A 144,179-nucleotide genomic window follows, 5' to 3' on the forward strand; every position below is an offset into this window, starting at 1 on the left:
CAAGCTGAGCTTGTGACGGCCGTGCAGATTTAGTGTAGCTAGCGAGCATTGGCTGCATGTGAGGGCGACAAACTTCACGATCGGTCACGCTCACACGCCCACCATTTTAGATGGAGCATAGTGAATACTAGTACACGCATCGACCAGTGGTAGATTACTAAAATTCCTCAACAGCGGCGCCGTCCAGACTCTCATGCAGGTTGCAAAGCTTTGAGGCCCCCATGCTGCTTTCTTGAGGTACTTCACAGCTGTGGGCACCGACCTTTTAATCTCACGCCACACACACACACACGCATACACAAGTGGTTGTTGGTTTTTTTGTTCTTATAGTCCTCTATCTTTGCAATTCCCTCTCCACCTCGTACTTTTACACTGTAGTTTGCATGGAACTTATCTCCTCCCTTCCTTTCCACATACTGTTGTCGCTATCCTCTGCATGATACCATACACAAGCTCACCTGTGTGAAGGGTAGCGATACTAGATAGTTCTTCTTTCTCTCACTCTCTCTCTCTTTCCCTCTCCTAGTGAGAGTACCTACTGAATCCACCCGTCTCTATCTCTCTCTTCTCTCTTTGATCAACTGGCAGCTGCCCACCACAGAACTCCCACTGCCCACCTCCACGAGAAGTCAACTCGGCACTACCCGCGAGTGCTTACAATCACCCAGCTCGTGGTGCATAGTAGTAGCATCGAAGAACCACCGTTGCTGAGTCCAGCAGCCCTTTTTCAGCCTGCACCAGGTGCAACCTCAAGTTTATGGGCGCATGCAAGATAGCGGCATTTTTTTTTCTCTCACTCAGTTTCTCGCAACTACCACGGGCCATCCGCTTACTAACCGGACATGCGCTTGTATTTTTCTCCACAAATTTTAGTTTTAATACTCGCCAGTAGGAATCTGTTTTAATGTTTCATAGTTAGATCAATAGGGGAAGATCCCCTCTGGCAAGCGAAGGGGTTTCCTAGATCGCTTGCAGGCAGGTGGTGACCCACAATGGGGGAAGCAAGGTGATGCAGCCGAGCTGGTGGAAGCACGCATTCATGGTGTTTCGTTCTTGGATCTGAAGACCTGCAACTTCAACAAGTTGTCGACATGTGCACAGGGTGCTGGTAGTAGAGCCGCCTTTGGTGGTCGGTGTAATCGTGCCACATAAGGTCGCAGGGCGAGAGTGAGAGGAAGGGTTGCGGGGATGGAGAAGCAGGCTTAATGATAGAGTACGCCTACCTACAACAACGAACATTGACGCAGCTCTGCACCGACCGCTGCAATACTTTGCTCAACACCACCCGCGGTGGAGCACCATCATGCATTCACGCAATGATGATGATGATTTTAGCATGCAAATTTTAGGCTTTTGCCTTAGTTTCACACTTCACTTCATTACTTCGTTAGCGTAGTGTCCAGTTTCCGCTCCTTGGCCCCTCAACAGCCCACGTGGCTCTGGCCCCTCAAAAGCTGAAAACATAAAGCTCGTTAGCATAGTCTCGCTGTAAATCTCTAAAATAAAAAACAGCACCGTCAAAAGCCCCGAAGCAGAATAAAAGTAAAAACAACGTAGTTCCATCGATCTTCTCCACAAGAAGTTTGACAGCAGGTTGACAGTTCGCAGTTCCATCGATCTTCTCCATAAGCAGTTTGACAGCAGGTTGACAGTTCGCAGGTTCAGGTTCTCTCTCTCTCTCTCTCTCTCTCTCTCTCTCTCTCTCTCTCTCTCTCTCTCTCTCTCTCTCTTATCCACAATTGCTCCACAGTTCGGGCCTGCAACTCGACAAAGAGCACTTATAAAAGTATTACACTTAAACTTTCTTCACTCGCTCTAAAGTCTTAGGTTTTTACTCAATGGGAACCCCTTATTTGGTGATACTGACCTCCATTAAGCACCCACCAACTGCAATTATTGAGACACTCATCAAGTACAAAAGCCCATCAAAGGCACAACACATATTGGCTTTAATAAAGCAAGGTATGAGTCTTTAGATAGTGGTTGTTCAAACCCAGAGTGTCTGGATACTCTTCTCTCAGATTCTTTTATTGGAATATGCAAAAGATGTATGCAAGGCATGATGATCTAAGCCAGCTTGGACTTAATTAGCCTCACCTTGTTTCTCTCTGTGGATGGTTGCACATCAAGAATACGTAGGAGGACCTCGAGGGCCATGGAGTACACAGATGGTGTTAGCAGATCAGGGCTAGTCACAGCGCACAACACTACTAGCAAATCCCTCTTTTCAACTCTAATTGTTTGCTTGGTGATTTACTCGTTTCGCAATGCTGCCATTTGTCTTGTAGACCTTCATTACTTGGTAGTGCAAAAGCCTGGCGGTTTTTGGCTAATCGCCATGTGGTTGCATTCAAGGCTTCCCAATCAATCGGTCACAAGGCTTTTCCAATCAAATCTTACGCAATTTGTTGTCCCACTTTGCACTATACATCTCTCTAAAATTCAGTGCTCGAGGGTTTGTGGCAATGATGGAGAGTGTGGTAGTAGCGTTGATGCAAGACAATATACTGCATGTTGTCGGTAGGAGTAGTTGGAGGACCTCGAGGGCCATGGAGTACACAGATGGTGTTAGCAGACCAGGGCTAGTCACAGCGCACAACACTACTAGCAAATCCCTCTTATCAACTCTAATTGTTTGCTTGGTGATTACTCGTTTCACAATGCTTCCAATTGTCCTGTAGATCTTCATTACTTGCTAGTGCATCTTGCATGGATAACTTATTTGATGTTTTGAGACCATGTCCACCTTGTGCAACGTCTAGGAGGGGAGAGTTATTATGCACGGGTAGGGGGTGTCCATGTTGAGGATAAAGGGGTCTCACTGGCAATTATAGCAGCTTTGTGTGTATGTCCACGTTCAACTATCTTACTCAACTCATTTCTGCAGGTGCAACTAATTATGGCCTAACTCTACCGTGTTTCACTGCAAACAGATCAAGAGAAACTTGGACAAATCTCCTCTTCATTTGCAACGACGACATATTCCAGCGTGCGGTGAGTAAAAAGTGCCACATTTTAATCTTGAACGTTGAGGACACAATAAAAAGGAACACACCGAAAATTGCATGCTGCCGTGGGAATAGCACGTTCCCTTGTATTATAAAAATTGGGGAGGACTATGCAAACTCCCCAGTGCAGGGACACCAGCACGTTTTTTTTTTTCTATAACATAAGAAGTAAAGAACACATACAAATAATTAGATTACTCTCAGAACCTTCAACATTGTGCTATTACTTTTCTAACGCTTCGTATTTATTCTTTGCAAGGGACATTCAGGAAATCAGTTATCGCTTGCCTCTTCCCAGGTCGAAATCCCACAACAGCACAATCCAGCACCAGGTACATGGTTGTTTCAAACACTTGAACTGTCCGTTGCTTAGACATGACTAGTAAGTAAACATCACAAGGTTGTCATCACATTGAATCATTAAGATTGAGTCCGACTTAAGCCTTCAATGGACCATCACCGAAAGCGTAGGATACACCTAAGCAGATTGAAAGCGAGACATCGCACTTCAATCAAGAAGAAGGCTAGATTTCTACCATGCTCACAATCATGGATTGATATCGTTAATTTAGTATACCGATGGAGTTCAGACGTTGCAGGGATATTCAGACCTTTAAGCATATGATTTGTTTGTGGTGTAGTTTTTATCCAAAGAAGTGCCTCTTTTGATTGTACTCGAGCTCCAGATGAGACATCGATTGCAATGTTTGCTAGCAGTCTATTGGTATCCAGCTTAGAGGCTACACACATAGGAACGCAATGGGTGCAGTGCTCCACTTGTGAGAACTCAAGTGCACGTCGCATATACTGTGTGCCCTTACTTCCAGACTACACAAGAAGAATATTGAACGGAAATCAGCTTCACATACAGCTACTGAGCGTCATTGACATATCTGTCAATGCCATCTCAACAGTGACAACAATTGCACGATGTACACTAGACAGACGTTCAATATTAGATAACCCTCTGCTATCATGGAGTAAAGAGCATAGAACAACCTTCACAGAGCAAGACCTAGCTACATCACAAGTGGCAGACATACTTGCATTCAATCTTGAGAACAACTTTGTACTACAGAAGTACATGTCGATGGTTGAACGACCGAATAAGAAGCTTGGCCTCTACATACTAAGTCAAGATAGTGTGAGCAAGATCATTCAACAACAACAAGACAACGCACCGTTTGCACTGATGGCGCAGCTTGACACAAGTTTGATGTTTAGTATCATCGAAAACATTGTTGAACCAGCCAGGAGAAGAGCATGCACCGCTAGCGATACTTACGAATTTGCTTCTCTGCAGCTCCGTGGCCGTCAATAATTGCTTGAGAGAACAGTTACTTTCAAGCCCAACGGCATGCCTGCGCATCAAGCTCTGTGAACGACATCACAATAGAGACGGCAGCGTTTCCATTCTTGTTCCCTTTTGGGAAAGGCCAGTATGATGGTAAAATCAACTTCAGTATATATGTAAAGGTACGTGCATCGACTTTGTTCTCCGTTTACACCCTGTACAAGCCATACCTGCTCATAATGTACCAACTAAAGCAGGCACTTATGTTGGCTAACAACACATACACGAGCTTCTTGCAAAAGGACATCGACAACTACAAGAGGGCCAATCGTACAGCAACTGGCGAAGATAGTGTGAGACATGTGCTTCGGTACAGCACCCCTTCCAGCATGCCAGGTTCCTGCTCGTGGCACTGCAAGAACCTAAAGGACTTGATAGCAATGGTGGACGAATGGGGAATGCCTGATTTCTTCTTGACTTTCACTATCGATGAGGTCACAGACACAAGATGGCCTGATATTGACACGATCGAGCTAATTGCACGTCAGTTGAACGCCTCCTTCACTTGGACAGACTGCCCAGTCGAATGCACCCTCACCTTCCACTCTAAGTTCCAAATGCTTCTGTCCAAATATATACTTGCAAAAGGTGTGTTGGGCCATGTGCAACACCACTTGGTTAGATATGAGGTCCAAAATAGAGGATCATTGCATGCTCATGTCATATTGTGGATGCATGAAGAAGACAAAGAGCAACTATCTTCTGAAATAGCTGCATATATGCCGACAGAAACTACCTCTGTGGTTTTGCCAGAAGTAAGCAGGCTCCAAGAACTCATACTTAGTAAACAACTTCACAAGTGCCGTACAAGTTAATGTTACCACGGTCAAAGAGATGGAGTATGTAAACACGAATTTCCATTTCATGCGTAGCCAAATCCAAACCCAGTCTTCAACAAACAAGATCACAGATGGCAATACTTTAGGCCCCGCCATGAAGACAGAAATGTCGTACCGTACCACCCTACACTGCTATTGCTATGGGGTGCACATATGAATATACAGCGGGTCACCAATTCATCGTTGTCCTACTACCTCTTGAAGTATGCACTCAAAATTGAACCGATGGGCCATCTCAACATCCGCTCAGAAGATGCAAAGTGCTTAGGCCTAGGTGGCCTTGACACTATAAAATTGAAGCTGATCTCAGCATCTTTACTGTCGAAACCTATCTCAGCAACATAAGTGGCATTAAATTGTTTGCAAATCCCAATCATTTCAAAGAGCGATAGCGTCCAATACATTGACTCATCACCCCCGACACTACGACAACGAATCATTTCTCACAACAATGATGTCGTGCTGCACCCTGTTGATCTGTATTGCTCACGACCACAAACTCTGGAGAAGCTTACATTCTACGACTTCCACAAGAATTACATAGTGACAAAGGGAAAACATAGTGACAAAGGGAAAACAAAGGAAAAAAGTATTTCAGATGAGAATACCTACGGCCAATCGCTGCAGTGGCAACACCGACTGGTCCGTTTCACAGACTTTCACCCAGGGCATCATCCAGAGGCTTTCTTTTACAACGTGCTGCTAAAGAGCATCACCTTCAGAAACGAATCCCAGCTGCTCTCACCAGAGAACACGTCCAGGTCATACTACCTTGAGTGCAAACTTAGAAATTTGATACTGACATATGAGGATCTTGAGATGTACATCATAGAGTACACACAACGAAATATGCTCACGACAGATCAAACACACCAATTTCACAACATGATACTACAGAAGACATCCTCAACAAAGGCTGCCTCATTTCAATCTCCAGATGTGCAAACAAACTACGAGCAACAGGACACATCATCTCGTATCTTTGCCCTTCTAAACGAGCTTCACAACGTCCAAAATGCGTCACTGACATCTGAACAAGCAGAGATCTACAAGAAGCTCACAGCAGCAAAGGGTGGACTGCATGTGATCATAGGCACTCCTGGGAGTGGCAAAAGCTTCCTCATAAGATATATCACAAGCCAACTCATAATGCAAGGGAAAACTATCACACTCGCTGCTTCGATTAGTGCAGCATCCACGAGGTTAAGCAGCATCGCAAAAAATGTCCATTAATTCAAGATACTAGTGCGCACACAACAGTATCCCCTGTCAATCTCCGAAATTGATGACATATACGTCAGTATTAAAGAAGCAAACACAATTATCATAGACGAGATTTCTATGTTGACAAAGCAAACTTTTGATCTCATAGTACGACAAATTGTGCATGTCACCAACGGCACACTGCTAGACCCATTCAAAGATAAAAAGGTCTTCTTGTTTGGTGATTTGGCACAGTTGCCACCAGTATGCAGGCATAAAAGTGATCAGTGCTACTCATGACACATCACAAGCTCCACTTATTGGTCCACTGCTACTACGTACATTATGTCATGCTCAGTGCGCCATGCAAAAGATATCTCTTTCATAGAGTTCCTCAATACAATAAGAGTCAGGCTCCCCACAAAGAAAGAGATCCACGATGCGCTCGGTGACCGCATCATAAAGCAGGATCAAATAGAGCAACACATGGATAGGAATATGACAATCATTTGCACACACAAGAGTGACGTTCGATATTATAATAACCTTCTCTTGGAACGCTTCCATCGGCATAGTCACATCATCTAAATCGGCCTCAAAACGAATGCACACAACGTCCCTGAGCTCCAAGCATGGCTTGAAGATCTCGACTTCCACACAATTGACAAAATAGCAGAAGGAGCAAAGGCGCTGATAACAGAGAACATAGACTTAACAATTGGAGCAGCCAATGGATCAATATGTCGCGTAGACGAAATCCTCCAAGATGAAGAAGGAGGCGTCAAAGCAATCAAAGTCACACTGGACACATCCAAACAGGAACTTACACTTCGACGGTCTAAGCATAGCAGGCGGACATTCAATGGACACTGGTACCATAAATCCACATTCCCAGTTGCTCTCACCTATGCTATGACTGGACACAAGTCCCAAGGCGCAACAATCAACACCAATGTTTTGCTCATTGTAAAAGAAGTTTTTGCCCCTGGCCTTCTATACGTGATGCTGTCACGGGTCACTGAGCGAACCCGGCTACATTTACTAGTGTCATAATAATCAATATCTAATTCTCCTAAATGATTTTCTCATATTAAACTGATCATTTAATGTGGGGAAGTGCCAAGGGAGAAAAAGCTAGAATATTGGTTAAGTTAGCAGACCGGCCACAGTAGGGATCCAAAGGAGGGAAAATAGGGATCCAAAGGGGGGGCCATCTGCAAAAGAGCCATGTGAAACAATGGGCCAAAAAGACCCTAAGGTTCAGCCCATTAAGACTTCCAAAATGCTAAGGTTCCAAAATTCAAAGGTTGTGTCCAAAAGTTAACCCTAGGGAAAATTGGATGCTTAGTGTGAGCTCAAAAAGTCTTTGCATATCCCTACATGGGAGGGGGCGAGCCCCAAAGCTAGGGGATGAGAGAGAAAGCCACACACACACACACACAGGCTCCCTTTACACAAAGGGAATGAGGGACACATGTCAGCTCCCTAGGCCAGATGCCCACAAGGTGTGCCCAATTCCTATTGGAAGACCCTTGAAGTGGACCAATGAGAATTAGGCTAGAGTAAATCTAGTTTAATTAATTTAAAAACATTTAATAAAAGAAACCAATAAGAATTAAGTGTCCTAGAAGACTATTGGGCAGTCTCCCAAGGGGTCCAATGAGCATTCAGGAGCCCCATGGCTTGCCTGATTCCTATTGGCCAGGAGGCAAAGGGGTCCAATGAGAGTTTAGTTTAATTATTTAATTATCTAAAGCTCTCACAAAAGGGGAAAGGGGGACACATGTCAGAAGGCTATCACTTATGCTGCTTAATCCCTATTGGCTTGACCTGGGGAGGTCCAATGAGGCAAAAGCCAGACTAACTTAGCAGCTAGGGCTCGCCCAAGAGAGAGGGGGGGCTGATTTTTGCTTGGCATTGACACACACACTCTCACACTTGACCATGTGTGAAGGGAAAATACTCTATCTCCTCCCAAGCTTTAATGGAGAGCTCATCACCTACTCCAAGCTTGTGAGATAGAAGCCTACATCAACACTCTCTTGGCATGTGGATGCAAATCCAACCAAGAGCCAAGCTTCAATGCATGCTCATCTTCTCTACCAAGCTAATTACTAAGCTAAGCTATGCTAATATGAGTGATTATGTGAGGAGATGTACTTCTTTCTCGTAAGATACTTCTTTTTCCTCTCAATCTACTCTCATACCCTGCTAGCTCTCACCATCTTCGAAGGTGTGTGAGGTCTTGGGTCTGAGAACGGGGATAATTCAAGTTGTGTTTGATTAAGTGTTTTGCTTGGTGTATGAAGCTTCCATCTTCATTGCACTAGCTAGTCTTGAAGGAACACAAAGAATTGTATTGTACAATGACTCTCTTGATGGGAGAAACCATAATACAAAGCCTTTTGGAGGGGGGACCGGCTCCATGCAAATCCGGTCCTCAACTGTTGTCAATAGCTTAATTGCTCTCTCTTTTGAAAGTATTGTCGATGCTATCTAACTAGGTGTTATGCTTTTTGTTGCTCTCTCTCCACCCAAGCACTCTTGTAATTCTCATTAGGAATCAACTCTAATGAAATGCCCACTATGTTCATGCTAAATTCCGCTACACAAAAGATTTTAGGCCATTAAATGTTACATACTAGAGCTCCCTATGACAGAGATGTTCACACCATCTAGATTTTTGACCATCTAAACGTGAAAGTTTCCTTCCCCCTCTTCAGTATCAATTCCTCTTTCTATTAAACGGTTGAATCGCCTTGTACCTGCCTTCTATTCAAAGCAGAAATTTTTGTTCAACTGCTCATCTTCTCTTCTGTTGACTTCTCATGTTCAATATGTTGCATTGCTGAGACATCTTCCCGATCACCCTTGCTCACTCTGATCCACCTTTTGTAAATTTACTTCTCTTCCTTTCCTCACTTCATTCATTTGTGTTTAAACGTTTTTCGAATCTTATGCTTCAAAAATATTGTAAGAGATCATCAACATAATTTTTTTAATGTGCAGGAAACTGAATCAAACAATGGATCACAACACGGTACATTTTGCACGCTTGTCTCATCTTGCATCTGCCTGTGTATACACATGCAAATTAATCACTCATCTTACTGTGCAGGTCTTCAAGCAATACACGAACAATGCAAAGGAAATGCAACCAATGACACAACCTAAGAGATTTTACCTCACGACTAAGAAGATGAGATTGGCTAACTCAGCAGGCGAGGAATCCCATGCGTATATTGAGGGGTTCCATACTTTTCAAGAGCGTTGCAACTTCATGAATAAGTGCGACGCAAGATATAAAGTTCTAGACCAAACGATGGCCACACCAAACACAGACATGATGACAACAGGTACTATTAGAAAAGAAAAATGTAATGCCCTCTGTCTGTTGTGCTAACCAGCTTGCTCCTACATCCTGCAGGTCTCATGAAGCAAATACTTGAAGAGCTTGATATCTAGTACGAGGATGATGAGAGTATGTTGCGTAATGTTGAAGCACAACAACTCCTCAACACAAAAATTGAAGGAATTACATTGTATGCGATGGAGCAGCTGCGGTTTGGTTACAACATTGATTTGGCTGAACTTTCAAAATCTACTCAAGAAAAATGTGCCACTATATTGACAAATTTCATGACTTCGGTAAACCACACGCACGACGCAACTAATCCACCTATCACAATCCAGAAGGTAGCATGGCACTACAGCAAACACAAGGTAGTAAATTACGGCCAACCAGCCTCCCCATACGAGCTAGTTGCAACAGACCAAGGCAAGTATGGATAACAAGTATCACTAGCTTCCATTCATTTCTCCGTAGCACCGTCATTTTTTTATTTACCTAACAAATCTGCATGGACTGCAGATTTAGACACTCATCAACAACCAGAGACAAGCATCGTCCTTCCACCCCAGAAAAAGCAACGTCGCGAGAAGAATACATAGTCTATAGTATACGATGCACGAAAAATGAGAGGAGATATATCGGAGTTACGAATAACATCCATAAACGCATTGGCCAGCACAAGCGCAATCCTTCGAAGAGAATGCGAGCGGACATGCAGACACATATTCCTTTTGAGGACAATTTTGAAATTACCACTTTAGCAACTAGTACCAATATACATAAAGCTAGAAACTTAGAACATTTCTATATTAAACAACACAAAACAACAACTGCATTAGGTTATAAAGTTTGTTTTGGACATCCATCAAGGTTGAGAATATATTATTTTTTGAAAAATCACAAGAAAATGTAGCTGCGAACTACTGTCGTCTTTATTTCATTGTTTTGCTCACTGTCTTTGTCACATAACTTTGATCATTGCCTACAACAATGTCTTTTTGTTTCCATCAAACTATGACAGACATGACAAGTTATCAACTGCTTTGATTTAAATGCTTTTTCTTTTCAGTTTAGAATGGGTAGGCCAATTCCAGCTGATCCGATTGAGCAGCAGCCAGAATTTGAGACTGCAATGTATAAGTTGCAATACTATCTTTACCCAAATTTGCAAGAGCGTGTGCTCAGACACTACATGCATAAATGGAGTGACTTCATAACATGACCAGTTCAACCATCTACCCCATGGCATCCACATTACATCACTTGGAATACACTCACTCGACAAATCACCATCGACATCGCCGTGCTGGCTAGTTGCTCCACAAAACACCATTGTATGTTGTTCGTGCAGATTGTGGACGTGCTCTGCCTACTCAAGACTATAGAATTAAATTACTCTAATGTGGTCCCCAACCACCTTCAGTCAGCTAAACAATTCGTTTCGTGCTACTTTTCTGTCAACCAGTTAGCCACACGTGCAACTTTGAAGAGCATCTTACCGATATAGTCCTCCTCCTCTTCTCCACAGAAGTTTTGTCCATTTCATTGTAAAGAAGTCATTGCATGCTACATTCAAAGTTCCATTCGTAATCCATCAACTTTTTGGCATACTAATTTCATCAAATCCTTTCAGTCACTTACACTCACTTGGCGTAAGAAGATTTGTGCAAAACAAATAATAAGCTCTCTCTCTCTCTCTCTCTCTCTCTCTCTCTCTCTCTCTCTCTCTCTCTCTCTCTCTCTCTCTCTCTCTCTCTCTCTCTCTCTCACCTTTCATATACTCTTGTTCAGTGCTTGCTCTCTGCAATTGCAATCACCTTGAAGGCTTGTACCGTTATACCAGTTTGTTATCCACTTCCGGTTATGCAGGCTAACGAAGCACTCTAATTTTATTTTTATACCCAGATATTGTAATTAGCTCTATCGAGATTGTATCATATGTAATTCTGGCCTTTAAAGGCGTTTAATGTAACATTTTATTTCATTTCATTTCTCGCTCTCCCCCTGGTCTATTGCATTTGACCCCCCCACATAGCGGCAAAAGTACACACTGACGAAGCTCTTTGATGACACGTGCAATACTTTCTCGGACAACATTTTTCTCTTAACAATCTTTCACTTTACATCATTTTATTTTTGTACATGGATATTAAATTGGATCCACAAGGATTCTAGCCGATTGGTCTCGTAAGAAATTTTGGCGTTTTGAAGACGATTACTATAACAATCCATTTCTCCCTCTCTCTTCACCCCCCCATTGCGTTTTGGTAATTGCAATCAATAGTGTTATGTTTTTTACAGTTATAAACTATATTAGTATCATAATAAAACAATTGAATTTATTATTACTACTATTATTTTAAATAATAAAAAAACCATTCAAATACAGTATATAGAGAAAGAGGATGATTGTGTACAGTTTTATATATTTGACGTTATTGGTTAGAATTTAAATCCGCTGTATTATATTTATATAGTTTATTAGTCATTATGTAGTTGTTTATCATATATCTAGTAAAATATGCTTATTAATCCCAATTGTGCTATTTTATGCAATCTGACAGTGCGGCCCATCTATCTTGATTGCATTTTTGGCACACTATCCATGGACATTACTTGTGACCACACAAACACACCTATTGTATGAGTGTCTCGTTAATGCACAAACTGGCATCCTACTTGTGCGATCCTTATTCTTCTATTCCAACTAACTACACATTTACTTCCCTTAATTTTGACTAACAAGGCTCTACCTCGTGTGGTTTGCATTATCTGATTTTCCAGGCATTATTTAGCCTAGTTTACGTAATTTGTACACGCTGCAGACTCTCGTACTACGTACCTAGTACACGTTTAAAAGAGAAGTTTAAGTTTTTGGTCTTGCCAGGCATTTTCTTGATGCATATTCTTTTACATACTTTGACGTCTAGCTGGAAATGTCTTATAGAGCAGCTAGGTCGACTTAATTTTGCGTTGTTTTCTTTATTTGTTGGACCAATCTACTATTTATAGTATGGCCTTTACATGATGTATGCTCGTGATATCATTATTAAACACTAGTCAATGCCCATTATCTGATTTTCCAGGCATTATTTAGCCTAGTTTACGTAATTTGTACACGCTGCAGACTCTCGTACTACGTACCTAGTACACGTTTAAAAGAGAAGTTTAAGTTTTTGGTCTTGCCAGGCATTTTCTTGATGCATATTCTTTTACATACTTTGACGTCTAGCTGGAAATGTCTTATAGAGCAGCTAGGTCGACTTAATTTTGCGTTGTTTTCTTTATTTGTTGGACCAATCTACTATTTATAGTATGGCCTTTACATGATGTATGCTCGTGATATCATGATTAAACACTAGTCAATGCCCTTTAAACAATTTTCAATAATAATTTTTACAATATTAAGCAATTTAGAGACAACAGTTTGCGATATCAAGGGGACTACTCCATTTATTCAAAGAGAAATGATCGACAATATATTACTTCCATCTCACTTTCTGATTCATCCAAGGCTCAGCATTCTAAATGACTTTTGCTAATTACAGTTATCTCCTACTTGTATCTCTCTCCCCACGCACCAACTGGTATATATTTCAGATGCAGTACATCATCCAGAGTCTAATGATTTACAGAGAGAAAACAGGTAATTTCTCTTCACATTTTTTCATTTTTGATTTTGGAAAATCTTCTTGAAAACACAAGTAATCATACACTGATAGCACTCTCTCAAATTTTTATATATGATACCCATATTCCTACACATATCTACTAATACCATTCCACATAGAACAACACGATTACATAGATTCGACACATCTGGCTTACTTATTAGCTTGATTACCGTCTATTTTTTTGAAAGACGGCATGGCTCTTTTACTTACATGCATTCTCTAACATGGTGCCAATACTTATAGTACATGAAATTGCTATTGCGATCATTTCACGTTGAGCTATGCAGCTACTCACATGAGCCAAGGTGCCTTCAGTTAATGAATAACAATTTGTCAGTACTTTGTTACTCAACCTTACTCCAGTGTGGTATGAGCCAGGTAGTACATTTTTTTATGTTTTTATGTCATGTCTAGTCCATTGGTCACATGCACATAGATTCGTCGATTTAGGCAATGTGTCAATGCTCATCCTAGTGCAGATTCGCCGATTTAGGCAGCACACCAACAAACCATAGATTCACAATTTTTTTCTACCAAATGCAGATTCACCGACTTAGGCAACATTAGTGCAGATTCGTCGATTTAGGGAGCACGTCTTATTGGTGTAGATTTGCCGATTTAGGCAACACTAATCACAAAATCATGCTGCATTGGCTGGCCACCACTGTAACTAGTATGATTTTGTTACCCGGCTATAGAAAATGAAAGATATTTTGGATTTGGATTTGGAAATGGGATTTGGAATTGGTATATGATGATTTTCTGTCGTGACAGTATTTGTGGAATTGGACTTGAGATTGATGAGATCAATGGATTTTTGAATGATGAGTGTGACCAACGATATCCTAATTCATCAGGGTATGACATATATTGCTTATTCTAGTGGTATGGGACACTAGAATAGGTAGTATGTGGATGACGACAGGCATATGCAATGTTGTTAAGTTTCACTATTTTTATTATATGCTAATTTTTTGACACAGATTTCTAATCACTATTTTTGACAAGTCTCGTTTGAAGATTTCTTATCTTTGCAACTGAGAAAAGTTGCTTTCCAACGGAGAGATATGTTATAGAATTGATATTTTATTATTTATTGCAGCTGACAGGTGGAAAAGACTGGACCGAGCTAGGCCTATGTGGATGGAAATATATATATATTGTACATTTTATTATTCAAGTGCTCTTTTATGAGCTTTGGCCATTTATGACCGGCCGGCCAGTTTGTAACCAATTTGACTACTCAAAAAATCTATACAACAAATACGTGCAAGAGGGAAATGGTCGCTCTTGCACGGGGGGAAATTGCACCCAGTGTTCGTGTCTTTCTTCTCCCTTCTCCTCTCCTCTCTCTCGTTGTGCCAGCGTAGCACTCCGCTCTAGGAGGTGCACTTGCACGTTCTCCCTCGCTCTGTCTTGCTCTCTATCTCTCTATGTTCGTGTTGAGATCATTCATGTGCGTGTGCGATGATTCAGGTATGTCGATTTATTGTTTTTATGGTATATATTGTGTTATTCCTAGTATTTTGCAGGGCAGCCACGCATCCATCTGTATCAAAGTGTCCCCCTTTCCCCTTTGAGAGAGAGGACTTGATAAATGCAAAGACAATTAATTAAATCTCCTAAATTATCATTCGACCCCTTGGGTGGCCAACCAATAGGCTTCAGGCACACCTTGAGGAGGAACTTGACAAGTGTCATGTAGGGCTCGCCCCCTCCTTGTAGGGATTGGATCTTTGACTTTTGACACCTCAAGTCCCTCAAACTTAGGCTCAGTTCTCACTACAATCTTGACCCTTAAGCACTTTAAGCTTGGGCTGGGTTCTCACCTCAAGTATAGCCCTAGCATGTCAAGCACCTCAAGCATCTCAATCATCAAGCACCTCAAGCATCTCAAGCACCTCAGTCATCAAGCACCTTAAGCTTGGGCTGGGTTCCCACCTCAAGCTTGGGCCGGTTCCCACCTCAAGCTCAGCCCTAGCTTACCTAAGGTCAAAGGACTTTTACACTAACTATTGGAGGTCTTCAATGAAGCTACCCTAAGTTCTTATGCTCCATTGGTTAGCCTTGCTCTTTGATAGACCATCTCTCATTTGGGCCCCTTTACCATTGACCCCGTGTTGAGATAGATCTTTAAGCAGATGTCTATATCTTAACCCTTGTTCTCGTTTATTCTCCCACATTAAATGATTAGTTTAATATGAAAAAATCATTTTGGTTGGTTAGATATTGGATTTTATGACATTACCCCTCTCTTGAAATCATAGTCGTCCTCGACTATGAGGTAGAAGAGATAAAGCCTTAGTCATTAGTCAATCTTACTTAGCGGGTAGAGGATCCCTTTTTACCCTATGACATCTTTCCAAGATGGATGACTAATCCATTTGGTGCTTGGAAGACATAGCATCCGCAAGCATGTCTGCTCTTTAGTCCATTTCATGCTCCCAAAGTAGAGTGACAAATTCTACTTGGTGTTTGAGAGACGTCGTCATCACAAACGTGATTTTAAGCATGCATACTATTAAATTTATGCACAATTAAAAAGAGAACTAATCTTATAAGACAAAAACATAGGTCATTTAAAAGAAATTTGTACATTTGCTTACTCTAATGTAGCATTGTAAGCATTGACAAGGTTCATACTATCCTTAAGTTGTATTCCTTGCATCCATCTAGCATCTTCAAAAGGATAATTTTTGAACTTAATAAGATACCGTCGGATAATCTTACCATGTCGTAGTACCTTGTCTTCATGCCGAAGGATAGCTTCAGGTTGTAGCACCTCTTCTTGGTCTTGAACTTCGGGAGGTCTTTAATAATTGGTTCACTTGGGGGCTCTCCTTTGTAGGACGTAAGTAGGCTCACATGAAAAGCATTGTGTATGAGCCAATGGTTGGGGAACCTGAGTTGGTAGGCCGTCTCATTAATAGGTTTCAAAATTTGGAAAGGACCATAGTATCTTTTTGCTAGCTTAGCATAATACTTTTGATGGCCCGTAGAATTTTTGCCCGTGGTTTGCCTCAATCGAGCTTTAGGAAACTTAAGTAAGATCCAATCATTTTCTTTGAGTGTTAAGGCCCTTCTGTGCTTGTCAGCAGCAGCTTTTTGCCTTTGTTGAGATATGGATATAGCCTCCTTAATCTTTTGAAAAGATTCTTGTAGGTCACGGCTATACTCATCGGCGGCGAAGATCTTCCCATGTACTTTGAGTAATAAGGGACTTTTAGGTCTTCCCTCAATGATCTCAAAAGGTGCTTTTCGCGTAGAAGTATGTACAGTATTATTATAGACATACTCTACAAGAAGTAAGTACTTTTTCCATTGTGAGAGTTGATCTACTTCGGTAACATAAGTCTTGAGTAGATCAAGTATCATAAGATTGGCTATCTCACTTTGGCCATCCGTTTGTGGGTGATAGTCTGAAGATAAATTCAATCTTGTTCCTAGATTTTCAAAGAGACCTTTCCAGAAGCTACTGGTCATTCTAGGATCTCTATCTGACACTATGGATGTTGGTAATCCATGGTGTTTAAAAATCTGTGATATGAAGAGAGTTGCCATTTGGTGTGCCTAAATACCCTTTTTGACAGGAATAAAGTGTGCTTGCTTGCTAAACCTGTCGCCTATTGTCCATATTCCCGTATTCCCATGGATAGACTTGATTAATCCAAAGATGAAATCCATGGATATACTCTCCCATGGTGAATTTGGGATAGGCAATGGTTGGAGTAATCCAGGTTGCTTCACTTTATCATATTTGGTCTTTTGGCATACTACACATTTTGAAACATACTCTTGTATGTCCACTTTCATGGTAGGCTAATAGAAATACATCTCTACTCCTCGAAGAGTAGGTTGAATTCCTCTATGCCCCGCATAGGGAGGAGCATGGGATTCATACATAACTTTCTCATGAAGGAAATGGGTAACACATAGCCTATTGCCGTGGAGAAGATAGCCATCCTGCAAGGTGAATGGTTCCTCTTTCTTCCCCAAAGCAAGGGCTGACATTATGTCTCTAAATTCACGGTTAGTAGCATACTCATTTATCATAGAAGATAGATCATTGTGAGTAGCTATAGACACCGCATTAACTTTTGGTCGTCGTGAAAGTGCATCGTCCACTTGATTGTGCTTACCAGCAATGTGAGCAATATGAAAATTAAATTGCAAAAGAAATTTTGCCCACCTCATTTGTTTGTTGGAAAGCTTGGTTTGTGTCATGAAATACTTGAGACTTTGGTGGTCGGTTCGTAGAATAAATGGAGTCCCCAATAGGTAGTGCTTCCATGTGTCTAGGGCTTGTAGAACAACTAAAAGCTCTTTCTCATAAATTCCCAAGACTCGTTCATCCGTATTGAACCTTCGGCTCTCATATGCTATGGCATGCCCTTCTTGAAACAAAACTGCTCCAAGGCAATCACCACAAGCATCACATTGGACCTCAAATGGCTTTGAGAGATCCGGAAGCATGAGGACTGGTTGAGAAGTAAGCTTCTCTTTGAGCTTATCAAAAGCATTTTGCTTTTTAGCAGTCCATACATACTTAACGTTCTTCTTAGTTAGTCGTGTAAGTGGTCCCGCTACTTGAGAGAATTTTGCTATGAAGCATCTATAGTATGCGCACATACCAATAAAGCTTCTTAGCTCATGTAGATTCCTTGGGTTAGGCCATGCTTTTATTACCTCTAACTTCGATGGATCCATACGGATACCATCTTGAGAGATAATATGACCTACGTATTGAATCTCTTGAAGGAAAAATTCGCTTTTCATTTGGTTGAGAAAAAGCTTATTCTCCCTCAATGCTTGAAAAATCACTTGGAGATGTTGCTTATGTTCCTCCAAAGACTTGGAGTAGATGATGATATCATCAAAGAAAACTCTAGTGAATTTGTGGTAAGGTCTAAAAATTTTCTCCATTAGACGATTGAATGTAATTGGTGCATTAGTCAAGCCAAAAGGCATGACTAGATATTCATAAAGACCAAACATTGTGCGAAACGTGATCTTTAGGATATCTTCATCCAGTATCCTTATATGATGATAGCCACTTTTAAGGTCAATCCTACTAAAGTAGGTAGAGTCTTGTAGCTTATCAAACATATCTTCTACTCGAGGCACGAGAAATATGTTTTTGATAAATGATATGGTTTAGTGCTTGATAGTCCACACACATACGGTATGTACCATCTTTCTTTTTCACTAAAAGGACTGGAGAACAAAAGGGAGAGTAATTAGGCCTCACCATCCCTTTGTCTACCAATTCATGTACTTGCCTCATGATCTCCTCTTGTTGAGTTTGAAAGACTCGATAAGGAGGCTTGTTAGGCGGTGAGCTTTCTCGAAGGAGCTCAATACGATGGTCATCATCCCCTCATTTTTGAGGTAAGTCCATAGAGATACCATCGATGAACACACCTTGGAATCCTTTTAGAAAATTAGACAAGTCTAACTCTTCTTGATTCCTACCATTTACATTTGATGAAACATTAGGATCTTTTAGAGACTCTTTGACAAAACTCATGTACGCAGAAACTGAGCTCTTCATTGACTTATCAAAAGCAGAAGGATTTACAAGTGGAATAGTGTGACCACGCTCACTAGCATCTATATCATGTTCTTTCCCATGTAGGTGAAGTAGATTCTCCTTTTAGGGAACTTCATATTGGCAGCCATGCGATCAAACCATGGCGCCCCTAGGATAGCATCCTCATGTTGGAGAGGAGAGATGAAAACGTCTTCTTTGTCGACATAACTTTGGACATAAAGCCTCAACTTCCCAATCAAGGGAGTAACAGAGGCTTGCTGTCCCTTGAAAGCTGTATCAGCCATTACCATAACTCCCATCTCAAAAGCTTAAATGCCCAGCTTGGTGGCCAACTTCGTTGATATGAAATTGTGAGTAGAGCCACGATCAAACAAGATGAAGGCATCATGCTCTCTTACAACATAGGAAAGTGATGATTCTTTGCAATGAAGATCCTCTTTTGGAGCTTGGATGGTGGAAGCCCTAGGAATCTCATTGCGAGCATTCTTTTTGGGGCAAGAACGATTGCCATGTCCTTGCTCCCCACACTTGAAGCAGTTATGGTCCTTGCGAAAAGCTTCAAGCTCTTCAAGACAATTTGTTTTTGCCTTTGTAAACTCCCTTCTCCTTGGACCAATTGTTGTTGTTGTTCTATTGGAAGTGCCTTGGGAAGAATTTTGAGCATTGGTTTTTCCCTTTGCATCATTTTTATCTTTGTTTTCCATGGGCTTGACATTCTGTCTAGCCCCTTGATGGAAATTGATGATGTTCATGATGTACTTGATGAGGAAAGGGCTGAACATGAGCAGGGTAGAGGTATGCCAAAATGGCTGGTGCATACATTGCGTGACAGTAAATTGGATGCACCTTTGTCTAGTCATATTCGTTCAAGCTCTCGCCATGCATCTTATGCATCAAATTGTTATGCTTTGGCTGTGTCTAGCTTACATGATGTTGAGGAACCTCTGTCTTTTGATGAAGCACAAAATTCAGAAAATTGGATGGCTGCCATGCAATCAGAATATGATGCACTTACAGAAAATGGCACATGGACTTTATGCGATTTGCCTCTTGGAAAAAAAGTCCATTGGTACAAAGTTGGTTTACAAGTTGAAACACAAGCCAAATAATAAGGTTGATCGCCATAAGGCTGGACTTGTTGCAAAAGGCTATGTGTAGCAAAAAGGCATAGATTATGAAGAAACTTTTGCTCCACTTGTCATATGACTACTGCTCGTTTTCTATGTGCATTGGCAGCTCATTTTGGTTGGGATGTTCATCAATCAGACAATGTTACTGCTTTCTTGAATGGTGACATATTTGAGGAAGTTTATGTAACGCAGCCTCGCGGTTTTGTCAAGAAAGGACAAGAGGACAAAGTATGCAGATGTAAGAAGACTTTGTATGGGTTGAAGCAATCTCCTCATGCTTGGTATGAGAAAGCTGACATTCATTTGGTCAAACAAGGCTTTTGTAACAATCCAACAGAAAGCACATTGTATGTAAAGCGTGAGGGTGATGTACTTCTCATTGTGGTTCTTTATGTAGATGATTTGTTGATCACTGGACCCAATGAGAGACATATTGCCAAATTTGAGGCTGATTTGAATGCTACTTTCAAGATGAAAGATTTGGGGTTGCTGCATCATTACTTGGGCATACATCTTCTCTTGGCACCTTCACTTTCTACAAAGAGGGTTCACTTAACACTAGATTGAGGCCGTCTTCTTACTGGATTGAAAGAGAGGCTTCATATGCCAACCATTGCTTTTTAACGGTCATGACACGGTACAGTGTCTGCAGTAAGTACATTCATTTTGGGGTGGATGTTTCCAACGGTATCTGCCAGTTCAGAAAGAAGTTAGTCTACAAGTTGGGATTCAGCTTCTCTGTAGAGATGTAAATGGAACCTTTTCAGAGGGTTGGAGAATGTAAATGGAACATGCAATATTTTTGCTTATTCTGAATAGGCAAGGACTTGGCGGAGCTGAGCACCGGGCGAAGGTGATGGCGGAGGTGATGGCCGACGGAGCACTGATCGAAGGAAAATCTCGCACACACCCATCAGCCAGCTCGTCAACAATGGCCTTCTCCTCACCATTGCCCAAACTAGCGCGCAGTCCCGTGTTAATGCGAGATGGAGGGTGACGAAGAAGAGAAGTACTCTCTCTCACATGGGGAAATTTCATTCTCTCGCTGGCGATCCAGCAGCACATCGCAGCCCCGTGTGAGACTCCAAGTCCGCCGTCTTCCTGTCTGCGGCCTCGCTAAACCCTGGCTCCTTCTACACATTGCTCAACCTCGATCCCGATGCCTACAATCCTTCAACCTCTATGGTCGAAGATGATGGTGGAGCCCTCGTCGAAAGAGACGGCTCACCAGCGTGTGAAGGTGATGGCCGACTGTGGCGTGCGAGAAGGGCTCACAAAGTACAAAAATAAAAAAAGGAGCGATAGCGATATCACTATTGCTTCCTTTATTTTGGTCTTTAAAAAAGCCAAAAAAAGGCAGCAATAGGATATCGCTATTGCTCCTTTTTTTTGTTGTTGCATGAAGCCCACGTTAAGCCAGGCACTCTATTCTATTATCAAATTCATCACTTGATTGTTACATTATCAAGTGTTTGTGAAGGTGTATAGTTTAGCAAATAAAAGAGGTGTTGATTCTTATGCAAAGGTTTTCAAAGCATTCTCAGGCTTGAGTTGCTTCCCCATTATTCTAATAAAGAACCCTACTTTTAATTCCATGCATGCACCATCCAAATTGACAATGGCCCACCAACGGCAACTCGCCCTCCCTGTGCTCTCCCCCGCCAAACTGGCTTGCGCATAGCAAAACTCTCCCCAGCAAAACTGGCATGCGTTGCACTTCGAAAACGAGAGAGAGAGAGAGAGAGAGAGAGAGAGAGAGAGAGAGAGAGAGAGAGAGAGAGAGAGAGGGAGCGAGCGCTAGTAGGTGAAGGTCCCAAGCCTAAAATTTCTTTATACGATGCAATAGTTTTGGATATTGGGAACACTCTTCTTCAACAATCCAAAAGAACGGCATATACAGAGGGTAAGTATATAGGAAGCGGACCAAGCATAAGCAAGATGAGAGACAAGGCAGCTTCACAACAATTTCACACACCTACTCCATCACCGACTAGCTGTGTTGTGAACGATGCAATTGGAGGCACTGGTCTTCCAAAGGTGCTTGAGTTTTTTGGAGAGAGGGTTACAATGACAAGGCGACGCAAGTAATCCGGCAATGTTATAGGCAAGGAGGCAAATAGTTCACACAGGCCAGAGTATGTCACTCAAAATGTTGCTCGACAAAGAAAGGCTCGAAAGTTGTCATTTGGAGATGCATCACAAGTAACCATGTGGGCAATCCGCAGGTGCAAACAGGGGTCTAAGTTCACTTGCCAAGGAAAAATCAAAGGAGAAAAGTGCAAGAAAAAGGTGAATTTATGTGCAGAGGGAACAGCGGCACCAAGTTTTTGGGGGAAACGCAACTGGGAGGGGCGTAACAATCAGACATGGGTATGGTTTTGTAGTGACGATGTCAAACATGTGTGGGATGTATGTCCATATATTGTGATGCGGCCTCCAAGACCTCCACTTGAGTGGCCAGTGGCAAAGGGCACGAACTTAACAGCACTAGAAGTAAAGTCTTTGCAGCTAGCGGGGTTTCATATCGCAACAGAAACTATGGAAGTGCAAGGGCAAAGACGTACGGGCAAGTATAGGACAGGTGTTTCTGAAGAGGCATCGAGAAGGATCGACAGTGCTCTAGGATTAGAAATGGTCATCGAACAAGTGGAAATGGTAAAGATCGGTGAGCATGAAGTCTTCATTGCAGAAACACCAAACTCAAAGTTACGTGATGAGAAATATTGAGTCACAATAGCTAGGAATCCTAGCTGTACTTGCAGAGACTTCCAAAGGAGGTTAGGGGAAGGAATGACATATGTGGCTTGCAAACACTTGTATTATATCTACTTGAGAGTGTTTGGAATGGACATAAACCACAACATGTTCATTCATCAGTCTAGTCTGGCTGATAACGAGCTCAAAACTTTACTGAGTGCAAAAAGACTATTGTAATAATCTAGCATTTGTTGGGCTATCACATTTACCTTGAGTTGTGCAAATGATGATATTGTTTTGAGTTTGCAACAAAGTGAATTCTATCATTGTTGTCTTTTGATATGGAATTAGGGAATGTGTGTGAGAGAGAGAGAGAGAGAGAGAGAGAGAGAGAGAGAGAGAGAGAGAGAGAGAGAGAGTTTGTGTGTGGGGGGAGGGGGTAGAGATAGACAAGTGAGAGAGAAAGACACAATCGGAAAAATAGAGAGAGAGAGAGAGAGAGAGTAGGATTTAATGGGACCCTTAATGGGGGAGAGGAAAAGAGATAGAAAAGGAGGAACTAAGCGAGAGAGGGAGGGAGGGAGACTGAGACAGTAGAGAGAGAGAGAGAGAGAGAGAGAGAGAGAGAGAGAGAGAGAGAGAGAGAGAGAGAGAGAGAGAGAGTGGGGGGGACGGGGGAGAGAGAGACAAGAGAGAGAGAGAGAGAGAGAGAGAGAGAGAGAGAGAGAGGTCCTTGAGTAGCCCACTGGAAGGAAGAGTGGGAGGAGAACTGGCGGCAATGGGCGGTGGTGGTAGGAGGAGGAGTGGCAGATGGTGGTAGTGAGCTAACACCACCAACCACCGGTGGTGGGCTAGGGTGTTGGTGGTCATGGGTGGTAAGGGGTGGCAATGGGAGGTAGAGGTGGTGGGAAAAAAAAAAGCCTCACTCTAAAGCTCGCTCCATAACCACCCCCTTTTATCCCAAGGGGGGATCATCGCCGCAAGACTTACATGCTTTTTTGGATTCAGATTGGGCTGGTTGTTTTGACACACGAGTGTCCACAAGTGGTTTTTGTTTCATGCTTGGCAATTCATGAATATCATGGTTGAGCAAGAAGCAACCTACTGTAGCCACTTCTAGTTGTGAGGTTGAGTACAGGGCAGTCTTCACAACTACGGTTGAGTGTCTATGGCTCAGACGCCTTATGGCTGATTTGGGTGTTGGACATGACACTGCCAACACTATCTACATTGACAGTCAGAGCGCATTGGCAGTTGTGAGGAACCTAGTTTTTCATGCTTGCACAAAGCACATTGAGGTGCATTACCACTATGTCAGGGAGAGGCTCTCAGTAGGAGAGATCATCTTGGCTTATGTGCCAACACAGGACAACCTTGCAGATCTTTTCACAAAGGTATTGTCTCGTGAGAAGCTCGAAGCTTTCCGCAAAGCTTTGGGCTTACTCTCCTTTGTGGATTGATATTGTCTTCAGGGCATGGCACTTCCATTTACTCATGTGCCAGCTCTCATTCACCGCATCACTCCATAGGGGATTTGTTACCATATAATGGTGGTAGTGATGTGTGTGAACACACTAGGACCGTCGAGGCATTTTGTCCCTCTTTAGGAGGTTTTTTCCCCCGTGCATTGTATATACGGCCATCACTCTAGGGCTATCCATCTTTCCATTGCACACTAAACAACATACTCTCAGTTGTGTGCCTTGAGCTTCCTTCATCTTCTCCAAGCTGCATGCGTTTCTCTGTAATCCTAATTCCAACAGTATTCAACCATCTCTTCAGGTAATCCCGCAGAGAATTGCTGCCTTTGCTCGGCAAAGTCTATCTTTTGAAAGACAGTAGCCTTGAGATGTAAATCCCAAAACTTGTCTACATACTTGTGGATAGACTCATGAGAGAGAAGCTTTAAGCTGCACCATTCACTAAGCACTTTGTCCTTTGCATTGCTTGCAAGGAATTGCTTCATGATGGAAACTCGTAGAATTTTCCATGTCTTTGGGGCTTCACTGTTGCCACGAAGGCTAGCCCACCAATGATGAGTTGATTTTTGGAAGCGCATAGCTACATGGTGTAGCTTGGAGGACTCTGTGAAGCCCTTGTCTCCAAAGGCCGCATCAAATTGCTGGATGAAGACCAACACTTTGTCGGTAGCACCAAAGGTGCCATCATAGATGAGAAAGAGATACTCTTTCCTCCCTCCTTGAACTTCTTTAGCTTTTGTGACCTTCGCCATGCAGGGTATGATTTGCGATGTCCTCCCCTCTTGTATTTTTTAGGAGAATAGCCATAGCTTTCTTCGGAAGAGGAGGAAGGTGAAGAAGAAGGAGAAGAGGGTGTAGCCCTTTTCTTCCTTTGTTTCCTCTCTTCCCTTTCGGAATGACGAGGAGAAGGATTGTGTGTTAATCTTTTCCTCTTGGGAGGAGTGGGCAATCGTCTAGACCGCCGTCTTCGTGGAGGTACATCTTCAGAGGAATTTAAAGTCTCATTTCTTTCTTGCTCTTTGGATTCCTCCTCTAGTATGGGAGAGAGTCTTCTTGTGGGGGTCTCTTCAAGAGGCCTCCTAAGCTCTCTCTCCTCTTGGAGAGGAAGGGAAATCCCATAAGCACGAAGTTGTTGAGTAACTTCGGCTTGCAAAGTAGGGTTGCCCATAGCTTGCTGCAACCTAGTAACGAGATAATTCACAAACATGGGGGCATCATCATTAGCACCTTCATGTGCAAAATTAAAGCTATCAATGTTCATTCTACTCTCTTGATTTTTGTCAGCCATGTTAGCAGAATTTATGTACTTAGTGTATGCTTTAGTAATTCAAAACCTTAGTTGCCACTCCTCTTAGCCTTTGAAAATTGTCTCTAAAAGTATCTACACCCACGACTCGATGTGGTTAATTATAGAGAGTAGTGGAGTAGGTCTAACATAGCACAGTTACCGAGGGCTAGGTCCTTTCGGACTTCTTACGGCTCAATAATGGTACAACCGTAGGCAAGTCTAAAAAGACTCCATTATTAAGTCCAAAGCTCCCGATAGCCCACATAGTGGGCTCAACAAAACCGATAATAGATCCCCCACTTACCCTAATATAATTAACAACATCAACCATTTATAGGCTACTTAAGGACCTCTCTTCTTAAGCAAGAAAAGAGAAACCAAATGCTCTGATACCAATGTAATGGAATTGGCCTATTAACTTGTCTTTGTAAGCATATCGGATGAACATAGTTGAAGATAACAACATAAACATATCAATTAATTAACTTGGCATAACAATACTTTTGCAAGAGAGAGAATTTAGAGAACATGACAACAGTTGAGGACCGGATTTATATGGAGCCGGTCCCCCCTCCAATAGGCATTTGTATTATGATTTCTCCCATTAAGAGAGACTTGTTACAATACAATTTTTTTGTTCCTTGTGACCTAGGTGATGCAATGAAGATGGAAAGCTTCGTGCATCACAAGCACAACATAAACTTTGAAGAAAGCTTTAACTATCCCAAGCCTCAGTCCCAAGACCTCAAACACCTTCGAAGGTGGAGAGAGCTAGCAGGGAATGAGGGTAGGGAAGAGGAAGAAGAAACATTTAATAGGAGAAAGAATTAGTTCCTCACTTATCATAACTCTTCTTGCTAGCATACATAATAGCATAGTAATGAAGATGGAGAAGATAGCAAGCTTAAGCATTGAAGCATGGCTCTTGGTTGGATTTGCACTCCATAGCCAAGAGTGTTGGTGTAGGCTCTCAACCTCTACTTGCTTGGAGAAGGAGAGGGAGCTCTTGCACTTTGCACAATGCTTTACGAGAGTGTGTGTAAGTGTGTGTGGGAGAGTATACCCCTCAAGCAACCCCCTGGCTTGCTTTGGTCGACCCCCGCTTGTAGCTCATGCTTGAAGCTCATTGGACCCCTCCAGGCCTAGCCAATCACAAGCAGGAGGCATTACAAGCAACAAGGGTAGCCTTGGGACAAGTGTCCCCCTTTCCCCTTTGAGAGAGAGGACTTGATAATGCAAAGATAATTAATTAAACCTCCTAAATTATCATTGGACCCCTTGGGTGGCCAACCAATAGGCTTCAGAAACACCATGAGGACGAACTTGACAAGTGTCCCTTATGCTTTCTTTGTACCAAGTATGCCTTGTGTGAGTGTGTGGGTGTTCTCTCTCATCCCCCTCATGTAGGGCTTGCCCCCTCCTTGTAGGGATTGGATCTTTGACTTTTGACACCTCAAGCCTCTCAAGCTTAGGCCCAGATCCCACTACAAGCTTGGCCCTTAAGCACTTTAAGCTTGGGCTGGGTTCTCACCTCAACTACATCCCTAGCATGTCAAGCACCTCAAGCATCTCAATCATCAAGCACCTCAAGCATCTCAAGCACCTCAGTTATCAAACACCTCAAGCACCTTAAGCTTGGGCCGGGTTCCCACCTCAAGTACCTCAAGCTTGGACCGGGCTCCCACCTCAGGCTCAACCCTAGCTTACCTAAGGTCAAAAGACTTTTACACTAACGATTGGAGGTCTTCAATGAAGCTAACCCTAAGGTCTTATGCTCCATTGGTTAGCCTTGCTCTTTGATAGACCATCTCTCATTTGGGCCCCTTTACCATTGGCCCCGTGTTGAGATAGATCTTTAAGCACATGTCTATATCTTAACCCTTGTTCCCGTTTATTTTCCCACATTGATGATCCGTTTAATATGAGAAAATCATTTGGGTTCATTAGATTTTAGATTTTATAACAAGAATGAAATTTGGACATATGGTTCTTTGATTTGCATCGGGTTGTAGATTTGACCTTAGACTTCTCTGACCTTGACTTGGAGAGGGATATCGGAGTATGCCTTGCACTTTGATCTAAGATTGACATTTGCATATGGTTCTTTGATGCATTGCAAGTCACTTCTTCTTTTTTCGGGGGGGGGGGGGTGCGAGTGTGGAGGTAGTGCTCTTTAAGAGCTCCTCATTAAGCATATCCTTGTTCAGATTTGCATAACTTGATTTTCATTGATCTTGTGTGTGTTTTAATTACTCTCTAACTTTTCACTCCACAAGATTTCTCACTTGGGATCAACTTCATTCAATTTGGACCACATTTACATCACAATTCTTCTTGATGGCTCAATCTTTTGGAGTGGATTTAGAACTAGCTATGCCAAGGTAAGGCATCTAGATAGGGGGATTCCCATGTTAGGGTGTGACACAAGAAGGGGCTATGTATCAAAAGGGTTTCCACACAATAGTCATTCCTCTTCACCTTCTCCTCTTCTTATCTATGCCAACGAGTCTTTTTATGAGTCACTCCGAATGTTGGAAAAATACCTTCTCTCTTTCGCTCACTCTCTCATTTGGTTTGCTTTTAGCCAACAATCCTGGTTTTAATGTGATGCGATCAATAATACACTTGAGCAAATGGCATGGTAGGGGTGATGTTTATGAGGTTACCTTCGCTCACACGACCCATCTTAGCATCGTCGGTGGATGAGCCTCCTCACGGCCAGTGCCGCCGATGACAGAGTGGCAGGGCAAGCAAGATATTGTGTTGCTAGCTCACCACTCGTTTTCTGTACGTGGCTTCCCCATTGCCACGTGGAAGCCGGCTTGGCATAGGGCATGACAAAACACATGTTTACAAACGGACAGAAAGGTGACCAAGTTAAGTGTACACTGCACAATTCGTAGGCTATATAGCAAGCATCTGTAGCCATTACAAATCGAAAGAGCTGCACTCGAATTCTCTACGTTTCGGACCATCGTCAGGTGAGGTCTTCATTGTCTTATACCTATGGCCGTGTTCTTCTTCTTCAGGTGATCTTTTACGGACTTCTTTTCAACAGTCGCTCTCATTTTATCAAAATCCCTTGCCGCTTATAAACTGGTGTTGAGAACTTGCCCTCTGTAGATTAGGGTTTTCTCCCAATCGCGTTTCTTTTCTGATTAAGGGTCAAGTTATGTTTCACATTTTTTTTTTCAACATTCACGCAGTATAACACAGACCTATTTTCTCTTATGTGCTTCTCTTTCTGTGAAGAGTAACTTTGCTGTTTTCTCTGTTTGAAGGGGAATTTGTTAGCTTATGCAATTCATACGTAGTGTTTAGGTGATGAAAAAATTAGAGTTTTGAAGCTACATTATCATTTCGGTTCATTCTAAACTTTGACAATTTTGTGAGCTGAATGTGCGATGGTAAAATGATTGTGATTTGGGAAAATTGATCTCTATTTATTGCACGGTGTCTTGTGCATGTGTAGATTTCATTGAAAAAATATGGCACACGGCAATGTTCATGTCATCAAAGCCCAGCATGAGTGGGATGCCAAGCTTGCGGAGGCACATGATGCAAAAAAAGTGGTATGTAGCTTCCTTTTTTTGTGATTTTGATCATGTTTTCTTCAAGCATGGCTTATTTATGTAATGGCAAGGTTGAAGAGGGAGCAGCCTTGTTCCGAGTTATCAACTATAGTCTGTTTAAAAGCAAGCAATCTTAACTTGCCCCTATAGAGAGGGGCTTTGCTCAAACCAGGGAATTATCCATAACTAGGATTATAGTATAGGTGATCTTTATCCATAACGCTTCAAACAGAAACAAGTTCAAATGGCAAAAGGCATACATTCCTTACAATGTGACATAGAATCTATTTTTTCCTCATATTCAAATCAGAGGCGAGTATGAAAGTATGATTTGAATATATATTCAAATCCTTGAAGCAAAGAGGAATCTCTGGACACACATTCAGATGATGAGGTTTGTTGGTTAATTGATTTTTGTGTGCACCCAAGTTTTAAATCAGGTTGAAACGTGCTTTTGAATGTGGAATTTATGAAAGGGGTTCAACATTTTTGTGAGTTTTTTGAATGAGTGTGAATGGTACTATGATGTCAATTTGACAAGTTTTGGGTGAAGGTGCCGCGGGAAGCGTGTGCGAGTGCAAGTGCAAGAGTAGAGAGAGAGAGAGACTTGCTTTGGGTGGAGCGCACAACAACGTTATCTTGTTGCAGCTCCTTATTCTATCGTATTAAAGAATAAGTATATATATGGTAAAGTTAGTAGATGGGTTAGTAGTAAGTCGGATGTCCGGCCAGTTGGTCTTAATCCCAACAAACTCCCACTTGAAGGCTAACGTAGCCCAAGTGACTTGGTATGTACAACCATGAAGTAATTTAGTGGCTTCAATCTATACCCATCATCTCACTGCAATGTGTAAACCACTCCAAAGCTAAGCCTTTCGTCAAAGCCTTTGTTGGGTTGTCGTCAGTGTGTACCTTGACCAAATCAATGAGCTTTTTGGCCAAGAAATCTCTCACGAGATGATACCTGACTTCAATGTGTTTCGGTTTGGAGTGAAACACGGGATTCCTTGCTAATACAAGAGCACTCTGACTATCATAATATATCACTGGAGTCTCATCAATGCCAAGATTTCTCGCCAAGCGAATTAACCATACAGCCTCTTTACTTGTATCCGACAATGCAACATACTCTGCTTCCGTAGTGGAAGACGACATACAATCTTGAAGATATGATCTCCAAGATATTGTTGCTCCAGCAAATATGAAGACATAGCCATACGTCGATCTCCTATTGTCGACACAACTCGCATAGTCTGCATCCGCATAACCACGATGGATGCATCTCTGTTCTCGAAGCGTAAACACCTGCCGACCGTACCTTTGAGGTACCTAAGAATGTGCTTCACTGCTTCCCAATGCTTATTGCCAGGATTTGCCATATATCGGCTCACCACTCTCACTGCAAAAGCAATGTCTGGTCTTGTGACCACCATAGCATACATGAGATTGTCCACTGCCGAAGAATATGGTACCTTAGCCATTTCAGCTCGCTCAGCATCAGATTTGGGTGCATCTTCCTTCTTGAGTTTCAAGAATGCCTGCATTGGGGTACTCAATGCTTTTCCTCCCTGCATATTGAAATGTTGCAAAACTTTCTCAATGTATGTTTTCTGAGATAACTCAAGAATACGCTGTTTGCAATCTCTTTTGATTCGCATGCCAAGAAAGTGTGTAGCATCTCCCAAAATCTTTCATTGCAAAATTACTGCTAAGTGTTTTCTTCAAGTTGGCAATTTCCGCAACGGATTTCCCAGCTATAAGCATGTCATCAACATACAAAACTAGAATGATCATCGAGCCATCATCTAGCTTTCTTGTGTACAAGCAATGATCCGCTTCGCTCCTTTTATATCCTTGAGATCTCATACATGCATCAAATTTATGATACCACTACCTTGAACCCTGCTTTAAGCCATAAAGTGCCTTTTTGAGCTTACATACTAGCTCCTCACGAGATGTGTTCTCTCGAACAAACCCTTCAGGGTGATGCATGTAAACATCCTCATCGAGATCCCCGTGAAGAAATATTGTCTTCACATCCATTTGGACAAGTTCCATGTCCTCAATCGCTACAAGACCGAGAAGCGTTGTCATCTTGACCACATGCGAGAAGAGTTCATCAAAATCGACTCCCTTTTGCTGTTTGAACCCTTTGGCTACAAGTCTAGCCTTGTACTTTGGATTTGGATCACCTGAGGTAAATTTTTTCTTGTAAACCCATTTGCAAGGTAAAGCTTTAGCATCATTTGGCAGTTCTACCAAGTCCCAAGTGTCATTAGCCAGAATCGAGTTATACTCAGATTGCATAGCCTGCTCCCAATTCACCACATCATCCATCATCATGGCTGCAGCTTGGCTCACCGCAAACGGTCAACATGATGTAATCAAGACCTCACAACCAAAAACACGTTGATGGTCATAGTGGGACTTATGGTTAGACCATAACTCTTCTGGAATCTCATAATTCAATGGCGTACTAGGCGAACGATTTATAATGTGCACTGCAGTCAAGACGGCTTATGTCCAAAAGCCTTGTGTAAGATTTGCCCAAAAGCCTTGTGTGAGATTTGCTCTAGAAAGCATGGCTGGGACTCTTTCTTGAATCGTACGATTCATGCGCTCAGCAACTCCATTTTGAGCTGGTGTGTATGGTGCAGTAAGCTGCCTTTTAATCCCCCTTTTAGCACATAAATTGTCAAACTCCTTGGAGACATACTCTCCACCGTTGTCAGTCTGTAACCTCTTGAGTTTCTTGCCAGACTGATTCTCAACGAGTGCTAAAAAATTTCTGGAACACAGGAAGAACTTGATCCTTATGTTTCAAAGGATATGCCCACACTTTTCGAGTAGAGTCATCTATGAATGTCACAAAATAGCTGGTCCCCCCCTAGAGATTTGGTTGACATAGGACCACAAACATCACTATGTACTAAATCTAGAGGTTCAGCTCGTTTTTGACCCAATGGTAAGTGCACGGACCTAGTCTGTTTGCCATAGATACAGTACTCACAAACAGGAAAGTCAACATAAGACAAGACAGGTAAGTAACCAAAACGAGTCAGAGTTCTCATTTCTTTTTGGCTAATATGACCTAGCCGGCAATGCCACAACTCAGTAGACGGCAGCTCGGCTATAGATATGTAAGCATGACCAACATCTGACACATGCATGGAATACAAGGTACCATGCTTCTGACCTCTGAGTACAACAAGATTACCTTTGCGTACTATCCACGAACCATTGCCAAATGTGGTGTTGTAGCCCAAATCATCAAGCTGACCAACAAAAATCAAGCTTTCAGTCAACGTGGGCACATGTCTGACTACATAAAGTAAAGTGCGTGCCATTCCTTAGATGCAATTTGACGTTTCCGACACCCTCAATGTCTAGTTCATAAGCATCACCAAGTCTCACTTTGCCACAAGAGGAGAATAAGTAGAGAATCACTCTCTATGTGGTGTCACATGGAAACTTGCACCAGAATCTACTATCCAATTCTGTGCATACTGCGCATCTTTTGTAACAAGAGCCTCGACAGGTAGATCTGCTGTGAAGACCAATACGTCAGAGGTAAGTGGCATAACAACCGCTGGAAGAGTCTCTACAATAGAAGCATTTGAAGACTCTAGCACATTGATCTCCTCTAACTTTGCTTTGTCCTTGTTTGAATCATCAGACTTAGAAGTTTCACCGGATTGTTTATCCTTCTTGCTTTGTTGCTATTTCCTGCAATCCTTCTTCACATGCCCTTTTTTATGGCAGTGATAGCACTCGACATTACGCATAGAATCCCGAGACTAACTGCGTGAGCCCCCACGTTCCTTGCTTTTGGCATGTCTTTGAGTGCGGCCCCTCTATCTATCACTAGCAACATACGCATCACCATCCTTCTTGCCTTCGAGAGATTTCTTGCGAATCTCCTCGGTAAACAGACTCCCAAGGACGTCATTGTACACTAGACCGGTACCAGGTCTTGAGTTGCTAATCGCAGCACAGAACGTATCCCAAGATGAGGGTAAACTGCATAGCAAGAAGATACATTTGATTTCCTCATCGAAGACCAAACCCTGAGTGGTCAACTAAGTGAAAATGATATTGAACTCATTAATGTGAGTAGAAATAGTGCCCCCTTCCTTCATACGAAGGTCAAACAACTTCTTCATCAAGAAAACCTTATTAGTGGCACTTTTGTTTTCATAACTGGAACACAACTTATCCCATACATCTCTAGCAGTCCTTTCTCCAACTATAGTAAAGTACACAGATTCAGCCAAATGTAAACGGAGGGTAGATTTGGCCTTAGCATCAAGTTTCTCCCACTCAACATATGTATACTCGCCCTCTGGGCGCTCCATGATAGGATCTAGTTGGCCTTTTTGTATAAGAACACCTTGAATCTGCTCTTTCCAGATAGCAAAATTCGTCCCATCAAATTTCCGGATATTGTAAATATCCTTTTCACCACTAAATGACATGGTTGCAGACTAAAGATAATATGGCGATAAACACTGGTAATTTCGGCATAGTTTCCTAGAAAAATTGATAGAATCTCAATCCAAAACTGTCACAAGAGATCAGTAACGCATCAAAAGTAATGCTCTCAAAGCATAAGACAGACGCATCAACCACTAACTGTGCATAAAAAGTCAAAAGCTGACCAAGATTGCCAACACGGCGTTAAATGCACCTAGTCCTCTCCATACATGTCCTATGGCGAGGCCACGAAAAAAGGGGTACTCCAACAACCTGTATCACCGAAAGGGACTCAACATTCGAGAATCCTCCAGCTCAAAAAAACCTCACGCTATCGACCCTCACAAAAGGTTATGTAGATAAGAAACGAGCCAATCTCAGAAAGGGCATCCGAATCGAGTCTCAGAAACGGTCTGGACTGCTAGAAAGAAGCAAAATCTGCTCCACAAAAGGTATATATGGCAGTTTCCGCAACTCAACGTACATCCATTGTCAACGATACTGCAAGGTGCAGTATACGCGCTCAAATAGGTGCCAGACAAAATGTGCAAGCTGTAAGCAAATCCCTGGGGGGAGTAAAACCGTTCTCAAAAGAGCTCAAGCACTATCAAAAGTGACAAAACAATGCATATCCGCATTAAATACTCCCACTGAAATGTGTGCTGATACTAATCACTGCAACCTGTAAGAAACCTGGATATCTTGTATGTATCAAGAACCTGGGAGAAGATGGATGCCTGAAAAACCCGAGACAATGTCGTTACCGAAAAGTGCTCCTAATCAGCCCATAAACACTGTCTCAATAGCACATAATAGCCATAAAATGCCTATAGCACTAGGTTGGTAACCTAACAGGACATAAAAGTGTCCTTTCAGGGTTTTGAAAAAAACCTCCAAAACCATAGTAGATCCACTCATTTTGTAAAATCCTTTCATGAGGTTATAGTTCAAGGCCTACTACACATGGAAAAAATAAGAAACTTGTAAAATTTCTCATGTTTTGGTCACACCAAGCCTCCAAAGTTGATGGACCAGTACGTTTTCATCAAAACAGTCATTTCTTACGTTTTGTTGCATAAAAATAAGATTAGGGATTTTTGTAGGACTTGAGCTAAATTCCCTAGTTAACTTCAATGGGTTGATGATCAGAACATATGATTGCTTCTCACTCACTATTTTTTGTTTTGCCAAAAGAAATAGGTACAAAAAAGTTGAATTTTTACCATTCGGCAAACCTATCATCAAAGTTTCTATAGCCACGCTCAATACAAATAATATATGCATGTTTTCTTAGTTCCCTATTGTCCTTTAGGTTCATAAGGAGCCATGGAGCATGTCAAAAGAATAATATATCTCTTACCAAGGGGAATCTTGGGGACAAAGATGAAGTGCTAAATACAGCAAACATGAGAAAACTGGGTTCAACATTATGAGTTGTAGAATTCCATAGAAACTATTCAATATCTAGCCAAATTTGATCCTTATGACTAGATATGGTTACTACCTACAAAATGCATGTAGTTGTCACAAGAAACTAACAATATTGAAAAAGCTATAATTGATATACTAGAATGTTTCGTTTTGTTCTGTAATTGAAAAAATAAACCATTGTTGTCTACTATGCAAAATAGGGTATTAAGTGCCCCAAAACTCAAGGAATATTAGATTTATGTTACAATATGCAACATAGAAAATCAAAACTGCATTTGGATATCATGAAAGCCACCAAAAAAATCATAGAAGAGCTAAAATTGGCTAAAAAACAGGATTTGACAATTTTTGTAATTTGGTCATAACTTACAACTTTAACATTTATTTCTCCTTAGAAGCATCAGGACATGTTGAGGACTACTAAAGATAGTTCTATAGCATTATAGACCTCACAAACATGAATTCTAGAGTGGTATAGTTGCAAAAAGTTGAAAAAAGCCAAAAACAAGACCCGTTTTTTCACACAGTTTAGGTTGTGAAATGTTGTGCAAGGACAAGGTTAAAGATGGAATTGATATGCCAAAAAAATGTCGAGTTTTTTTCAACTCATGAGACAACTTTCTAGACAGATAGCACCTCAAAATCCATTTTGAAACTCTTGACATAATTCAAGGAAAATGGTCACTTAACAGGACATAAAAGTGTCCTAAGACATAAAAGTGTCCCATTACCAACCTAGTGATATACCATCCCAAAATAGTCTCTGAACAACCTGCACCTGTGTCCTGTACCTGTACCTGTAGCTGTAGCAAAAGTGGAGTTGAAAAATATAACTCCTGAAGCGTAGCTCGGATGAAGCTTTCGGCTGCACGAACAGCTTCGAAAGAGGGGTAAAATCACAAGACACCTTAGGACGCCCGGTGGAAACGCTCTCGAAATGCTGAATTTGCCGATGCTGAAATCGGAAACCTGTTTGCACTTTTGAAAGTGCACGTGCGAAAACGGCAAGTACAAACCCTGCTCTGTTACCAGTTGAAGGTGCCGCGGGAAGCGTGTGTGAGTGCAAGTGCGAGAGCACAGAGAGAGAGAGAGACCTGCTTTGGGTGGAACACACAACAACGTTATCCTATTGCAGCTCCTTATTCTATTGTATTAAAGAATAAGTGTATATATGGTTAAGTTAGTAGATGGGTTAGTAGTAAGTGGGATGTCCGGCCAGTTGGCCTGAATCTCAATACTGGGGAAGGATTAATTATGTTCGGGGGGCTAGTTTTACGTCCTCTTTACCAAGACGGCATTTTAATTTTCTTTGAGAGAGGCTTAAAAGATCCGTCTATGACAATAAGAACCTTAATAATAATATTATAGAGCAAAAAATTTCTAGCTACTAAACAAGATATAAAATTTTCCATTTAAAGATTAATGAGTTCAAAAGATTCTTCTTAAGTTAATTCGCTTATTATTAAAATATTACAATGTCTTAAAAACTTGCCTCATGCAAACTTTACAAAGATTTTTGAGATAAATTGCTTCATATACGATTTTTATAAGGACTTTTAAGTAATTTGGATTTATATTTACGCATGGGTTCATTTACTTCTTTAAGAATTTCTTCCTATTGTAGTAAATAACTCTATAAGGTGGTTGATTTGAGGTGAGTTGCCTAGAATTAGATCGATACGATGATCTTTTGGTCTTTCAAGAGGTAATTCATCGGGGAGAGTGTCAGCAAAGAAATCCGGTAGTGGTTAAGAAAAATTGGCGATCTTTATCTAAATTCGACAGGACATTTTCATTCCTCATTTCTCCCTCTCTTTGACAAGAAGCAAGTAAGCAAAAAGACACTTCTTTATTTCTCTTTATGACCATGGGTATGGGCCAATCACTTCCACTAGCATCTACATCATTCTGGTGCTCTTTGAAATAGGAGGACAATTTCGTGCTTACGTAGGTTGGGATAGGATGAATTTTGTAATGTCAGGGCCTTCTCAAAATAATGTCACATTCTTGGATCAGAGCAATTAGGAAAGTATCTCGATCAAGAGTACTTGCCGATCTTCAAATTCAAATGACCTTGAACAGGAGGAGAGTTCGTGGTCAACCCCTCACGGGCTGAGCTTGAGTTGATTGGAGAATTTTTAACCTCTTTGGAATGAGACCAAGAGATTTTGATCAGTCCAGCAAAATAAAGGTGTCTGTCGAGCCTGGAGCAAGGAGCTTGGATCAAACAAAGCAGGACACTTTGCCCATTCAAGTTGCCCACTTCTTTAAGAGCTGTCATTTACCTTTCTGATTCTTGGTGCTAGCTTGTACGTCAGGGATTGAAGTTAAGGTAGGAGGAGTGTCTTTCTTGTAATTTGAGCAACCTTCTCTTAGCTCCCTCTAGCAGAGAGAGTCTTTTGCTTTGCATGAAAGATACTAAACTCTTGTTTGTGAGAAGTTCCTTTTGAATGCAAATTCCCAACAAGGAGGGTAGATTGCACCATAATCTAAAAGGTGTTTCGAGGGTATAGCTTCATGCTTTTCTGAAGTGTTTCAAACTTACACATCTTCTTTTCTTTGGAGACTTTCATAAGTGAAGGTACCTTGAGAAGTATCTTTCGGAACTCGTTAGAAATCGCTTCATGCTCTTTTTGTGCGAGCCAATTGCATTCTTTCTTTCCCGATTGATGAAATTCACTCGAGATAGCATGAGGCCATTGATTTTTCTCTAAGGATGGAAGGAAAGTTGAAAGGATAGACGAGTGCAGAAAAGCGGAAGCCTTATTCGCAGAAAGAGCTAGACAGAACTCTTGACCAGAAGATGAACCACATATTGGAAAGGATACTTATTGTGTAAGATTTTGGGATACTTTCCTTCCGGCCTCAGCCGATTGAGAGGTTTTGTTGTGGACTTCCCAAAAAAATTCGAGATTACTGTCTTAGAGATGAAGACAGTGTCCATTCAACAATTGATGGGACATGCTAAGCGGGGATTTGCTATGCAGTCGGGTAACTTCCCACTAGATGAACCTTTGACAAGTGAGAATAGAAACGATGACAGAAAGATACACGATCTCGATTGACAGAAGACAATACATGATCTCGATTGACAGAAGACTAGAAAGATGAATATTTCATAGCAGGAAAGTGTTTTGAATGTGGAGAACAAGAACATATCGCTACACGGTGCCCCAACAAGGCACAAGAATGAGGATGACTGATAGGATGGAAATACAGCGGGACGAGGAAATACTCGCTCGAGAACAGATTTTAGATTGGAACATTATGGATGATTTAGCATTATTTTGGTGTATGAATTTATGAAATAAGACTTTTTTGTAATAAGATTTTGAATTTTTGGATGAAACCAATATTGTATAGAAGATCTTATTATTTGTGAGCATATAACACGATTATGGAGATGATGATGATGGCTTTGGAGCGGTGATAGTTCCCGGATGAACCTAAATTGGAAAAGAGCGAGAAGATACTCGTTCAGGAATAGATACTGGCTTTCCAAGACGGGAAAGAGAAAGGTGAAGTGAACGATGGTTCTTAGTTAAAAACCATCTTGCATTAAATGCGAACTGGATGGAGGAGGACCTAGTAGATATAGTTCAGATTTGGAACTTTACCTCGACGCTTTTGGTCTAGCTGTGGCTATTCCAAGAGTTCCCACAGATTAGCGGGCGGGGCTCCTCAAGAGAGGAGTTACTCCGCTCCTTTGTCATGTATTACCTGAATGGAATAAAGTCACTAATTTCCTTTTGGACATTAGGGATATTGATGTGTTGATAGTATTCTGCTGGATGACTTTTGAGAGAAGTACTTCGAAATGGGAATCCTCCGAAATGGTTACTCGCACACGACAGTGCTCGTCGAAAATCTCTATAGACATGATCGCAATATGGGATTAGTTAATCCGACATCAATGAGGTCCGGGATGGATCTAGATGCGATTACTAAATACGTTGATAGCGGTCATGGTCTGAGATTTGGAATGATTTTTTATTTGATGTGATCTGACTGTCATGTCATGTGATGTGACTGTCGTCTTTGTACAAGTGTTGGATTCGTGTCATCTAGTGCGTCGGTACTTAGAGTCAATGTGTCACAAACTGTTGACGTGTCAAAGCCCCGAAGAAAGGAGCCAACTTACAGATACCGGCCAAGGGGCCTAAACCCTAAGAAGAATAAGTAACAGAAGAAGAAGTCTTACCAACTTATGGGGACCCCGTCCGATGGGGTCCCAAGTGACATAAAGGATTAAAATAAAGCAGGACCCACACACACAGAGAATTGCGTAGCAATTGATGACGTGGCAGCTGTATGGAAATTCCGGAAATTGCACTGACACGATGACGTGGTAGATTGTACGGATTTTTGTGTTTTGCGCAGACTGTTGTACGGAATTTCCTGATTTACGCTGGTAGCTTTTTGGTATTGCTTTTGGACTAGAAGCTTTTGAGTTTGAAGGCTTTTCATGTAAACTGCTTTTCATAGGCCAGGGGCCTTTAAATGTGTGCTAAGGGCTCATTCTCTGGCATGCTTCCCAGAGAAGATGCAGAGTCTCAAGTACCGGCTTGTACTGTGTTGATGCAATACCGAAAGGGGCGTCAAGGTTTGGGGCCAATACTCTCTGGGGTGGAATTTCGCCACTCTATGTCGCGTGTCGTCTTTGAAAGTACAGAACTTTGCCAAGCTTGGGGCAAAGTGAAAGATCAAGAAGCCGTGATTTTCTTCGATGGAGGAGCCAAGGCCAACTTCATTTCACCTGAATTGGCAGCGCGGTTCGAGATTACACTGGGTAGGATGGGACCACCACCAGAGGCAGTTCTAGCGGCACCCGTACGAGACATAGCCATTACACCTGTCACATTGGCAAACTTCGGTTGCATTGTCAGGGGTATTTGGGGCACAAGGACTTTTACATAAAGCCCTTGGAAGGTTGTGACGTCCTCTTAGGAGTCCCTTGGTACCATAAGAACAACGCCGTGGTCGATTATCGGGCAAAGAAAGCAACTTTGACGAACGAAAAGGGCCGAAAAATTGTACTTGATGTAAAACTGAAGGGCGAGTCTGTCCCTATTGTATCGGCTACGGCCATTTCCAAATTAATGAAATCCAGTCTCTTTGTTTACTCGATCTACTTGAAAGAGTTAAATGATGAAAACAAAACGAACATGCTTGAACTTGATAGAGAACGCCAAGATTTTCTCCACACTCATGCCGATTGTTTCTCTGAGGGCCTGCCAGGTGAGTTGCCTCTATCTCGACGTGAGGATCATACCATTGATTTGATACGTGGAAGCACACCACCGAACCGGCCACCTTACCGTGTTAGCCGAGCCCAGAATGAAGATTATGAACCAAGTGAAATTCCTCCTGGAAAAGGGTCTTATCCAGCCGAGTACTTAACCCTACTGCTCTTCGATGTTGTTGGTTTTAAAAGAAAGATGGATCTTGGAGAATGTGCATTGATTACAGAGCTCTCAATAAAATCATCATCAAGAACAGATTCTGATTCCAAGGATCGATGATATTCTTGACCGACTTCACGGATCCTCTTGTTTTAGCAGGATTGATTTGAAAAGCGTCGGGAGATGTCTACAAGACATCCTTTCGGACGAGCTTTGGTTTGTATGAATTTTTGGTGATGCCTTTTGGCCTTACCAATGCTCCAGCGACCTTCAACCGAATAATGGATAGAATTTTCAGACAGTATAGATCATTGTCGGCACTTTCTAGCTGACATGCGGATGTGGCAGTGTACGGATGCTTGTAATTTGTGTTGGTTGCTTTTGCCTGGCAGATTTCGAGCAAAGCTTTTGGGAATAGTTGCTTTTGAGTTTAAACATTTGGGGCTCTGCTTTAGGGGCAACCCTTGTAACAATAAATAAGTCTTTTGGGCCTCATTACTCAGAGCATTTGGACGTAGAGTTTGAGTGTGAATTCCCGTAGACTCCCTTGTACTTTGCACACAGATTAATATAAAAAAGAAATACTGAAAGGGGCGCCAGTCGTTGGGGCCAATACCTCTTGGCACGGCACTACACCAGGCTGTGTCGTCTTTTGTGAACTGTTTTAAAGTGAATCTTTGCTGTGCTGCAGTAGAATCTAGATTTGGGGTGTCCAAGTTTGTTACAGTGGTGTCCCAAAAAGAGTGAATTTTTCTTGTCGGAGATACACTTTTCGGGACACATAGTCTCAATAGCAGGAGTACAGATGGACCCGGCCAAGATTGAGACTAAACGTGATTGGCCCGATTTGAAGAATGTTCATGAAGTTAGAAGCTTCTTGGGCTTGTGTTCTTACTATCGGCGGTTCATTCGAAAGTTTGCAGAGGTAGCTTCCCCTTTGCACATTCTGACACAGAAAGGAGTCCCTTTCTTGTGGGGACCCAGAGAGGTGACTGCCTTTCAGACACTGAAAGAGAAATTGACTATTGGATCAGTATTGACTTTGCCGGATTTGCAAAAGTCATTTGAAGTATATTGTGATGCTTGTGGTCGTAGTGTGGGAGCGGTCTTAATGCAAGAAGAACATGTGATTGCCTATGAAAGCCGATTGTTTTCAAGGCCAGAATTGTCAGCACAGCTTTTGGCAGTGATCCATGCTATTGCTTTCAGAAAAGCAGATGCGGTGGGCTAACATCTTGTCACAGTTTCTATCACAAACGGGAGTGCATAGCAATATGAAATATACTCTGATAAATAGGATTTATCATTTATTATTGAAGTCAGAGGATATAGAGAGAAATATATATATATATATATATATATATATATATATATATATATATATATATATATATATATAGAGAGAGAGAGAGAGAGAGAGAGAGAGAGAGAGAGAGAGAGAGAGAGAGAGAGAGAGAGAGAGAGAGAGAGAGAGAGAAGATTGACACAGTACTTGGGAACGGAAGATGGGTTGGTCCGTCCCGTAATAGTATCTTTATTATTGAGGAGAAGTCTATACAAGCACTTGAACCGAACGTATTACCGTTCGTTCTAGAATAAGACAAGATGGTTCCCGAAGCCTTGGCTTCCTATTCCTAGGACAAAACCCTATTCCAAGGAACTTCCGTTCCTTATTCCAAATCCTCGAGAACCAAGGTTCTTGCCTCTGGATCTCACCTTCCAGACTCAGGGCATGGCATCCTTGCAACTCTTTTCCGACTCTGTTCCCAGAGTCCTCTTCTTGCAGAACAACTCTGCTTTCCCAGATGTGAAGTCCTTTCCTTGGAAATCTCAACTCCCGGATAATATCTCGAGAGTCTACCTCTCTCGGATCCGTGGATCTACTTCCTAAACTCAGGTATGAAACCGATGGGCTGATCTGGCTCGAGTTCCTCAGAGCGCTTTCTCCTGTAGAGGCTTATGCCTTCCTTTGCTCCTACACCCTCACTAAGAGGAAGTACACCTGCAAACAAATACTTAGAGATCATAACATGAAAATCGTTACCTTCAAAGTCTCGACGCTCGAAACGCAACTCGGTTCTTGAAAAGCAATTCTCCGAAAGAGATCTCGACATAGAAAATCCTCTCTTCCAATCCTACACACAAAAAAAGAGGGGTGTTCTCGAGTTCCTTCTCGTAAATCAGCCCCGTCTATGACATTTATGGGTTGAAAACAGAGAAAAACAGCAGCTTCTTGCGATGGAGACACGCTCCGTAGGCACTTCTTTGCGAGGGAACTCGCGCACTGGGTCTTGGCCACATCAGGTACACTTGGGGCAGCCATGGGCATCACCGGCAACGTATTCTTTGCGGCTGAAATCTGCAGCCGCATCTCCTCCTTGCGAAAATTGGTCTTCCCTCTGGGAGAGGGCGTGATGCTTTTATAGCTCCCTGGCCACGGCAAAGATAGGAGAGCACAGGCTGCCCGCGTAGAGATCACGGCCGTTTTCTTTTTTGTTGGGTTTTTTTTGCGCACTTTTGCCCCAGAGAGAGAGAGAGAGAGAGAGAGAGAGAGAGAGAGAGAGAGAGAGAGAGAGAGAGAGAGAGAGAGAGAGAGAGAAAACGCTCGCTGATCTGTTGCCTTATTTATCGCCTTATTTATCAAATGGCTGCCCACTTATTAAGTGGGCGGCCAACGTATTTTAAATATGGTATGAATTTTCACAAAAACTCAATAAAACCTTATAAGTTAAAAACAATGCTTTCACAGCACTTCCCAGGCGGTCTTGGATGCAATCACATGCAGAGTTGCAATGCAGACATAGAATTGCTCGCGGGAAAGCATCCGCTTTCTCGAAAAGCAACCCGCTTTCTCAGAAAGCATCCGTTTTTTCCTCAAAGTTTCCTTTGAATTCATCTTCATTCAAATGCTTGCTTTTCCTTGTGCACAATTCTAACACAGTACGGAATTTCCTCTCGACTATGGATATCCCCTTTCCGATGCACCCGTCACCCACCTTGTGATGCATTAGGAATACCCATCACCTAGTCCTTTGCTACCGAACTGACTTTACAATCTCCTTCGCGATGTGCTCTGTCACCCATCCTATGACGTATTAGAGATGTCCGTTCCCGGATGGTGGGATACTGTTACGAGGACGTGGCAACTACTAACCTTAGTCGTTGGTTTCTTTCCAATGATTTTTGTTTAATTTTTGAGACCCTCTTTTTGAAGTTGCAAATGATCGGACATTGTATGGCCAATGTGAACGGTAGTTTCACCCGCAGACGGGAAGTGGGTCGGCACTGGAATTCGTATAGTAAGAGGATGTCTAGGCTCAGTCAAGGTCATGTAGGTCCCCCTGTTGCACTTAGCAAGTTGGTGGATACTAGGAAGTGAACTCAATAAAGGCATAAAGTCAAGGTGGCATCACCAACAGAAAGTATCCAACAGTTGGGCCACATTGCACTTTTGGATGCGGTTCCAATGAGGATAGATGGCCAGATGACCAGTGGGAGCCCAGCATCTCCTAAAAATTAGGGAACTGCTATTTTGAGCCATGAAATTTGTTCGCGTCATTACCTCCGGAATGAAAAGGGGAACATTCTATTGTTCTGCTGCAAAGTCAACTGATGCACCAGTTGAGAGATTTTTAAGCAGAAAGCCCAATGCGGGAAAATTGCATGTATGAGTGCCAAGTGGCACTTTTTGGTCAATTTACCAAGTCTGGGAGAACAGAACCCGTAACTGACTTTCTAGAGCAGTTTTGGAGGCTGATTACACTAATTTTCAGCCATTTCTCTCCATTTTTGAGCATCCCATGACTTTACCTTGGACCAAGGAGCTCATTTTCAGCATTGGAAGGCATCAGATGCGTGTTTATAGGGCTGTTTTGCTGCGTTCTTAGCGATACGCAGGTTTTGACAACCATGGAAATCTTCCCCTTTTTGCATCTATTTGTTCACAGATGCATTACAGGTCAAGAGCAGCAGAGGGGGCGCTCGATTTATGCTGGGGGGATGCTTCATTTAGAACCTGTCATAGGTTAAGAGAAATGGAGTGCTTTCTTTCCCTCTCATGTACAGTGTGGTGCTAGGAGTGATGCCCTGCACACTACACACTACTCTCTCTCTCCCCTACGTGCAGTTATGTGATGCCCCACAAGAGGGCTCTTCATTTGACTGATGTACAGCTGTGTGGTTTCATGCTTTTGTGTTGAGGCAAGAGCCTCCTTGAGCAGGAACAGGGGTAGCTAATTGCTACTCCAAAGCAGGCACCGGTGAGGGTCATAACCTCACCGTACAGGTGCGTTTTCAGCGCTGTGTATGCGCTGTAAATTGACTGTTTTTCAGCCATACGGACGCCAGAACCATTGGGAATAGTGCCCCACTGGCAGAGGACAATTAGGGGACTGTTTGGGGCTGAAAACAGGGCAAAACCAGTAAATACAGCGTGCTGAATTTACTGTTTTTGGGCAGGAATCAGGGGGTTTATGCTAGTGGAAGTGGGCTCCAACAGGGGAATTGGTTTCGCGCAAGTTTTGGGGTTGTTATGCTGCCAAAATTTGGCCAAATCAGGTAGTATCTAGTGTGACCTTACTTTGTAATTTTCCCTCTCAAAGAATAAAGAAATACCGAAATGGGCGCCAATTTTGGGACCTACAGGTTGTCGGCGTTTGCTCGGAGCATTCTAGCTTCCGAGTCGTGTGTGTATTCAAGTGTTAACTGCCGTCGCAGGTTCTCTTTGCAAAGTGCTCTCTGTGTGTGTGTCTAAAGTAAAGAATTACGGGTGAAAGCCAAAGCCTACCACCCCACGGGCCGGTTTCAGATACTTCTTCCGGGTGCTCCCTGTCACCCATCTGATGTGACGCATCAGCAGTACCTGTTCCCGGGCCTTACAGATATTCCTTTTCACATTGCTCCTGTCATTACTCTGAATGACGCTTTATACTTGGATGTCTGTAGTGAGAAAAACCCCCTCTTAAAATTTTAATATTTCATTTATAATTATTTTTCATGGTGTTCCAAGCGAGAAAACCCTCTCACTTATAAATCCAATAATTCATTTAGAATTATTTTAACGTCAGATAAAGCCAATTTAGCAACACTTTCACTTCCAGATTGTCCATGTTCAGGGACAGAAGAACTTGGTGGCAGATGCTTTGTCTCGGAAGTTGCTAGTCTTGGCTATTTTTGCGTTCCATTATAGAAGCTTCGAGGGCATGGTTGATCAATGCGCCACAGATCCGGATTTTTCCGATGTTTTCACTCGAATACAAAATGGGGAAGTAGTAGCGGGATATTCCATACGGGATGGCTACTTGATGAAGAAAACGATGTGCGTTACGCAGCCGTTGAGAGAAAATGTTTTGATTGAGTGCCATTGTCCATCTTTTACGGGTCACCGCACCATCGACACCACCTTGAAAGGTGTGGAGCGTTACTTCTTTTGGCCGAGACTCAAGAAGATGGTGGAAGACTTTGTACGCAGTTGCTTGGTATGTCAAGAGGTCAAGTTTGACAGGCATAAAGCACAGGGGTTGTTACAGCCTTTACCCATTCCCACCCGCCCTTGGGAAAGTATTGCTATGGATTTGAGTTTTGATCTCCCGAAGACACAGAGTGGGCATGATGGCATTGGGACTGTCATCGACAGATTTAGCAAGCAAGCTCACTTCATTCTAGTGAAGAAAACAGTCAAGACGGATCATTGCACAAATTTTTAATTTACATGGCATGCGTGAGCCAATCGTCTCTGAAAGGGATCCCCAGTTAACGAGTTTGTTTTGGAAGGCTATTTGGGAGAACATGGGCACACGGTTGCAGTTATCGTAGCACATAACTTACTTGCTCACAATGCTCGGGTAGTACGAAAGTGTCTCTTAGGTTCCTGGCTTTGCCCCTTCCTCAGAAGACTCAATGGGAACTTTTTTACCCTTGGTGGAATTTGCCTACAATAACACGATCCATTCTTCGACGGGGAAGGTGTCACAAGACGGGAGCGTACACGAGCACTTAGAAAATCTGAAAATTATAATACTTTGCAAACATGAGAGAAGGGAGAAGATTGACACAGTATTGGGGACCAGAAGATGGGCTGGTCCCCCCCCGTGAAGAGTATTCTTTTATTCAGGGAGAATTCTTATACATGCACGAGAACCTGAGGAAACCCCTCCGTTCGGTAACCTTAGACCCGAAGGTCGTGCTTTCCCGTAAAGGGCTTGGGCGCAAGGCCGTTCCTTCCCGTAAGGGACTTAGGCGCGAAGCCGTACTTTCCCGTAAAGGGACTTAGGCGTAAAGCCGTACTTCCCGTGAAGGGCCTTCCCGTGAGACGGGAGATTCCTGCAAAGCAAACCACACAGAGCAACAATTCTAAATGCGTATCAACACCTTATACCTGTCGCTCCTTGCTTGGAGAATCGACCTCCGTACTCAATCGTCACGCAAACACTTGCAGTTCCGTCGCCAGTCTCTGCTCCAGAATCCTAGCGCTAGTGCTTTTCTGCTGCTTCCGGCTCTCCCAAACTGAAACGCTGGCTACCCTTTTATAGGGTTTGACACCCGGCAGGAATAGGGGTCCAAAAGCAGAGCTTGGTGCTCCTAGAGAGAGGAGAGAGAAAATTGCGTTTTCTAGAGAGAGGAGAGAGAGATCGCAAATCAGCCCCTTGCCTTGGTTTTAGCGTTGGTTTTCTTTATAAGGGCCTTGCTTGCTTTATTTTATTAATAATAATAAAGGGGCTGGTCACTTTAAAGTGACCGGCCACTTTATAAAATAAAGTGTGAACCTGTTCAAACTTTAAAAACTCACTCAGTTAGTTAAAATAATACATTCCAGGTGTCCCCGGGTGCAGGACATGACACAGATGAAATGCAGACACAGACTCCTCGCGGGAAAACATCTGTCCTCCTGCGACTATTCCTGCTTTTCGTAAAAAGCCCATCTTTATTCTTGTGCTTGCGTTCTTACGCGTACTTTCTTACTCGGTTCGGATTTCCTCCTTAGCCTACGGGATGCCCCCTTAGTGATGCACCCGTCACCCATCATGTGACGCATCAAGGGCACTCGTAACCCGGCCCTTTCCACCGAACTTTCGGAAACTCCTTCGCGATGTTTACCGTCACCCATCAAATGACACATCAGAGTTGTCCGTTCCTGATGGCAGTTCCTGTAGCTACAATCTTTTAACAGTTCTTAGTGCACATAATAAAATATCCTAAAAAGAGATTAATCATTAAAAATAAAAGAAAATAGTCTAATTAGCAACATCCCTCTGGCTTCTAAACAGTTGACCTCAACTGTAGTGCTTGGACATATACCTCCAGTATCTCAAGATAAGTTGCTAGTTCCTCCTGCGTCATCCACTGAGCATTTAGATTCGAGTAGTTCTTAAACTTAACCAAATACTTCCGTGTTATCTTTCCAGATTTGAGAGACCGCTCCTGATGACTTACTATCTGCTCCGGTTGGAGTATTTCTTCTGTTTCTTCAACCTCAGGAGGTTCCTCAGCGCTAGGCTGGCTCGGAGGCGGCCTACATACGGCCGGAGTAAACTGACATGGAAAGCATTATGGTTCTTCCAATTAGGCGGTAGCTCTAATCGGAAAGCGACATCATTCACTCGTTCAGTAATCTTAAACGGCCAATAATAACGGGTAGAAAGTTTTACCACCTTCCCCTTATGAGACGCTTGTTTCTTAAGTCTTGCCTTTTCAAACTGGAGTAAGACTAACTGTCCGACTGTTAAGTCTAGATTCCTTCTGTGCTTGTTTGCAGCGTTCTTATGCTTTTCCTGAGAGCGTAGGATAGCTCTTCTAACTTGCCCGTAGGCGGTGTCCAAATCTCGGACAAATTCATCTGCTGCAAAGATCTTATCCTTAGTTAAAAGGATGGGTGGAAGCAAAGGTACTTTCCCAGTCGATAAGTGTATGGTATTGTTATACGCATACTCGACAAGAGGCAAATATTTCTCCCAGTCAGATTGCCGGTCTGACACGTAAGCTTTTAACATATCCAATACTGTGGAATTGGCTATCTCACTTTGCCCGTCCGTTTGAGGATGGTAGGCAGATGAAAAATTCAGCTCTGTACCAAGATTATCCATCAAGGCACGCCAAAAATTTCCTGTCATGCGAGGATCTCGATCGCTCACAATAGACTTAAGCATTCCATGATGCTTAAAGATCTGTGCTAGAAAGACCCTAGCCATATGATCTGCTTTGATCGTTTTCTTGACAGGTATAAAGTGTGCTTGCTTGCTAAACCTGTCCACAATGGTCCAGATCGTGTCATTTCCAGTTTGAGTTCTAGGGAGATCCATGATGAAGTCCATGGCAATACTTTCCCAAGGTTCATTAGGCACAGGCAAAGGTTGTAGCAACCCAGGCGTCTTATGCCGATCATACTTCACTTTTTGGCAAACCAAGCATTCTCTGACATACTTATCAATGTCTGCTTTAAGGCTAGGCCAAAAGAAATATTTTTCCATTGCTAAGGTCGTAGGGAGAATACCACGATGACCCGCATAAAGCGAAGCGTGTGCTTCATCCATGATCTTCTTTCTTAATGGTTCCGCCACACATATGGCCTGATGGTGGTAGAGATAACCGTCCCGAATGGAATAGGGAAACTCATTCTCCCCACGATGTAGCTTTCCCCAAATGGTGGAGAAGTTTGGGTCATTCGGATACAAATCCGGTAGTGCTTCTAATTCTTGGTGATACATCGAAGTGATAGCGTTCACCCTTGGCCGTCTAGACAATGCGTCTGCGACTACATTCTTACTCCCAGCCGTGTGAAGGATCTGGAAGTGAAACATAGGCAAAAAGTTTGCCCACCTCATCTGCTTCTCAGATAGTTTCCTTTGCATAAGAAAATACCGCAAACTCTGGTGATCAGTCTTGATCACAAAATCCGCACCTAGAAGATAGTGCTTCCAGTTAGATAAGGCGTGAATCACAGCCGAGAGTTCCTTTTCGTAGATTGATACATGCAACTCTACATCCTTAAGCCGTCTGCTTTCGGAAGCCACTGCATGGCCTTCTTGGTTTAACACTACCCCGATGCAATCGCCTGAAGCATCGCAGTGAACCTCAAAGGGTTTCCTTAGGTGAGGCACTATCAAAATAGGTACATGGCTTAGCAAGTACTTGAGCCGATCAAAGGCTCCTTGTTGTCTCAACCCCATCTGAAAGGAATCTTCTTCTTTGTCAAATCATGAAGTGGTCCTGCTACATGAGCAAATCCTCGGACATACCTTCGATAATATGAACATAATCCCAGAAAGCTACGTACATCATGTATTCGTAGTGGGAATAGGCCAATCTTCTACCACTCGGATCTTGGCAGGATCCATACTCACTTGATTGTGAGAGACTATATGGCCGAGATAGTGTATCTCAGAGAGAAAGAACTCGCTCTTCTTTGCATTCACATGCAACTCATGCTTTCACAATTCTTGAAACACTAAGTTCAAGCGCTTCCGATGTTCCTCTTCTGACTTAGAGAAGATGAGTATGTCGTCAAAGAATACTCCCGTAAAAGCTCGGTACGGGCTGAAAATGCGGTCCATCATGCGATTGAACGTCGCAGGAGCATTGGTCAAGCCGAAAGGCATTACCAAAAATTCATATAGTCCAAAGGTCGTGCGGAAAGCATTCTTATGGACATCCTTAGGGGCGATCCGTATCTGATGATACCCACTCTTCAAGTCTATGCGACTAAAGACACTTGCACCCTGCAACTTATCAAGTAAATCATCAATCCGAGGGATCGGAAAGCGATTCTTGATCGTGATCTTGTTTAAAGACCTGTAGTCTATGTACATTCGAAACGTGCCATCTTTCTTCTGCACCAGTAGAACTGGAGAGCAGTAGGGTGAAGCATTGGGCTGTACTAACCCTTTCTCTAGAAGCTCGTTGACTTGCTTCAAAATTTCTTCTTGCTGAGCAAGACTTACCCGATAAGGGGGTTGATTGGGAGGCGAGCTACCCGGTATGAGATCTATGCGGTGATCTTCCGGGCGTATCGGAGGGAGTTCATCAGGAAGTGTTTCCGTGAAACAATCCTTGTACTTTTCAATAAATTGAAGACGCTTAATTTCTAGACTAGAGAGAGAGTCCCTACTAGTTTTATCCTTTGCAAAAATCAAGTAAGCAGAAACACACTTCTTCATTTCTTTCTTAATGGAGATATGGCTTACAATTGGGATCTGCCAATCTCATGCATCAGCTTGAATCTTTATTTTCTTACCCCCATGATCAAAAGTGAGGGTCTTTTCCACATAATCGGGAATAGGTGTCATGTGAAAGTGCCATGGCATACCCAAGATGATATCACATCCCTTGATGGGTGCCATCAAAAATGATTCGCGGTCCTTGTTCTCGCCAATCCGAAGATTGAGCTGTCCTTGCAGGAAGTTGCATTGGTTGTCAACCCCTCGAATGCCGATCCGGATGTAACCGGTGTGCCAAGCTGAGCCGGTGTGAGGTACAATCGTTCCGCAGTATCCAGGGAGATGAAGTTATCCGTGGATCCTGGATCATAAAGAATCAGTACTCGCTGGTTGTTCAAAGACCCCCAGCCCTTCAGAAGTTGACGCTTCCCTTTCTCCGTTTCTGTGTTTCCTTGAACATCTCGAATTGAGTTCGAGCTTGGTGGTGCGGGTTCCTTCCTTGCTTTCTCTTGCCTCGTAGAGGCTTGTTCTTGCCGTTGCTGCTTTAGCGGGCAATCCGGTTTCATATGTCCTTTCTCGCCACAGTAGAAGCATCTTCCTTCCTCTCTGAAAGTTTGAAGTTGAGTAGGAGAAAGATACTTAGTTCGCTTGCCAGTGCCCTCTGGCTTCTTAGAATGATCATCGTCTCTAGATGGAGGACGTTTTCTTCCTTGGCCCCCTTGGTCATCGTAGACCCCTCTTTGTCTTGCACGGTAAGTGCTATGCTCCATCTTTCTGGGCGTCCCAGTTGAGTGCAAATCCTCAGCAATGATTGCTGACTCCATCATCCTTTGAAGAGTATCATGCGGATACACCTTCATACTCTTTCGAAGCTGAGGTTGTAGACCCGCTTCGAACTTTCTTTTCTTTTCCTCGTCGGCAATCTTCATATAGGGAGTGACCTTCAAAAGAACCGACCAATACTTGTCCACATAAGTCGTTACTCTTTCATGTTCCTTCTGGGCAAGCCAGTCCCATTCCTACCGTATATCCTACTCGAAGTGAGGTGGAAGAAAAGTTCATAAAATTCAGATTTGAAGCTCTCCCAAGTTCTGGCCTGAGAACCTTCCAGAATCTTGGCTAACCATCAATTACTTGCTGTTTCCTTGAGGTGCATCCCCACATGGCGTAATTTGGATTTTTCTGTGAAGTGCCCATTTGTAAAGGCAACTTCAAACTGTCTTATGAAGGACAGTGCTTTGGAGATGTCTCTCCGTCCGTTGTAGGTTTCGAACTTGATGTCCTTGTCGCCTGATTTGAAGACTCTCATGCGATGTTGAGACTTGTGACCATGCTTCTTGAATCAAGGCTTATCTTTAGGTTGATGTAGGGTAGTGGCAGTAGTAGCTGCTTCCTTCTTCTGACGAGATGATCGAGAAGTAGAAGTATAATAAGGAGAATAAGATGGAGATGAGATAGAGATGTCCTTGCTCTCGTCTAGCAAAGAGAGCGCTTTTTCCTGGCCTTTCTTTGAAGTAGGCCGTTCATTCCGATCCGAAGATCCTTTGTGCACTTCGGCACGTTCTTCTTCTCTTGCCTCCTGTGGTCTCACGCCAACAGTGTTGTCTGGATGCTTGGCTACATCAGTTCCATTCGTTTTCTTCATTCCGCCCAAAAGCTTTTGGACGTCTGGCAACAGTAAGATTTGTTGCAACTCCGCAAGCTGAGCTTGCACTTGTTGAAGCTCCTCTTCAACGCTTCTCCCTTGGCTCGACATGGTTCTTTCCGTTCTTCCCGGAATCGTCCTTCTTTTCAGAGAAAGAGAGGAATCCGAGCTCTGGTACCACTGTCACAAGACGGGAGCGTACACGAGCACTTAGAAAATCTGAAAATTATAATACTTTGCAAACATGAGAGAAGGGAGAAGATTGACACAGTATTGGGGACCAAAAGATGGGCTGGTCCCTCCTCGTTAAGAGTATTCTTTTATTCAGGGAGAATTCTTATACAAGCACGAGAACCCGAGGAAACCCCTCCGTTCTGTAACCTTAGACCCGAAGGCCGTGCTTTCCCCTAAAGGGCTTGGGCGCAAGGCCGTTCCTTCCCGTAAGGGACTTAGGCACGAAGCCGTACTTTCCCGTAAAGGGACTTAGGCGTAAAGCTGTACTTCCCGTGAAGGGCCTTCCCGTGAGACGGGAGATTCCTGCAAAACAAACCACACAGAGCAACAATTCTCAATGCGTATCAACACCTTATCCCTGTTGCTCCTTGCTTGGAGAATCGACCTCCGTACTCAGTCGTCACGCGAACACTTGCAGTTCCGTCGCCAGTCTCTGCTCCAGAATCCTAGCGCTAGTGCTTTTCTGCTGCTTCCGGCTCTCCCAAACTGAAACGCTGGCTACCCTTTTATAGGGTCTGACACCCGGCAGGAATAGGGGTCCAAAAGCAGAGCTTGGCGCTCCTAGAGAGAGGAGAGAGAAAATCGCGTTTTCTAGAGAGAGAAGAGAGAGAGAGATCGCAAATCAGCCCCCTGCCTTGGTTTTAGCGCTGGTTTTCTTTATAAGGGCCGTGCTTGCTTTATTTTATTAATAAAGGGAAAGTGACCGGCCACTTTATAAAATAAAGTGTGAACTTGTTCAAACTTAAAAAACTCACTCAGTTAGTTAAAATAATGCTACACGGACACATTCCAGGCGTCCCCGTGTGCAGGACACGACACAGATGAAATGCAGACACAGACTCCTCGCTGGAAAACATCTGTCCTCCCGCGACTGTTTCTGCTTTTCGCAAAAAGCTTCATTGAACCCATCTTTATTCTTGTGCTTGCGTTCTTACGCGTACTTTCTTACTCAGTTCGGATTTCCTCCTTAGCCTACGGGATGCCTCCTTACTGATACACCCGTCACCCATCATGTGACGCATCAGGGGCACTCGTAACCCGGCCCTTTCCACCGAACTTTCGGAAACTCCTTCGCGATGTTTACCGTCACCCATCAAATGACACATCAGAGTTGTCCGTTCCGGATGGCAGTTCCTGTAGCTATAATCTTTTAACAGTTCTTAGTGCACATAATAAAATATCCTAAAAAGAGATTAATCATTAAAAATAAGAAAATAGTCCAATTAGCAACAGAAGGCGCCATTTGAGATCATTGAAGTTGCTCCGAAGGTTCCACCCTTCCTTAGCACGAAAGATAAGATTTTTGAAGCCGACAAGTACACAAGGGACTTGGACACTGCTTTTGCCAAGGTCCGGGAGGCTTTAGCGAAATCTCAGGAAAGACACAAGAAGGCAGCAGATTGACACCGTCGCGATTTGAAATTAAATGAAGACGATTGGGTGCTCTTACGTTTTGAAAGAAAAAGGGAAAGTGTCACGGGGACGTGCAACTGTTAACTATGTCACGAGGTCGTGGCAACTGCTAACTTTAGTTGTTGGTTTCTTTCCAAGGGGTTTTGTTTTATTTTTGAGACCCTCTTCTTGAAGTAGCAAACGGTCGGACATTGCAGGCGCAATGTGAACGGTAGTTTCACCCGCAAATGGGTAGTGGTCGGCACTGGAATTCGTATGGTAAGAGGATGTCTAGGCTCAGAGCAAGATCATATAGGTCCCCCCGTCGCACTTAGCAAGTTGGTGAATACTAGTAGGAAGTGAACTCAATTAAGGCGTAAAGTCAAGGTGGGACTACCAACAAAAAGTATCCAACAGTTGGACCACATTGCACTTTTGGATGCGGTCCCAATGAGGATAGATGGTCAGAAAACCAGTGGGAGCCCAACGGAAGCATCTCCTAAAATTTAGGGAACTGCTATTTTGGACCGTGAAATGTGTCCACGTCATTACCTTCGGTATGACTAGGGGAACATTTTACAACTCTGCCGCGAAGTCAACTGGGCAACCGGTCAGGATATATTTAAGCGGTGAACCCGAAACGGGAAAATGCTTGTAAATGCGCCAAGTGCCGATTTTTCATGAACTTTCCCCTTGCAGGAAAATGGGTGCTGATTTTTAAGCTGGGAGAGGCCTTCATTTGCAATTTGTCACAGGTTAAGAGCTATGGAGTGCTTCCTTTCCCTCTCATGTACAGTGTGGTGCTAGGAGTGATGCCTTGCACACTACACACTGCTCTCTCTCTCTCTCCCCTACGTGCAGTTATGTGATGCCCCACAAGAGGGCTCCTCATTTGACTGATGTACAACTGTGTGGGTTCATGCTTTTGTGCTGAGGCAAGAGCCTCCTTGAGCAGGAACAGGGGTAGCTAGCTGCTACTCCAAAGCAGGCACTGGTGAGGGTCATAACCTCACCATACAGGTGCAAAATCAGCGCTGTGTATGCGCTGTAATTTTACTGTTTTTCAGCCATACGGACGCCAAAACCTTTTGGGAATCGTGCCCCACTGGCAGAGGACAGTTAGGGGACTGTTTGGGGCTGAAAACAGGGCAAAAACCAGTAAATACAGCGTGCTGAATTTACTGTTTTTGGGCAAGAATCAGAGGGTATACGCCAGTAGAAGCGAGTTCCAGAAGGGGAATTGGTTTCGCGCAAGTTTAGGGGCTGTTATGTTGCCGAAAGTTGGCCAAAACAGGCGGTATCTAGTGGGATACAGTCAAAGGATTCCCAGGACTCTTCTTTGTACTTTACCCTCCTAAAGAATAAAGAAATACCGAAAGGGGCGCCAATTTTGGGGCCTATAGGTTGTCGGCATCTGCTCGGAGCATTCTAGCTTCCAAGCCGTGTGTGTGATTAAGTGTTAATTCCCGTTACAGGTCTCCTTTGCAAAGTGCTCTGCGTGTGTGTCTAAAGTAAAGAATTTCGGGTGGAAGCCAACGCCTACCGCCCTACGGGCCGGTTTCATGGTTCCGTCGCCGGGACATCAATCACTTTTTCCTTAAAGAGTGAGCCTGGATTGTTTAGGGTAAAGACACAGAATGCAGAAACGCGGGGATTACAGTATGGCCGACAATGGGAAGGGAATTATGGAAGAGGGTTCCTCTTCAAAGGACAGGCAGGAGATTCCTATGGTTTTTGAGATTGGCAAGAGCTCACGGCCACGTCAGTCTGTACATCTTGTCAACGTGACTGTCCCTCCAGTAGTACAGGGCTTTATGACTGGGCAACTTGAGGATGATCTATCAAGACTCACTTAGCTGCCGCGGTGAATGTCTTTTTGCAGCTAGCTCCGTACGCGGCGTAGGTTGCCTATTTTGCCGTTGCACTGGTGGCGCTTGCAAGAATTCCATAAACCTCGGATTTTGCACCTGTTGATGCTCAAGCCTAGGTACTTCATGTGGCGCAGGAGGAAAGGGAACACTCGCATGTTGCGGAGTCGAGGGCTCCAAAGCAGGTTCCTCCCGTGCTTGAACAGGTGGCTAGAACGCCTATTCCACAGGTTATGCCAGTTCAGCCCGCCACCTTTCAGAGCCAGCATGCTATCTTGAATGGACAGGGTGCTGGATACCAGGCTATGCACTCAGTTTTTCCACCACCCACGGTACATCCTGGGTATTTCGGGGGTGGATCAGTGTTCCAAAGTATGGCTGGTTATGCGCCTGGAAGTCAGCCGCACATGCCAGGAACAGTGTTCGGGGGTATGCAAGGCATCATGCCAAACCCCATGTATGGTAGTATCGGCATGCAGCAAGGTTTCCACTGCAACCAGGGCCAGTTTGGGGTGCCACAGGGTCATTTTGGCATGGCTGGTTTTTCTGGACAGCAGCCAGATATCGCACCTCTGAGGTAAAATGTGAATGGCCAAGACGTGCCGATCATGCCTACTACAGTGCCCATGTTGCAGACCATCCCTTATGACAACTTGGGGGCACTAGAGAAGCCGAAGGCTTACAAAGAAGGTGGTGCAGCAGTAAAGTTTAGTACCTTCAGTGGTTTCGAGGATAAGACAAAGGCCCTCACTTTCCTCCAGCAGTTTGATACAGCTTATGTGGGAGGGAATTTTACAGAGGCCTCGAAGGTCAAGAAAGCTGTCACTTTCTTAAAGGACAATGCGCTTACATGGTGGACGACATTGTTAATGCAAGGACAGGCACCGGCCACTTGGGTTTACTTCAAGCAAATGTTTGTATTTGCTTGGCTGTCAAATGAATTTGAAGTCGACGTCATGACAGATTGGCACCAGCTTACTTCAGCTTCGTGCAAGAGCTTGCTGGAGTACAATAGGAGGTTTTGTAAAGCGTTACTCTCAGTGACCTCCTACAGATTTGTGCCATTGACAGAGCAGATAGAGAATTACTGTTGTGGGCTGCCTAAAGGGCTTCGCGATTACTGTACAAAGAACAGAGTGGCTACCCTTACTCAGCTTATGGAAGTTGCGAACACTGGTCTTGCCTTGTTGAAAGGAGAGGACAGTGGATTTCCGAGCAGAGACAAAGGAGGGCAGCAAAAGAAAAATTCAACGAAGAAGCCCTTTGTGAAAACGGCTCCTAATGCGTCACAGGGGTCAGAAAAGGCCACCAAAGACAAGGATTCAGCCGGGACTTCTGGAGCGCAGGCAAAGAAACAGAAAAGGAAGCCTTTTGTGCGTAAGTCGCTTGAGGAAAAGAAGGTCCTAATGGCTGAGAACAAATGCTTTATATGCGAGCAGCCTGGTCACTTTTCTATCAATTGTCCACAAAGGAAAAGGCCAGCTGACTCAGAAGATAAAGAAGACCAGAAAGGCAAGAAGCCAAAACCCACGGCAGGTTTAGTGCCAGACATGGTGGGTGACAGGCCCAGCAGAGATGCCAGTGAGTTATGCAGGGCATGGGGTAAAGTTAGGGATCAGACGGCACTCATCTTCTGTGATCCAGGTGCCAAAGCCAACTTTATCTCACCAGAGTTAGCTATGAAGCTGGTCATCAGAGCTGAAGAGATGGGGTACACAGCAAAGGCAGGGTTGGCATGTCCTGGCCACTCAGAGTGTGTTACTCCCATCATTGGAAAGCTGCGTCTGCATATTCAGTTGTATGTGGACACAGAAGAGTTTTACATCATGCCAGCTGGAAGGTTGTGACGCCTTGTTGGGGATCCCGTGGATGTTCCGAGTGCATGGAGTCTTGGATGCCTACAACAAAAAGATCACTGTACAGCATAGGGGCAAAACCCACATCTTGGATGTAAAGCTTAAAGGAGAGTCAATCCCTATTGTATCTGCTTCTGCTATCACTTCTGTAATAAAGAATCATCTTTCTGTGTACTTGATTTTTGCACGTGATGTCTCAGATAGTGATCAGTCAAATTTATTTGTGTTAGATAAAGAAAGGTCAGCATTTTTGCAAAAGTTTAGTGATTGTTTTTCTGATTCATTACCGTCGCAATTGCCGCCAGGGAGACCTGAGGACCATCGGCTAGATTTGGTGCCAGGGTGTAGCCCACCAAATAGACCTCCCTACAGGGTTAGTGCAGCGCAGCAGAAAGAGATTATGGGCTAGGTTGAGGAGTTATTAGAGAAGGGGCTGATTCAGCCTAGTTCTTCACCCTTTTGCTCCCCAGTGCTCCTAGTGCAGAAGAAGGATGGCTCATGATGCATGTGTATTGATTACCGTGCGTTGAATAAGAATACCATCAAGAATAGGTTCCCTATTCCTAGAATTGATGATATTCTCGATCGTTTAGAGGGTGCTGCAATTTTCAGCAGGATAGACCTTAAGAGTGGGTACCATCAGATTCGTATAAGGCCAGAGGATGTGCACAAGACTGCGTTTAGAACGACATTTGGTCTTTATGAGTTTCTAGTGATGCCGTTTGGGCTAACAAATGCTCCTGCCACGTTCAACAGAATGATGGACCGGATTTTTCGCTCGCATCAACAGTTTGTTGGAACGTTCTTCGATGACATGATAGTGTATTCGAAGAATGAAGAGGAGCATAGGCGTCACTTGACCATTGTGTTTGAAGAGCTGCGCAGTCACAGGTTACTTGTGAATCCTAAGAAAAGTGAATTCTTCCTCGAAGAGATTCACTTTTTGGGCTACATAGTCTCCAAGGATGGTGTTAGAATGGATTCCGCAAAGGTTGAAGCTATCAAGACATGGCCAGACTTGAAGACTGTGCACGATGTCAGAAGCTTCTTGGGATTGTGTTCCTACTATAGAAGGTTTATCAAAAATTTTGCAGAGATAGCATCGCCTCTTCACGCTTTGCAAAAGAAAGAGGTCACTTTCATTTGGACCCAAAAAGAGATTTCAGCTTTTAGTCTCTTAAAGGAAAAGTTGACTTCAGATCCAGTTATTGTTTTGCCAGATCTCAGGAAGTCATTTGTGGTCCAGTGTGACGCGTGTGCCAGTAGCATCGGAGCAGTGCTAATGCAAGACGGACGGGTAGTAGCTTATGAAAGCCGAATTTTGCAAGGGCCAAAGAGGACTATGCAAGTCTATGAGAAAGAGCTCTTGGCCGTGATTCATGCGCTTTCTAGCTGGAAGCACTACCTCTTAGGTGCTGATTTTGTTGTCCAAACAAATCATCAGACCTTGCGATACTTCTTGACACAGTCAAAGTTATCCGAAAAGCATATGCGATGGGCAAACATTCTTTCCATGTTCCACTTCCAGATTATGCATGTGGAAGGCAAGAAGAATGTTGTGGCTGATGCGTTATCAAGAAAGCCACAAATTTCAGCTGTGTCAATTCCTTATCATCATGAGTTAGATGACATGAAGGAACGGTATACTGCTGTTGAAGATTTTGCAAGGATCTTTGAACAGTTACAAGAGGGGCAACATCACGAGCACTACCTCCTCAGAGATGGTTTTATGATGATGCATGGCAGACTTTGTGTCACTAGGCCATTGCAACATAAGGTCATGGAAGAGAGTCATGTCCCACCGTATGCAGGGCATCGTGGCATTGATGCAACAGTTAAAGCGGTAGAGACATTCTTCTATTGGCCTACCTTGAGGAGAGATGTGGATGCCTTTGTGCGAGTATGCATAGTTTGCCAAAAGGTCAAGTTTGACAGGCAAAAGGCACCAGGGTTGTTACAACCACTGTCGATTCTGGATAAGCCATGGGAAAGCATTGCTATGGACTTTATCTTTGATCTTCCAAGGACGCCAATAGGGAATGATGGTATATGGACCATTATTTGTAGGTTCAACAAGCAGGCCCATTTTATCCCTGTCAGGAAGAAGATAAAATCTGATCAGATGGCACGCTTGTTCATGTACCATGTGTTTGAGTCATAGTTAGCAGGGAACGGACATTTCGGGCCTTGGAACGCCGGAACGGCGTTCCGGCCGGCTGGGATTTTCTGGAACGTGTCGGAACGGAACGGCGTTCCGGCTGGAAACTGTCACCGGAACGGGCTGGAACGGGACGGAACGGACCGGAACGGCCGCAACGGCCCCAACGGCCAGAAACGGCAGTTTTTGAAATTGAAAAAAATGACTGTTAGGCAGCCAACGGCCATTTTCAGCAGTCAAAAAAGTATATACTGCCCCCCTCCTCCCCCATTCTTCACACACTCATCAAGCCTCAAGGCCCATTCTCCCTTGCTTGAGCCTTGCTCTCAACTCTCAAGCCAAGCTCATTCTCCCTAGCTTGCTCTCAACTCTCAAGCCATAGTGTGGCGCTGCGGCATGCCTCAAGGCTCAAGCTCTCAACCTCTCTCTCTCTTGGGCTAACTTGTAAGTCATAACCCTCAACTTTCAAGGCTCAAGGCTCAAGCTCCCACGGAATCAAGCGGCAAGCCTCTCTGTTCAAGATCAAGCTCTCTCTTTCACGGATAATCCATCATCCATGGCCTCTTCTTCTCGTTCAACCCCCTCCGTTCATGCGGGCAACACTCAAAAGGCGAAGGAATGGTCGTGGTGGGATGAAGTGACCTTGGAGGGCACCTTGTCGGCGGCGGGAGGTTCTCGTGCATGGGGATGCAAGCTATGCTCTTACACGCGGAAAGGGGGGCATGACAAAGTGAGGGCACACTTTCTTCGAGTGCCGGGACATGAGGTGAAATTTTGTGCCAACGTAACCATCGAGAAGAGGAAGGAGCTCGAGGAAAAGGATCGGCAATTCAACCATAAAGCCAAGCCGGCACGCAAAGGTATTGATCCAAAGACCCTCATTTTCCCTTCTTCCTCTCTACCCGGTGTAGGTGTTGGTGCATCTTCAAAAGGTCCAATTCGTCGCCAAAAGACCCTTACCACCTCTTGGGACCCAAAGAAGAAAGAAGAGGTGGATGCGGCCGTGGCCCGATTCTTCTATCGCGACCATATCCCATTTGTCGCAGCGAGGTATGTACATTGTTTTATGATTCATCAATCTTCTCTCTCATTTCTTCCGTTATCGTCGTTTCCACTTTTTTGATACGACGATAACGGAAGAAATGAGAGAGAAGATTGATGAATCATAAAACAATGTACATACCTCGCTGCGACAAATGGGATATGGTCGTGATAGAAGAATCGGGCCACGGCCGCATCCACTTCTTCTTTCTTCTTTGGGTCCCAAGAGGTGGTAAGGGTCTTTTGGCGACGAATTGGACCTTTTGAAGATGCACCAACACCTACACCGGGTAGAGAGGAAGAAGGGAAAATGAGGGTCTTTGGATCAATACCTTTGCGTGCCGGCTTGGCTTTATGGTTGAATTGCCGATCCTTTTCCTCGAGCTCCTTCCTCTTCTCGATGGTTACGTTGGCACAAAATTTCACCTCATGTCCCGGCACTCGAAGAAAGTGTGCCCTCACTTTGTCATGCCCCCCTTTCCGCGTGTAAGAGCATAGCTTGCATCCCCATGCACGAGAACCTCCCGCCGCCGACAAGGTGCCCTCCGAGGTCACTTCATCCCACCACGACCATTCCTTCGCCTTTTGAGTGTTGCCCGCATGAACGGAGGGGGTTGAACGAGAAGAAAAAGCCGTGGATGATGGATTATCCGTGAAAGAGAGAGCTTGATCTTGAACTTTGAGAGAGAGAGAGAGAGGGATTGAGAGAGAGAGGCTTGCCGCTTGATTCCGTGAGAGCTTGAGCCTTGAGCCTTGAAAGTTGAGGGTTAGAACTTAGAAGTTAGCCCAAGAGAGAGAGAGGTTGAGAGCTTGAGCCTTGAGGCATGCCGCGGCGCCACACTATGGCTTGAGAGTTGAGAGAAAGCTAGGGAGAATGAGCTTGGCTTGAGAGTTGAGAGCAAGGCTCAAGCAAGGGAGAATGGGCCTTGAGGCTTGATGAGTGTGTGAAGAATGGGGGAGGAGGGGGGCATTATATACTTTTTTGACTGCTGAAAATGGCCGTTGGCTGCCTAACAGTCATTTTTTTCAATTTCAAAAACTGTCGTTTCCGGCCGTTGCGGCCGTTCCGGTCCGTTCCGTCCCGTTCCAGCCCGTTCCGGTCGTCCCGTTCCGGTGACAGTTTCCAGCCGGAACGCCGTTCCGTTCCGACGCGTTCCAGAAAATCCCAGCCGGCCGGAACGCCGTTCCGGCGTTCCAAGGCCCGAAATGTCCGTTCCTTGGTAACTACGGTGGCAACTGTTAACTATGTCACGAGGACGTGGCAACTGCTAATTTTAGTTGTTGGTTTCTTTCCAAGGGGTTTTGTTTTATTTTTGAGACCCTCTTCTTGAAGTAGCAAACGGTCGGACATTGCATGGCCAATGTGAACGGTAGTTTTACCCGCAGATGGGTAGTGGTCAGCACTTGAATTCGTATGGTAAGAGGATGGCTAGGCTCAGAGCAAGATCATATAGGTCCCCCGTCACACTTAGCAAGTTGGTGGATACTAGGAAGTGAACTCAATTAAGGCGTAAAGTCAAGGTGGGACTACCAACAAAAAGTATCCGACAGTTGGGCCACATTGCACTTTTGGATGTGGTCCCAATGAGGATAGATGGTCAGAAGACCAGTGGGAGCCCAACGGAAGCATCTCCTAAAATTTAGGGAACTGCTATTTTGGACCGTGAAATGTGTTCGCGTCATTACCTCTGGTATGACTAGGGGAACATTTTACAACTCTGCTGCGAAGTCAACTGGGCAACTGGTCAGGATATATTTAAGCGGCGAACCCGAAACGGGAAAATGCTTGTAAATGCGCCAAGTGTTGATTTTTCATGAACTTTCCTCTTGCAGAAAAATGGGCGCTGATTTTTAAGCTAGGAGAGGCCTTCATTTGCAATTTGTCATAGGTTAAGAGCTATGGAGTGCTTCCTTTCCCTCTCATGTACAGTGTGGTGCTAGGAGTGATGCCCTGCACACTACACACTGCTCTCTCTCTCCCCTACGTGTAGTTATGTGATGCCCCACAAGAGGGCTCCTCATTTGACTGATGTACAACTGTGTGGGTTCATGCTTTTGTGCTGAGGCAAGAGCCTCCTTGAGCAGGAACAGGGTAGCTAGCTGCTACTCCAAAGCAGGCACTGGTGAGGGTCATAACCTCACCATACAGGTGCAAAATCAGCGCTGTGTATGCACTGTAATTTTACTGTTTTTCAGTCATACGGGCGCCAGAACCTTTGGGAATCGTGCCCCACTGGCAGAGGACAGTTAGGGGACTGTTTGGGGCTGAAAACAGGGCAAAAACCAGTAAGTACAGCGTGCCAAATTTACTGTTTTTGGGCAGGAATCAGAGGGTATACGCCAGTAGAAGCGAGTTCCAGCAAGGGAATTGGTTTCGCGCAAGTTTAGGGGCTGTTATGCTACCGAAATTTCGCCAAAACAGGCGATATCTAGTGGGATGCAGTCAAAGGATTCCCAGGACTCTTCTTTGTACTTAACCCTCCTAAAGAATAAAGAAATATCGAAAGGGGTGCCAATTTTGGGGCCTACAGGTTGTCGGCGTCTGCTCGGAGCATTCTAGCTTTCGAGCCGTGTGTGTGATTAAGTGTTAATTCCCGTTACAGGTCTCCTTTGCAAAGTGCTCTGTGTGTGTGTCTAAAGTAAAGAATTTCGGGTGAAAGCCAACGCCTACCGCCCTATGGGCCGGTTTCAGAAAGGAGCGGCTTTTTTCAAAGCTTAGCATGAGGTATTATGGCCCTTTCCAGATAAAAGAAAAGATAAATGATGTCTCCTTTAGACTGAAGTTGCCCGATGCTTGGAAGATTCACAAGGCTTTTCATGTGAGTCTAATAAAGGCGATGTGCCCGATGATGGGGAGCTAGATGAGCAACCCGAAGTGGAGGAAAGCGAAGAGATACTCGTTCCAGAACAAATATTGACACACAAGGATAGAAAGGTAAAAGGTAAAGTGATTAGGCGGTTCTTGGTTAAGTTCAAGGATTGTATGCGAAGTGGATGGAGGAGGAGGACCTAGCAGATACTCCTCAGATTTGGAACTTTACCTTGAAGCATTTGGTTTAGCATAGTCTCTTCCGATAGAACCCCGATTTCAGCAAGGGTGAATCTAATGCAGAGGGTTTGCACAAGAGGGGAGTCTCTCCGCTCCTTTGTCAATGGATTATCCCGATTTTGAATAGAGTCATTGATGTCCCTTTTGGGTTTCAGGGATACTAAAGGGCTGAATAGTATTCTGCTATATGACTTTATAACAGGAATTTTCGAAAATGAATATGATTGATTTGTCCTTAACTTGTTTGAGTGCAGGAACTGAAAGAGGAAATGACTGCAGCATTTCGGTCTCATAAATCTCTCTAGACATGATTGCAATAAGGATTAGTTAGTCGGGCATCCGTGATGTCCCGACTGGATCTAGATGCGATTACTAAATACGATGCCGATTAATCATGGTCTGAGATTTGGAATGAATTTGTATGTGATTTGTCATTAGATGTCCTGTGATGTCAAGATCTCCGGTGATGTGACTATCAATTGGTACATGTGCTAGATGTGTTGTGTCTAGTGCGTCGGTACTAATAGTCAGTGTCTACTAAGACAGTTTATGGCCTTTGTCTGTTTTTGCAGGTGTAATGTCACAAATTGATGACGTGGTAGCCTGTAGGACCTTCGAATTAGTCGACAGGCTGACTATACCCGGAAAACGCGTCGGAAATCGCGCTGGCAGGTTGACACGTGGCAATTGTACGGACATCACAATTTCGTTGACTGCTGACATGGCAGAATGTACGGAATTCCGTAAATTGCACTAGCTGCTTTACGTTGGTTGATTGTTTTTGACAGATTTTTAAGCCAAGCTTTTGGGGATAATTGCTTTTGAGTTAGTAAGCTTTTGAGATGAGACTTTTGGGGCTCTGCTTTTCGGCATCCCTTGTACAAATGAATAAGTTGGTTGGGCGCACTCATTACTCAGAGCATCTGGATGCAGAGTCTGAGAGTGAGCGCCTACGGACTCTCTTTTAAAAGCTTTTAAAGTGCTTTTGGGGCTCTGCTTTTGGGCATCCCTTGTATCTATAAAATAGTGGGCAGGGCCTCACTTCTCAGAGCATCTGGATGTAGACTGTAAGAGTGAGCACCTATCCACTCTCTTGTACTTTGAACACAGATTAATACAAAAAGGAATAACGAAAGGGGCGCCAGTCTTTGGGGCCAATATCTCTAGGCACGGAACTACGCCCGGCCGTGTCGACTCAAGTGTGAATTGTGAACTGTTTTGAAGTGAATCTCTGCTGTGTCGTGGTAGAATCTTGACTTGGGGTGTCCAAGTTTGTTACAGTGGTATCAGAGCATAGAAAGATTCTGCTTTCACGGAGGATCTGATCCTTTTTGCAACACACACAGCTTTTGGGAAAGAATCTTCGTGCCCCAACCGCGGACTTATTAGCCACTCCCACCCATACATCGCGCATCGGGCGCGCTCCCGTCTTCATCGCTCTGTCTTACAGGGCATAAAGCCATAAAGAATCCCAGATTGAGCATGGGTTCTCTTGGAGAATCTGACAGAGATAGCACCTCTCAATGGGAAGGCAAAGAAAAGTTGAAAATCCGGCACGGGAACTGAAGAAAAGAATGAAGATTTGGGCGAATTTTTTTTCGGACAAGTTTGCCAGAAAGGAGCACTGGTATCTGTGTGAACAGATTGATTAAGTACTCCGGGGATCCGAGGTTGGCGAAACACTTGAAGAATTACCCGATTGATAAGATCTACTCGAAATGGCGTGTGGCCATTGCTTCTGCTCTCAGGTAGGGAGGAAAGCCAAAAAGACAGACGAGTGTAGAAAAGCGGATCGCAGAAAGACATGGACACACACTCTTGAAAAGAAGCACTTCTACAGAGCCAACCAATATGACTTCCTCGAAGACAAGAGCAAGAAAACAAAAGAATTCAAAGAAGGTGGATACTTGACTAAGTTTGAATCTTTTTCTGGATTCCGAGATGCTCCGAGGGCTTTGGCCGTCATACAGCAGGTTGACATAGTTTTCTTTGGAGGGCATTACTCAGAGCTCTCCAAGATTTGGAGGGCTACATCTTCCTTCAAGTGAAATGCTCGAACATGGTGGTCCACTCTTCTACTGAGAAAGGAAGCTCCAGTTAAATTATTTCTTCTTGACTGACTCGGGATTACGAACAAGTCATACAAACCGTTTGGAATCATCTTCGGATGACCAAGGGAGATTCTTTAAACGCTTATTGCGAGAGATTTTGGAGCTCTTTTCTACCAATCTCTTCATTTAAGAAGGTCTCGTTTAAAGAACAGATTGAGTGGTTTTGCTGCAGACTTCCTACAGAGATCCGAGATTACTGCTTAGAACAAAAGTCAAATTCTATTCAAGAATTGATAGGTCATGCGAAACGGGGTTTTGCCATACTATCAGGCAATCTGACTTACCCTACTGATGCGATCTTGACTCAGAGAACCCAACAGACTTCTAATAATGAAAGTAGAAAGAAAAAGAGTCCCAAAGAAAAGAAAGACAAGGATTCACGAGCCCGGCTCACTCTTGGAGAGAGGGCCAACTACATCAAAGAGGGGAAGTGTTTTGGATGAGGGGAACATGGGCACGTCTCCGCGAAGTGCCCTAAAAAGGCACAACAAGAACAGAATGAAGACAGGCCAGAGAGTTCGAGAGCAATCGAGGAACGTGGCAGAAAAGGCAAATGAAAACAGAACTGGTACCACATTGAGTGGGGCCCGAACCGAATGAGATGAACAGAAGTACAAAACTTTGCTGCCCGTCGGGCAAAGTGAAAGATTAGGAAGCCCTCATTTTTCCTTTGATGAAGGAGCCAAGGCCAATTTTTTGAATTGGCAGGTCGCCCGATAGGCTGAGGCCACAGGCGGAGGCAGTTCTAGCGGCACCCGGACGGGATGTTGCCATTACACCGATCATTGGCAAACTTCGTCCGCAATGTTAGGGGTATTTAGGGCATGAGGACTTCTACGTAGTGTCCTTAGGAAGGTTGTGATGTCCTCCGAGAAATCCCTTGGTACCACAAGAACAACGCCGTGGTCGACTATCGGGTTGAGAAAGCGACTTTGACAAATGAAGGGCAAAGAGATTGTACTTGATGAAATTCAGTTTCTTTACTGGATATTCTGGAGAGAATTGAATTATGATTGAAGGTCCAATATGTCTGAACTTCATAAAGAATGCCAAGATTTTCTCCACACTCATGCCGATTGCTTTTCAGAGGGCCTGCCAGGCGAGTTACCACCAGCTCGTCCTGAGGATCATACTATTGATTTGATACCTGGAAGCACACTCCGAACCGGCCACCTTACCGTGTGAGCCGAGCTTAGAATGAAGAAATTATGAACCAAGTGAAAGACCTCTTGGAAAAGGGTCTTATCCAGTCCAGTACTTCACCTTACTGCTCTCCGGTGTTGTTGGTTTTGAAGAAAGACTGATCTTGGAGAATGTGCATAGATTATAGAGCTCTCAATAAAATCATCATCAAGAACAGATTTTCGATTCCAAGGATCGATGATATTCTTGACCGACTACAGGGATCCTCTTGTTTCACAAGGATGAGGCATAACATACAGAACAACTGCTGCAGGTCTTTCAGACATTGCGAGATCACAAGTTGGTGATCAATGCAAAGAACATTGAATTTTTCTTATCAGAGATACACTTTTTGGGACACATCGTCTCAACAGCAAGAGTGCAGATGGACCCGGCCAAGAATGAGACTATTCGTGATTGGCCTGATTTGAAGAATGTCCATGAAGCTCGAAGCTTTTGGGGCTTATGTTCTTACTACCGGCGGTTCATTAGAAAGTTTGCAGAGGTTGCTTCCCCTTTGCATGTCTTGACACAGAAAGGAGTCCCTTTCTCGTGGGGACCCACAGAGGTGACTACCTTTCAGACTCTGAAAGAGAAATTGACTACAGGACGAGTCTTCGACTTTGCCGAATTTACAAAAGTGATTCGAAGTATATTGTGATGCTTGTGGTCGTAGTCTAGGTGCGGTCTTAATGCAAGAAGGCCATGTCATTGCCTATGAGAGCCGATTGTTTTCAAGGCCGGAATTGACAGCACAGATTTATGAGAAAGAGCCTTTGGCGGTTATCCATGCTCTTACTCAGTGGCGACATTACCTACTCGGAGCCGATTTTACGGTCTTCACTAATCATCAGAGTTTACGCTACTTCTTGTCACAGAAGCAGCTATCGGAAAAGCAGATGCGGTGGGCTAACATCTTGTCACAGTTTCACTTTCAGATTGGCATATGCAGGGACAGAAGAACTTGGTGGCAGATGCTTTGTCTTGGAAGCTGTTAGTCTTGGCTATTTTCGCAATTCATCATAAAAGCTTCGAGGACATGGTCGATCAGTACGCCACAGATCCAGGTTTTGTAGATGTATTCAGCCGAATATAGAACGGAGAAGTAAAGGATATTCCATTTGGGATGGCTACTTGATGAAGAAAACGATGTTGTGCGTTACACAGCGAAAAAGTTCTAACCGAATGCCACTGTCCACCATTTACGGGTCACCGCGGCATTGACACCACCTTGAAAGGTGTGGAGCGATACTTCTTTTGGCCGAGACTCAAGAAGGATGTGAACCGACTTTGTGCGCAGTTGCTTGGTATGCCAGAAGGTCAAGTTTGACAGGCATAAAGCACAGGGATTGTTACAGCCTTTACCCATTCCCACCTGCCCCTAGGAAAGTATTGCTATGGATTTCATTTTTGATCTCTCTAAAACACAGAGTGGGCACGATGGTATCTCGACTGTGATTGACAGATTTAGCAAGCATGCTCATTTCATTCCAGTGAAGAAAACAGTCAAGCCGAATCATTTAGCGAGACTGTTCATTGCCCATATATTCAGATTACATGGCATGCTTGAGACAATAGTCTCTGACAGAGATGCCCGATTCATGAGTTTGTTTTGGAAGGCTATTTGGGAGAACATTGGCACACTGTTGCAGTTCTCGTCATCTTTCTACCTGCAGATAGATGGGTAATTTGAGATTGCAAATTCAATCGTACTGGATTTATTGAAGTCTTACATTTCAGATTAGAACACTCAATGGGAAAAGTTTTTGCCTTTGGTGGAATTTGCCTACAATAACATGATTCACTCTTCGACGGGGAAGGTGCCATTTGAGATTATTGAAGGTGCTACGAAGGTTCCACCCTTCCTAAGCACGGAAGATAAGATTTTTGAAGGCAACCAGTGTACTGGAGACTTGGACGTTGCTTTTGCTGAGGTCCGGGAGGCTTTAGCAAAATTTGAGGAAAGACACAAGAAGGCAGCAGATCGACACCGTCGCGATTTGGAAGTAAAGGAAGACGATTGGGTGCTCTTACGTTTTGAGAAGGCACGCGTGAGAAAGAAAAAGGGAAAAGAGCGGCTTTTTTCAAAGCTTAGCATGAGATACTATGGACCTTTCCAGATAAAAGAAAAGATAAATGATGTCTCCGTTAGACTGAAGTTGCCCGATACTTGGAGAATTCACAATGCTTTTCATATGAGTCTCTTGAAGCCTTTTAAAGGCGATGTGCCCGTTGATGGGGAGCGAGATGAGCAACCCGAAGTGCACGAAAGTGAGGAGATACTTGTTCTAGAAGAGATACTGCACATAAAGATAGAAAGATTAAAGGTAAAGTGATTAGGCGGTTCTTGGTTAAATTCAAGAACTATCCTGCGTTGGATGCAAAGTGGATGGAGGAGGAGGACCTAGTAGATACTCCTCAGATTATGAACCTTTACCTTGAAACATTCGGTTTAGCATAGTCTACTCCGATAGAACCCCGATTTCAGCATGGGTGAATCTAGTGCAGCGGGCTTGCACAAGAGGGGAGTTACTCCGCTCCTTTGTCAACAGATTACTCCGATTTTTGATATAGAGTCACTGATGTCCCTTTGGGTTTCAGGGATACTGTTGAGTTGACAGTATTCTGTTGTATGACTTTATGAATTGGAATTTCCGATAATGAAAAGGGTACTGATTGATTTGTACTTGACTTGTTTGAGTGCAGGAACTCATAGACGAAATGACTGCAGCATTTCGGTCTCATATATCTCTATAGACATGATTGCAATAAGGATTAGTTAATCGGGCATCAGTGAGGTCCCGACTGGATCTAGATGTGATTACTAAATACGTTTCCGATTAATCATGTTTTGAGATTTGCAATGAATTTGAATGTGATTTGTTATGTGATGTCCTGTGATGTCCGATGATGTGAATGTCGATTGGTACATGTGCTAGATGTGTTGTGTCTAGTGCGTCGGTACTTAACAGTCAGTGTCTACTAAGACAGTTTATGGCCTCTGTCTGTTTTGCAAGCGTAATTGAGGGCTATTACAATGCTTTCAAAAGGGGGGTATGTCACAAAATGGTGACGTGGTAGCAGACCCCAGACACCCACTGACACGTGGCAGGTTGACGTGGCCACTGTATGAATTTCTGGATTTTCCGGCGTAAAACCCGTCGACAGGCTGACGTGGCGAGTTGTGCGGAAATCAGCTTTTGCGTAGTCTGTTGATGATGTGGCAGTGTACGGAAACCCTGAAATTGCGTTGGCTGTTTTCATGGCAGCTTTTGGGTAGATGCTTTATTTTTAAAATTTTAAAAGCTTTAAAGTTGAATGCTTTTGGGGCTCTGCTTTTGGGCATCCCTTGTATCTATAAAATGGTGGGCACGGTCTCACTTCTCAGAGCATCTGGACGTAGAGTCTAAGAGTGAGCACCTACCCACTCTCTTGTACTTTGAACACAGATTAATACAAAAAGAAATATCGAAAGGGGAGCCAATCTTTGGGGCCAATATCTCTAGGCATGGAACTACGTGGGGCCGTGTCGCCTCAAGTGTGAATTGTGAACTGTTTTGAATTGAATCTCTGCTGTGTCGCGATAGAATCTTGACGTGGGGTGTCCCAAGTTTGTTACACTTTGGCCTTCATTCAACAGTTTGACATAGATTTCTCTGGAGGACATTACTCAGAGCACTCCAAGATTAGGAGGGCTACATCTTTTGTCAAGGGAAATACTCGAACATGGTGGTCCACTCTTCTCTTGAGACAGGAAGCTCTAGTTAAATGGTTGAAATTCAAAAGGCTCTTTATTTCTTCTTGGCTGACTCGAGAGTACGAACGAGATATACGAATCGCTAGGAATCATCTTCGGATGACCAAGGGAGATTCTTTGGACGCAAGATTTTGGAACTCTTTTCTACCAACCTCTTCATTCAAGAAGGTCTCGTTTAAGGAATAGATTGAGCGGTTTTGCTACGGACTTCCTACAGAGATGCGAGACTACTTCTTGGAACAAAAGTCGAATTCTAATCAAGAATTGATGGGTCATGCGAAACGAGGTTTTGCGATACATTCGGGAAATTTGACTTACCCCATTGGTAAGATCTTTACTCAAAGAATCCAACAGACCTCTCACAATGAAAGTAGAAAGAGAAAGAGTTCTCAGGACAAAGAAAAGAAAGATACACGTCCCCAATTGACTCTTAGAGAAAGGGCTATCTATCTCAAAGAAGGGAAGTGTTTTGGATGCGGGAAACTTGGGCACATCTCCGCAAAGTGCCCCAAAAAGGCACAGCAAGAACAGACTGAAGATAGGCCAGAGAGTTCTAGAGCAGTAGAGGAACGTGGCAGAAAAGACAGATGAAAACAGAACCGGTGTTACATTGAGTGGGGCCCAAACGGAATCAGATGAACGAAAGTACAAAGCTTTGCCGCACTTAGGGCAAAGTGTAAGATCATGATGCCTTCATTTTCTTTGATGGAGGAGCCAAGGCCAACTTCTTTTTACTTGAATTGGCGGTTCGATTTGGAATTACGCCCGTCAGGTTGAGGCCACAGGTAGAGGTAGTTCTAGCGGCACCTGGACGGGCTATTGCCATTACACCGATTATTGGCAAACTTCGTTTGCAATGTCAGGGGTATTTAGGGCACAAGGACTTCTATGTAATGCCCTTAGGAAGGTTGTGACGTCCTCCTCGAAATCCCTTGGTACCACAAGAACAACACCATGGTTGACTATTGGGCTGAGAAAGCGACTTTGACAAATAAAGGGCAAAGAGATTGTACTTGATAAAATTCAATTTCTTTACTCGATTTTCTGGAGAGAAGTGAATGATGATTACAGGTCGAATATGTTTTGACCTCGAAAAAGAACGCCAAGATTTTCTCCACACGTTTCTCTGAGGCGAGTTGCCACCATCTCGTCCTGAGGATCACACTATTGATCTGATACCTGGAAGCACACCACCGAACCGGCCACCTTACCGTGTTAGCCGAGCCCGGAATGAAGATTTAGGAACCAAGTGAAATACCTTTTGGAAAAGAGTCTTGTCCAACCGAGTACTTCACCCTACTGCTCTGTGGTGTTGTTGGTTTTAAAGAAAGATGGATCTTGGAGAATGTGCATTGATTATAGTGTCATAAAATCTAATATCTAATATCTAACCAACCCAAATGATTTTCTCATATTAAATTGATCACTTAATGTGGGAGAATAAACGGGAACAAGTGTTAAGATATAGACATGTGCTTATAGATCTATCTCAACACGGGGCCAATGGTAAAGGGACCCAAATGAGAGATGGTCTATCAAAGAGCAAGGCTAACAAATGGAGCATAAGACCTTAGGGTTAGCTTCATTGAAGACCTCCAATAATGTGTGTAAAAGGTCTTTGACCTTAGGTAAGCTAGGGCTGAGTTTGAGGCACGGGAACCCGACCCAGCTCGAGGTGCTTGTCCTGCTTGTCATGTTTGATGACAAAGGTGCTTGAGGTGCTTGAGATGCTTGAGATGTTTAATTATTGAGATGCTTGAGGTGCTTGACATGCTTGAGATGCTAGGGTTGCACTTGAGGTGAGAACCCAGCCCAAGCTTAAAGTGCTTATTAGCCAAGCTTGTGGTGGGAACTCGGCCTATGCATGAGGGGCTTGAGGTGTCAAAAAGTCAAAGATTCAATCCCTACAAGGAGGGGGCGAGCCCTACATGAGGGGGGATGAGAGAAAACACCCACACACTCACACAAGGCATGCATGGTACAAATAAAGCAAAAGGGACACTTGTCAAGTTCCTCCTTATGTTGCCCTCATGGTGTGCCTGAAGCCTATTGGTTGGCCACCCAAGGGGTCTAATAATAATTTAGGAGATTTAATTAAATGATTTAGCATTTATCTAGCCCTCTCTCTCAAAGGGGAAAGGGGGAGACTTGTCTCAAGGCTACCCTTGCTGCTTGTAATGCCTCCTGCTTGTGATTGGCTAGGCCTGGAGGGGTCCAATGAGCTTCAAGCATGAGCTACAAGGGGGGGTCGACCCAAGCAAGCTAGGGGGTTGCTTAGGGGGTATACTCACCCACACACACTCACAAACACTCTCATTGTGTGCTATGCAAAGTGCAAGAGCTCCCTCTTCTTCTCCAAGCAAGTAGAGGTTGAGAGCCTACACCAACACTCTTGGATATGGAGTGCAAATCCAACCAAGAGCCATGCTTCAATGCTTAAGCTTGCCATCTCCTTCTTCTTCATTAACATGCTATTATGTATGCTAGCAACAAGAGTTATTATAAGTGAGGAACTAATTCTTTCTCCTATGAAATGTTTCTTATTCCTCTTCCCTACCCTGATTCCCTGCTAGCTCTCTCCACCTCCGAAGGTGTTTGAGGTCTTGGGATTGAGGCTTGGGATAGTTAAAGCTTTCTTCAAGTTTATGTTATGTTTGTGATGCATGAAGCTTTCCATCTTCATTGCATCACCTAGGTCACAAGGAACCCAAAGATTGTATTGTAACAATTCTCTCTTAATGGGAGAAATCATAATACAAATGCCTATTGGAGGGGGGACCGGCTCCACATAAATCCGGTCCTCAACTGTTGTCATGTTCTCTAAATTCTAAATCCTCTCTCTTGCAAAAGTATTGTTCATGCCAAGTTAACTAATTGCTATGATTATGTTGCTATCTTTAATCATGTTCACCCGCTATGCTCACAAAGTCATTTCTCAAAAGTACTCTCATTAATTTCCGCTACTCTCAAATTAAATAGGCCGATTCCATTACATTGGTATCAGAGCATTTGGTTTCTCTTTTCTTGGTTAAGAAGAGAGATCCTTTAAGTAGCCTATAAATGGTTGATGTTGTTAATTATATTAGGGTAAGTGGAATTGGGATCTATTATCGGTTTTGTTGAGCCCTCTATGTGGGGGATGGTGCACACCTCGGGAGCTTTCGACTTAATAATGGAGTCTTTTTAGACTTGCCTACGGCTTTACCATTATTGAGCCATAAGAAGTCCGAAAGGAGCTAGCCCTCGGCAACTCTGCTATGTTAGACCTACTCCTCTACTCTATAATTAACCACTTCGAGCCGTGGGTGTAGATACTTAAGAGCCGATTTTCAAAGGCTAAGAGGAGTGGCGACTAAGGTTTTGAATTTCCAAAGCATACACTAAGTACATATATAAATTTTTTTAACATGGCTGAAAATAATCAAGAGAGTAGAATGAACATTGATAGCTTTGATTTTGCACATGAAGGTGCTAATGATGAAGCTCCCATGTTTGTGAATTATCTCGTTACTAGGTTGCAGCAAGCTATGGGCAACCTTGCTTTGCAAGCCGAAGTTACTCAACAACTTCGTGCTTATGGAATTTCCCTTCCTCTCCAAGAGGAGAGAGAGCTTAGGAGGCCTCTTGAAGAGACCCCCAAAAGAAGACTCTCCCATTCGAAAGGAGGAATCCAAAGAGTTTCTTAAAGATACTAATGTTTCATCAAATGTAAATGGTAGGAATCGAGAAGAGTTAGACTTGTCTAATTTTCTAAAAGGATTCCAAGATGTGTTCATCGATGATATCCCTATGGACTTACCTCCAAAACGAGGGTATGATGACCATCGCATTGAGCTTCTTCCTAGAAGCTCACCACCTAACAAGCCTCCTTATCGAGTCTCACAAGCTCAACAAGAGGAGATCATGAGGCAAGTACAAGAGCTGGTAGACAAAGGGATGGTGAGGCCTAGTTCCTCTCCCTTTTGTTCTCCAGTCCTTTTAGTGCAAAAGAAAGATCGTACATACCGTATGTGTGTGGACTATTGAACACTAAACCATATCACTATCAAAAACAGATTTCTCGTACCTCGGGTAGAAGATTTGTTTGATAAGCTACAAGGCTCTACCTACTTCAGTAGGATTGAGCTTAAGAGTGGCTGTCATCAAATAAGGATAGTGGATGACGATAGCTTAAAAACTGCGTTTCGCACAACGTTTGGTCTTTATGAATATCTAGTCATGCCTTTTGGCTTGACTAATGCACCAGCTACGTTCAATCGTTTGATGGAGAAAATTTTTAGACCATACCGCTAATTCACTGGAGTGTTCTTTGATGATATCATCATCTACTGCAAGTCTTTGGAGGAACATAAGCAACATCTCCAAGTGATTTTTCAAGCATGGAGGGAGAACAAGCTTTTTCTCAACCAAAAGAAAAGCGAATTCTTTCTTCAAGAGATTCAATACCTAGGTCATATTATCTCTAAAGACGGTATCCGAATGGATCCATCAAAGTTAGAGGTAATAAAAGCATGGCCTAACCCAAGAAATCTACATGAGCTAAGAAGCTTTGTTGGTATGTGCGTATACTATAGACGCTTCATAGCAAAATTCTCTCAAGTAGCAGGACCACTACACGACTTAATTAAGAAGAACATTAAGTTTGTATGGACTGCTAAGGAGCAAAATGCTTTTAAAAAGCTCAAAGAGAAGCTTACTTCCCAACCAGTCCTCGTGCTTCCGGATTTCTCAAAGCCATTTGAGTTCCAATGTGATGCTTGTGGTGATTGCCTTGGAGCAGTCTTGCTTCAAGAAGGGCATGTTATAGCATATGAGAGCCGAAGGCTCAATATTGATGAACGAGTCTTGGGCATTTGTGAGAAAGAGCTTTTAGCTGTCCTACATGCCCTAGACACATGGAAGCACTACCTATTGAGGACTCCATTTATCCTATGAACCGACCACCAAAGTCTCAAGTATTTCATGACGCAAACCAAGCTTTCCGACAAACAAATGAGGTGGGCAAATTTTCTTTCGCAATTTAATTTCCATATTGCTCATATAGCTGGTAAGCACAATCAAGTGGCCGATGCACTTTCACGACAACCCAAAGTTAATACGGCGTCTATAGCTACTCACAATGATCTATCCTCTATGATAGATGAGTATGCTACTGACCCTGACTTTAGAGACATAGTGTCAGTCCTTTCTTTGGGAAAGAAAGAGGAACCATTCACCTTGCAGGATGGTTATCTTCTCCACGGCAATAGGCTATGTGTTACCCATTCTCTTCGTAAGAAAGTTATGTATGAATCCCATGCTCCTCCATATGTGGGGCATAGAGGTATTCAACCTACTCTCCGAGGAGTAGAGACGTACTTCTATTGGCCTACCATGGAAGCGGACATACAAGAGTATGTTTCAAAATGTGTAGTATGCCAAAAAGACGAAGTATGATAGAGGGAAGCAACCTAGATTACTCCAGCCATTGCCTATTCCAAATTCACCATGGGAGAGTATATCCATGGATTTCATCTTTGGATTACCCAAGTCTATCCATGGGAATACAGGAATATGGACAATAGTTGACAGGTTTAGCAAGCAGGCACATTTTATTCCTGTCAAAAAGACTATTAAGGCACATAAAATGGCAACTCTCTTCATATCTCAGATTTTCAAGCACCATGGATTACCCACATCCATCGTGTCAGATAGAGATCCTAGAATGACCAGCAATTTCTGGAAAGGTCTCTTTGAAAATCTAGGAACAAGATTGAATTTCTCTTCGGCCTATCACCCACAAACGGATGGTCAAAGTGAGATAGCCAACCTTACGATACTCGATCTACTCAAGACTTATGTTACCGAAGTAGATCAACGCTCACAATGGGAAAAGTACTTTCCTCTTGTAGAGTATGCCTACAATAATACTGTACATACTTCTACGGAAAAAGCACCTTTTGAGATCATTGAGGGAAGACCTAAAAGTCCCTTGCTACTCAAAGTACATGGGAAGATCTTCGCCGCTGATGAGTATAGCCGTGACCTACAAGAATCTTTTCAAAAGATTAAGGAGGCTATATCCATCTCTCAACAAAGGCAAAAAGCTGCTGCTGATAAGCACAGAAGAGCCATAATGTTCAAAGAAAATGATTGGGTCTTACTCAAGTTTCCTAAGGCTCGATTAAGGCAAACGACGGGCAAAAATCCTACAGGCCATCAAAAGTATTATGCTAAACTAGCAAAAAGATACTATGGTCCTTTCCAAATCTTGAAGCCCATCAATGAGACGGCTTATTAACTCAAGTTGCCCAATCATTGGCTCATACACAATGCCTTTCATGTAAGTCTACTTAAACCCTACAAAGGAGAGCCACCAACTGAACCAATTATTGAAGACCCTCCCGAAGTTGAAGACCAAGAAGAGGTGCTACAACCCGAAGCTATCCTTCGGCATGAAGACAAGGTACTACGACATGGTAAGATTATCCGACGGTATCTTATTAAGTTCAAAAATTATCCTTTTGAAGATGCTAGATGGATGCAAGGAATACAGCTTAAGGATAGTATGAACCTTGTCAATGCTTACAATGCTACATTAGAGTAAGCAAATGTACAAATTTCTTTTAAATGATATGTTTTTGTCTTATAAGACTAGTCCTCTTTTTAATTGTGCACAAATTTAACTAGTATGCATGCTTAGAATCATGTTTGTGATGACGACGTCTCTCAAACACCAAGTAGAATTTGTCACTCTACTTTGGGAGAATGAAATGGACTAAAGAGCAGATATGCTTGCGGAAGCTATGTCTCCCAAGCACCAAATGGATTAGTCATCCATCTTGGAAAGATGTCGTAGGGTAAAAAGGGATCCTCTACCCGCTAAGTAAGATTGACTAATGACTAAGGCTTTATCTCTTCTACCTCATAGTCGAGGACGACTATGATTTCAAGAGAGAGGTAATGTCATAAAATCTAATATCTAATATCTAACCAACCCAAATGATTTTCTCATATTAAATTGATCACTTAACGTGGGAGAATAAACGGAAACAAGTGTTAAGATATAGACATGTGCTTATAGATCTATCTCAACACGAGGCCAATGGTAAAGGGGCCCAAATGAGAGATGGTCTATCAAAGAGCAAGGCTAACAAATGGAGCATAAGACCTTAGGGTTAGCTTCATTGAAGACCTCCAATAATGTGTGTAAAAGGCCTTTGACCTTAGGTAAGCTAGGGCTGAGCTTGAGACGTGGGAACCCGACCCAGCTCGAGGTGCTTGTCCTGCTTGTCATGCTTGATGACTAAGGTGCTTTAGGTGCTTGATGATTGAGGTGCTTGATGATTGAGGTGCTTGATGATTGAGGTGCTTAATTATTGAGATGCTTGAGGTGCTTGACATGCTTGAGATGCTAGGGTTGCACTTGAGGTGAGAACCTAGCCCAAGCTTAAAGTGCTTATTAGCCAAGCTTGTGGTGGGAACTGTGGCTATGCATGAGGGGCTTGAGGTGTCAAAAAGTCAAAGATTCAATCCCTACAAGGAGGGGGCGAGCCCTACATGAGGGGGGATGAGAGAGAACACCCACACACTCACACAAGGCGTGCATGGTACAAATAAAGCAAAAGGGACACTTGTCCAGTTCCTCCTCATGTTGGCTTCATGGTGTGCCTGAAGCCTATTGATTGGCCACCCAAGGGGTCGAATAATAATTTAGGAGATTTAATTAAATGATTTAGCATTTATCTAGCCCTCTCTCTCAAAGGGGAAAGGGGGAGACTTGTCTCAAGGCTACCCTTGCTGCTTGTAATGCCTCCTGCTTGTGATTGGCTAGGCCTGGAGGGGTCCAATGAGCTTCAAGCATGAGCTGCAAGGGGGGGTCGACCCAAGCAAGCTAGGGGGTTGCTTAGGGGGTATACTCACCCACACACACTTACAAACACTCTCATTGTGTGCTATGCAAAGTGCAAGAGCTCCCTCTCCTTCTCCAAGCAAGTAGAGGTTGAGAGCCTTCACCAACACTCTTGGATATGGAGTGCAAATCCAACCAAGAGCCATGCTTCAATGCTTAAGCTTACCATCTCCTTCTTCTTCATTAATATGCTATTATGTATGCTAGCAACAAGAGTTATGATAAGTGAGGAACTAATTCTTTCTCCTACGAAATGTTTCTTCTTCCTCTTCCCTACCCTGATTCCCTGCTAGCTCTCTCCACCTTCGAAGGTGTTTGAGGTCTTGGGACTGAGGCTTGAGATAGTTAAAGCTTTCTTCAAGTTTATGTTATGTTTGTGCTGCATGAAGCTTTCCATCTTCATTGCATCACTTAGGTCACAAGGAACACAAAGATTGTATTGTAACAATTCTCTCTTAATGGAAGAAATCATAGTACAAATGCCTATTGGAGGGGGGACCGGCTCCACATAAATCCGGTCCTCAACTGTTGTCATGTTCTCTAAATTCTCTCTTTTGCAAAAGTATTGTTTATGCCAAGTTAACTAATTGCTATGATTATAATGCTATCTTCAATCATGTTCACCCGCTATGCTCACAAAGTCATTCCTCAAAAGTACTCTCATTAATTTCCGCTACTCTCAAATTAAATAGGCCAATTCCATTACAACAGAGCTCTCAAAATCACCATCTAGAACAGATGGAAATTCCGAGGATCGATGATATTCTTGACTGACTACAGGAATCCTCTTGTTTTAGCAAGGCTGATTTGAAAAGCGGATATCATTAGTCAAAATCTCACCGAGAGAAGTCTACAAGACAGCCTTTCGGACGAGCTTCGATTTATATCAATTTTTGGTGATGTCTTTTGGCCTTACCAATGCTCCAGCGACTTTCAACCGAATACTTTCAACCGAATGATGGATAGGATTTTCAGAGAGTATAGATCTTTTATCGGCACTTTCTTTGATGACATTATAGTCTTCTCCATTCTCCAAGGATGAGGCAGAACATGGACACCATCTGCTACAGGTCTTTTAGGCATTGCGAGATCACAAGCTAGTTATCAATGCTAAGAAGAGTGAATTTTTCTTGCCGAAGATACACTCTTTGGGACACATCGTCTCAGCAGCAGGAGTACAGATGGATCTGGCTAGGATTGACACTATACGTGATTGGCCCGATTTGAAGAATGTTCATGAAGCTAGAAGCTTGTTGGGCTTATGTTCTTACTATCGGCGGTTCATCAGAAAGTTTGCAGAGGTCGCTTCCCCTTTGCACATTCTGACACAGAAAGGAGTCCCTTTCTCGTGGGGACCCACAGAGGTGACTGCGTTTCAAACATTGAAAGAGAAATTGACTGTTGAACCAGTATTGACTTTGCCGGATTTGCAAAAATCATCCGAAGTATATTGTGATGCTTGTGGTCGTAGTCTGAGCGCGGTCTTAATGCAAGAAGGCCATGTCATTGCCTATGAGAGCCGATTGTTTTCAAGGTCGGAATTGACAACACAGATTTATGAGAAAGAGCTTTTGGCGGTTATCCATGCTCTTACTCAGTGGCAACATTACCTACTTGGAGCCGATTTTACGGTCTTCACTGACCATCAGAGTTTACGCTACTTCTTGTCACAGAAGCAGCTTTCAGAAAAGCAGATGCCGTGGGCTAAGATCTTGTCATAGTTTCACTGCCAGGTTGTCCATATATAGGGACAGAAGAACTTAGTGGCAGATGCTTTGTCTCGGAAGCCATTAGTCTTTGGTATTTCCGTGATTCATCATAGAAGCTTTGAGGACATGGTCGATCAGTACGCCACAGATCCAGATTTTTCAGATGTATTCACTCGAACACAGAATGGGGAGGTAGTAGCGAGATACTCCATACGGAATGGCTACTTGATGAAGAAAACGATGTTGCGCGTTACATAGCCGTTGAGGGAAAAGGTTCTAAATGAATGCCATTGTCCACCTTTTACGGGCCATCGCGGCATTGACACCACCTTGAAAGGTGTGGAGCGTTACTTCTTTTGGCCTAGACTCAAGAAGGATGTGGACGACTTTGTACGTAGTTGCTTGGTATGCCAGAAGGTCAAGTTTGACAGGCATAAAGCACAGGGATTGTTACCCATTCCGACTTACCCCTGAGAAAGCATTGCTATGGATTTCATTTTTGATTTCCTGAAGACACAGAGTGGGCATGATAGCATTTGGACTGTCATCGACAGATTTAGCAAGCAAGCTCACTTCGTTCCAGTGAAGAAAACAGTGAAGCCGGATCATTTAGCGAGAGTGTTCATTTCACAGATTTTTAGATTACATGGCATGCCTGAGACAATAATCTTTGACAGAGATCCCCGATTCACGAGTTTGTTTTGGAAGGCTATTTGGGAGAACATTGGCACACGTTTGTAGTTCTCGTCATCTTTGCACCCGCAGACTCAATGGGATTTTTTTTGGCCCTTGGTGGAATTTGCCTACAACAACACAATCCACTCTTCAACAGGGAAGGCACCATTTGAGATTATTGAAGGTGCTACGAAGGTTCCACCCTTCCTTGGCACGAAAGATAAGATTTTTGAAGCCGAGCAGTACACAAGGAACTTGGATATTGCTTTTGCCAAGATCTGGGAGGCTTAGTGAAATCTCAGGAAAGACACAAGAAGGCAGCAGATTGACACCGTCGCGATTTGAAATTAAAGGAAGACGATTGGGTGCTCTTATGTTTTGAGAAGGTACGCCTAAGAAAGAAATCGGAAAGGAGCAACTGTTTCCAAAGCTTAGCATGAGATACTATGGATCTTTCTAGATAAAAGAAAAGATAAATAATGTCTTCTTTAGATTGAAGCTACCCGATACTCGGAAGATCTACAATGCTTTTCATGTGAGTCTCTTGAAGCCTTTTAAAGGCGATGTGCCCGATGATGGGGAGCCAGATGAGCAACCCGAAGTGGAGGAAAGCGAGGAGATACTCGTTCCATAGCAGATATTGACGCATAAAGATAGAAAGATTAAAGGTAAAGTGATTAGGCGGTTCTTGGTTAATGTAAGGTGCAACGGAAGTGAATGTTGAACTTTGCTCAAGATGAGTGCTCCTCTTTCTCTCAAAGCGTAGCAAAAAGCCAGCCCAGATTGCATCGCTAGAGAAAAAGCAGGCCTTGATTTTCGGAAATCCGTACACTGCTGCCACGTGGCACTGGCGCCAGCTTTTAGGTTTTTCAGCCATCTAGGGTTTCAGCCGGCAGTTAGGGTTAGGATTTCCAAAAAATTAGGGTTTCTGAAAATTAGGGTTTTTGGTAGAAATTAGGGTTTGCAGGATTTTTAGGGTTTCTGGCAGAAATTAGGGTTTTTGCTGTCGGTAGCCACGTCATCACTTTGTGACAGACTGAGAGATAGAGAGAGAAGAATACGACACAAGAATGTTGTCAAACCCTCCTCGAAGGGCCCCACTCTCTATGGTGAGAGAGGTCTATGCTATTGATTGCACAATCCTTGTACAATGGTCTAAATGCAATGGACTTGCCGGTGATGTCGATGACGACGACGACGACGATGAGGCGGGCTGAAAACTTAAAACGGTAGGGGTTGAAATCTGCAGATCTTGTATTTGCTAAATTCCGACTCTTATGTCGGTGATGACCACGCGACGACGATGCGCTGAAAACGCAAATGCTGAAATCTGCGAATAGCGGGCTGAATCTGCGAACTCTGGCTGATCTGACCGTGCGGCGAGGATCTGCTGCGGGAAGGTTTGGGGGTTGCGGTACGGAGTCTAAGTGCTGAAAATGCAAAAGTGAGATGTTCTTTGTTGATCTGTTACCGAGAATCTGGAAAACGCTAGCTTGGGCTGCAATCTGCAAAAATGCTAGGCATGGTTTGTTGTCTGCTGCAAAAATGCTAGGGAATCTGCTACAAACTGCTAACGCTAGGTTGATCTGCAATCTGCAAAACGCTGGGGCTGGTCTGCAATTGCTGGAAACGCTAGGCTTCTTGATGGCTGAAAACGCTAGGGATTCTGCGCGTCTTACTGATAAGGTGCTTGTGAGTTGGACTCTTGCTGCCTCTTCCGCCAGAAAGTGTTAGCGCTAGTTTTCTTACATATATCCTTAGCTTGATCGTCCTACCCAGTTTCCCAACAAAGTCACTTAATAATAATAAGTGAAAAATGGCTAAATAGGGAAAAAAGGTTCTGTGCACTGTAAAATGCTCCTGATGGGTCTATAATTTGATGATCATGCTGTATGCAACCAGAAGAAATGCAACCACTCTGAAGTGTCTAGACATGCACGGTCTGCCAATAGACTCACAAAGGTGCCAGAACACTTCCTAAGCTAACTGAACCCTTGTCATGAAGTAGCTTGCACACATGCACATAGGGTTAGATATGCACGTGACATCCCCTCCTTATTAAAGTGAGGTACTGATACCGAACTGTATGGCGTCGAGAGAGATTGCCAATAGCGTCTAAAAACCTGGGAAGGACTCTTCGTCGGCCCACTCTGATGTGTGGGTCATGCGAAACTTGAACTTCATAAAGGTCTGCAACGCTTGCTTCTTTGGGCCACGCCGAAAGCAACGCAGTCATCTGTGGCTGCGTCAAAGCTCCAACTTTGGCTATAGTCGTGGATCTACCTTCTTCAAGAATCTCCGAGGAGGAAAATTCTTGAAACCACCTCCAACACAAAAACATGAAACATGAACATACTCATTCCATGTAAAGTGACTGGAAAAATTCTAGTCTTCTTTAAAGACTGTGCATGCAATTTAGATGAACAAAGAGACGGTTCATCAAACACACGCAAAAACTGGAATCGAAACTTGTCTTTCTGATCTAAATCTATCAACTGTGGCAAATCACAATAGAAATGTCGATGCTTGATGCTCAATCCTTCTTGTGCTCTTTCGGATACTGTGTCATGCCAAGAAAGAGACATGGAATGTGAATTCCTTGAATGCAAACATTTCATCTTTTCATGAGTAATCCACATACATCCGTGCTCATTTATGAGTGAATCGTGTTCATCGTCCGACATGTCATGCCTATGAAAAGGGATCACATAAAGACGGTGACTAAAATACAGGAAACCGTCACGAATGAAACACTCGAACAATGCGTACTGACTAATCATGCGAACACATAATACTTCCTGTGGGGGTTCTTTGGACCTCGACTTGAGAGCCAAGATCGGTTCTTCGTGATTGATCGAATGTGCAATGAGGTTAGCTTCACTAGTACAAGCATCAACTAAACCCTCATCCTTGTGAACAATCACATCTTTATCCTGCAAATCATCATCCTTGTGAATAATCACATCTGTATCATGCAAATCACGTGTGTCGTGCTTTGGAGAAGAAAAGACTGAGAGAGTCTCCTTCTCTTGATTCTTTTCAATCTTCGCTTGCGCATTAGAAATAAGAGATGAAGAATGAACAACTTCCTCCCCACAAATGACAATGGGAGAGTCACTTTTGACATTGAGGGTTATGCTCACGAAACCATCGAATGCCTAAAAGCATACCACAACCTGAAAGAGGAGATTCTACAAACTTTTTGCGGAAGGACACTTGTTGAACCGTGAATAACACATCGAGGCACTCTCGTGTAATGAGAGAGTCCATACCGGGAGCGAAGCCCGACAGCTCGAAAGGAGATGTCTTGCTAACCTCCAAGCGGGCTCTTTTGATAAGAGTCACTTATCACATCATATACTGCCCGGATCAAACAATATGACAAAACACTGACCCTTCACATGACCATAACACTTAATGAGAGACTCATTAATGGGAGGATCATGAGAAACTTGGGTCACACTTGTGTTCTCATTGATGGCATTAACAAAGGATGTGGGTTTTGTGGGTTCTTTAGATTCACTTGATTCAATCTTAGGACATGTTCTTTTTATGTGACCCTTGATGTGACAATAATAACATCGACCTTCCTTAGAATAAATGCTTTGTTCTTCTGACGTGATGTATCCTCCTAAAATTCCTCGTGCTGCTTTTTCATCTGGAATGAGCTTAGGTTTAGCAATTGTGTTAGATTTACCCTTAGATTCATTTTGTGAGTTCTTTTTTGAGAGACTAGAGGAAGATTGGTTAGAAGAGTTACCATTCTTACCGTTCTGTATCCTCCTAAAATTCCTTGTGCTGCTTTTTCATATGGAGTGAGCTTAGGTTTAGCAATTGTGTTAGCTTTATGAGTTCTTTTCTGAGAGACTAGAGGAAGATTGGTTAGAAGAGTTATCATTCTTACCATTCTGAGGGTTCTCAGAGGTACTTTGTGAAGTCTTGTTCTCCTTAGGCTTTTCCTTCTTGTGCTTCATCTCTTGGGAGAGAGCAATTGCTACCGCCTTGTTGAGATCCACGGGGTCGAAAACTTATACATCAAACTTGATATATTCGTCCAACTCAAAAAGGAAAGCCTCTTTACGCTCATCATCCGATTTGCGTAAGTGGGTGCTGACCTGCAAAACACGGTTAGAAAAAGACAGACTGGCATACCATTCTGCGTCAGATTGCACCAATCTTCTTTCAACCGCGCTAGGTACTGAGGAGGCGTAAACCGCGCCTTGAGCTTGTCTTGGAAGTCGGCCCAAATGAAGGAAAGGGGCACGTCTTCGTCGGCTTCCTCTAGGTGCGGTCAACTGTGCCTCTTGCCATGCGTAATACCAATTAATGGCATCACCGGCAATGTACATGGGTGCCGTTAAAACCTTGCTATTCCCTGTCTTCTTAGTTGTCACAAAATAAGCGTTAAATTGATGCAACCAAGAATGAATAACGCTAGCATCCATCTTACCGTTATACTTACTGAATGTCAACTTTTCTGTGACAAGGTTGATGGAGTCCGAATCTCGGCTTGCGCCGCTTGATGAACTACCAACGTCTTTGATCGGCTCGGGCTTTGAGGTAAGTACCTGTAGGACCAACTCTTGCATGCGTTGGTCTTTCTGTGCCTCACGCTCTAACTCCAAGGCCGCTCGTCTATCTTCGGCCACCAAGCGCGCTTGCTCACGCTCACGCTCACGCTCCAAGGCTACCCTTTTGTCTTCGCCCACCAAGCGCGCTTGCTCGCGCTCACGCTCCAAGGCTAATCGTCTTTCTTCGGGCTCGCGATCCAATTCGGCCTTTCTTTCTTTGTGCTCGCAATCCAATTCTGCCTTTCATTCTTCGCGCTCGCAATCCAAGATTGCCTTTCTTTCCTCGGCCGCCAAGTGCGCTTGTTCACGCTCGCGATTCAAGGATGCCGTCTTTCTTCACGTTCACGATCCAAGTGCCTTTCTTTCTTTGCGCTTGCGCTCCAAAGCAGCGCGTTGCGCTTCTTGTTGTAACATCATGTCCATCATCGTCTTGACCAAAGCCTCCATAGGATTTGGTGCAATCCTTGGCGTAGATGGGGAAGGGGGACGGTCGGAAAAACTTCCTGGTGGGGAAAATTCTTCTTCGCCACTTCCATGCTCATCACCTCCATGCAAAGTATCCATTCCGCTTCGGGTGATGACCATACATTGAAGTCTTGGGTTCTTGGAACTTGGGTTCTTGTGGTTCTTGAGGTTCTTGAAGTTCTTGAAGTCTTGGGTTCTTGAGGTTCTTGAGGTTTTCTTTAGCTTGCAATCTGTGTTAGAGAAGGATCTTCTCTTTCCCGAGCTCTTCTCTTTCCCGCGGTGCACCCTTTGGCGGCCTTGCGCTCACACCAAGGTTGCTTTTTTTCACCTCACGTCCATTGGCCGGTTGCTAAGTGCACCGTCCGCTCACAATGAGTGAAAAGAGAAACAAGGGGAGACTGGACAAGCCCTTCTTTCTTGGGTTTCATGTCACTCTTCAAAAACACGATTAGGAATCGACACGCCCAAGTGGACTTGGGTTACGTGCGACCGCAACAAGCAAAAAAACATTTTGTGGTTCTTTCCTTCGAGTGATACAAAACACTGCCAAAGCTCTGGTACCAATGTAAGGTGCAGCGGAAGTGAATGTTGAACTTTGCTCGAGATGAGTGCTCCGAACTATGCTCAAGGGTCTTTTTTACTTACGGAAGGGAGAGCCTTCCGTTCCTTTAGTGAGAGAGTGCAAATGATCACAAATAAAGTGGTTAACACTGTGAATGAAGGTGCTAAGACTGAGAGATAGAGAGAGAAGAATACGACACGAGAATGTTGTCAAACCCTCCTTTAAGGGCCCCACTCTCTATGGCGAGAGGAGGTCTATGCTATTGATTGCACAATCCTCGTACAATGGTCTAAATGCAATGGACTTGCCGGCGATGTCGACGACGATGACGATGACGATGAGGCGGGCTGAAAACTGAAAACGCTAGGGGTTGAAATCTGCAAATCTTGTATTTGCTGAATTCTGACTCTATGTCGGTGACGACCACGTGTCGACGATGAGCTGAAAACACAGATGCTGAAATCTGCGAATAACGGGCTGAATCTGCAAACTCTGGCTGATCCGACCGTGCGGTGAAAATCTGCTGTGGGAAGGTTTGGGGACTGCGGTACAGAGTGTAAGTGCTGAAAATGCAAAACGCTGATGTTCTATGCCGATCTGTCGTCGGGAATCTGCAAAACGCTAGCTTGGGCTGCAATATGCAAAACGCTCGGATGGTCTGTTGTCTGTTGCAAAAACGCTAGGGAACCTGCTACAAATTGCAAACTCCAGGCTGATCTGCAATTTGCAAAACGCTGGGGCTGATCTGCAATTGCTGGAAACGCTAGGCTTCTGATGGCTGAAAACGCTAGGGATTCTGCGCGTCTTGCTGAGAAGGTGCTTGTGAGTTGGACTCGTGCTACCTCTTCTGGCAGAAAGTGCTAGCACTAGTTTCCTTATATATATCCTTAGCCAAATTGGCCTACCCAGTTTTCCAACAAAGTCACTTAATAATAATAAGTGGAAAATGGCTAAAATAGGAAAAATAGGTCATGTGAATTTAAAATTCTCCTGATGGGTACTGATTGTAATCTGATGATCATGCTGTGTGCAACCAAAGGAAATGCAACTACTCTTAAGTGTCTGGACATGCACGGTCTGCCAACAGACTCACAAAGGTACTAGAACACTTTTTAAGCTAACTGAACCCTTGTCATGATGTAGCTTGTCCACATGCACATAGGGTTAGATGTGCACGTGACAGTTAAATTCAAGAACTATCATGCATTGGATGTGAAGTAAATGGAGAAGGAGGACCCAGCAGATACTTCTCAGATTTTGGAACTTTACCTTGAAGCATTCGGTTTAGCATAGTCTACTCCGATAGAACCCTGATTGAATCTAGTGCAGCGGGCTTGCACAAGAGGGGAGTCGCTCCGTTCCTTTGTCAATAGATTACCCCGATTTTTGATATAGAGTCACCGATGTCCCTTTGGGTTTCAAGGATACTGTTGGGCTACAATATTCTGCTGTATCACTTTATGAGTTGGAATTCCCGAAAATGATACTGATTGATTTGTACTTGACTTGTTTGAGTGCAGGAACTGAAAGACGAAATGACTGTAACATTTCGGTCTCATAAATCTCTATAGACATGATTGCAATGAGGATTAGTTAATCGGGCATTTGTGAGGTCCCGACTGGATGTAGATGCTATTACTAAATATGTTGCTGGTTAATCATGGTTTGAGATTTGGAATGAATTTGAATGTGATTTGTCATGTGATGTCAAGTGATGTCTTGTGATGTTTGGTGATGTGACTGTCGATTGGTACATGTGCTAGATGTGTTGTGTCTAGTGCGTCGATACTAACAGTCAGTGTCTACTAAGACAGTTTGTGGCCTCTGTCTGTTTTTTAGGCGTTATCGAGGGCGATTACAATTCTTTCAAGAGGGGGGTATGTCACAAACTGATGACGTGGCAGCCTGCAGAACCCCTGAAATGCGTCAACAGGCTGACTGTACGGACAGTTCTGAAAAACGCACCGGAAATCGACCTGACAGGCTGGCACTCGCAGTTGTACGAACGTCGTAATTTTCATTGACTGTTGACTTGGTAGAATGTACGGAATTCCGTAAACTGTGTTGGCTGCTTTACGTTGGCTGATTTTTAAGCCAAGCTTTTGGGGATAATTGCTTTTGAGTTAGTAAGCTTTTGAGATGAGATTTTTGGGGCTCTGCTTTTGGGCATCCCTTGTACCAACAAATAAGTTGGTTGGGGACTCATTACCGAGAGCATCTGGACGTAGAGTCTGAGAGTGAGCGCCTGTTGACTCTCTTTGTACTTTGAAACAGATTAATAAAAAAAGAAATACCGAAAGGGGCGCTAGTCTTTGGGGTCAATAACTCTGGGCACGGAATTACTCCGTGCCATGTCGTCTTTGTGAATTGTTTTGAAGTGAATCTTTGTTGTGTCGCGGTAGAACCTTGACTTGGGGGTGTCAAGTTTGTTACATGTAATCGAGGGCTGTCACAAATTGTTGATGTGTCAAACCCCTGAAGAATGGAGCCAGCTTGCAGATGCCGGCCGAGGGGTCTAAACCCTAAGAAGAACAAGTAACAGAAGAAGAAGTACTACCAACTTATGGGGACTCCGTCCGATGGGGCCCCAAGAGACATCAAGGAATTAAAATAAAGTAGGACCCACACACACATACACAAAGGCTTGCGCCAAAAACTGATGACGTGGTAGCTGTACAGAGGCTCCGAAAATTCCGTTGATTGCTGACGTGGCAGAACTGTACAGATTTTCACTTTTTACGCTAGTAGTGCTGATTGCTCTACGGAATTTCGTGATTTACGCTGACAGCTTTTTGGCATTGCTTTTGGACCAAAAGCTTTAGAGTTTTGAAGGCTTTTCATGTAAAACTGCTTTTGGGGCCTAGGGCCTTTAAATATGAGGTTAGGGCTCATTCTCTGGCATGCTTCCCGGAGAAGATGCAGAGTCTCGAGTACCAGCTTGTATTGTGTTGATGCAATATAAAGAAATACCGAAAGGGGCGCCAAGGTTTGGGGCCAATACTCTCTGGGATGGAATTTCGCCACTCCGTGTCGCGAATTGTCTCTCTCTTTCTCTCTCTCTCTCTCTCTCTCTCTCTCTCTCAGTTCAGTTGTTATTGAAGTGCTAAAAGTCTGTTTAGCCTGTTCTTTTCTATTGGCACATGGTGCCCGTCTTGTGACAGTGGTATCAGAGCATGAGGCGTGTGCTTTTCTGAAAGCATACCGGTCCTACTAAACAGCAGACAGAGCAAGATCGCACTTTCAAAAATCTCTGGAAATTTTAGCTTCGTGCGACCGCGGACTTATTAGCCACTCCCACCCTTACTTCATCTCGCATCGGGCGCGCTCCCATCTTCACCGCTCATGTCTTACAGGGCATAAGCCATAAAGATTACTTACAAGAGAAGGATTCAAGATTTGTTTTGAGCTGCTGTTTTTCTTAGGCGCAGTGCCATGCAGATGTTGATAGCTACCAAGCAGCATACTTCAAGTACTTGGCAAGCTTTCAAGAAATTTTTTGCCTGAAGTTGTATGATTTCTGACATCTTCCTTTAGAGTGCAACTTCTGGCAGAGTGGGGTATCCTGACATGCTTGCCATGGAAACCCTAACAGATTATAACTTGAAATTTCTTTACATCCTTAAGGTCCTCTTGTTGATAACCTCGGAGGTCCGATGTGACTACTACGATGTGGGACTACCATCGCCGCCAGAGGAACATTGTTTGTCCAAGAGTTGATGGACCATGCTGCGTTCGGCTATGACCTTGTGGAAGGAATCTAACCCTAAATTTTGGTGCAGGTTTCAGGATGGAAAGACAATCGACTTTTCGAGCTCGGCTGATGTTGAGATTGCTTTGTTTTAAAGTTTGAATTTTGTTTGAGTTCTGTCTGAGAACTTGTTTGGTGTTAAGTTTGAAATTTGTTTGAAATGGATGGTATCCGTTTTGAACTTGTTTTGGTGCCGATTTGAAATATTTGACTCTGGTTTTAATATTGGTTTCAATGAATGGTGATTCTACTCCCGGGCGGAGTAGTGAGAATTGACGATTGAAAAGTGTTGTTTTTGACTCTTGGCCCGAACCTGGATGGTTATGCGGGAGGAGTATTAGGAAGTCTGAGCACTGGTTACTCTCAGCACCTCCAAACAACGCAGGCTGCGGTCTGGGGGGCATTTGGTTGTAAAAGGTCTCTATATCTCCCGGCCCGGACCTTTGTAGGTTCTGCGGGAGAAGTGATGAGGGAGTCGTTGAATATCTCCTGGTCCGGACCTTGTTAGGTTATGCGGGAGGAGTGTTCATCGGCGGCTTTATGTTTCTATGTCTTGTAACATGCATATGTGAGCATTTGTGTTGCATTGTGATGTGCCAACCACTGAATATTCCTAATTGGATGAGATTGCCTGGGTATGTAATTTTAGTGCATCAAGACACCCGTGGAAGATCAATGCGGTCTCGGTGTGATGGCTAATTTTACTACGCCAGAATATCAAGAGTTCCGATCTGGAGGAAAGGAGAAGCCAACTCCTTGATCAAAAGAACCGGAAGGAGAAGCTAACTCCTTAACAAAAAGAGCAAACTGATCGTCCCTCGGGATGATCCTCGGAAATTTTTGAGCTAACTTGAGTTGTTTTGCATATATGCTCTAATCGTGGATGATTTCTCTCTTTCAAGAAGGGGAGATGTCACAAACTGCTGACGTGTCAAAGCCTTGAAGAATGGAGCCAACTTGCAGATGCCGGCCGAGGGGCCTAAACCCTTACAAGTCCTACCAACTTATGGGGATCTCGTCTGATGGGGCCCAAGAGACATCAAGGAATTAAAATAAAGCAGGACCCACATACACATACACAAGGACTTGCGCCAAAAACTGATGACGTGGCAGTTGTACGGAGGCTCCGAAAATTCCATTGACTGCTGACGTGGTAGAACTGTACGGATTTTCTCTTTTTACGTTGGTAGTGCTGACTGCTGTACGGAATTCTGTGATTTACACTGACAGCTTTTTGGCATTGCTTTTGGACTAGAAGCTTTTGAGTTTTGAAGGCTTTTCGTGTAAAACTGCTTTTGGGGCCTAGGGCCTTTAAATATGAGGTTAGGGCTCATTCTCTGGCATGCTTCCCGGAGACGGTGCACAGTCTCAAGTACCGGCTTGTACTGTGTTGATGCAATATATAAAGAAATACCGAAAGGGGCGCCAAGGTTTAGGGCTAATACTCTCTGGGGTGGAATTTCGCCACTCCGTGTCGCGTGTCGTCTCTCTCTCTCTCTCTCTCTCTCTCTCTCTCTTAGTTCAGTTGTTATTGAAGTGCTAAAAGTCTGTTCAGTCTGTTCTTTTCTATTGGCACGTGGTGCCCGTCTCGTGACAAGGGCGATTACAATTCTTTCAAGAGGGAAGTATGTCACAAATTGGTGACGTGGGTGGTCCTCGGACACACACATCCTGCTGGCACAGACTTGTAAAACGGGGGGTTGATGACGTGGCAGATTTCTAGAAATCGCGTCGAGATTACGTGGCAGGTTGTAATGGAAATGGCCTATGAACTCTGAGAATAGCGGAATTAGGAGAATTAACGAGAGAATTTTTGTGGAACTACTTTGAGAACATAGAGGGTGAACTTAATTAGAGGTAGCAACATAACCATTATACTTAATTAACTCGGCATGAACAATACTTTTGCAAGAGAGAGAGAGAGAATTAGAGAACTTGACAACAGTTGAGGACCGGATTTACGTGGAGCTGGTCCCCCCTCCAATAGGCTTTTGTATTATAGATTCTCCCATAAAGAGAGACTTGGTAAAATACAATCTTTGTATTCCTTGTGACCTTGGTGATGATATGAAGATATAAAGCTTCATGCATCACGAGCATAACATAGACTTTGCAAAAAGCATAAACCATCCCCGGCCTCAGTCCCAAGGCCTCAAACACCTTCGAAGGTGGAGAGAGCTAGCGGGGAATGAGGGTAGGGATGAGGAAGAAGAAACATTCATAGGAGAAAGAAATAGTTCCTCATGTTGGGTTAAAGGCCTAAATAATCCCTTTTTGTACATTTTTATACTTTGTCCAGGTTCAATATGAACCTGGACACATTTTTTTAAAGTCACTTATAATAAAAGTGGAAAAACCCAAAACTCACTTATTGAGTTTTTCCCAAAAACGTGAGCTCTCTCTCTCTCTTCCTGCTTCGATCCCTAGCGTTTCCTCTCTGCTGCACTCCGCCTCCTGCTTCTTGTCCCAATCCTGCACTACTTGCTACGCGCACCTACCGGTACCTTCTGCTTCGTGCTCTCAACTGGTATCAGAGCCCTAGGGTTTCAAAACAGCCCTGCGCAGTCTGCTGGACAACAAGTTAAAATTGCTCTGCCGCGATCAATTTCGCTTCCATCGGGAAGCCCCTTGCTTCCGGAGTCGAAAAGGTAACCAAAACAGCCCAAAACAGACTGTTTTTATGTCAAAACAAATGATTTACAAGTTATAACACGTCAAAACAGCAATACGCAGGTGTACCAAAGTTGTGGGATCACATGTATTGATGTCTGTCGCGACAAATTGAGTGTGAAGCTGAGTACAGGTGCTTGAAATTGCACTTTTCAATTGAAATTTCAGATTTGGACAGTTTCATGTAAAGAAATTGTGGTTTATCGCATGCGAAGTCTTATAATTGGCTCCTATTTGCTGAAATATTCAGCCTATTGCATTTCTCTTGTATACACACTTGTGGTTGAATTAAAATGGCTTCTTCCTCTTCCGCATCTGACACTAAAAGTTTGAGGGAAATCAAACGGTACGATGGTCAAGGTTTCGACCTCTGGCAAGAATGCATGCAAGATATTCTTTTCTTAAAGGATTGTGAAGATGCATTGGAAGAGAATAAGCCGCCAGGTTTGTCTGACGAAGAGTGGGCCAGGTTGAATAAGAAGGCTATGGCCTACATCAAAATGGCTATCAATGATGACATTTTGACGGACGTCAAGCGTTTGGACTCTGCTTATGCAATATGGCAAAAGCTAAACTCCAATTATGACAACACCACGCCTGTGAACCAGGTGCATTTGATGCGAAAGTTGGTGAAAATATGTAGCTTGATGACTCGAAGTCAGCTTCTGAGCATTTGAGTGCTTTTACAGGTGTGTTGAGTCAGTTGCAGGATAATGGGCTTCAACAATTCGATGATAAGTTGAAAGCTATTTTCTTGCTTATGACATTGCCAGATACTTGGGAAACCTTGGTTGTCTCTTTGAGCAATAGTCCCACCCTCTCGTATGACGGTGTGAGAGAACTATTCTCAATGAAGAGATTAGACGCAAGTCTAGTGAGGCAGTTGGTAGTTTTGCCTACAATGCAAGAGGTAGAAATCAAAAGCGTGATGCGGGCAACAAGACTCAAAATGGCAGGGCAAGACCAAGGATAAGGATGGCACTTGTTATCAATGTGGCAGAAAGGGTCACAAGAAACCCGATTGCAGGTATTTCAAGAAAGAGTAGGAAAGGAAGAAGGAAACGCAAGATAAGAAGAAGAAAGATGAGAAGAAAGGGGAAAAATCACCAAATCACCAGGTGATTCCTCCAGGGATGCTGAGAATGCAAATGTATCCTCTAGTGTGGTCATTGAGGAGTTGTCAAACGTTGAGGAAATCTTGGTTGCGGCTTCATGCCCCTCAGATTTGGTGATAGCTAATGCAAAAGACATGCTTATCTCGAAGAAAGATTTCATTGATGCATTGCTAAGTGCTAATGATGGCCTATCCCAGTCATGGATAGTGGATTCTGGTGCTTCATTCCATGTGACTCCATCTTTGGAGTGTTTTGCTACATATGCTGCAGGCAATTATGGCAAGGTGTACCGTGGTGATAATTTTGCTTACAATATTGAGGGAGTGGGTACTATGCGTTTGGCTCTTAATAATGGTCAAGAGCTTGTGTTGAATGATGTCAGGTTTGTACCAGGCAATAAGAAAAGTTTGCTATTTGTTGGCCAGTTAGATGCACATGGTTATACTACCATCTTTGCTGGGGTTCATGGAAGTTGCTTAAGGGCTCTATGCTTGTTGCAAAAGGGTCTAAAAGAGGTACTTTGTACTATCTTCGATGCAAAGCTTTGCCTGGCAAGTTTCTTGCTGTTGCTGAAGTTGCTTCACACACGGAATTGTGGCATAAGAGACTTGGCCATATGAGCCAAAAGGGTATTGATGTGCTTTCCTCTTTGAAGAGAGTTGATGTAAAAGAAAAAAACTTGGATTTTTGTAACGATTGTCTTTATGGAAAGCAAAAGAAATCTTCTTATTACTCTGGTGTCTCTCGCAAAGCTAATCCTCTTGATCTTATTCACTTCGATGTATGCACTATGCTTGTTAAGTCTTTTGGTGGTGCATTGTATTTTGTTACATTCATTGATGACTGTACTACAAAAGGACGGGTGCATTTGTTGAAAAGTAAGAGTGAGACTTTTAATGCCTTTAAGAAGTTTCATGCTTTTGTCACTACGCAAAAGAGTACCAAGCTTAAATGTCTCAAATCTGATAATGGAGGAGAGTATGTATCTGCTGAATTTCAGCGTTGTTGTGATGAATATGGGATTAAGAGAGAGTTTATAGCCCCTTATAATCCGTCTTCTAATGGTTGGTTGAAAGGTAGAATCGTACTTTATGCGAGAGAGTGCGTTGCATGTTGTCCACCGCTAATCTTTCCCAAGAGTTTTGGGGGGAGGCATTGAAAGCTACAGTTTATATTTGCAATCGCTCTCCTAATAGTACGTTGAAAAATGACATTCCAGAGGAGGTTTGGTCTGGCAAACCTGCCACTTATGATCATTTGAGAGTATTTGGCTGCGAAGCTTTTGTTCATGTACGCAATGACTTGAGAACAAAGCTTGATATGAAGTCCATTAAAGGAGTCTTCCTAGGTTATGGGGAAGAAGGTGAAATGGGCTAGAGTGTGGTTACCACAGTTTAGAAAAGGTAATACGCAGTCGACATGTAGTGTTTAATGAGGCAAAATTGCTTAAGAATGCTACAAAATTTGATGCCGACAAGAAAACAGTCACCCATTGATGTTGAAAAAGAGCCTCATGATGCATTACCGCAAGCTGAAATTGATAATCAGCCGGTTAACCTTGAGCCAGAAGAGGTAGAACATGATTTTTGATGCTCCTAATGAGGATGGACATCCACTTGAATTGGTTGAAAATGATTTTCAGCAGCATGATAGAGCTGAAAATGAGTTGTCTTATGATGTAGAACCGTTGCCTAAGAATGTAGATCATTGGGTACGCAGGTCAACTCGTTTGAGAAGGCAACCGCAGAGATTTAACCCCTCTTTGGATCATGTAATGTTGACAGATGAGGGTGAACCTCTTATATATAAAGAGGCCAAATCATGTGAGTCAAGCAGTAAGTGGGAGCTTGCGATGCAAGAGGAAATGAAATCCTTGTATGCAAATGATACTTGGGATCTCGTGTCATTGCCTAAAGGGGGAGAGGCTCTTCCTAACAAATGGTTATACAAGATAGTGGATGAAAAACCCAAGTACAAGGCAAGGTTGGTTGCAAAAGGGTATGCTCAGAAAGAAGGAATTGATTTTCAAAAAATCTGTTCTCCTGTAGTAAAGCTTACAACTTTACGTGTCCTTTTTGTTCTCGTTGCGGTGCTTGATTTGGAATTGAATCAAAATGGATGTAAAGACATCGTTTTTGCACGGTGACATTGAAGAGGACATATACATGAAACAACTTGAAGGTTTTGTAGTTCCTACACGCGAGGAACTTGTATGCAAACTGAAAAGGGCTCTGTATGGTTTGAGACAATCATCACGACAGTGGTATAAGAAGTTTGACACTTTTATCACGACACAAGGCTTTAAACGCAACCATGCGATCATTGTTTGTATACGAAAAGGGATGAAGACGGTAGTCCCATCATACTTGTTCTCTATGCTGATGACATGTTGCTTACCGGGAAACATAAGACCAGTCTTGATGCTCTGAAACGTAAGCTAAATTCAGCATTTGCTATGAAGGATTTAGGTGATGCAGAGCATATTTTGGGCATGCGTATTAAAGGAGATAACAAGCTGAAATTGTTGTTCTTATCGCAATACATTGCAAAAGTACTCGACAGATTTAATATGGCTGATGCTAAGTCTCTTGGGGTACCTTTACCTCCATACACTAAGCTTAGCAAAGCAGATTGCCCAAAGGATGAGGTGGTATTGAAAGCAATGAAGGGAATCGCTTATGCATCAGCTTGTGGTTCTCTTATGTATGCTATGGTTGCCACTCGTCCTGACATTGCTTATGCAGTGGGGAGTTGTTAGTCGATCCATGTCAAATCCTGGCAAAGCGCATTGGGAAGCTGTCAAATGCATTCTGAGATATTTGAAAGGTATACAATCAAAGTGTATCTGTTATGGCAAAAGTGACTTCAAGTTGCAGGGATATTGTGATGCAGACATGGCAGGTGACATGGATACCGGGAAATCTACCAGTGGATATGTATTTGCCATTGTTGATGGTGCAGTCTCTTGGTGTTCTAGGTTACAAAATATTGTGGCATTGAGTACTACTGAGGTTGAATATATTTCAGCCATAGAGGCTTCAAAAGAGGCGATTTGGTTGGGCAGACTTGCAAAAGAACTTGGCATGCCTGCTCATACACCCGTGTTGGGTTGTGATAGCCAGAGTGCTGTCTATTTAGTCAAAAATGCCATGTTTCATGCGCGTACCAAACAAATAGATGTGCGGTACCACTTCATACAACATGTATTGGAGGATGGTCTAGTCACCTTGACTAAGATCCATACACAGGATAACCTTGCAGATGTTCTCACTAAGAGTCTTGCTAAGGCTCAACATGAGCATTGCATACAACTAGTGGGAGTTGGTTAACTTAAAGGCGTCATTTATCCCTTCAAGTGGGAGGTTGTTGGATTAAAGGCCTAATTAACCCCTTTTTGTACGTTTTTATCAGAGTTACCCGGAACGCGGAACGGGAACGGCGACGGGCCTCCCTGCGGAACGGGGGAACGAGAACGGCGCGGAACGGCAGGCTAAAAAAACACCCAAATATTATTTTTTTTAGCGTTATGTGTTTGAATACAAGTAGTATTAGAGTCCTTTGACTCTAATACCCACAAAAAACACGATTCGAAGACCATTTAACCTTATTATGACTTGATTGGGATGTGAGGCGCCCATAGTACATAGCCAGATGAACAACATAGCCAGATGAACAACAATGAGCAAACACAATGCCCATAGTACATACACAATGCTCTCAAATAATTGCAAGAGTAGTAGTCAGAGATAACACTTTGGAATTAATTATGGCTAACATAGTAGCAAGCCTCAAGGGCCGCCAGCGGCCAAGGTGCTACAAAAAAACCAAAGGGGGGCAAAGTTCAAACCAGACTTCAATGACCACAATACCAAAAGATTGAAGGTGACAAATACCATAAAGATGCTAGTAGCTACAAATGGCAAAGAGGGCAAGGCTCAAGCAGCCATACAAAAAGGTGGATAAATGGCAAAGACTCAAGACTCAAGAGCCACTAGCCTGAGAGGCCTCCCAATCCGTAGTAGCCGGCTGTAAATCATGCACATCCTCCCATTCCTCATCATCGAGGTCTAGGTCCGGCTCGATCTCAGCCACAGATGAAGTACCTGGTGTTGGTGGATGTGCATCTCCACCCGCCTGAGAAGCCTCTTGCTCCATCTCCCACTGTGTAAAAGGATCTGTCTGTTTGTCTGTACTCTTGCCAAGCATTTTCAAATTTGCGCTGACGAAGACAAAATCATTAGCCTTCTCCACTCCAAGCTGATTCCTCTTCTTGGAAGCAATGTGGCTAAAGGTACTCCACAATTGCTCCAAGCATGAGGTACTAACTGACTGGGTGAGAATACGGATCGCCAATCTCTGAAGCTCAGGGCCATCATAGCCATAGTCCTCCCACCAAAGCACTGAACCTATTTTCCTGCGATCAATCTGAGCATCTGGACTGCCAAATGACCCTCGCATCTCTCTGTATTGTCTCAGCTGATCTCTGACAATGCGTCGCCCATCTCTGTCTAGAACCATCTTGTTTAAGATCTCTGTAAATTGGTTCATGACTTCCCTATCTGTCTCTTGCCCTGCACCTTGGAACTCTGGATCCACCATGTACGCTGCCCCGTGTAAAGGAGAGGCATATGAATTCCACCTCGAGCTGCAAAGCGCATGGATCTCCTCATATCGCTCTGCGTTCGGCTCAAGCTGTGCAAGCTGCTCAATCATGCGGTCCATTGCCTCATAAATCTTGCCAATGCAAGGATCCATGCCATCCAGAACTCGAAGCAAATGAACCACCGGTTTTACCTGTGCATCTAGACTCTTGAGCTTCAAGATCCTTTGCCTTATCCTTGCACAAAATCCCTGCAACTGTCTTTGCATAGGGGGAGGTGGTGAACTCATCACTGATGAAGACCTGTCGGACCGCATTTTGACATTCAGACAGCCTGCGTACAAGAAGAAAGTTGAATGCGAAGCGGGTATCTGAATACTTTAGAAGCACTTTGCCGCCCGACCTCTTGAGGTACTCACTCCGAACCAAGTTGTGATTGTTGATGAAAGTAACCATCTTCACTGCATCAGCAATGACTGGAGCAATCCAGTCTAGCTTGCCGATGTCTTTCAGAAGGTTGTTCAAGCAGTGTGCCATGCAAAAGCACACTGTCACATGCGGATAGTGGCCCTCTATGATAGCTGCTGCTGCCCTGTTTGATGCCTCCCCATCTGTGACAAAGGCCACCAGGTGTTGCTCACCGATAGTTTCTATGGCCGCTGTCCACTCTGCAGAGAGGACATCGGCGGACTTGCCACTCTCAGTGGCATCATGAGAGTGCACAAAGTACATCTCTCCACTGGAGTATGCGACGAGACCATGGATAGATCTCTTCCTTGTATCGCTCCACCCGTCAACAATGAGGGAAACGCCATGTTTTGCCCAAAGACGCTGAATGTTGAGGGTTGCTTGCTCCACGATAGCCTTCTCTCGATCGAGCAAGGTGGTTCGGAGATCCTCTGAAGATGGCGGCACATAGCCGGTGCCATACTCTCCTATCTGTCGCACCATGACTTTCCAATACTCCGACCTATTTCGATCAAACATAGAAGAGGTTAGTATCAAAAAAGTGGAAACGACGATAACGGAAGAAATGAGAGAAGATTGATGAATCATAAAACAATGTACATACCTCGCTGCGACAAATGGGATATGGTCGGGATAGAAGAATCGGGCCACGGCCGCATCCACCTCTTCTTTCTTCTTTGGGTCCCAAGAGGTGGTAAGGGTCTTTTGGCGACGAATTGGACCTTTTGAAGATGCACCAACACCTACACCGGGTAGAGAGGAAGAAGGGAAAATGAGGGTCTTTGGATCAATACCTTTGCGTGCCGGCTTGGCTTTATGGTTGAATTGCCGATCCTTTTCCTCGAGCTCCTTCCTCTTCTCGATGGTTACGTTGGCACAAAATTTCACCTCATGTCCCGGCACTCGAAGAAAGTGTGCCCTCACTTTGTCATGCCCCCCTTTCCGCGTGTAAGAGCATAGCTTGCATCCCCATGCACGAGAACCTCCCGCCGCCGACAAGGTGCCCTCCGAGGTCACTTCATCCCACCACGACCATTCCTTCGCCTTTTGAGTGTTGCCCGCATGAACGGAGGGGGTTGAACGAGAAGAAGAGGCCATGGATGATGGATTATCCGTGAAAGAGAGAGCTTGATCTTGAACTTTGAGAGAGAGAGAGAGAGAGGGATTGAGAGAGAGAAGCTTGCCGCTTGATTCCGTGAGAGCTTGAGCCTTGAGCCTTGAAAGTTGAGGGTTAGAACTTAGAAGTTAGCCCAAGAGAGAGAGAGGTTGAGAGCTTGAGCCTTGAGGCATGCCGCGGTGCCACACTATGGCTTGAGAGTTGAGAGCAAGCTAGGGAGAATGAGCTTGGCTTGAGAGTTGAGAGCAAGGCTCAAGCAAGGGAGAATGGGCCTTGAGGCTTGATGAGTGTGTGAAGAATGGGGGAGGAGGGGGACATTATATACTTTTTTGACTGCTGAAAATGGCCGGTGGCTGCCTAACAGTCATTTTTTTCAATTTCAAAAACTGCCGTTTATGGCCGTTGGGGCCGTTCCGGTCCGTTCCGTCCCGTTCCAGCCCGTTCCGGTCGTCCCGTTCCGGTGACAGTTTCTAGCCGGAACGCCGTTCCGTTCCGACGCGTTCCAGAAAATCCCAGTCGGCCAGAACGCCGTTCCGGCGTTCCAAGGCCCGAAATGTTCGTTCCTTGGTAACACTGGTTTTTATACTTTGAACCTGGACACATTTTTTTAAAGTCACTTATAATAAAAGTGGGAAAACCCAAAACTCACTTATTGAGTTTTCCCCGAAAACGTGAGCTCTCTCTCTCTCCCTGCTTCAATGCCTAGCGCTTTCTCTCTGCTGCACTCCGACTCCTGCTTCTTGTCCCAATCCTGCACTGCATCGCGACGCGCACCTACCGGTACCTTCTGCTTCGCGCTTTCACCTCACTTATCATCACTCTTCTTGCTAGCATACATAATAGCATAGTAATGAAGATGGAGAAGATGGCAAGCTTAAGCATTGAAGCATGGCTCTTGGTTGGATTTGCACTCCATAGCCAAGAGTCTTGGTGTAGGCTCTCAACTTCTCAACAAGCTTGGAGAAGGAGATGGAGTTCTTGCACTTTCACCAAGTGAGAATGTGTGAAAAATGAGTGTGTGAGAGGGTATACCCTTGCTTGCCTTGGCTGACCCCTCGTTGTAGCTCAAGCTTGAAGCTCATTGGACCCCTCTAAGCCTACCCAATCACATGCATAATGCATTTCGGACAAGTGTCCTACTTACCTCTTTGAGAGAGAGAACTTGAAAATATCTAAATATTTGTTGAATTGAACTAGAAGCTCATTGGACTCCTCTTTTTTTTAGCCCAACCAATAGGATTCAAGCACACCATGTGGCTAAGCATAGGGAGAGCCTGATGTGTGTCTATGTGTCTATGTGCCCCTTGAGAAAGGGGGTGCCCTTTGGGTGAGTGGGAGGTTCAGATTCCCCTAACTTTGGGGCTTTCCCCCTCCTTTGTAGGGTCTCTTTTTTACTCAAGCACCTTACCCCCCATGCATGGGAAGCTTCTCAAGCATCTTCCTCACCAAGCATGACAAGCACTTCAAGCACCTTAGTCAGCAAGCACGACAAGCACCTCAAGCACCTTACTCATCAAGCATGACAAGCACCTCAAGCACCTTAGTCACCAAGCATGATAAGCACCTCAAGCTTGGGCCGGGTTCCCACCTCAAGCACAGCCCTAGCTTGCCTAAGGTCTTAAGGACTTTTAACACCAACCTTTGGAGGTCTTTAATGAAGCTAACCCTAAGGTCTTTTAAGCTCCATTAGATGCACGTTGATCTTTTATAGACTGCCTCTTTTGGGACCCTTATTGAGATGTAACCATGTCTCCTCTTGGTCCCTTGCTGAGATAAGTTTAGAAGCACTTATTACACATTGCTCTTTGGTAGACAATCTGCTTTCGGACCTCTATTGAGATACAATCATCTCTCCTTTTGGACCCTTGCTGAGATAGGTCTAGAAGCGCATGTCTCTATTCTAACTCTTGTTGCCGTATTCTCCCACGTTAAATGATCAATTTAATATGAAAAAATCATTTGGGTTAGCTAGATATTAGATTTTATGACACAGGCCGTACGGATCTCCGCCTTTTCCACTGACATGCTGACGTGGCAGTGTACGGACGCCTGTAATGCGCGTTGGCTGATTTTGGCCGGTAGATTTTGAGCAAAGCTTTTGGGAATAGTTGCTTTTGAGTTTAAACTTTTGGGGCTCCACTTTTGGGGAACCCCTTGTAACAATAAATAAGTCCTTTCGGCTTCATTACCTAGAGCATCTGAACGCAGAGTCTGAGTGTCAGAGTTTTGTACTTTGCGCACAGATTAATATAAAAAGAAATACCGAAAGGGGTGCCAGTATTTGGGGCCAATACCTCTTGGCACGGAACTTCGCCGGGCCGTGTCGTCTTTTGTGAACTGTTTTAAAGTGAATCCACTGTGTCGCGGTAGAATCTAGACTTGGGGTTGTCCAAGTTTGTTACAGATAACCTCATTTTGAGTAATTTTGATGACTAATTGCATGTTTTTCTTCTCGTATGTGTTTGCAGGTGAAATTTAATTTGCTTCTTTGATTTTCAATAAAATTCAGCAATCCAACAGACGGAATTGCTGAAAATTGAAAGTTTTTTGGTAAATTCTACTGATTTTTGATGGAAATCGGAGACTTACTTGTCAATTGCTGGTTTTAGATTAAAATTCAGCATATTGTATCCTTTCAAATCTATCTCTGTAATGTCCTTCTCTGTGCGAAGCGCAGAGAGAGAGAGAGAGCGACTCACCTCCTTTCTGGTAGCGTTGAGGCTGCAGAGGAGTAACATGAGGAGAGAGAATTCATGCGCTAATTGTTTGTCCGAGCGCTGGCTGTCCAACGTGGCTCCAAGCTGGCGTTCACGCTGATCGCACGAGAGTTGGATTTTTCCCCATGCGGCAGTGTTTTTCGAATTCAGCCCTCGTTACTTTTGCACGCAGTAAATTTTGTTTTTTTGCAAATCATTAAAATCACTTATAGAAAGTGAGTTTTCTTGCAAAGAAACTCATTATTCAGCCCTCTGCTTCTCTCTACCGCTCCTCCCTCTCACCCGCTCATGCTCTTGCGCTTCTGCCATCAGCTGCTCGTCTCTAGACGCTCACGCCGATGCGTAGAGCTCTTCATAGTACAACTTTTTGCGATCGAAAAGTGGAGAATAGGTCCGTTTTACTATGAAATTTTCAATTTTTCACCGAATTTCACCATGGATTCCTCCAGCTTCAATGTATAGCGTGACGACACGCTAGGTATGGTCACGCTAGGTAACATTCATAATCTTTTTACATGGATTACAGGCACTTTCCGGAGCCTTGATCAACGAATCTCCGCTCTGGAAAACGGGAAAGTTCAGACAAACATTCTCTTGGCCTCTCTCGAAGGGGCCGTGCAAGGGCTTAAATTCCCGACTTACCGCTTTGGAAAATACAGCTCAGTCGACGATTGCCCGTATTTCCGAGGGCGAAACCCATCTCCAGCAATTGCAGATGCAGGTTGCTGCTTTTGGGCGTTGACATGGTGGTCCTACTGCCACCATTCCTTACAAAACCACTAATTTCTCAAGAGAAAAGAGAATGTACGGAATTGGCCATAAATAACTGGCTTCATCAGTGGACCACGTATTTTGATCTTCATGGGGAGCATGACAAACGGAGGATTCAGACGATTGCTCTTTATTTGCACAGCAAGGCGCTTACGTGGTGGCATGATATGACAGAGAAGCTTACGACGCGCGCTGACTTCTGTGTGAAATTCAAGAACGATTTCGCCAAAATGGATCCTTTGAAAGCCTATGCCAAACTGCAGAATCTTTCAATGAAAGCTCTGTCTTTTGATCAGTACACAACTGCTTTCAAAGAAGCACTCACCTTTTACAAGGTGGATTCTACGCATGTTGTGCACATGTACTTACTGGGATTACATGAAGATTACCGCTGGGCCTTGATCAAGGATAAAGCACCGACTTACGTCAAGGATGCAATGGCAAAGGCCAGGACGTTCCATTTGATAAATGGAGCGAACTATGAGAAGAAAAGAAGTTCAGACCATCAATCCGGTGAGGGCGCTTCGAGGAAGGACCACGATTCCAGCAAAGGTCCAAATCATCGTCGAGACCTTCTCAGGAGAAGAAGAAAGTAAAAAATGCTGCAATTGCTGAAGCAGTGAAGAAGGGTGCTTGCTTCGGATGTGGCCAGATAGGTCACCAAATCAAGGATTGCCCCAAGAAGAAGACCAAGAAACCGCAAGGTTGTCCTTCGGTTTAGATTCACGAGATCTCAGGTAACTTTGATGTTATTCAAGTTGAAATCCATCACTTAGCGCACAGTTCATGCACTAATTATACTTTTAGCACCAAAGTGTTTAATAAGTTCGATCTTCTCCGTTTCCACGGGAAGATCAATGGTCGCGACGTGATCGTATTCCTTGATAATAGAAGCTCACACAATTTTGTGGATGCAAAATTGGTGCAGAAATAAGTCACATGTGTATCCACTTACAACATCTATGGATCTAAGATCAAATTCCAACTACCATGCAAGTGGATCGACTAAGTCACGTGTGTATCCACTTGGGACCTTCACACATTTCACCTGAATTTAATAACAATCAATGCAATATGCAATATACACCAGTGCTGGATCCAACATTCAATACCATGCAAGTGGATCAAACAAGTCATCTATGAATCCAAGATCCAATTCCATTTACCACGCGAGTGGATCAAGATCGATCCACCACCTAAACAGCTTGACAACAATGCGATTTGAAATATACACCGGTGCAGGTCATGCCATGTCACCACGTTGTGACAGATGGATCCAACATTCAATACCATGCAAGTGGATGTCATTTATGGATCCAAGATCGGATTCCACTTACCATGCAAGGGGCTCAAACAAGTCATGTGGATCCATTACACATATCCACTTGAAAGTAATGGCATTCAATGCAATATGCATTATTCACCAAGAATTGATCAGGACTGTTCCTAACTGGGCTCTCGTATGGCTCTTACATTCAACAATTGACCATGGTCATCTTTTCAAACCCTAGCATTTGACTAACATGATTTATCCATAGCTTTTGATTTTCTTTGAATTTCTTCAATTGCAACATTTGGTTTGAGGAGTTGACCTCGATTGTCATTGCGCTAAGCTAAGATGTTAAAGACGTTAATTTCTTTTGCATCCATGGGATGTACATAGGCCTTAGCATTTCAAATGACCATACCATTTCATTGGGCTAGAACTTTGGGCCTTTGAGAGGGTCATCAGCTGTTTGCAACGCTTTCAACAACTGGTTTGTAAGGTTACATTTAGATACATCTTTATTTTCTGGTTTCACGTTCGCATATATGATATGGGACGAGATCATTTATGAGTAAACGTGTATCCCTGAGAAATCTAGAGCCTGCCTCTTGGTCTGTATTTGTTTTTTTGGGGGGGGGGGGTTTCAGCAGGGAAGTTCAGAGAATTTATCTGCGTTTTTCCTAGGTTCTGTGCACGCCTCTGATATCTCAAGTTTTGGCTGCAGGTTGTAGTGGACTTTACAGCTTCTTGGTGTGGACCATGCAAGTTCATTGCTCCAGTTTTTGCTGAGTTGTCTGAGAAGTATCCCAACCTTGTCTTCTTAAAAGTTGACGTAGATGAGATGAATGTAAGTTGTCGTTGAGTTTTGCCTTCCAAATAAAAGGTCTGCATTTAGCTGTTAAAATTCTACTCGCAACTCATTCTTGTTTAGGCAATCAGCACTGCGTATGAGGTTCGAGCTATGCCCACCTTCTTATTCATTGAGAAAGGCGTTGTCATTGATAAGATTATTGGAGCGAACAAAGGTGAGCTCGAAGCTAAGGTTCGCCAATACTCTGAGATATGTGCTGCTGTGGCTGCTTGATAGCTGATTCACGCCCTGACAGAAGAGCAACAGTAATTTTATACACTACTAGTCTTTCATAGTTTGGTGTCTTTGTCATTTTAGACAAAGCCAGTGTTTAGTATTTTCTGGCAATGATTTTCTTGGTGCCCTTTTTGTATATGAAGCTTATCGATTTTTGATGTGGTGAAGAGTTATCATGTGGTACTCAGTTAAGCGTGATAACAAACTTCCTAATTCAATGCTAGAGCTTTGTAATTAATGTCTGGAATTAATATAGTGATGATGGGGTGTTTTTGGCCAAAATGTAGCTTTTTTTGGTTCTCCATTTTTTTGATCGCCGCCTATCAGTGCAGGGCAATTGTATCTTTTGTTCTTACAAGGGTTTTGATATGCCCATAAGAATAAGAAGTGACCAGCGATCAATTCAGAGATGGTAGTAAGAGACAAATGTAGATTGTAGTCATCAAGTTGGAACAAATGGTTGTTTACATTGAATTTGCTGCAATATACAGTCCTTGCTTACATTGCTTACACCAAAATATTGCAATATGAAGTCCTTGCTTTCATTGCTTACAACAAATGTACTGCAATATGCAGCCCTTGCTTACACAAGTTTGCTTCACCAGTTAAGTAGTATCAACAGTGTAAGTGTGTTTTGATGTGGGTTTGTACAATTTCTGAGCTCTTAATGGGTATTTGTTTCGCTGGTTAGGGAGCAAGGTGAGATATAAAAGTAATGGTGACATATGCCTTTGAAAATATGCACTTAGATTATTCCAACTTGCCACTGTAGTACAAACCATGTAATTCTGCCTATTATAATCAAATATGATAGGCAACCGTAACCTAGATTGCAACTAGATTTATTGAGATTAATGTGAAGGGTGAGATTATGCATAGCTGTAGTATCTTAGTTTTGTCTACTTTTTATCTGATTGTTCTGGTTCCAGCATTATTTAACAGCCAAATAGCATCAAAGATGATTCATGACTCGCGTTATACTGTTCGTTTGGAGTGGGTGGGGCGGGTGGAGAGAGAGAGAGAGAGAGAGAGAGAGAGAGAGAGAGAGAGGTGTGAATGCATACATGCACAAAACCTCACACAAACAGAGAGGCCAAATCTATAGCGGGCTTCAATTACATAGCGTGTCTCCAATCCAACCTTGAAGAGAGTGTTGGCAGCTCAGTCGGTGTAGTTAACCTTGGCACGAGAAGGGTAGTCCAGCCAGCAGGGCCGCCCACTGTGTAGACAGTAGCAAATGACAGCGGCACACAAAGACAGGAAAGAAATGGAGAGCAGAGAGAGCAGCAGCAAATGACAGCGGCACACAAGACAGGAAAGAAATGGAGGGCGCCATTGTCGCCATAGCCCCCAAGAAATGCTTACAATAAACACATACAGCTGAAGAAGGCTTAATTAATAATTAATTAGATTAAGGTTCCACAATAAACTGGTCTCTCTCTCTCTCTGAAAGTGGTAGACAGGGCGTAGTACGTACCGAAAGAAGGCAGCGGGCCTGTAGGAACTTGGTACCTTAATGCGAGAACCAGCGGCCACGTGGTGCTGAGGTACTTTGCAAGAAGAAAGAAGCTGCAGACTGCAGTGGTCTGCAAAGTGACCTCATCACCACGTGGTGGCCAGCTCCCACAGAATGAAAATGCAGTTGGTAACTGCACTGCATTGCCTCCTCCGTCGTCCTCCTTGCTTGCGTTTTTTTATAGGCGCACTCATGCAGTTGTTGGGTGGTTGGCAACGGCCTCTAAGGACTCTCTTGAGCCTCCAGCGTCTTCACACACATCCGGCCCACCTCTCGAAGTAAACACAATGCATAACCTATATCACATGGAAAATTTTCGATGTTAGTTGACTATAAACAAAGGTTTTATGCATTAAAATAATTTGTCCCCAAAGAGCTGATTTAACGGTAAGGCTTTGGCCTCTCAACCTCCGAATTATGGGTTCAAATCCCTTGTTGGTTCACGTTGCTAGGGCTCCTGCCCTTGGACACTCGAGTGAGTCGTCCTCCCACCTAAGGAGGAGGTTCCTAGCTGGTTGCTACGAGTTCTCTCCGTCGTTCCTAGCCTGTGGTGCATCAATTTGGTGGCCATGGTGATCCCTACGTGTGGCTCTTGCCCCATGGTACGCGGCCCTCGTCGGAACATGTAACATGACTAACAATTGGAAGGGATAAGAACCCCCCCCCCCCCCCCCTTGTGGGCCCTCTGCTATCTCTATCTCGAAAAAAATATATTTGCTATGTCAAAAAAACAAAAATATATTTGTAGGTGGGATTACACTAAATCTAGGTTACTTTTGCACATTGATCTAGCATCTTTCATTCCCAATTGTTCATCCCAAACAAAAGGGCCAACTTCTCGATGGCAACCACTCTCATTTCGTAAGTTAAATAACATAACTTATGCGATGTCCACGTTGCCTTGGAGCGCATTCACATGTAGGGGGTGCTACTCCCGCCTCACATGTGTCATCAATGTTGCCTACCTTGCTCAGCTCTGACGTTTTTGACAAAGTTGGAGACTACCCCAGCGTGTGAGAAGAAGATGACGAGAGGGCCGGCTGTACAGTGAAGAAGTGGATGAACTTGCTTACATGTGCCCTACCTTCGCCAAAGCTGTGTTGAAAGTGCCCTTCACTACTTGCGATGCACCAAGGTAACTCATCGCTTGTTCACATTGTGCGTGAGGGGATATAAATCTCCCAATGATTATCTTCCCTCCTATTCCCACTAGTAACTACACAAAAACACGTGCGACAAGCTTTGATGCTTGTGGCTATGCCATTTGGCTTCTATTTTGTGGAGACCGCGGTCTAGCTCAACTCTTATGCCTACAATTTTAGGGTGGGTTCATATTGTGGTTAGGAATATGCTTGGAATTTTGCTTAGATGTCCTCATTTGATTTGCTAAAAAGTGTACTATTATTGGGGCTTGAGTGTGTGTGTTCTAAAAAGTCCTCAAAATTAACTTTTTCAAATAGAGCATTGAGGCAAAACCAAAAAAATATCAATAGTGGTATCATCTAATCCATCTTTTCATGAGAAATTCAATGCACTCTTCATGTTTCAAATATGACGATATGAAAAATCCCCCCCTATATTACTGCTTTTTTCTTAGGTGGCCTCCCATTGGCCCCTTTACCCTGGAGGTACATAACTTGCCTCCACCTGCCCTTTCACACAAACCGGTGCAAGAGTCTTGTGTGCCTCACTTCCATCCAATAGATATCAAGGATTGATTGCTTGATATTTGCAAAACAGACAATAATGCTTGTTTTCAGGGGAGGGGGAAGTGTCCCACGTCCTCATGATGGATTGAGAAAGAGGAAAGATATCCAAAAGTTGCATGCCCGAAAGGACATTTCTCTAACACTGTCAATAGAACCATGCGTGAAAATCACGCTATTGGAATATTGACCCTTTTTCTCTCCCACTTCCTTTGGCTTATCTGAATTTACGGCTTACTATGTGCAACGTAGTATTCGATCAGTTACCTTGAGGAGGATGAGATTTTGACGTGTATGTATTGGACAACAACAAGACAAAGTTTGCAAAGGCATGTTAAGATTTCCCCTGGAGTACCTCCTAGCGATGCGCGGTGGCTCCCCTTTCAGCCAATGTATCCTTGTCTATTGGGGTTGTCATGGCTTGGGATGAGCATGACCTGAATCTGTAAATGATCGTTCTTGTTAACTTATTCTACTCATAATTGTGAGTTTTGAAAAAAAACGGTAAACATATAAGCCTCCTAAAGAAGTGTATCTTAACTTACACTTTTACCATTTAGATTTTCGAAAACTCTAGATCCGATCACCATTCCTACTAGTCATCTTTTTGGAGTCCTTCCTTGAGCTTGGAGCTGAGACACCACTTTTTATACTATAAATAAATAAAATGCATCACTAGATTTTTTTTTGGCCATAATAGCTTCCAAACTTGATGTACTACTACATTGTAGCAAAAACAACAAAATCTCTAGTTTAGTCCCCTTGTACCAAGCATAGAGACTGCTTGAATGAGCTCTAATCAAAAGCCATGGTTGCTCATGCCCTACCTTTTTTTTAATAGCCATAGAATTAGTTGTTTTTAAAAAACTTTTCTCTTATTATATTGACCTATCATTGATGTTTCTCTGACTACAATTATCCTTGCTACTAATACTCACCTTGTTAATATCATTTGGTCCTTTATGTCCATTTAAACACCAAAAAACCCGTCAAAAAGAATCAAAAGATGCCACTCTAGGAATGTTATAAACACAACTATGAACTGCATGAGTGGAAAAATGGGATCTCACAATGTAGCCTTTTCAATCCCTTTGAAAACTATTAATATATAGCCCAAATTGAGAGTTTCCAATTAGATTTGGACCCCAGCTACAAATTGACCATGTTTGTTGAATGAATTTAGAAAATTGAAGAGATTAATACTTTCAAGTAAAACTAAGCCTAATTCTCATAAAATGAAAAATCCTACCAATGTCTTGCTGTTAGCTAAATTAGGTACTTGAAACTAGGAAGAAATTTTACACACTATAAAGTTCCATGTGGACACTCAAAACTGTCTTTGGATGGCATAGACACTACCACCAAATTCATCGGCATGAAAACATTTTCATAAATAGGCCATAATGCCAAATACAAACATTTTTGTTAGGATCATGAGAATATGTTGAGAACTACAAAGGCTAGTTATGTAGCACTTTAAGAATATTGAGATGAGTTTTAGGGTGGAATACTGCAAATTTATGAAAAATGCCAAGAAAATAACACATTTTTGAAGGTTCAAAAACTCTTTGTAAACACCTCTTTAAAGGTGGAGTCTATATTCCCAAAAATGCCAAGTTTCTTTATGGATTTAAAGCACTTCAAAACATAGTTTGCATCTTTATAATAGTTTTAGAAAGTTGCTCTCATAAGAGGACATAAAGGTTTCCCATTATCTATCTAGTGTTAGTCAGAAGACATAAAATGATCCGTGTAAACTGCTTAAGAAGCATAATTTTTTTTTAAAAACATGCTTAAAAGCTAGATTTCCTATTTGGACAAGTCTTAAAAGGATAATTTGTGCAAAATCAAATCTTGCTTCAATATTTGTGTACTACTATATTGTTGGAATTAGGGTTGAATGGAAACACACACACACACACACACACACACCTTGGAGAAGACGAAGGAAGCTCAAGGCACACAACCAAGAGTATACTACTTAGTATGCAATGGAAATATAAGATAGCCCTAGAGTGATGGACGTATATACAATGCAAGGGAGAAAAAACCTCTTAGTGAGGGAAAAAATGCCTCGGTGGTCCTAAGTGTGTTCACACATCTCACTACCACATGCATATGGTAACAAATCCCCCCTGGAGTGATGTGGTGAACGAGAGCTGACAAATAAAGTATAGGGAAGTGCCATGCCCCGAGGACATGATCAATCCACAAAGATTTCTTACATTTGCACACTTTATATTCTTGTCCTTTCTTGACAAAATCGCGAGGCTGCACTACATAAACTTCCTCAAATATGTCACCATTCAAAGAAGCAGTAACAATGTCTGATTGATGCACATCCCAACCAAAATGAGCTGCAAATGCACATAAAAAATGCACAATAGTTTTACAAGTGGGAGCAAAAGTTTCTTCATAATCTATGCCTTTTTGTTGTGTATAATCCTTTGCAACAAGTTGAGCCTTATAGATATCAATATCACCATCCAACTTGCGTTTTAACTCGCAAACCCACTTTGTACCAATGGCCTTTTTGCCAGGAGGCAAATCACATAAAGTCCATGTGTCATTTTTTATAAGTGCATCATATTCAGATTGCATGGGAGCCATCCAATTTTTTGAATTCTGTGCTTCATCAAAAGACAGAGGTTTCTCAACATCACATAAGCTATACATAGCCAAAGCATAACAATCTGATGCATAAGATGCATGGCGAGAACCTGAATGAGTACAACTAGACAAAGGTGCATTCAATTGTCATGCAAAGTATACACCATCCATTTTTGCTTACCTCTAGCTTGCTCATTCTTAGCCCTTTCCTCATCAAGTGCATCATGTACATTTGATGAGCATCTACAACAACTGACATACATGTATCATGGACAAAAGGGTAACAAGTGCACTCTGCACTAAAAGCCCATTTTGCATCAACATTCGCATCACAATCTCCTTTCACAGAAGACTCAACAATAGTTGCATTTGTAGTGGAACCAGTCTCTTTCTTCTTAGCCTCTTTTGCCTTCAACTTAGGACATTGCTTGATCAAGTGATCATTAGCTTTACAATAATGGCAACGCATCTTCTTTTTTCCCTTTTCACCAGAATTCCCAGACGAATTGCTGCCAGTAGAAGCATTAGGAACATGTGATTTACCACTTGCAGAAGAACCATGAGAAGTGGCTATATTGCTGTTACCACCTTTTCTTTGAGCAACAATAAACGCCTTATCAACTGTACGCTGTTTAGCCTTGTTTTTTTAGAAAGTGACTCTTGCAACGACAATGTGCATAATGTATCAAACTTGACAACTTCTGGATTTCCTTGGGTCATAAGTCTCCAAGTACTATCAAAAGTCTAATAAGAATCTAACAAATCATCAAGAACATGCTGCACAAGGGAATTGTCAAAAATAACTTCGCCTATAGAAAAAAGTTTCTCATTAATATAATTGACACTAGCATAATCTTCGACTCCAGCTCTTTACGTAGCAATGCAATTTTAGCCTCATTGCGACTTGCATAAAGACCAACCAGAATATCCCAAGCCTATTTTGCAGATTTAGCTAAACGAATGTGGGGAGGAATAGTGCGTTTCAGATAATGCAATCAAAGCATGATCTTGCGTATCACTTACATCCCAACAAGCCTGCTCAGCCGTAGGCAAAATAGTTCTAACAGCAGCAATCCTGCCACTAAAACCTGCAACATCCTCAATAATCGCCTGTATCCTTAGAACCGGGACATACATCAATACCCTATACAAGATTACAAACCTCCTTTGACACAAGGACATGTTGTATCGTATAAGCCCACATAGAGGAATTGTCCCCATCCAATCTATCCTCAACAACAAACATCTTGAACACATCTATGTTGTTGTCAGCCATGGTGAATTCTTACACCCGATGTGAAAATTTCCCTATAAGAGGAGAAACAAAGCGTAACCAACATATGCTATATAGCACAACCCATAGAAGACTAAGGGACCTGTATGCAAAAAACGACACTAACAAAATTTTTGCACAAAACGATGAAATTGCCTTTGCAGCACTACCTGTAGTGGAAACGAAGGCCGAAATGAGTCCAAATCAAAATCTGACCAGACCTGCTGATGCTCACCAAAGCTCATAGAAATTGGAGAAGGCGAGTCATCATTTGTTGGAGCTGCTGGAAACTAAGGCTAAAGGACGCAACCTGCTCTGATACCAATTGTTGGAATCAGGGTTGCATGGAAATACACAACTTGGAGAAGACGAAGGAAGTTGCCCCGACGGTCCTAAGTGTGTTCACACACATCACTACCACATGTATATGGTAACATATATAAAGAAGAGAGCACACCCAAATAACATTTTATACTCATTTTTCTTCCAATTTTCTTTTCTCACTTACTTTACCTCCTCCTCAATTTCTTTTTTTTGGGATGCTTCAACCCTAAATCCTAAATCTAATTTTACATGCTTCATAGCGGGGTTTTGACACGAGCACGTAACTACTCTCTGTTGGGTTCAAGCCCTTATTGGTCAGCTTATTGGTCAGCCCGTGAGAACAAGTCTCAAGGCATGCAGGTATAGACCATTAGTTAGTTGAGTTTGCATGTGGAAAAAGGTGAGGTAGACATCATCTTCCAAAGGCTATGTAAAGGATTCCATTAATAAAAATTAGTATAGCGTGTTCTTTTGCTTCAAGCTGTGTCGAGATCTCTCTCTCTCTCTCTCTCTCTCTCTCTCTCTCTCTCTCTCTCTCTCTCTCTCTCTCTCTCTCTCTCTCTCTCGCCTTCTGTTGTGCTCAGCACCACGCCATGGCCCTTAGGCTGCATCCCCCATAGCCTCAGGTTCCAACAACTGGTATCAGAGCCCAGGCGGGCCGCCAAATCTTGGCTTCGAGTCAGCACGCGGGTACAACCGCTTATGCAGAGAGACAAGAGGAGATCGAATACGCGTTATTTGCCCGTAATCTGCAACAACAGGGTCGCGTTGGCTTTCTGGTAAGAATTCGTTTCTTGAGCACCTTCAAATTCTGCATCGACTGCCTGCTGCGAGCCAGAAGGTCCTTCGACCTGTCGTTCTGCGCCATTGCTGCATATAGAGCTCGTTTTTCTTTTCTTCTTTTTTTGTGTTCACACTATTTAGAGATATTGGCCACCCAATTTACTCTTTAAGCCTTACCCAACGGGCATTCCCACCATTGGGTACACTCTGATTTTGGAGCCTTTCAAAAACACTGCCCTGGGAAGCGGGCTCACTAATTCAAGAAGCGCTTCACACACATCACCTCAATAAAATACATTGTGCATATTTTGGTGATCGACTTCAAGCTTGACAACAATGGTGATGTTGAAGGATGAGGTTGTTGTTAGCTGTCACAACATGATCCTTAAATACATCAATCCAACAGCTCATGCAAAGGTCACAACCATTCAAGAGGTAGATAAAAAGCTCCGGCGCATCGAGGTGTCGGACTTCAAGATGTATGCTTTGTGTGAGAATTACCCAATGCATTTTGGTGCTATATATCTTTCTCAAATCAAGCTGCTGATCTATGGAGCTCAAGCTGAAGCAACCATTGCAATTCGCTTTGATGAATTCATTGCAGAAAAGGTGTTTAAAGATACTCGAACCAATCATGCTCGACAGTATTCTTCATTTCAAGCTCTTTTGCAGATTCACATATAAAATCAAAGATCAACTCTTTTCATGTTGTTTTTTAGTCAAAATAAAATGTACGGGATATAGACACTGCCATCCATAAATGGTAAGACCTCCCATTTTATCAGTTCTCAGCCCATTTTTGCACGCTCATGAGGTTACTGGGTACACCATAAACCCAAGGTTTGGCAGTGAACCAAAAACTCCATTTTTGGTAGCTACATATTTGGCCTACACCCTATCTGTTCAAGGGGGGGTTACTGACCTAGCACCAGGTTATGGATAAACCAGAAATCCTTGGTTGTGAGAAAACCTAAAACTCACGGTTGACGAGTCACCAAAAACTCAAGGTATCATGAGTTGCTTGTCCAGTTCGGGCTTGAGGGGGGGATTGTTGGGTTCAAGCCCTTATTGGTCAGCTTATTGGTCAGCCCGTGAGAACAAGTCTCAAGGCATGCAGGTATAGACCATTAGTTCGTTGAGTTTGCATGTGGAAAAAGGTGAGGTAGACATCATCTTCCAAAGGCTATGTAAAGGATTCCATTAATAAAAATTAGTATAGCGTGTTCTTTTGCTTCAAGCTGCGTCGAGATCTCTCTCTCTCTCTCTCTCTCTCTCTCTCTCTCTCTCTCTCTCTCTCTCTCTCTCTCTCTCTCTCTCTCTCGCCTTTTGCTGTGCTCAGCACCACGCCATGGCCCTTAGGCTGCATCCCCCATAGCCTCAGGTTCCAACACTCTCTAATATCCTCTTGGAAGCCTTGGATGCTACATATCTTGGTATGAATTTGAACTTCCAAGACATGTGTCCCTCTTGTGTGAAAATTGAGTAGTCGGGCTAGCCTTCCACTACTCATATTTCATGCAAGGATGACATATATTTTTAAAATTTTTAAGACATGTGTCCCTGTACGCAAAAATTGGTTAGTTGGACTAACTTCCAACTACTTATATTTTGCACAAGGAGAACACATAATTTTTTTCCCCATAAACTTTCAAGACATGTGTCCCCCTTACGCAAAAATTGAGTAGTTGGACTAGCCTCCAACTACTTATTTTGCGCAAGAAGGACAACCTTTTTTTCATAAACTTCTAAGATGTGTCTCCCTTGTGTGAAAATTGAGCAGTCAGGTTAACCTTTGACTACTCAATTTTTGCACAAGGGGGACACTCACTATTCTTTTTTGAAATTTCTAATACATGTGTCGGCCTTATGTAAACATAGTGTTGTTGGAGTAGCCTTCAAAGACTCTATTTTCACGTGAGACGGACACTCATCACCACATGAGAGTATTTTCTCTTATATTTTGTCTCAATTTGTAGGTTTGAACTTTCTTATGGCAAGGACCAACCAAACTGCAAGGGTGGTTCATAGAGAAGAGAGATGTCTACAAGGAGCATCTCCTGAGCCAGATAAAGGTGAGAGCTCAAAGCAAGGATAAATCTCAAAGAAAGGGAAAATTGATGCACCCATAAAGCAACCAACCAAGAAGAGAGTTGATATGAAGCCCTCCCTACAAAGAAGAAGAGACTTCCTCAAAAGGTGAAATGTTTGAGGGAGATTAGGAGAGCATAGAAGGCCCTTATAGTTGCAAATCCTAAGATACCTTTTCAAAGGCTTTGCTGGCATGTAGTAGAAAAGTTTAAGATTGATATGAGGTGGACAAGAGGTGCCTTGGAATATATGTAATAGGATCTTGAAGACTTTCTAATTGAGCTCGTCCAAGATGCATACATATGTGCAACCCACTCTCATAGTGCACCCTAATGGACAAAGATAAGATTATGTTAAGGAGATTAAGACATAGATCGAGCAAAATTCTTGAACCAATTCCTCTACAAGATGAGAAAATCTTCAACATCCTCAACATACCTCGAGCATACCTCCATGAAGAAAGTCAAAAGACCCTGAGGTGGTGATTGAAAAGAGCTTAGAGGATGCAGAGGATGATGTGGAAGAAGGGGAGGATATGAAAGTTGTCGGGGAGGAGATAAAAGAAAAACTTAGGGAGATTGAAACTCAACTCCCTTCATTGTCGAGAAGTTTCAATTCTAATGGATTTAGGGTGGCTGGCTTCTTAGAGGATGCCCTTATTCAATGGAAAGATTATGTGGTCTTGTATGCTGAGTCTCTTGACATTCTTAAAGACTGGCAAAAAGAGATCAATGACTCTATTGCCTTGGAATTCCTAACGTTTTCCTTCCCACCCAACTTCTTGCATCATTGAGAAATTTTATTGACAATTAATAACTATTCTTTGTATTTTATTGAAGATTATTGATGCTTGATTGTCGAGCATAAAGTGAATGTAATTTATTCAGCCATCTCTCACTTTTTGAGAAGATACTAACATAAGTAATTAGTTAGCCAACATTGATTTTGAGGCTTGTGAGCTTCTTCTCTACCCGTATCATTGAGAGGTATGTTTTTTTGCAACCCTAGTTAAATATGTGGGTTTAATCTTTGAGGCTTTTTATAAAGTCCTTTGCTCTTGCCATAGCTCACAATGGAGTCTTATAGCAATTGATATCACTGATAAAACATGTTTCAAATTGAACTTTCTCTAGAGACACCATGGAATGGCTAGGTTACAAGTGTAATTGTTGAATAGTTAATCCAATTCTCCCACTTCCCATGTTTTTTCTTTGGGTAAGCCAATGCTTTGCATCTTTGTTAATAGGGCTACACCAAGGATGATAGAGGTAATTGAGTAATGTCCTCTCATCAGAAATCTCATGGATGACATGCAAATCTTAAATGTGAAGGTATGGTGTTGCTAGGTTTTAAAGTAAATACTGGTTTGTAGAATGAATTAATGCTTCTTGGTGTGCTTGTATAGCCCCCTTGCAAGAGGAATCTTTCTCTTATGGTTGGAGAGTGGTCACAAATGCAAAGCTCGTGATTGACTACACCTATTGAGACCCAAAAAGAATATTAAGGTAAGCCTGTGAGCACGCATGCGTGCACGCGTGAAGCCTGTGAGCATTCATGCATGCATGTGCGCGTGCACGCCCGCGCGCACACACACACACACACACACACACACACACACACACACACACACACACACACACACACACACACACACACACACACACACACACACACACACGCTACTTGAAATCCTCTTATTGAGAGCGACGACTGCCACACTTTGAGCAAACTTTTTTGAGCTTATCCAAACCCGAGCAACATCCAACAAAGTATCTCAATTTAAAAAAGATCTAGAGAGTGGTAGCATGGTTAAAAGCACAATTCTACCCTACAAGAATCTTTGAAATTTTATATTTGTGCAAGAATTTGTAATTGCCTTAGTGTATTAATTCATTAATCATTAACCTAAACATTTCCCCTATTAGATGCAAAAGGGGTAAAATGTTATATCTCTACCAAGATTTCTTCATGCAACATAATCTTTTAATTTTCTCTCTTAACTTAAAAAGTATGATACTAACAAGAAAAAAATGCAAAGTAGTTCTATACATGTTCTTGAGCCACCCAAAAACTATCTTCAGTAGGAAGACAATAAATACTAGAACCTATTTCATTTGGCACCAACCATCCATCTATGCAATGGAGTATGTTGCAAAACAAATTTTCCTGTAGATACTAATATATGTAGATAAAAAGTATCTTCCTAATATAACTCATTTTCTTGCTACCCTTTCCATATCCATATATCTCCTTGGCACATACTTCCCTAATATAAAATGTATCTTCCTAATATAACTCATTTCTAGCTACCCTTGCCATATCCATATAGTCTCCTTGGCACATGCTTCCCTTCTTTGAAATTATCACAGTTACACCTAGGAAAACCTCACTATAAGTATGGAATAAATATCTCCCTTTTCAAGTGATTCCTTTGTTTCATATCAAAAACCATACATCTCATTACACACTATACTCACCTCTGTTACTAGATGTGCACTTATGATCTTACTCAAGTCAACTCCATATTAATTTGTACCTCCATTTTCACAATCTACGGCCAACTATGTAGTTCATATAGAGGCCATTTGGCTAGGCTACTTCCTACCCAAATATCCCTATGCATTTTGGTAGTCTCCCTTTTGTGGCACAAATCCATTGGCCTAAGAAGCCTCATGAGGCATCAACTTGTTCTCTCTAAAATTGAACACTCACTAAGCACATGAACCACATGGCCAACAACCATTCTATGACTTGTCCAAGTATGTATGCTACCAAAATTACACATCTCATAGATAATTATATTTCCTTTTACCAAAAAGCAAGGTGTGAACACTCTTATATTACAATCCAAACAACCCTTATCAATGAGTCATGCACGTCTATCACTATGATTTGTAAGCATGCCAAAACAAGTCATCTTATAACTAAGTGCATTTGTTTAAATAATACAGCTAGACACTATGTGTACTCTTTCTCTCTAATGAAATCTTCACAGTATCATGGCAAGGTAGATCCGAATGGTCCGCTCAATATTTGGTCATCATCATCTCATCTTGCATTTCCTAGGATAGCTTCCATACATAATCTTATTGGAACGGCTTTCACCCTCTATGGATAATGTGGAACACATGAGTTTCCAATATTGCTCATCCCTTGAGAAATTACTTTCTCATAGGACCCACAAATGCACTATTAGCCACTACATACACCATGCCTCCCTGTCAATGGGCAAAAAAATGTCTTGACTAAGTCCTCTTGGTCATCCTATAATCATCCCACTCGGCACGTTGTTCTCACAACTATGACCGTTTGCCCTTCCTACTCTACAATAGACGCTACATTTCTTTAATCAATTTTGTAATCAAGAAAATCTTTGTATCACTTTAATGAATGGCATGCCTTGCCTATCACCATAGTAAGAGTCTTCTACAACATGCTTGTAAGTGATCTTAAAGACCTAAAAGACCATAAACTTGGACGGCATCTTTGCATGACATGCATGCCTTTATTGCTTGTTATAACTTGTATCAGCCAAGTGTGGTAGAGTTATGTAATTACTTTCTTGAATAGGTGTACATTTTACATCTAGCTACATAGATCTTTGAAGTCTATTGGGCTAATTTATTTCTTTTTTTAATAATGGCTCTTTCACTACAACATGTCGTGTGGATATCGGTGATCGTACTGATGGAAATAAACTAGTTATAAAAATCTCGTGTGTTGGTATCATCACGTTGGTATAACAGGCCTTGGTATACCCGTTGTAATATAATATATGCATACCGACGCCTATATGGATGCACACATCGACGCCAAAACCTCCATATATTTTTTTGAGCACACAGGGCTTGCATCTGGTGCTGCATGTACTACAACACCAAAAACAACCCTCTCTGCTCAAAGAAGAGAGTGCAAAAGCAAACACACTCTAACCTTCTTTTTCCCTGAAAATTCCATAGATGTGTGAGTATATATCAACCATGACGAGATTCACAAAACATAAACATAACAATACTCGCAAACCATAATCATCGTGTGAATTGCAAAACATAATCATAATCGAATTTTAAAACCATAACCATAACTTAACCATAGCCTTAAGCATAACCATAACCATAACCTCAAACCTCAAACCTCAAACCATAACCATAACCTCAACCATAATCATAACCGAATTCTCAAACCATAACCATAACCTTAATCGAATATGCTTAAGATTATGGTTATGCTTTGAGAAATTGGTTATGGTTTTCAAAGCATAACCATAACCAACTTCTCAAAGCATAACCATAATCTTAAGCATATCCAAAACCATAACCATAACATTAAACGGATTCCAAAACCATAACCATAACCAAATTCTCAAACCATAACCATAACCTTAAGAGGATTTCAAAACCATAAACATATGGTTATGGTTATGGTTTTGGAAACCACTTGCAGTTATGGTTACGGTTATGGTTTGAAAATGTGATTAACCTTAAGAGGATTTCAAAAGCATAACCATAACCATAACCTTAAGCAGATTTCAAAACCATAACCATAACCAAATTTTCAAACCATAACCATCACCTTAAGTGGATTTTAAAACCATAAACATAACCATATTCTCAAACCATAACTGTAAGGGATTTCCAAAATCATAACCTTAACCAAATTTTCAAACCATAACCATAACCTTAAGTGGATTTCAAAATCATGACCATAACCAAATTCTCAAACCATAACCATAACTTTAAGCAGATCACATAACCATAACCATAACCATAACCATAACCATAACTTTAGGCAAATTACAAAACCATAATCATAACCAAAATCTCTGACCATAATCTTCACCATAACCATAAACTTAAGCAGATTACCAAACCATAACCATAAGTAAATCCTCAAACCATAACCAAAATTGAGCATACATGAATATATCTAGAACCATGGCTACCGTCTAAAATTATATATGAACCAACATCAACATGTACAAATGAATATATATACATTGACCATATTGATCAAAGTAGGGCCTCCCAATCGATGGCCTCTCCCTCATCCTGAAGCTGTAGAAGAAGAGCTCATAGTCCATGCTTGAATCCATATTTCTCCTCTCTATCCGTTGGAGTATGCTTCATGGCAAGCTCCTATAATATATACACTTAACCATAAGATAAAAAATTAAAAAAATATGTACATACGCTATTTAAATAGTGTATGATACGTAAAATATCACATTGAAGAGTCTCATAGCCTCCACTCCCAAGATGAGAAGATCCTACAAACTCTAGGTGTACATTGGTTGTTGCTGCTGAAACCTGTCTGAATGCTCCTACACCTCCTCAAGAAAATCCTGTCCACTCCTCTGCATCCAACCATTTTAGCTTTGGCTCATTATTTTGTATTTGTCCCATGTTTTAGATCAAAGATGTAACATTGTCGCAATAGCCATGCCCAAGATCTAGACATTGGAGACTAGATGGTATCCCTCTGTTGACCTTCATTCTCTATGAATGGTATTAATGATGTAATTCTTTCTCTCCATATCCTGAGTATCCCAATGCTCCATCACAGAGTGCCCAAATTGCATTGTACAAAGCTGACGAACCCTCTGATGCATGGCCTTTCTGGACCTATCCATTACTGGTGCTCCATCCCTGGTCTTGTACACCTTTCTAGGATCAAACTCATGCGATTCCCAAGGTGTACATGGTGTGCTAAGCGGTGTACTATCTACTGAAGAGAGAGGTAGATGCTCTCTTGGAGGTGTGGATGCATTGGTAGCACCACTACCACAACAACAACCACCACCACCTAAACGCGATGAGATCTACATCGTCTTGAAGATTAACAAGAAGATACAGTCTCCGGTGTAGCTCGACCAATCGGTGTAACTGGAATGATGGTCTAAGGTGTGACGCCACCAATCAATGTGATTGGAACGTTGGTTTGAGGGGTCAAAGCAGTTGTAGCTGGTCTAAAGGACCTGCTATCCAAAACTTTTTTGCGTATGCACACTGCTCTAGGGAAAACGATGAGAAGAAAGTACGCATCTACTCCGGTGACATGCCAGCTGGAGTAACTAGAAAACTAAAACTCAAAGAGTATGGCTCCTCATCATATGCCCTGGCTGTAAAAACTAATTTGAAAACATATATACAATATGTTAGTTCACTTAACCACAAATAAACATCTCAAGCAACAAAAATCACTAAGAATTCTTTGTTGGACAGTAATTAAAATCCATTGATCGAAAGTAGACATTACAAGAGATTTCTTAACAAAAATCACTTGTCATCTCTCATCTTCTATGAGAGATGATGCACCAAAGACATCTATCTCTATGTGAACGTTTGCATCTTTGTTATCAAACTCCACAAATCCATCCATCTCTGTATCTATCTCAGTATCTGATAGCTTATCTTTAGCTTTAGGAATCGGCTCAAGAAGAGCACCGAATTCAAGCTTAGGCCCCTTATCTTGATCATCCGCAATCCATGTATGTTGCTCAGGTGTCTCTTTGTTCTCAACCTCCAATCCTTCGCAAACTTATTTATTCCATGGAGCAACTTGGATGACAAAGAGCCAACATGGTACTCAAATCTTCTTTATCTTTTTTATTCCACAATGGATCTATAATAAATATAACCTATTTACAATGCTGCGGAAGTACAAATGTATCTTGATCATCTGTCCACACCCACCTAGAGTTGACTTCAATATGTCTACTGCTATCTTTGTGCACAGTTGCATTGGGACCACTAGTAATAATATTGAACCACTTCACATCAAAAATAAAAATATCAGACTTTCTGAAGCTAATTTTCAAGATGTTTTGTATATAGACAAAGTATTCAAGCTGGCAAGTCTATGTATTGTCATCCCTGGTACTACTCCGACTTTCTTAAACAAAGCTTGCCATGACACCACTATCGAAGGTGACCCTTTGTTCGTCTATCTGTTGCACTCTAAAGTGTCACCCATGTGACCACAAAGTTCTGTATTTGTGATACTAGTGGCACATATTTAACAATTTCAGATCACATTGCATATATTTTCATGTGGTTTCATGTTTTTTAGGTACAATACATACATGCCAATTGCATCCCCTCAACATCCCCTCTTCCTCTTCAGTGTCCAATACTCCATTTTGCCTTGCCTACGAGATTCTTGCATCGAGCCAACATCTAGTAGTAAAGTCTGGCATTTTTTGAAAATGATCTAGAAAGGGAAGATTTCTAGTGATAGGATTGTGCTTGAATTGCATTCGATCACCCAAACATTGTTTCTTTATTTCTCAATCCACTTTTGCATGACTTTTGAGTTGAGAAGACAAAATCTCATAACCTTTTCACGCATTTTGACATCTATCTTCCTCATGATACCGTGTCCCTATGGCTCCTCCCCAGTTACCTTGGCGTTTTTCTCAAAATTCCACAATTGGGGCATCCTTGGGTCAACTGAATCCAAGAACTCACTAATAAAAGAAAGAGACGCTTGCACAAGCCATCCCTCAGCTATGCTACCCTCAAGGCGAGCCCTTTGATAAACGAACCCTTTTAACGTCTTCATGAATCTCTCCAAGAAGAACATCCGCCTATAATGGACCATTCCACCTAGTGCAGCTTCATCAACCACATGCACAAGTAAATTCATTTGGATAGTAGGAATGTTGGTTGGAAAATACTTTCCCACCAATACAAACTACCTCTATATCATTTAAGCGAGCTGCATATATGTTGTCTCTCCTGATCTCTTTTGATGAGATCCAACGTACTAACTTACTAATCTTGTAAATTGTGTTTCTTATGTAATCTGTCAGGTAGCGTTTGATGGCAAATGGTAAGATAAATTGTAAAAACTTGTGCCAATAATGAGACTTAAGCCACTTAGTTTTTCATCTTTAGTAAAAGAAAATTTTCTTGTTGTTTACTTGTTGCTCCTCTGCCTTTCTCAATATCCATGGAGCTTTCAAAATAGCATAATTTCCATTGGGTTTAAGACGAGGCCACATCTCTAGCATTTGTCCCACAGCTTGCAGGTTGTCTCTTTGCACCTTGCTATCCCTTTTCCCAATAATGGTCTTCCACAAGATCTCCCCCACATTTTTAAAAATATACATTGGGTCGAGAAAATGATTGATAAAAAAGTTACTCCAATAGAGAGGATTATGAAAAATAGACAGTCTTTTCATCCCAGGTGGTATAAACTCTCCTAATTCTTGCCACATGTTCTTCCAATGACTTGCTTCACTGGGTGCATGTTGCGTTTGCATATATTTGGTCCATGCAGCTCATGACCTTCATGCAAAAATTATCCATGGTTCTTGTACATTGCCTTGCCCAAATAATTAAGGTGACAGAAGCCAAGTCAAGGACCACATAGCAGATATGCATGGTTTCCCGAGTAGCTCAAACCTTTAAACCAGAAAGAAAGAACAAAAAAAGATCAAGCATTGAACTAGCACCACCTATAGAATGCAAATAGATATGGATTTCAAAGTACTTACTTGAACACTCACAAAAGTCTAGCCACTCGTGCATGGTCCACATGAGAATGCCTTGCACATGGGGATGTCATCGATCGACCGATTGAGACATGTCAACCACATCAATCCCTGTCCACAAGATTTGAAGGTCTTCTATAAGTGGTGCCATATAAAAATCCATGTTCTTTACCTTGTACTTCCTTGGAAAAACTAGTGACAATAGCAGATGGCCCTTCTTGATAGCCAACAATGGTGGAAGATTATAGTTCACCAAGCAAATAGGATATGTGCTCCATGAGGAACTCTGAATTCCAAATGGGTTTACTCTGTCCATTGCCAAACCAAACATACACAATGAAGTTCTTCTTTAAATGTAGGCCATCGTTCCTCTATGTGCTTCCATGCAAGAGAATTAGCAGGCACCCACTATGGATCGAGTGTTTCGTAGAATCTTTGCAGGGACAAATTTCCCTTGTGTGTCTTCTCCATACCTAACATTTGGGACATTGTTCCAAATCCTTGTACTCATTTCAAAAGAGTACACAATCATTAGGACATTCATGGATTTTATGATAATCCATCCCCAAGTTCGTAAGCAGTTGTTTGGCGGAAGGTCGGGTAGGAGGCATGTGATTTCCTTATGGTAAAATCTAACTGTTGAGCAGTTTGTCAAAACCATTTAAATAATTTAAACAAGAATTTTGGATTTTTCAGTTAAATTAGTATGACATATATATATTTACCTGAAAATCTCTGTAACACTCATGTTGGACCATCCATAAATAGATTGTAGGTTAAGCATTACCAAAGCTATATGAAGAACATACATTTTGGCACTGTTTTGTAAAGCGACATGTGGGAAAGCCTTTTCATCATTTCTCCTTCCTCTTCATCATTCTCATGCCGTTGTTGTGGATGGGATGATTGAGGTTGAGAGGTAGTTTTTCCTTGATTGCTGGCGCTTTCTCCACCTTGGCTTTCAATGATGGGGTCCATGTCGAAGAATACATCCAACCTCTGTTCCATCTCAACTTCTTGAAAAATAGCATCAATGGTTGATGGGGTAGACTCCACCAGTAGTGTTTCATTTGATATTCGACTCCTCTATTGAGTCTGTGTTGAGTTTGGAGCGATATCGATATCCAAGATTTTTGGGAGTCGTTTGGGTATGGAATATAGTTTATGGTCAAGGGTTGAGATCCCTCATGGATTATGGTTGTAATTTTGATTTTGGAAGCCGGTGTGGCTCTTGGATCTTTTTTTGGAATATTGATGTGCTATCAAAATGCTGTCAAAATTTTTGCAGCCATGTTATGTGCTTAAGTGGTTTTGCAGGATTGGTTGTGCATCACCATGAGAAGGGTGGAGTACTCACCCATGTGATGATATTGGATTATAGTTTATGATTTTGGATTGTATCATGAAGTGGTTTTGATGGTTTATGGTGGATGTGAAAGGGTAGAGACCTTGTGTAGTTTGATTGCTTGGAAAAGATTGTTTGTACATATGAAAGATGCTATTGTGATTAGACTCATGTGCTATGTTTCTCATGGCAGTGTTGCTAAAATACTAGGATCACCTACATTGCTCAGTCTTAGACAAAAGGGTTGATGACCTAGGGCTTTGCTGATTGGGGGTGTTGCCTAGGTCTTCTTTTTTGTTAGGCTCATCTACACGATTAGTGCATCGGGGATTGAATGACTTACACGGCTAATGTGTCAGGGTTCTTGCCTTGGCTTTGCCTAAACACCCAATGTTGGGCATCAAAGAGTTATGGTGCCTTAACGGGTATGATTGGAATTGATACCCTATCACATACTGGTGTTTGGGATCCTTTCAGGCTCGCGTTCATAGAGGGAGACAAAGTGGCCTCAGCTTATTTTAGGCTTAGGTAGGTTGAGTGTGTTCTGGCTCGCTCCCGAGTAAGTGAAATTTTCTCTATCCATAGTAGAGTGGAAGTGGATGGGTAGATTGGTTGATCCTTACACAGGGTTTGGTGCTCTGCCATTGATTTTCTATTTTTGATGTTATGGTATACCCAGATTTTGTTATTGCATTAATACAAGGTTGTCTGTTTCATTTAGATGGGGCATTTAAAGATTCCCTTTTGTCATTTTCCTGTGTCTCTGAGTACTCTATTTCACCCTCCACTATATATATTTCACCCTTCACAATGCAGTGTACACATATATTCAACCCTCCACAATGTTATTTTTTCTTGAATACTCTGTTTCATATCACCCATTCAAAGGTAGCACTAGTTGCTAGGTCCCTCTGGATGCAATCCGGCTCATGGCTTAAACTCCATGTTAGGCTGGGCGCTAAGAAATCCTCCCCTATGCAAATGCTTTTGCAACTCTGATGTATATTGAAACTGTACAAAAGTGTAGTTTGTATATTTTTTTGCATCTCACCTACTATTAGAGTTAAAGGTTATGGGAATAGCATCAAGCCTGATACTGGCTTAGTTATGCATCATGCACGCATTCATGCCTGTTGTTTGAGAAAGAATGTTGTATCATGATGGATCTATGAGTAACATTGATTGGTCATACCTGCTTGAATTGTCTTCTTGTATGGGTTTATGTGGTATTGAGTTATAATGAAGTGATCGAAGTGTTCTACAATGTATTAAGAATCCCTTTTGAATGTTTGTTTGTAGTAACAAATGACTTCTAAGGTGACATCTGAATCTGTCAGTAAGGGGAATGAGGTTTTGGCCATAGTATTCAACAATATGGCAACACAGTTACCAAGGAATGTGAGGAAACTTTTTTATCTAGAGATCAAGAGTAAAGTATTTACAATGCCAAGAGCCATGACTTGTTAGAAGAGTGCTGACCATAGCTAACTTACTTGTCATCAAGCACCCTTTTGTCAATATTTTATCTACATTGATGATAGCCCAAAGGATTGGTTTTCCAACCTTAAGCTCCTCCAACTTATGATGTGGCTAGGCCTAGAAGATATATACTACTACTTGGAAATGTGTACACAAATGCTAAGGATGACTGAGGTTGCCAAGAAGTTTGAAGCACTTGCAGCCATCATAGGGAAAGAAAAGCTAGAAGATAACTATAGACCACGTTGCCATATGGGAGGTCTAAGGGAATATCCAATTATGAGAGGTAAATAGAGTTAGTCCCAAATCATAAAAAATGATGTAAGAAACTATAAAAATCAAATTTTGTTGAATAAAGAGTGTAGAATCAATTTTGGTATACACCTTGTCTTGTTTTTAGATGGATCTTCTTAACTATCTAGATGAACTCTCAAGTGACTTTGCAAGAAATATCTTTTTCAACTATGCGGTGTTGGGGAGCTCAAGTGGTTCGAGATTCAAAGGCAACTAGAGTTTATCTTGTTCCAAACTCCTACGTAGCATGGGAATTGTATGTCAAAGCACAACCTGAACACCAAACCTAAGTGCCTGATAGGTACATGGTCGACCCACAACTATGGGAAGGAAAAGATTTAGGAAGGCAACATGAAAGTACAAGGATACGTTATTTATCTCAACCTATGCTCACTTCTGTATATATCAAGCCACAAAATCATCCTTAGTAAGAAGGCACTCATACTCAACCAAAGATATGGCTTCTATGAGAAAGTCATAATTCAGGCATTGTTGACGAGCGAGAATCAACAACATGCATTGTGATTCCATTGGTGTATACACATATATGTTTACATATATTTCTTGTATCTAAGGGCTCCATAGTGAGTTCCAAGTTGTATACATGATGATTAGATGAGCCTAGATACCTGTAGCATGTTTATGGACCTTTTGGCCGGCCACCCAATTTTAAAAATCCCTTTGTAAATAAGTCAATTCACAACATGTAAAAGGGAATTCTTGGGAGATCTCATTCATGAGAGTGAGAGGTGAGTGTGGAGAAGCATCAGGAGAAATTTGGACTCACTTTTGGGCCTTGTAAGAAGTGCCACGTCGGCTTAGAGAGAGAAAATGAAAATGTTAAATTGTGCATTTTATGTGATACTTTTTTGTGCAACAAAAAGCCAAAATGACATTCTTTGGTAGGTAGCCTCCGTCTTTATCATTCTTATCCTTCGTTCTCTTGTCAGGAATCCAACTAACCGTATGACTAATGATTTTAAATGCCAACTTACAAGTGTTCCCTCGAGAAACATAAGCCACACGAATTCTATTAACTCTAAACTTGAGAATATGGCTTTCCCTCCCAAAACCTGAGATATTTCTCAGTCTTCTTCTCTATCAACTCTAGGAATGGAGAACGCATCTTTTCCTGATGAAAACACTAATTTGAACTTACAATCCTCAGCCCCTTCATCTTTAACACTTACCCAAAGAAAGAACACACATCATCTTCATGTTGATGTATTGCAAGAGTATGCACCGTTGTAGAAACGTAGGAGGGAGTCTTTCTTATCTCAACGAGAGAAAGAACTTAGAAGGACAAACAAGGAACATCATTTGGATTTGTGGACCGATGGGTCTATTTATCCTACAACAAATGCACCACCTCCCTTTGCTAATATCACTAACCTCTTACATTTCATAGGCGATGGCAAGGATGGGCTATTGGGATACACTGAACATTTGTAAATGAGAGGATTGAATGCGGAAAGGCAAAGAAACTTCCTGGCGATGGAGAACATGCAGCTGAAGAAACTTAATGAAGCATGCTCTCAAAAGATTTCATCAAACAGAGAGACAATCGAAGGCCTTGAGAAGAAGATCACAAGTTTGCGAGAGAAAGACACCGTGCTTGGTAGTCGGAAAAGAAAACAAGATCTGTGCAACATTGAGAACATGAAGGTTGGTAGTGGTGGCCTGAAAAGACGAATACGAGCTTTAAGGTAACTTGAAGTTTGTTTCTTCAATGTGATTCATTAAGAAATGGATACACTTACTTTCCTATACATGATCATAACGCATTGTGCTTTTTTGGCAGGTCTTTACTGCATCCAAACTCGAACGGTGCAGGCTTCAATGCCAGAGTGCATTATAGCCGTCTAGTTCCACAAGAAGTAGTTGAAGAGATGATAACTCAGAAAAAATTTCGTAAGTTGAAAGGGAGGCTACTTACCTCCTTCATGAACTAGAATCGGCTGGAACCAATGGAAGTGCAAGCAATACTTGATGAGAGTAGCATCTCGCAGATGGGATATAGGGCACTCTTCAAAGCATTAGCTACAAAGTCTCAAAATAAACTACAGAGAGAATCATTGCTGCCAAAGCCATCACATGTAAAGGCTGCTCACCGGCATGTAAACGATGAGGTGTTTGAGAAACTTGGGTCACCATTCCATATTGAAGCAACGTTCTTAGGCAAGGGCGGAAGAGAGATACAGTTTAACGAGCACAACAACCTCTTCGTTGATCTTGAAGCATTGCAAAGGTATGCAGTTCACTTCTTTGACATCAGTCGAGACGAGTGCGGTGGGGTTCTCAAGTTTGTTTTGAAGCTCGACGAGTGCGAGGTCCTGAAGAACAAGAAGTTGGAGAGAGTCACCATTATCCTCATGAACAGAGCTCTGGATCCATCAATAACGAAAGAGGATCCACGATACTTCAACGTGCAATCAGAAAACAACATTCTAACTCTAGGATTATTTTAGGTATACTTCGTTCACTCTATGATAACAAAAATATTGATTATTTGGTTGTTGATTTTGTGTTTTCATTTTTCACTGCAGGTTGATAAGGAAAATTTTGAAATCCTCGATTGGGTTTTTAGTCAAACCCAAATTCCTTCTATCATCAGTGAACAAAGAAACGGAGCCGTTCTTTTAGTGGAAGGATTTGGTGACTACATAGTGGAATGGCACATGGCAGGTGACTTAAAGATTCTTAAGTGTATGTACAACATAACACACGGAGTAGCTGTGGAAATCCATGCTTATATTGCATGGCTGATGCACAATCACTTGAGAGTGTGCAATGGATTAGAGCTCCCAACATACATCTTCAAGATAAAACTTTTAAACCAGTGCTTGATATTCCTCTGAGTAGAGTTCATGTCTGTACACTTCATGCACTCTGTCGAATAATTGAAAAGGTGGTTCATTTGTACATATGTTTTGCATGGGCATTAAAGCCAGAGAGTGAGTCGAAAAGAGTGATCAAAGCATTAGAGGGAGTGCTCTCAGACATTGGTTTTCATGGAGGCAATGTCAAAATCGAAGAGGACCTTAAGATGTCTCAAAGTCAGTACAAGGTACCGAGGAAAGCATCGATAGGCGGAGTGAAGGCAAGAAGGTTTCTTGGGTTTAGCCTCAAAGATTCAGATAGAGAAGAAAGGAGAAACCTGTTCAACAAATGGAAACAGTTACATAAAGTGGTTAAAGACAATGCTGGTGGTGGGGCAATCCAGAATCACAAGGCAAACATGTGGAAATCACTAGATAAAATTTTCCATTAAGTTGAGCAGCATTCTTGGGATCAAAGTAAGCTTACATCATTTCAAGCAACCTTGCTGGATTGGAAAAAGGCTTACCTTATAGGGTGGGGCGGGCAACATATCACACATTACATGGTGGGTTGGCATTCTACGTATACAAAACAAAATTTTAAATTGTACTCTACTGACCATTTTGTTTTATTTCAATGCAACACATAATGTTCAACCATGGTCCATATTTTGCCAAGACATACGGCTCACTATCAATATGGTCCACACAAGGCATGGAAAAAACCCACTACATGGCAAGAACAGGTTATTTTAAGCACACTCGACATGGGGGAGGAAAAGAAAAGGCCAATAGCCTATTAGAGTTACACCAATGGACTTATATATTCAAATAAAAGTATAAAAAAAACCCAAAAAGTCTCTTTAAAAAAATGGAAGGCAAAAATTAAGAAAATATTTTTTCAATAAAAAGGATGAGAGAAAATAAAGTAAAACCCCAAAAAAAAAGAATAATAAAAAAAGTAAAATTCACAAAAAAAATAAAAAACAAGGCAAAAATTCAAAAAAAAGAAAGAATTTCTAAAATAAAAAAGAGGAAATTAAAAATAGCAAAAACAAAAAATAAATCAATAAATTCACAAAAACCTCATAAAAGAGAAGTTTAAATAGAAAACCAAAAAATCTCACACAAATAGACAAAAGAAAATATGAAAAAAGAAAAAATATCAAAAATTTATAGATAATTCAAATAAAATTAGAAAAAAACACAAAAAAACACAAAAAATTCCAAAAGAGTAGAAAATCAATAAAAATATAACAAAAATTTGTAGAAACTTTGAAAAAATAAAAAAGAGAAAAAACCTGTAAAAATTAAAAAAAATATATTTGATTTTCTTGTTTCTACTTTTGAGCTTTTTACTTTTTTTTTGTTTTATTCATTTCTTTTTTTTATAACATTTGTATGTCATTTTTCTTTGTAGATATTTTTAATTTATTTTTTAAAAAAAACTCAAAGAACGAAAAAAATTTGCATTTCTTTTTCGTGTTCCTTCTCCTTGCATCACACATGTATCCTACACCTCGTACACACCCCGTTCACACGGACGTACGTGCATACGATTAGACACGTTTAGAGTAGGTACACGCGGAGAGCTTGATTTTACCCGATTTCGTTAGACTTGACTAGGTTTGAGCCAGATTGCACGCATAGACCCTATTTATACACGTATTTTGATTTTGGTCTACATTCGATCAGTTCACGAGCTTTAGAGCCTGTTCATGCATATATTATTCCATTTTGGCTCAATTTGACTACAAATTCCATGCTTTACCACTTTTGGCACACAAAGAGGAGGTATATCCAGCTTCAGTCCGTGGACCATTAGACACCTAGTTTCCAGGTGCTTAGAGCCCTAGCACACCCGACCTTGCCAGACCACATTTTTGATAGTTTTGGTACATCATATATGGAGGATACTCTAGTGAGTTTCATGCTAGCCCTTTGTGAGGATCACCCAGACACCTTGGAGCTACCACAAACTTTATGCTTGTACTTGAATGATGGTGGACATGAGTACTACAACCAGATATGAAGAGTACCCTACCTCCAACACATTCAGTGCTTTCCCACCAAATTCCTTAAGAGGTACCTATCATTAGGAAGAGAATGTACATGAGTACTACAACCAGACATAATGAGCATTGGAGGTAGGATACTCTTCATGTCTGGTTGTAGTACTCACATACATCCTCCGACGCTCTTCATATCGGAGGTAGGGTACTCTCCATATCTGGTTGTAGTACTCACGTACATCCTCCAACGCTCATCATCATCATTTGATTGTAGTACTCATGGGCGTCGGAGGATGTACATGAGTACTACAACCAGATATGGAGAGTACCCTACCTCCGACACATTCAGTGCTTTCCCACCAGATTCCTTAAGAGGTATCTATCATTAGGAAGAGAGTGGGTTGTATGAGGGCCTCTTTATTTGGCAGTTTAAAAAAATCAAACCTTTAGTATTAAGAAAGTAATCAAAGGAAAACTTTTGAATTCAAACAAGAAAAACGACTAGTTTACTTGAATTCAAATTTCCCCCCCAAAATGGAATTTAGAATCTAGTGTATAAAACCATATCATGTAGCATATCTATGGAAAGATCTTGATGCGTAGATTGAAGATCTATGATCTCCGCTCAAATCAGAGATCATTTGTGGGAGTTATGAAAGGTGGAAAATCATAAAATTGTTCACTTCCTTTTTTTGGGGGAAAGTGCATCCTTTGACCACTCTTACACATCTCTTACACACCCACCATTCTTGCACACATGGTGTACACCTATTCGTCAAAATCTTAATCACCTCTATAAGCTCATGGAAAATAAAGAGGCCCTCCTAGACCCCATTCTCTTCCTAATGAGGAGCATTTACGATGGAGCTACATATATGTTGTTGTGGACCCCCCTATTTCTATTCTTCGTGTAGTGCAATTGAGCCTACAGTAGGCCCTATGACCATATCGTCTACACAACCAACACGACTTAGATCACCTCCAAGATTTACATCATCCAAACCATCTAGCAGACAGACATCTGTTGAGATTATGGCAATGGATAGGGTAGATATAGAGCACAGGAGCCAGAGCCTTACTAGTGCATTGCTATAGTTACCATGCACAAAGAAAACCATTTCACACTCCTTGAATGCTACTAGTACACAAACTAGAGTGGCTGTACCGACCATACCGCAGACCACACGCACACGGGCCACTGAGCTGACTAGATTGCATGCATCAGATGTGCTGATGAGACATAGATCACCACCCAGAGACACCATGCAGGTACCACATGAGCATAGTGTTATCAGGACGAGCAGAGAGCACCATATTGAGCTTGTGCTACATTTCTTAGGCTATAGAGGAGTCATACCTTAGTGTGTTGACCTTGATGGACATTCTTACACCAGAGGCACCTTCTCGGATGACACTGACCCTTGGATACGGTAGGTAGTTAGAGTTTAGAGACTTGACCTTGGTTTTGATTGAGTTCTTCACTGAGATAAGATCACGGCCAGGCACATTCCGATGAATGTTTGGACACCCATGTACATCCTAGGATATTGGAGTTATGTAGACTCGAGCACACATTGACCTATGTTGATGATTTGTGGACGTAGATATCAGACCACAGGTTGTTTTGAGCCAGCCATGAGCATTATGGTATATCTTGTTGGAGATCCTTGCCGATAAGATTTATAGAGACACAATGATACTAGATATTTCTTGATGATGGGATTGCCCTATTTTCCATGGCATGTCCACAATCTTGTAGTGATGACCACACAAAGTCCACATACACATGCTAGAAATAATTCCCCTATGAGGTCACCTCCCAAATCTCCATCACATAGATGGATTTTGCCTCAGAGCACAGCTAATCAGTTGAGATCAAGAGTGATTGAGATGAAGGAGACAAATTCCTAGATTGATGATAGGACGAGTATACCAGAGAGCACTACCACCTATAGTAACTATTCTAGAGGTTACTACTAGTTCTGTAGAGGAGGTACATCCTAGTGAGATTGATCCTATGCTTGAGATGAGACTTGATCCAATAGAGATAGATCGAGTGCTAGATTCTCTACTTATAGCTAACTCCAGTGCACCTATCATAGAGATAGATGTCCCACCAGAGCCTACACTTAAGGATATTGTTGATGCACATGACCATGAGAGTGTTGACATTATGATTGATCCATTAGAGATCAAGATAGCTGAAGATAGAATGGAGATAGATATTTCCATCGAGATAGATACTCAAGGGGATTCATGACCAGATTTAGTGACGATTGAGCATTTAGATTACCCATGCAAGACAGGGACATGAGGTACTTATAGACCATGATTGTCACCGCCCCCCTAGAGTAGAGGTCACAAGAATATATACATTCTAAGCCTTTGTGGTAGTCTCTATCTTGAGTGTACCTATGCTTGAAGTTCATGTTGATGTTTATATCTTGTAGATTTTCTATGCTTTGGTTGAGTGTTGATCATGAGGATGGTATTTAAACGTGTTAACTTCTTCACTAGACACCACCATAATATTAACATGAGCATAAAACCATATCAAGATATTCAAGCACACAAGACCTTTAAAGAGTTACCCAAGACTCTATTGGCTAGAACAATCCATAATCTCATAATATAGACCTAATCCAAACTCTCATTACCTAAAGCATTAGTTTGACATCATTATATAAGCATGACCTATAAAGATATTCAAGCACACAATACCTTTCAAGACTTACCCAAGATTCTGTTGGATAGAACATAATCCAAAATTAAATAATATAGAAAATCTCATTACCTAAAGCATTAGTTTCTTGACTAACATCATGATATAAGCATGAGCGTAGAATACTATTTAGATATTCAAGCACAAAAGACCTTTCAAAACTTTCCACATTGAGCCAAGTCCTACCCGTTAAACATAATATTATTACACTATCCATTAAACTTGGCTTGATTGGTTCTAGTTTAACGACTAGAATATAATTTAAAATCCCATAATGTAGACACATAATTAAGACTCTCATTACGTAAATCATATTCAAGAATCTCCAACGAACTAAAAAACATAATCAAGACTTCTAAACATAAATACTAGTCACAAGCTTCGAGCATAAGGTCTCACGCACAAGATTCATGTCCAATTTCAAATAAAAAATAAAATCCAAATCCAAATCCAAGTCCAAAATAAAATCCATCCCACTGACTAATCAGAATGAGCTTGGTCATCAATGAAAATACACCTCTGTCTATGCCTCTCCTGCACTAATGGCCACTTGTATAAGGAGGTGATCCTCATGAGCTTGGCTTGTGCCTCTGCATAACAAGATAGCTCACTATGGATTGTCATGATGTGAGATCCAGTTAAAATGCAACTACAAAGTGATAAAAAAAGAGTAATATTGTATACTTACTAGTCTGAGGGAGCGTCATGAACCACAAGAGCATCCCCTTCATCATCCGTGCTACTATCATTGTTTCCAAGCTCAAAGACATGTGGTGTTCCATAGTTCTCTTGCATGAGGGGAGATAAATATCCCTCGCATATCTCATGGTCACTCTCCACAACCAAGCAACCACCGACCAGTGTGCATAGCTGCCTTAAATACAGGCCCTGTACCAGTACCAAGCTCTAGAATAGTACCTCCTCTCAGACATAATGCCTCCATAAACAAAAGCATATGAGAGGTACTCTTCTCTAGAGTGCCTCGCCACCCTCCACTCTTGCCATTACGCCTCACGCGACTAGAAGATGGCAAGTAGTGACCTATAACCTCCATTGAGAGATCTTCCTGCATTACTTCTGCAACCTGCACATGGCATGGACAAATAGACTCTAGCATTATATGACATGAAAACAAAAACCTTGAGCAATAAGTGAGGACATTCTTATATTAAATAAGAAACAACTATCACTTACCTTTTGAGCACTCACATGTTCAAATGGAGGATCCAATTCAACCTTATGAAATGCCATAGCATAAAACACACCCATCTGTACAAGTCATAGAAAGAACTCTTAGATTGATGTCCAATAAACATGGTGAGAAATAAAAGACTATACATTAAATCATCAAGCTTTTCTAAACAATGATGCTTTACCTTTTGTGTGTGGCCATGTCTAGTCATGGAAGAAAATGGCTAAGAGCTCTCCAAAATCCATCTAAAGCTCAATTGTAGGCCTACACGTATAGCCATGCGCTCCACTCGAACAAGGGAGGTGCTAGGACAAAGAACAAGAACCCACCCCAGGTCATCGATCACTCTAGATGCTACCACTAGGGAAAACTTTATATGATCATCTGTGAGAACGTTCCATGAAGGAATGCCATCAAAACCAACCACCTCACCACCTACAAGTAAAGTCTCCTAACTTTCTGTCAACATTCTTTGAGATGCAAAAGTATGAAATACCAAATAGCGAAGAAGTATACATGAAACATTTTTACCAGTAGGAAGATCAATGACACTAAGATCAACACTCCAAGTACTAGGATTTGCATTTTGTGTCTTTGGACCACCACCCAAGCCAACATAGAAATCCCTCATCACCACAAAACCATCTTTGAAGTTCCGTGCTGAGAATTCCTTTCCAAGCTCAATATAATCATAATTCCAGACCTTTGATCCCTTGATTTCCCCTTGTTTCTTGATGAAATTGAAACTAGAAAGGGTAGCATGAAGCAATACTCCCTTCCCTACATTCTTATGTGCTAGAGGACTCGCTAAATTTCTTGTGTCTATGAATACCAAATAAACGAAGCAAAAAAAGTTATATCAATGAAGCCACTCTATGAACTTTTTTTAATTAAAAAAACACAATATATTTACTTAAACAAAATGGCAATAACCCACTCTATAAACTTACCTTTGATGAGCATGCCTCCCTTGCTTGATGGTGGACGACCACGATTCTTGCCTAAAGCTTCCCTCTCTTGCTCTTATTTGTCTTTAAGAGCTTTTAACTCTGCTTCAATCTTCTTCCTTTGTTCCTCAGTCATCTCCCCTGATGAGCCAGAGTCAGATATTCACTCTCCCTTCAAATGACGAAGGTACATCTCCTTCTCCTCTTCCAAGCATTCACCCTTCTTCATATCAATCCACCAGGGACAATGCTTACGCTCCCAATCTATAAGGAGGAAAGCTCCATTAAGATCATTTCTCTCTCAAAAGCTTGTAGATGTGTACATGCTATAGGTAGGGGGTGACATAATTGTACAAGCCTTGCATATATCAGGAAAACAAGTGATCTTTTTTATGGCAATAAGATGCATCAAGAACCTGCCACAAGGAAACCTCGAGAGGGAGTTACATATAGAAATGATAAAAATGAGACATACATAATACCAATCATTAACAAATAAAAAAATATTGGATGTACCTATAAACCAAGCACCTTGAAGAGTTTTTCAAGTTCACATGGTTTGCAGGACAGGTAGCCACATTCATCTCTTTTTGAAAATCATAGAAAAGAACTCCTCTATATCTACTCACAATATCCCCAAAATATAACTGCAAGTGAACATCCTCGGGCAAAACAACCTTACTTGCTCCATGAGTAGAATCTAGAACACCTGCTGCAAAAGTCTCGATGCATCCTCCATGACTTGGTCCATCCAAACTTCCTTAGCTAACCAAGGGATATAATAGTGATCACCCAATGGTGTTCCATAGCTCTGACAAAAGTTCTCATCTGTCCCCAACATTTTTAACTTTGCAAGCTGAAGATCTTTAGAACATGCAGCACTAGAGATGGAGTATAGCTTCTCAATTTTAATCTTGAATCTTTCATCCTCCAATGGATGCTTCCACAAGAGAATAGGATGCTTGGGGATTGCCCAATGCCCCCTATCACTTGGTGCTGACCTTGATGTAACCGACGATGAAGACCATGGTGATGTGATTACAAAAATACAGTTGAGTCACTACCGGGCGAATAGGAAGCTTGGGGACTGCCCAACATTCCCTACCGCTTGGTGTTGACCTTGCTCTTAAAATTATTACATGAAACTGTGGAGTCAACACCGAGCGAATAACGACCTTGGTGACTACCCAACGCTCCCCATCGCTTGGTGCTAACATTGGCAAATTGGCCTCGGCCCAATACACTTCCATGGATATTATATTTTTTAATTCCATATCTATCAGTGATAATCTCTTTAGTACTTTATTAATATTTTCCATGCTAATAAGTACTTCAATAATGCACGTATCCCAAAGGCACTTTTTTCCCACTGGGTTTTTTCCCTTTGGTCATCTAGGTATTAGACCCTAATTTAGAACCTCATCATTCTGCTTCCCTTGTACATACTTTTCATAAATAAATAGTAGCCTTATCATTATTCTATTACAATGGACAACTGTAACATCATCTCTCACAACAGACATATTCCGACCAATGAAGATGCTGAGGAGCAAATTGAACCTCTCTATGCCCTTGGTAGCAACAAGGATGTCAAGAGGCTAGCCTTGCACCCTAGTGCTATCCTAAGAGATGCAAAGGAAGCTCAAAGGTATGTTTAAGCCTAAAGGTTTTGTTCTATGACCTTGGTAGCCACAAGGATGTCATGAGGCTTGTCTTGCATGGTGGTGATACACTAGAATATGTAGGCAAGGCTCAGACTTAAGTTCGACTTAAGTTCGGGCCTCTTGCCATAGGTAGCCACAATGATTTCATGAGGCTAGTATTTCATGGTTGTGCTATTGTAACAATAGGATATGCAATTGAGCCTCAAACTTAGGTTCAATCTTGAACGTGTTATTCTATGACCTTGATGTCTACAAGGATGTCATGAGTCTAGCCTTGCACCCTAGTGCTACACTGGCCTATGCAGAGGAGGCTTGAACTTAAGTTTGAGGCTAGTCTTGCATGGTAGTTCTGCACTAGGATATGCAATTGAGGCTAAAAATTAAGTTCAAGCCTAAAGATTTTATTCTATCCCATGGATGGTCACAAGGATGTCATGAGTCTAGCCTTGTACTCTAGTGCTACACTGTTATATGTAGAGGAGGCTCAAACTTAAGTTTGAGCCTAAAGGTGTTGTTATATGCCCTTAGTAGTAGCCTTAAGGATTTGGTGAGGCTAGCCTTTCACCCTACTACTACATAAGCCTATGTAGTGAAGGCTCAAAATCAAGTTCAAACCTAAATGTGCTAATCTATGCCCTTGGTAGGCATGAGGATGTCAGAAGGTTAGGCTTGCACGCTAGTGCTACACTATCATATAAATGTGAAGCTCCAATTTAAGTTTGAGACTCTTGCCCTTGGTAGCCAAAATGATTTCATAAGGCTTATACTTTATACTAGTCATATACTAGCATATGCAGTTGAGGCTTGAACTTAAATTCAAACCTAAAGGTCTTGTTCTATGCCCTTAGTAGCCATAAGGATGTCATAAATCTAGCCTAAGAGAAGTGCATGATATGGCTATACTAGCATATGCAGGTGAGGCTCGAGCCTCTTGACCTTGGTAGCCGTAAGGATATGATGAGGTCTGCTACACTAGCATACACAATTGAGGTTCAAATTTTAGTTTGATGGTATTCTATGCCCTTGGTAGCCACAAGGATTTCATGATGCTAGACTTGCATCCTAGTGTAACACTACTATATGCCGATGAGGCTCAAACTTAAGTTTGAGGCTAAAGGCTTTATTGTTTTTCCTTGGTAGCCACAAGAATGTCATGAGGTTGGCCTTCCATGGTACTGCTACACTTGCATATGTAGGCAAGCCTCAAACTTAAGTTTGAGCCTCTTTCCATTTTTTTTCACAAGGATGGCATGAGGCTAGTTTTACACCTTGTTCTATGCCTTTAGTAGCCACAATGATATTGTAAAGCTAGCCTTGCATGATAGTGCTATACTAGCATATGTAGGCAAGGTTAGAGCCTCTTGGCCTTAGTAGCCATAAGAATATCATGAGGCTAGCCTTCCACCCTTGTGCTACACTAGCATACACAATTGATGCTCAAACCTAAGTTTAAGCTTAAAGTTGTAATTATATGCCATTGGTAGCCATAGGGATGTCATGAGACTAGCCTTTCATACTACTAGTGTTACATTACCATATACTGATGAGGCTCAAACTTAAGTTTGATTATAAAGGTGTTATTCTTTGCCCTTGGTATCCACAAGGATGTCATGAGGTTGGCCTTTCATGATAGTGTTACACTAGCATATATAGGCAAGCCTCGAACTTAAGTTCGAACCTCTTGTGATTGTTAGCCACAAGGATGTCACATATGAGGCTAGCCTTGCACGTTATTGCTACACTAGCATATGAAAGTGAGTCTCAAACTTAAGTTTGAGAAGGTGTTTCTCTATGCCCTTGGTAGTAGCCTCGAGGATGTCATGAGGCTAGCCATGCATGGTAGTCCTACATTAGCATAGGTAGGTGAGGCTCAAACTTAAGTACAAGCCTCTTGCCATTGGTAGCCACAATAATTTCATAAGGCTAGCTTTGCACCTTGTATGAGCTACTGCTACACTAGTATATGTAGTTGAGGCTTGAACTTAAGTTCAAGCCTAAAGGTGTTATTCTATGCCCTTGGCATCCTCATGGATGTCATGAGACTAGTTTTTCACCCTAGTGCTACTATAGCATATTCAAGCAAGGCTACAATATCATATGCACTTGAGGGTCAAGCTTAATTTTGAGCCTAAAAGTGTTGTTCTATGCCCTGAGTAGCCACAAGGATGTCATAAAGCTAGCCTTACACGATAGTGCTATGTAGGGGAGTTTTGAGCCTCTGGGCCTTGGTAGCCATAAGGATATCATGAGGCTAGCCTTGCATCATTGTCCTACACTAGCATACACAATAGTGCCAAAATTCTAGCATATAGAGACGTGGTTCAAGCCAATTGGCCTTGGTAGCCATAAGGATATCATGAGGCTAGCCTTGCACCATTGTCCTACACTAGCATACATAGTTAAGGCTCAAACTTATGTTCTAGCTGAAAGCTGTTAATATATGCCCTTGGTAGCCACTAGGATTTCATGAGGTTAACCTTGCATCCTAATGTTACATTATCATATACTGATGAGGCCCAAACTTAAGTCTAAGCCTAAAGGTGTTAGTTCTTTCCCCTTGGTAGCCACAAGGATTTCATAAGGTTGGCCTTTCATGGTAGTGCTACACAAACATATGTAGGCAAGCTTTGAACTGAAATTTGAGCCTCTTGCCATTGTTAACCACAAGCATGTCATGAGGCTAGCCTTGCACATTAGTGCTGATAGCCATTTTTCGGCTCTCTGTAATTTCCATAGTGAGTTACCTCACCCTATCAAATCACTCAAACAAGGTGGTTACCCTCACCCTTTCACTGTATATAGGTGTGTGTGAGTTAGGGGACTTTTCCCATATCTTTTTAAAAAACCCTCAATTAGCTAGTCATTGGGCTAGTTGAGCCAAATATATATATATATATATAATATAAGTATATTATGGCCCATTTGAGTGTAAATATTTCATTGTATATAGAGCCTAAATAAAAGGATTTTTCATAATTATTTTGGTATTTATTTAAATATTTCTACCTAGGGTGTGTTATTTATGCTATGTACATTGACTCACCATTACCATATTTTTCTTACCATTTTGCATACTCTTTATTCCATATAAAAATAATCTCATGCAAGCTTCTTTTAGTTTTTGTGTAACTCCATCCCAACAAAAATCCAAAAAACTAGTTCTATTTATGTGTATATTTTTTCACTATTGTGATTCTTTCCTTCCTACATCTATTCTCTATTACTCTCATAAATTAGACCACCACAAATATTCATCTTTTTATGGTAGACTTATAATGAGAGAGATTTATTTTGACCCCTTTATATTTTTTCCACCTATGTTATTTATATTTGACATGTACATATTCTTTTTAGACCCCTCAATATTTGATTTTCTTAGTTGTACTATTCACTTATATCATGATCTCAACAATATCTTCAATTATAGACCTACCAAATAAGGTCAAGGGTATGTGGCATGCATGCATGCACTATGGAGGGCTCACTCTTGAAGGCATTCAAAAGAATCATCCAAAGAAGGACCCCACAAGGACTTTGTGCAGTGGAAAAAGATAGTTAGTTTTGCTGAATTTTTAAAGGTCACTTGCTCTCCGAATTTGAAAAGGTGATACAAACAAAAGTTGTCGCTCATAGACTGAACTTTTGACTCAAATTTTTTCAAATTTTTTTGAGCTATGAGCTGTGAGCTATGATTTTATTGGTGGACCCCAGTTTGCCCATGCTATGCAGCCACACTCCCTCTTCCACTTTATCATTTTTCTCTTTCACACACACTTCTCCACTCATCATCCCCACCTCTCTCACCACTCCTCTCTGCACCCTACTCACCTTCTTCTCAACCTTGAAGAATAAGAGAAACCATGGTGAACTCATGTCTCCTACACACACTTCCATTCCAAAATTGACCACCTAGTCTCATTTTTCCTCATCCGTATTACCCATATCTATCAAAAAAACCACAAAATTCAGCCTCTTCTCTTGAAAGACAGCATCATGGTGATTGATTACTCATGTTCACTTACCTTGGCTCCAAAGGAAGGTCAAGAGTGGAGAAAAAACGTATCGTCAAAGCTAGTGGGCCGTCAACAAGCGTCAAAATTGATCCTACTCAAGACACTTGGAGCATCAACATTGTAAAAAATCCATATTTTCTTACCTATTAAGAGTTTTTTCTTCCTTATTTGTATCCTACTTGGATACTCCCATTGTAAATATCCAATTCCATTTGTAAATCAATAAAAATACTAACTCTACTAATTTACTAACACTAACCTACTATGAAAAGTCCTATCACCTACACTTCTCTCCTCTCTCTCTCTCTTCTTCATCTATCCCCATCAACTTCTTGATAATTCCAATGCAAAAGAAATTAGATAAGTACTAAAAATATAACCCAACCATGGTTAGAGGAGTAACCCTAGCCCTCAAAATTGCTATAAAAGGAGGGTGTAGCTAGCACAAAAGGAGAGAGCCATAAGCAAGAGCACTATGCTATAGCTTGAGAAGCCAAGCTCAACCTCTCTAGAAGGATCTCTTGAGTGGAAGCTCATTTTCTTATGCATGTGCATGTGTTGTAATA

The 144,179-nt window shown here is 42.5% G+C and overlaps 1 protein-coding gene and 2 pseudogenes across 1 annotated transcript; 1 reads left to right on the forward strand and 2 right to left on the reverse strand.

Annotated features, from left to right (window-relative positions):
- The first annotated feature begins 28,405 nt into the window (after nt 1-28,405).
- Nucleotides 28,406-106,614, forward strand: LOC147428694 (thioredoxin H-type-like). The gene is made up of 4 exons (XM_086497437.1): nt 28,406-28,558; nt 29,050-29,149; nt 105,970-106,092; nt 106,177-106,614. The coding sequence occupies exons 2-4, from the start codon at nt 29,066-29,068 to the stop codon at nt 106,327-106,329; spliced, it is 360 nt and encodes a 119-aa protein (XP_086353563.1). The 5' UTR covers nt 28,406-28,558; nt 29,050-29,065; the 3' UTR covers nt 106,330-106,614.
- A 28,873-nt stretch (nt 106,615-135,487) lies between these two features.
- LOC147428695 (uncharacterized) lies at nt 135,488-136,592 on the reverse strand (annotated as a pseudogene).
- A 34-nt stretch (nt 136,593-136,626) lies between these two features.
- LOC147428696 (uncharacterized) lies at nt 136,627-137,620 on the reverse strand (annotated as a pseudogene).
- Between the last annotated feature and the right edge of the window lie 6,559 nt (nt 137,621-144,179).

This window comes from Adiantum capillus-veneris, chromosome 23, assembly GCF_014529385.1.
Source record: "Adiantum capillus-veneris isolate H3 chromosome 23, ASM1452938v2, whole genome shotgun sequence".
NCBI classification, from domain to species: Eukaryota; Viridiplantae; Streptophyta; class Polypodiopsida; order Polypodiales; family Pteridaceae; genus Adiantum; species Adiantum capillus-veneris.

What these genes read in the sequence shown, in the direction of transcription:
- LOC147428694 (XM_086497437.1), top strand. Translation starts at nt 29,066, where the DNA reads ATGGCACACGGCAATGTTCATGTCATCAAAGCCCAGCATGAGTGGGAT. An exon ending in CACATGATGCAAAAAAAGTG is followed by an intron (nt 29,150 to 105,969) that starts GTATGTAGCTTC and finishes TTTTGGCTGCAG; the next exon opens with GTTGTAGTGGACTTTACAGC. An exon ending in TTGACGTAGATGAGATGAAT is followed by an intron (nt 106,093 to 106,176) that starts GTAAGTTGTCGT and finishes ATTCTTGTTTAG; the next exon opens with GCAATCAGCACTGCGTATGA.